Source organism: Theropithecus gelada, chromosome 14 (assembly GCF_003255815.1).
Source record: "Theropithecus gelada isolate Dixy chromosome 14, Tgel_1.0, whole genome shotgun sequence".
NCBI classification, from domain to species: domain Eukaryota; kingdom Metazoa; phylum Chordata; class Mammalia; order Primates; family Cercopithecidae; genus Theropithecus; species Theropithecus gelada.
The window spans coordinates 103,053,275-103,197,453 of NC_037682.1; the positions used below are offsets into that span (position 1 = coordinate 103,053,275).

Below are 144,179 nucleotides of genomic sequence, written 5' to 3' on the forward strand. Positions count from 1 at the left end.
GGAAGGAGTACACTCAGGGGCCTGGAACACCCAGCAGAGAAGTGGCTTTGTTGGAGGAAGTCAGCCTGTGCTGAATATTATGGTAACCACCAGCCACGTATGGCTACTGAGCACTTGAAACGGGGCTAGTACAAGTTGAGATATGCTGCATATCCAAATGCACTCTGGATTTAACTTACTACAAAAAAAGAATGTAAAATATCACATTATTATCTTTTATATTGATTACATGTTAAAGTGATATTTTAAACACATTGTGTTAAATAAAATATTTTATTAAAATTAATTTCACGTGTTTCTTTTGACTTGTTTAATATGGCTACTAGAACATTTAAAATGACATGTGTGGCTCACATCATATTTCAACTGGACAGCACTAAAGTAAGCTACGTTTTTTCAGAATATGGGTTCCCAGGGATCTTAATTTCTTCCCCCTAAATATGCCTCTATGAAGAGGCTTTCATTCTGCATCCCAGGAATTCTCCTTCCAGTCCAGTTCTACAAATAGCATCCAACAATCCTGCCGAGCTTGAGCACAATTCTTTCAGGTATCACCAGCTCCAGAAGAGAGCCTGGTACATAGCAAGTGTGCAATAAATATCTGCAGAATGAACGAATAAATGAGTGAGTGAATGAAGTGCCCTCAGTAGGAGGACACCTCGTACTTGGTGGGTGGGTTTCTTTTTAGAAGCGACCAAGTCATAAGTCCCTCAGAAGAAAAGTTGGTAAATTACAGGGGCCAATCAAATCAGACACACCATTTCTTATTTTCAAAATTGAGGCCTGATTACAAAGCAATACAGCAAGTTTTCTTAAGGTTCTCCCACACCAGCCCCATTTACATGTTGTAAGTTTGTCCTATAAGCTGGGTGGCCTTGAAAGTCCCAGAGCCTCAGGTCCCTTCCTCACAGCCACACCTCCCCCATCAGCACTTTCCTTTTGCCACCACTTAACGGCTTTCCAAGCAGTTTCTTGCCTGTTTGCTTGATTGATTTTCACAAGCGCTATAAAGAAAGCTAGATAGTATGATTTCTTACCACTTATTTACAAATGATAAGTCAGCTGATCATTCCTTTTGAAAAGTAATTAATGACAAGGCCAGGACTGGAGCCTTTCTCTCCACCATCTACTGAATGTCTTATCCGACACATCATGTGGTTATCCAAGGATTCACTGGCAGTTTTACAGTTTCTAGTTTTTCTGGGTATGCATATTCTTTAAGAGCACTTGATGGGTTGCCTGGATTTTCAGTCTTTCTGGACTGCCGTCTTCTCCTCTATAAACTGGGAGAAGAGAACTAAATAATCTCCAACATCCTTTCTAAAGCTAAAACCATATGGGTCTCTGAAACCCGGCTGTACACGCACCAAAGGCAGAAGCCTCGGGTTTTATTTCCTTTGCATCTCTCCTGCAGCATTTCACACACAGAGTACTTAAAGGAGTTTGGCTGGCTTTGCCTTGCAGAAGAAGAGAACTGAGATGTCCCTGGCCCTCACTAAGCCCAGTTATGCACACGCATGTGCACACACGCACACACACCCCACCAGCTTCTCTAGGAAGGAAAAGGAGATAGGAGATAGACAAGAACCATGGAGAGCAGAGGCGGCAGATGGAGGCATTCCTTTGGAGAGGAAAGTTCCCAGGAGACAGGGAGGTAGGAAAAAGAGAGTGGAGACACTGAAGCTGGCTGGGCCAAAGCTGCTCAGAGGATCCACATCTCAGATTTCATCTTCATGAAATATTCAGTGAGTGCATCCCAGAGCTCCCATGGGTGGCAGAGGCTGCTCTTCCTGGGCATTTCTCTCTGCATTGGGATCCTGGGTCCACATGTCCCTGTGCCTCTCCTGTTCCACCACCCTCATCTTGTTTTTCTCGTAGTGTTGCTGGCACTGGGCCTCTGTGCTTTGCGCCCTTCTAACTCTCCATCTCCCTCCCCAGCGGTCTTTCTCAGCATCTGTCCACCCTCTCACTTCTATGCCTACCTCTCTCTCTGCCACTGTCACCCCACCCAAGGGTGAGGATGCTCCCCTTTGAGGGCACCCCCGTGACGTGGGCTTCCATAGCTGTCTTCTGCTGTGCCCTCCACAGTGCCACATGCCTGAGCACGGAGAACCCTCAGGACTGCGGGAATGAGAAGCCCTGTGCAAAAGAAGAGCTAGACCCACCAGGATGCCAAGATGGTAGGGGCTGGGGTAGAGTTGAGGAGTGGGGAACAGAAAAACAGCTCTGGGGGAAGATGCTGGCTTTATGAGACACCTGGGCTGGGCTAGGGCTCAGAAGCTCCCTAATGGGAGAAGAGCACTGTCAGGGGTCCACTTGGGCCCCTGTGGGATCGTGGGTGACCCACAGCTCCTGGAAACTAAGTCTTAGTCCTAATTACTGCTTGGCTGTCCCCTGACAGGTAGTCTCTGTCCCAACTCACCACCTGCTCCCTGTCCCCCGGGAACTTTCCTCTCTGGAGCAGGACCCCACAACGCCTCCTTCTGCCACCTCTGCCCTCCCGGGTTCTTCAACCCCTGGCCCGGCCAGGATGCCTGTTTCCCCTGTGGCTCAGAGGCCACCCAGCCGGAGAAGGGCAAGGACACGTGTGTCTGCCGGGGGCCTGGGCGAGTGTTCCAGGTATGTCCTCTGGCAGGGGGGCCCAAGGACAAGCTGCATTTCCAGGACTGTTTTGGTATTAAGTCAAACTCAGCTCAGGTGTAACATGACCAGGGTTGGCTCAGGTTTCCAAGTGACTTGGCATAGGGTTGCCAGATAAAACACAGGGCACCCAGTTAAACTTGAATTTCAGATAAATAACAAACTTTTTTTTTTTAGTATTGCATGGGACACACTTATACCAAAAAAAAAAAAAATCATTGTGTATCTAAAATTCAAATTTAACTGGGTGCCCTGTGTTTTCATTTGCTAAATCTGGCTCCCCTTCTCCAAGAAAATGACACACTTTACGTTGTTCTTTGCCACGATCACTTCCAAAACACATCCTGGCCCAAGCCCCTCCAACTTGAACGTTCTCTGTAAGCCAACAAATGTGTGGGCGAATTCTTCCTTTGCTGAATGTCTCAAGTCTCTTTTTTTATTGAAATGGTAACGCCGGCCACACCCTTACCTGAACAGGCTGGTCTCCTTCCCCTGACTCCTCCCCTGCCCTGTTTATTGCTCATTTCCCCTCCCCTGCCCTTGTCTTCTGGCCCATTTCCAAAAGGGTCACAGCCAAAAACCTGTGCATGGTTCACCACAACCAAGTATTAACCAACCAACATGAACCAGCACTCCTCCCTCCCCCTGCCACCCCCAGCCCAGTGACAGTCAGTGCTCCTGCCTCCCTGGCCACCGAGATGTTGGAGAGCCAGTGGGCTGTGTCCAGTGGGAACACAGGAGCTGCAAGGACGGAGCCACCTGGAACCAGGAGGGACTATGTTTGACCAAGGCTCAGTGGAATGACCACTGTGCCCATGAGGTAGGAGAATGCCCATCTATTATGACCTTGGCCTCTTGCCCCTCCACCCTCCCATTCAAATGCCCACCCTTCCCGCCACTGGGATCATTCCATTGGCTCCTCTCTGGAAATATAGAGGTCAGTACTTTGCACTCTCAGGCAGTTCGTAAAAGCAGCTGGAGAGAATGAGGAAGACCTTCCCCAGGGAGGTGTCTCCAAGAAGTGTGAGTCTTTGTGCAGGTGTGTGCCACACCAGGAGATGCCCATGGACATGACCCAAGCCTGGGGCTCTGCCTGTGCTGGAGACAACAGTCAAGCAGAATGTGCAGCCCTCTATGCCCAGAGAGACAGAGACACATCTTGCAGCTCAGCTGCACTGATGGCATCCCACAGATTTCTGTCACTGAAGGCATGGGGAGCCAGGTACAGTACTCTGAGGTCCAACCTCATGCAAAGCCCAGGACTGTGACTTCTGTCTCCAAAGAGGGAACATGCAGGATGTGCCTGTGTGCAGGGCCCAGGGGCTGCTGCTTCCTGGCCCACATCACTGGCACAACCTCTCCAACATCAGAGGCTCAGAACCAGAGCAAGGCCCCTTTGTTGATTTCATTTCATCCTACAAAACTCCTTGAAGAAGAGGTCATTGTTTCTTGAAAGAGGAGGGACACTGTCCAAGAGGTCATGACTCCAGGCTGCCCCTGTTCTGTGGAGTTCTTGGAACTATTCCCACCCCCACCTCCTCTGTGTCCTTTCAGGACACTCAGACACCCCTCCCTTCCTACTGGGCAAGTGTGTGACTCTCTCTTGAGGGAAGATCTGACACTGGCTCTTTTTGTTTCCAGGATTTTTACCTTCTGGACCGGCCTTCCCCACCACGTGCTGTGGGCCATCCCTGCAACTTGGACCTAGGGCAGAAGTCTGTCCCCCTCTATGTGGTCAAGATGGATGGTAAGAGAGCTGGACAGATGGAGGCCACAGGGAGGCCTGCAGCTCGGGACCACACACATGCAACCCTTGTCCTTAACAGGGCGTGTGTCTGTCTTTACCAGGGCGTGTGACCAGAAGCTGGGGTTTGATGGGGCAACCACTACCCCAGGGAGGGCTTCCCAAGAAGTGCATGCAAATTCTGACCCCTCTCAATTTTTCAGAAAGTTGAAGCTAACATGTGCAAAACAGGCTGAACAGCTGCTGATTGTATACATGCTCTTGGGAAAACTCTTATCCCGGTCCCTGCAGGGTCAGAGGGATCCCTGCCTTGTTCTAGGGCTTGGCTTCCTGGGCCTGACCAGACCAGGTGGTGAGCTACTACACTCCCTAGGCCTTCCCCTCGGGGATCCCAGGCGTCCAGACCAGGATCCAGGTGGGCATCGCAGCTCACCTGTTGCCCCTCCTATCCCTCCCCTACCCTTCCCAGGTCCCAGCACTAACCCATCTAAAGAGTGGTGGCTCTCCCTCATTCTCTGAATCTTACCTAGGAAAGTCTAGGGAAGGACATCTGGCCTCTTCTCGGTCATTGAGCCTCAACTCCACACATCTTGAGGATCTGCTGCCTGCAGAGCCAGGCATCCGAAACCCCACAGTCTGCCTCCGAGCCAATGATACCCTGGCCTTCCTGGTGACTCATGAGCATTACCCAGAGTATGACCTGTGAGTGTCCAGAGACCACAGCCCCATCATCACGGAGGCCCTAGAGAGGAAATGCCCCGGCATCAGCCGCCACTCCCAAAGGCAACGTATTCCCTCCTTTCTCTCTCCCCAGTGGTCACTTCTATAACACACTGGAGCAATTTGACTGGGGGCGCTTCCGGGCCCTGGCTGAGGAGTCCCAGCTCTATGAACACAGCCTCAGCCTCTTCCTGCAGCAGTTCCAGCACCCGGGCATTTACGTCTTTCGTCTGAGCAGCAACCGACATCGGAAGATGGTTTGTCTATGATAATTTGCCTCATTTAAGACATTATCCCATTATTTCCCCTCTCTTTAAAAAATACTGCTGCAGGCCGGGCATGGTGGCTCACACCTGTAATCCCAGCACTTTGGGAGGCTGAGGCAGGCAGATCACCTGAGGTCGGGAGTTCAAGACCAGCCTGACTAACATGGAGAAACCCCATCTCTACTAAAAATACAAAATTAGCCAGGCACTGTGGCACATGCCTGTAATTCCAGCTACTTGGGAGGCTGAGGCAGGAGAATCACTTGAACCCGGGAGGTGGAGGTTGCAGTGAGCCAAGATCACGCCACTGCACTCCAGCCTGGGCAACAAGAGTGAAACTCTGTCTCAACAAAAAATAAATACTGCCTCATAACCAGCTAAGACAGATCTGCAGGGAAGGAGATGCCCTGAGGTCCCTGTCAGTTTCAGGGTCCTGCAGTGCTGACAGGTGGTCCCAGGGATGCCAAGGTTCATTCCACAGCAGCCCAGCATGTGCTGTGTAAGGAGGGGAAGGTTGGGAGGATGGGAACACAAGTGTGTATTCAGGCACATCAATGGCACTGAGCGGCTTAGGACCTCTAGCTATCTCTCCTAACCCTCCACTTTGTCTCCCCCACCGCCATCTCCCAAGCCCACCCACATATGGTTTTATCCGTGTGACCTGCACATTGCACCACCACTGATCCAGGTGTGCTGTTCGTGTCACACACAGCATTTAGTATCTCCCTATCAGCACAACGTCCAAGAGGTTGTACTGGCTTAGTCCCAGAACATGCACACAGCTCCCTCACACAAATAGTCATCTGATGTGAGTCATCTGATGTGAATAAGTTTCCCAGGAAAACTCTGATTCTGCCTCCCAGCCCCCAGGTTTACACAATCATCCAACTATTTGATGGGTGTTGGCCAGCGTGGGTCCCACTCTGTCTCCTGGCCAGTCTCTGGCGGACAGCGGGACAAAGACTGAACAGATTTCTTTCTACCCAGTATGTCCGCGCCCTCCCGCCAGGGGGCCAGTGCTTCGGGGAAGGGCCCTTTGCCTCCACGACTCCCAGGTATCTCATCCAGACTGGCATCGCCAGGATCCCCCGGCCCCTGAAGAGGTCTGGCTGGCTAGGACTCCTGGGGGAGATTGTGCTGCTGCTGGGGCTTTGCTTGTTTCTAATGGTGAGTAAAGCCAGGCAAGCGACATCTTAACCACTCCACAAGATCGCCTCTCCAATCCCCTGTAAGTGGGTCTTCCAGCCCCACTTATGACAAGCATTCTAATAGTTGCTAAGATGCAAAGGTGACGAAGGTGCAGTTGCAAGCCTCCAGGGCTTGAAACAAATACATGTCAGCAAATATAATGCAGCTAGCTAAAGCGTGTCCAGGGTGCCGCACTAAGGCAGGAGTTGACTATTCTCCCTGGAGCAGGTGGGGGTCGGGACAGACTTTCCGGAAGAGTTGATCCCTGAGTGAGGTTTGAAATAGGAGAATTATTTAATATAACGTGGTCCGTGTACTACAAGAGGGTTGGTGAGTTGAGGAGGAGGGGTTATGCACTGGGGAGGAGGGACAGAGATGAGAAGGGGAGTATTGTGGGCACAGCAAGGACATAGGCATGAAACAACACGCATGTTCTCTGACAACCAAATGGGGTTTCCCATGACTGGAGCTGAGGTGTGAGGACAAGGATAAGGCTGGAACTGGGAGGAAGACTAAAATGGGACGGTCTCCAGGCCCTGCTAAGAAGTCTGGACTCTAACTCCTAGGCAGGGGATAACAATTTTCAGCAAGTGAGAAAACCTGGTCTGCCTTTTATTTGTACTCCAGCCTAGTACTCTAGGGTGGAGGACAGAGATGGATCAGAGGACAAAAAACAACAGAGACCTAAACAATTAGTCTAAGCAAGAGAAGATGAGGTGCTCCCTAACCACGGTGAAGTGTGAGCTGCCTCCTTTCAGAGTCTTTAGGAAGGATGCCGCTCCCTCGGCTCGCCCTTCCCTTCCCACTCCCCATTATGTACTCCGTAGATTCAGTGTCACAGCCTGAGCTGGGCTCGGAAGGCTGCTCCCCACCCCACCTTCAGGAGATATCAGCAAGAATACAACCTTGATGCCTACACTTCCCCAAGAACTGGGATAATGTCAATGAGGAGAGGCCGATCTCACCAAGACTCTGATGCCCCCAAGGGTTGAGGGGGGTCCTGGTGAGTGACAGGTGGGCTAGAATCCCAAAGGTACCCCCGAATCCAACTGGCCAGCTCCTGCTTCTTTTTTCCATCTTCCACGATTGCTCAATGCTCAATTCCTCTTCATTCATCCACTGATTTGCTCAAAAAATCTTTACTGAGTGGCTACTGTATGTCAGACACTGCCGGGTACTAGGCATAAGCAATATAGAGGAGGAAAGAGACATCTAAACACACTTTCCAAAAGAAACATAGTATAACCGCGTACAAAGTGGCCAAGTTACACAGTGACCAGTACTACCTAGAGGAGCAAGTTGCAGAAGGTATTTATTGTATGTCACGCTGAGGGGTTCCCCTTCTGTCCTTGCTCCTCACAGCATGGTCCTCAGACAGCAGCACTGGGATGTGTTTGTGCTCCGAGAACTTTAATATACATATGAATTTCCCGGGGACCTTCTGCATCAGTAGGTCTGGGATGCGGCCTGAGACTCTGCATTTCTACCAAGTTCCTCAGTAGCACTGATGCTCCTTACCCAAAAACTACACTTTCAGTAGCAAGACTGTGCCTGGATTGTTGAGGTTCTATAGGAAGATGCTTGGAAGATCTGTAGGGAAGCTCATATTTGCATCTCAGGAAGATAATCCTGCTTCCCCGCCCCCCGACCCCCACAGGTGGGAGCTGGGAGGCTGAGGAGCAGGTAGACCTGGAGTGGTTTGACACAGAGGCCTTCTGTGGAATCCTCCTCAGGCAATCTCTGTCAGTGACAGCCAAACTCAGCCAGACCAACGAAGAGGTAACTGGCAGCTCCAGGCAACGCTTCTACCTGAGACTGGAGGAACACGTGGGGCTGGAAAGAGTCTCCTCTTCAAGAGAGTTGGTTATGGGACATAGAGTCCAAAGAAATCCTCAGTCTATCAACTCCTTAAGAAATCAGAATAAAGGGTATATGGGAAGGGGAGACAGAAGATCAGATTAAATTGAGGACTGATCCCATGAAACCTAGGGCTTCAGACCAATGATAGGGAATCTACCAAGGCCACCACTGGAGTTCCTCCTCAGATCTCCATCCCGAGTCCTCAGTAGCCCAACTGGGTAAGCACATTTATGCCAGTAGATGACAGGCATTAGAAGCAAAAAGAATACACTAGAAGTCCAAGTACCAAAACTGGGCCAGGGTTTCCCCAGCAGAATGTGGGTGCCGAGACTGGCTGGGAAAAGCCTGTGTCCGTCTTCATTCATTCCTTCCAAGTGTCTGGGTTGGGGGTTGGGGGGTGGGGCTCTGGAGTCTCTGCAGCTGTTGGCAGCAGGGGGCGCTGCAATCACAACAGTGAGAGGCTGGGTGGCTCCCGGAACAGAGTTCACACACGCTCAATCTACCCTCTCTCGCAGCTCAAACTCCTCTACCTTAAACTTCTGCGTGAAGCCCGTTCTCTGCAGCAGCTGTGGGGAGCAAGGCGCAGCCTCCCAGCCTCCACTAACTGGCTTCTGGGGAGCGTGCGGAGGGAGCAGCAGCAGGTGGGCTTGGTTCATGCCTTCCTCTCTGGTCTGTGTGCCCAAACACAACTCCCTCCCCTCACTGAGGTCCAGGCTCCCTCCCTTAGCACCTCCCCAACCTGTTCCATCTCCCTGGCCCGAAGGCTTTTAGCTCCAGTTCCCACCATCCCTGGGAATTTCTCACCCACTTTGCCACTGCTGCCATGCCTGCCCAGAAGAACTCTGGAGTTCCTAGGGTGAGCGGGGTGTCCCTGAGATTGCTGTCCCTGGTGGCTGTAGCACCTGCAGGTGGGCAGGCAGGGTTGTCTCTGACCCAGGCTGCTGAGGCAGCTATCAGGGCCGCAGAGGAGGAGGCCAGCCGGAGGAGGCACATGGCAGGCGAGTACGCAGCCAACCTTCGTCACCAACTCAAGCTCCTTCACCAAGACCTCCTCGAGAGGCAGGAACAGTGGGCCTCTTTCTGCTCAGCGCTGATGGAGGCTCAGCAGCTGCTGAAAGCACGGACGGGCTCCAGGTCAGATAAGCCCTCTCCGGCTGGACAGAACTCAAAAGGGTGTGGACCTGCCAACCTGGGTCAGACAGGGAGACATGAAATGGGGAGGAGTGAGTGTGGCCGCATGAGGTCCCAGAACTGGCCAAAATGTCCTTTTCCCACCGCTGATTGCTCCTGCGCCCCTGCAGGGCAGTTCCCCAGCTGGACACTGTGCTGGGCCACCTGTCCCAGGTGGTGCTGCAGGAGGGCCACCGCCTGAAGGCCTGGGGCATTCTGGGCACTGGCACTGGGGCGGAGCTACTTCAGCCAGGTGAGCTCTGCTTGGGCCTCAGCCAGGGCCTCCCAGGAAACCTGGCCCTGAATCAAGGTGACCAGCCCTGTAGAAACTCCAATTCCACCCCCAGACACCCAGCAGGGGAGGAGAGGTAGAAGAGGGCAAAACAGAGCAGACACCCCAAGGTTGGGAGGGGCTTCCCGTGCAGTGCCTGCCCAAAAGAAGGAGCCTCGAATGTGGGAAGAACCAAGGAGGAAACAAAGCCATGGCAAGTCATAGCTTGACAGATCTGGTGGCACTTCCTGAAAATAAAAGCCTGGCAGATGAAGGCAAACGGCCAAGTTTGGGAAATGATGAACTTGCCTTGGGGACTAGCAGGCCTGCTGAGTCCTGGGAGTCCTATAGCCCCCCATAGGCTGGCACCACCATTTCCCAAGGCTCTTCCAGTCTCTGCTGGCCTGCACAATGATACCACAATCCTGCTCTGGACTCAGCAAAGATGAGACCCCTGCCCCTCAGGGGCACAATGTCCGTGGGGACTGGGGGGGAGCTGGTTCTCACCAGCTCCTTCCAGTCACCAGCCAAGGGAGTCCCTGCATGTTCGCTTCCCCCCACCCCCCTGGCCCCCAGCCCAAGGCTGAGCAGGCAATGCTTGCTTTCCTGCAGCCCCAGCAGGCCCTCCTGGTGCTGATGACATCAGTGTGAATCCCGTCACCAAGTTGATGGTCCCTGGCCCCAACTGCTTGATGCTTCCAGCCAGCGGCCACGCAGGCTCCATACCCTCTGGCTACTTCATCCACCCCAACACTGGGCGGGTGCTGCCCGAGGCTGGACACCTGGGATATGATCTGCTGCGAGCTACCCTGGTGCCCCTACAGACTCCAATGCTGGTGAGCCCCTGGCCCACTGACTATCCCCAACTCAGCTCTGGGCTTCAGAGATGAGGCAGGGCTTGCTGGGACTCTCAGGAATGAGCTCCCAGGGAGGACAGCACAGGAAGCAGGGCTCTCTCCTCGGACAGTGGGGCTTGGTGACCAGCAGAGTAGTAAATACTTCCTTCCCCTCCTCACCTTGACATTCTTGCTGAATGCAGAGGATGCCATGAGCTGCACAGTAAAATGAGGCAGGTCCCAAGTCCCCTCTGTCCCTGCTCTGCAGGGCTAAGGAGGGAGGCTGGTACATTAAAGGGTACCAACAGCTCCTTGTATCCCTGTATCCCTGTATCCCTCTCCAGGTGGCGTCCGAACATCAGAAGCTGCCATCCTGCCCTATGTGCCCTACCCAATCAGTCCCACCACAGGTTCCCCTCCAGCCAGACACCTGCCCATCCTGCAGCCAAGAAGGACGTCCCCGCTGGGGGCTCTCATGACAGATCCCATCACAGGCATTGAGGTGCCTGTGCTGGCTGTGACTCTGCACCCCCAAACGAGGCAGTGGCTCACTCTTGGGGGGACATACTGCAATCCTCTCACCAAGACCTTGGCCCCTCTGGAGATGGGGGGCCCCATGGAGGATCCAGTCACAGGAGGCATCTCGCCCATCCTGGGAGTCGGGTTGGATGAAAATACAGGTCTCCTGGCAGCCCTTGGCGATGTCCTCCCTTGCCTTCCTCCATGCCTGGCCTGGCCTCCCAGTCCCCTTCCTCTCAGCCCCCTACGCTCTCCATGTTCTGGTCTGAGCCACAAACTCCACCCACCACCCTCTTTCCATCCTTCATCCTCACTCTGCCTCTTACCCCCAACCTTCCCTCTCCCCTTCCCCATCTCTACTCCAGTGCCCCTGGGGAGCGGAAGAGATGCAAGGTAGTTCCATAAAGTTAATGGACACTTTTCAACCAAAAAGGACCATTCCTCCACCTGTCACCACCATGCTTCACCCCCTGCCCTCTTCCTCACCCCCTCCTCCTTCCCTCCCACAGCTCACCTCCACCCTTGTGCCCTAATTCCCCTTATGCCACGCCTGCCTACATCCCTGCTGTGTCCCTCTCCTACCTTGCCCTCTTGGTGTCTTGCTTCCAGGTCAGCTGCTTGTACTGGGAGGGCTGCGAGATGCTTCGGGGAACCTCATGCTGCCTGGTGACAGCTTTGTGGAGCCACTGAGCGGGAAGACAGTCCAGCTCCAGGGGGCTTTCCGACGAGAGGGCCAGACATTGCCCCATATGGGAGGGTCACAGGCCATGCTGGACACCAATGTGCTGGTGGCCCAGAGGCAAGTGATTGCAGTGCTCCAGCAGTGCCAGGGGAGTCCAGAGTCAGATGTACAGAGGCCTCTGGAGGCTGCCATCAAGGACATGAGACAGGCACTGGCCTTGAGTCTGCACCACATCCTGCAGCAGGCTCGGAGGCTGGAGAGGCAGCTGGCAGCAGCGGATGACATTGAAGCCAGTGGTGGCAGGATAGGTATGGACAAATCTGGGCCAGAGGCTCTCAGGCCCCGATATCTCAGGCCCAGAATTACCTGGTGCTTCGATGATGCTCGGCTCATAAGCTCAGGGACAGGGCTGCAGCCCCACTGGTCATGCACATGCATGACCAAGGGAAGAGAGAAGGAACTCCATGACTTCATGCCCTGACTCCATGAGTGCTTGACTGCATCCCTGTCTTAATTTCTTGCCAATGCCATTGAGTTTATGTTACAGAGCATACATTCTCTTGTTACCTCACGGTTCACGAAACACCACCAACAGGTGCAATGACACCCATTTCAGAGTGGGGAACCTGATGCTCAGAGAGTTAAATGAATTGCCCAACCGGGGTCCTCTAGCTAATTAGCTGCAAAGCCCGGCCAAAAGCCTGAATCTCCTGAGTCCTCAATCCCTTCTCACCTTCATTCTGCAGCAATCTTTCACTTCCCACGAATAAACGCAAGAAAGGAGCCCATCCCACAACTCCACCTCCCCCACAGCCCTGGTACAAGGAAAGGCAAGGAGAAGTAGGAGTGGCATCTTCTTGGAGTTTATCTCACTCTTTCTAGAAATTCCCCTCTTCCCACAAATAGCAACAACAACAACAAAAGAACCAGGTCAGAATTGACTTGAGTTTGAAGATCTGCCCCACAGTTTATTAACTCTTTGACTTTGGGCAAGTTATTAGTACTAACCCCTCCCTGCCACTGTTTTACCATCATTTAAAAGGAAGAGTAAAATTGTGCATAGTGGCTGGGCGCAGTGGCTCACCCCTGTAATCCCAGCACTTTGGGAGGTTGAGGCAGGTGGATTGCTTGAGGTCAGGAGTTCAAGACCAGCCTGATCAATATGGTGAAACCCTGTCTCTACTAAAAATACAAAAAATAGCCAGGCATGGTGGTGGGAGCCTGTAATCCCAGCTACTTGGGAGGCTGAGGCAGGAGAATCACTTGAACCCAGGAGGTGGAGGTTGCAATGAGCTGAGATCACATCATTGTACTCCAGCCTGGGTGACAGGCTTTATAGCTTAGGTTGCAGGACTGAGTGAAATACAGCTTCTCTGGAGTTCTGAGTTCAGATTCTGATCAATGGCAGGTGCTCAAGAACACAAGCCCCCTTCTTTTAGAAGTTGTTCTCAGCTTCTCAAAAAGTCTGATGCCACTCAATTCCCACTTGCTTCTTCCAAAACAGGCCATTAAGGCATTGTCCTTTCTTCCCTTCTGAATTCAGAATGCTAAGTTGGGCCCAAAGGAAACAAATGCAGTCTTTGCAGGGAAGCCTCTCTGGTCAGGGACATAGCACTTCGAACTTGGAAAGACTTCAGAGTGGTGCTTAACCCTCAATCCTCCTCTTTACTCCCCCTCCCCCTGGTGTTAGGAATGATGCGCTATCCCGGGACAGAGCTGTGGGTCCCAGCCCTGTATGGAATGGAGATCCCAGATCCTGAGGGCTCAGGCTCATGGTGCCTATCCTGGGCATGGAGCATGATGAGAATTCTGGCGATGACATACCCCTGGCAGGCTCAATGGAAGATGTTGACGGCAAAGGTAGGAGAGAATTTGGGACCTCTGAGAGCTCAGGAATGTGACTTAGGTCTGGGAGACAAAACCCTGTAAAGCTCAGGGGGGGTACCCATGAGCCAAGGAAAAGCATCATTCTGAGCTTCTGCTAGGGCTTCTGAGACCCAAAATTAAAGGTGCCCAGAGATTCCAAAACCCCAGGACCATAAATCAGGTATGCCTCCCCTAGAAAATTGGGTCCTTTCAAAGACCAGCACTTCAGAAACTCACCACCCACCCCCACGCCAGGGCTGTGGCCACCAGGAGCCCTATAACCCATCTTAGAGCCCCTTGAAGGGTAAAAGGAGGTCAGGGGCTCTTCTTGCTTCCTTTTTGCCATGCATCTTTCTTCCTATGACTGCCCCTTCTTTCCTTCCCCATCTCTGGTTTCTAAAGCCAGTGGTGGGCTTGGCATCCCACAGGTCTAATCCCAATCTCGATTGGGGCTCAGGCCATAGACCCCTGGACTGGGAAGCCTGGTCCCGTCATTGGAGCTCAAATGGATCCCTCTGCCAGAGTGGTGGTGCCCATTGTCCAGGTGCTGGAGGCGTTACCTCGGGGAGTGAGAGACCCTGGTCTGGTATGTAGGGGGGTTTATTGTATTCATTTATTCATTCATTCATTCATTCACTCAGCAACTACATATTGAGAGCTGTGTTCCAGGCAACATGTTAGGCATTGAGATACAAGGACAACTAGATAGGGCTCCCAGGAAACTGGCTGGCCATGCGTCCCCAACACAGTGGGTGGTTTACAAGGGTGTTAAGAAAGCTCAAGGGAGGGCATCTCAACACACAGAGGAGAGCTCAAGGCTTCCCAAATGAGGTAATGCAGGCAGCAGAGAGACAGCAGAGAAAGTCACTCCAGCCTCAGGGAAAGCAAATGCAAAGGCAGCAAGTATGAGAAACGTGTCTTCTATCACGAAAGCCACGGGGAGCTGCTGAAGGGTTCTCAGACACGGGATATAATCAAATATAAATGCGAGACTTTAAATATTGGAAAATATGAAACAATACAAAATGTAAGTTACTCATACATTTTTAAAGTATGTCAATGAAGAAGCAAAAGCTTTCCTGCCCATTCCTCTCCCTCCATCCACAGTCAACACCCCCATGGCATCCCCATCTAGGCACTCCTTACCTCTCCCCCAATCTCTCCCACCAAACCCAGCCACTTCACAAGTTGACACACCTCCTCCCATTTATTTTTATGTTTATGTATGTGTATGTACAGTCAGCATTCTAGAAAGCTCTCCCTGGCAGCTGTGCGGAGGATGGATGGGACTGGGGCCAGACTGGCGCAGGAAGCCCCGTCAGGAGGTTATTGCAGTAATTCAGCCATTGGCAGATCTCCACCAAAATGAAAATTATTTAGGACCCCCCATACATTCTCAGTCTAGTTACATTTCAGAAACTGTGATAAAAGGTATGCGATAAATAAAAGGTTCTTGCTAGAAGCCAAGAAATTTCAATTCTAGCCCTGACACCACTGTTTCACAGGTCAGTATGTCTTCACGATATGAGGGGGGTGAGAACAATTTCCTGCCGCCATGTGCCGTCTCCTCTGGACTTCCCAAGAAAGAGAAGGGTGGCAGCAGGAGGCACGAGGAACTCTGGAGCAGGTGTCACCAGGAGGGAGGGAGGAACCAGGGAGCTTGAAGAAAATGTATGGTTATTTTTCTAGCTAAAACCACGTTGTTGGGAGGCAGAGGTAAGAGGATCACCTGAGGTCAGGAGGTCAAGACCAGCCTGGCCAACATGGTGAAACCCCATCTCTACAAAAATATTAGCCTGGTGTGGTGGCAGTCACACTTAATCCCAGCTACTCAGGAAGCTGAATCAGGAGAATTGCTTGAACCTGGGAGGCAGAGGTTGCAGTGAGCTGAGATTGCGCCATTGCCCTCCAGCCTTGGCGACAATGCGAGACTCCGTCTCAAAAAAAATAAAAATTAAAAAAAAAAAAAATTAAAAAAAAAATAAAACCAAGTTGATGGCCTCACCAAGTTTAGTCGTGGATACCCAAGGTCGGGGAGGGCCATTACCCTGTGAAGCTTTGGGGATCTACAGCCAGACCACGTAGGACCATGAACAGAAAAAGCCAGTAAGCCCTAAACAGGCTGGATATTGTAGCTGCACGTCCTGGAGCAGGAGTTGAGAGCCCGGGAGCAGTACTGGTGCCACCAGGAACAGGAGGAGGAGCGGTTACTGGAACACCTGGGGCACCTGAGCCAGGAGCTCCACTTTACGGCAGGAAATGGCACCGAGCAGCAGGTGAGGCCCAGAGGCACCACCTCATGGTCCCCACCCATCTGCCAAGATGGCACATTTTCTTTTTGAAAGTTTGGAGTCCTTTTCTCCCCCAACCATGGGAATGAAACCCATCTCAGAGAAGACGCAGTCCCAAGATTCCCCAGCCCCAGGCCCAAGATTCCAGTCACCCCTAAGTATCGAAGCAGGACGGAGGTAGGGGAGGAGGAGCCAACAAGAGCCCCACCCAGAGCTCCTGCCTTCCCCTCCGAGGCCCATTCCTTTGTCCCTTCTGTCCTACATAGCTGGGGGCTGCAGAGGAGGCCTGCCGGGCCCTTGAGTCCCGCTGCCTGCAGGAGACGGAGAGAAGAGCCAGGGCTCTGAGCACACACAGCAGCCCAGAGCGGGGCCTGCTCTCTCAAGGTGGGAAAGCATCTCCTAGGCTCAGATCCCCACAGCAGAAATCTCTGGGGAGTGCATCACCACAGATAGCTGCCCCGTGGGGAGCCCTTCCTGCCCTCTGAATGTGCTTGGCTCTCCTGAGCTCAGCCAGGCCCTGGCTCTTACCTGGCAGGTTCCCCTGACTCCGATAATCTATTGTCTTTTCTTCTCCTCCCTACGCCTGGTGGTGGTCGCTGCCATGTGGCACTTTTCTCTGCCATTTGCAGCAGACAGAGAGGAGTGGGAACAGGAGGCACAGGTGGTGCTGGGTGTGCGGAAGTTCCTGCAGAGTTTAGCGCAGGTAGCAGAAAAGCTTAGGCAAGCTGCTCGCCGGCTGCAGGGCCAGGAGGAGGAGACGCGGCTGCAGCAAAGCAGGAATCAGAGCCCACAGGTCTGGAACCGCCCCAGGAAGGTGAGGCTCTGAGGCTGACAAGGGAACCCGCATGTGATGAGCACATCCTCCCACGTGATCAGATGTGGCTCTTCGGGGTAATGTAATATTCAGGGGTAGGTGGGCTCAAGGAACCATGGATATGCCAGAAGGGGAGCGTGGAGAAAGAGAAAGAAGGCTCATCTTAACTTGACCATTATGTTCCCTGTGTTCTAGGTGGTTCAGCGTCTCTCTGATGAGTTTCAGGGGGTGGTGAGGGAGAGACGGAACTTCCTGGCTAGGGCCCTGGGTCGGCTGCAGTACCGACGGAAGTGGAGCCACCTCCAGCTCTTGCACACCCAGGTACTGATCCCTGGACTGGACTTAGCTGAGGAGATCTGTATTTCTGTCTTTGATAGGGGGCCTCAAAAAGAGACTCCCAAGGCAACCACATGGGACAGGTGAGGACCAAGCACGGAACTCAGTACTGACTATTTCATCCTAGATGATTGCCTCAGGAACCCCTGTGTGTTTGGAGAATTACCCTGGAGACATATTCTATGGAACAGTCACCACTTCTCTCAGGGACCAGGCCGCTGCCTGCCCCCTGTTGATCCCATTCCTGAAGCAGCTCACTGCAGCGCTAGTAGGAGCTCCAGGGCTGGAGGATCAGAGGCTAGAAACAGGTCAGGCTTGTCCCTGTTCCAGCGTTGCCTTCTGCTGCCAGTCCTGGCCATGTTTTGATAGGTCCTAATGCTACACTTAGAATTCCCAGCACCATAGGTGTGTATCCCCAGTAGGTTCTTTAGGAAGAACATTAGAGGAACCCAATGCATTAGTTATTGATTGCCCTGTAAGAAATGACCCCAAAATCTGATGGCTTAAAATGACATTTATTTTCTCACAGTGTCTTTGGGCCAAGAATCTGGGTGCAGCTTAGCTGGGTGCCTCTGGCCCAGGGTCTCCACAAGCTACAATCAAGGTGTGGGCCAGGATTGCAGTCATCTCAAGGCTTGACTGCTGGAAGATTCACTTCCAAGCTCACTCTTATGACTTTTGGCAGACCTCAAGTCCCTGCAGGCTGTTGGCTAGAGACAACAATTCCTGCTACAGGGACTTCGTGGGCAGCTCACAACATGGCAGCCTGCTTCTCTCAGAGCAAGCAGGCCAGGGAGTGAGAGAGGGCGAGCAAAGTGGAAGCCAACGTCTTTTTTTGAGACAGAGTCTGTCTCTGTCACCCAGGCTGGAGTGTAGTGGCGCAATCTCCACTCACTGCCACCTCCACCTCCTGGGTTCAAGTGATTCTCCTGCCTCAGCCTCCCAAGTAGCTGGGATTACAGGTGTGCACCACCATGCCCAGCTAATATTTTTGTATTTTTAATAGAGCAGGGTTTCGCCATGTTGGTCAGGCTGGTCTTGAACTCCTGACCTCAAGTGATCTACCCGCCTCAGCCTCCCAAAGTGCTGAGATTACAGGCATGAGCCACCGTGCCCAGCCCCACAGTCTTTTTGACTCTTAATCTCAGAAATAACAACCCGTCACTTTTGCCATGTTCTATTCATTTGGATGAACCACTAGATCCAACCCACGTGCAAGGGGAGGGAAGTACTCAAGGGCATGGATACACATTAGGGGGTCACTGGGGCCATCTTAGAGGCTTTGGCCACAACCCTAGGCCCTTGCCCAAATAACTATTTTATTCCCCTCTGTTCGGATATGATAAAGCTGATGTCATCTGGACTTCACCATTCTTCTCCATCCTGAAGAAAGCAGACATCTGGTTCCAAGCCCAGGGAAAAATCTGGTCCCAAGCCCACAAGGAAAAAGCTGAACTGCAAAAACAAGTATATCACAAACCAGGTAACTTCCTTTTCCCCTGTAGCTCCTGTTTGGGATTCTCACGGGAGGCACTGAAGGTATATGATGGGGTAACCCCCGGGATCTAGGAATGTTAGAATCCTGCCTTACCAAACATCTCTTGCTCTCTACCCCCACACTAAAGTTCCCCAAGTGATTTTCCCAAATAAGGAATAACAAACAGGAATCAAAGTACCCTTATGACTGTAACTGGGCAAATTTCCAAAAGGGGATTTCCAAAGGCCCCCTGCCTTCCCCACCAAGCACTGAATCTAAATCTTGGGACTTCACCTTCTATCAGCCAGCCACATGTTAGAAGGAGCTAATGTAAAGGTGTGAGGCAGGAAAGGGAAAAAACAAAAAGGGAGAAAAACAGAGGAAATGAATGAAGAGAAGACCTTGCTCCCCAAAGGGACCCCAAATCACTTTACCAATACCACTCCTTGAAATTGGAAGTCAAGAGAGAATGTGGCTTGCCTAACCTGAAGAGCCAGGTCTGCTTCAACTCACACACCTCCCAAGGGGAAGTAACAGAAAATGAATGTGTGCCTTTCAGTAGACCACAATGCAGGCTCCAGGTAAGCACAGCACCATGAACACCCCTGAATTTGAGCAGGGAAGCGCAAACTATGGCCCACAGGCCAACTCCAACCTGCTACCTGTTTTTGCATGGTCCACAAGCTAAGAAAGATTTTACATATTAAAGTGGTTAGAGAAAAAATGACAAAAGAAGAATAAAATCTTTATGGAGTACTTTATGCCACATACTATTCTAACTCTTTAGATGTATTAACTCATTTACTTTTTACAACAAGCCAGTAAAGTAGAAACTATCACTTATCTTTTTTTTTTTTTTTTTTTTTTTGAGACGGAGTCTCGCTCTATCCCCAGGCTGGAATGCAGTGGCCGGATCTCAGCTCACTGCAAGCTCCGCCTCCCGGGTTCACGCCATTCTCCTGCCTCAGCCTTCCGAGTAGCTGGGACTACAGGCGCCGCCACCTCGCCCGGCTAGTTTTTTGTATTTTTTAGTAGAGACAGGGTTTCACCATGTTAGCCAGGATGGTCTTGATCTCCTGACCTCGTGATCTGCCCGTCTCGGCCTCCCAAAGTGCTGGGATTACAGGCTTGAGCCACCGCGCCTGGCCAGAACTATTACTTATCTTATAGATGAGGGAACTGAAGCTCCTGGATAGGTCAAGAAAGTATTCAAAGATCATATTGCTAGTGAATAGTTCAGCTGGAATCCAATCCCAAAGACTCTTTCCCCAGACCCTGTGCTCTTCACTTGCTTCCTCAAATGAAAACTTGTTCAACACTATAAAGGCAGTGCCAAAAGAAGATGCAGGTAACACATTTTGGTGAGTTCTCGGGAGGGCAGAGCACTTGCTTTTCTGGACCAGAGAAGCAAGAGAAGGCTTTGTAGGAGAATGAGGCCACACTTCTACCATGAGAATAGGGAACACTAACTTTGAACCCTAATTTTGGGTCTTGGCTAACAACCCTAATTTTGGGCCCTGGCTAAAATACTTGCTATCTGGCCCTTTCCAGAAAAAAGTTTACTGACTCCAGAACTTGACCAATCTCATTATTAATTCCTCCTTTCTTTGGGTGAAACTAGGAAGGGAATGGCAGAGAGATGGACTGTCCTTTAAGGGTTCCCAGCCCCACTTCAACCTTCTTTGTCTTGCCATTATACAGGCCTTATAATTTTGAGAGTAATTGTATATACATTATGTTGTTTATATATTCCAGTTCTAGAAGATAGTAGAAGACTATTAATTACTTTTTAATAGATGAGAACTGATGCTCAAAGAAGTTTAGTGACTTTCTTGGGGTCTTATAGAACCTGGACTAGAACACAGGTCTTCTGACTGCTACTTCAGCAGTCTTCCCTAAACTTTGCTACCAATCTATTCTTTACTGCTCTCTGAAGAACAATAAAAAGACAATAGAAATTTTAAATACTCAAGGCCCATTACAGACAATACTGTAGGGAAGTAAGAATCTTAAATATAGTTAACATTTGCTGAATGTTTACTATGTACTAGACACTGTTCTGAGTACGTTACATTTAATGCTCCAAGCAACTCAAGGAAATAGAAGAAGAAAATCTGTCGCCATCTTCTGTGGACCCTCATTCTGTCCTTGCCCCTCAGTTCCTATTGACTGAAACTCAATCTTTTTTTCCATAAAGATGGACAGAAGAGCCTGTAGCATGACGCATATATAGCACAGGAGGATGGATGGACGGGTGGATGGATGATAGATGGTTGCAATAAACCTTTTCCTAAATTGAGTTGTGTTGTTAACATATCGTTATTGTACAGAAAAGTTAGTGAAATTATTACTGGTTTCTCCTGATCTCTGTAGACCCAAAGAGCTCTTTGCAGGATCTTCCAAAACCTCAGACAGTGCAGAAGGAAGAGTTGATAACTGTGCAACCCATTGACCTTTCTGCCAGGGAGTTTGTGGTTTACCAGTATGGCCTCTCCATTCTGCACCTCCTTATCCCCCAGCTTCATGTAAGTCTTGTTTCTGGCCTCTCTATGGAACAGTTACTCATGGAGCCTAGAAGGTCAGGGTAGCCAGGAAGAAGTCTTTGAGATGGCAGATATTCCCTAGGATTAAGCACCTGGAACAGCAAACTTTCTAGTATCTCCTTTAAGGATTGATGGGAGTTATTTTACCAAACTAAAGTCTAATCTCTCGAATGATATTAACCACAGGTAGAATGAATTAGTCACTTTCTACATGCCAGAAAGTATTCTAATAATTTCCATTAATTAACTCACGTAATCCTCAAAAAAACCCTATGACACAGACACTATTATTTTTCCTATTTTAAAATTGAGCAGAGGAGATGGGGTGGTTAAATAAACTTACCCAAGATCACACAGCCAAAAAGGCAGAGCCAAGGTTAAAATCCAGGCATTATGGCTCAAGAGCCCTCTAGTCTAGTCAACCTCTATTTAGAAAAGTAGTAAATTGAGTGTCATATTTAGCATAAATATTAAATATGCAGTTAAATACTCTTTCCATTTTCCTGTATACTAAGCCTACTTACCCTGTTGCAATTTAAATTAATGCCCCAATGCATTTACTTCTCATCAATTTGGCTGATGTTACATAGCTGAGATGCATGAGAATTTTTTAGCAAAAGGATAGCTTTGGTTTTGTTTTTATTCTTTTCAGGCTCCAGAAATCACCCTGAAGGTTGCTTCTCATCTTCCTGCCATGGAAGCCCAAGGCAGCGCCTTCCAAGGTGCCTTCTTCTACCAGGTGCCGCAAATTCATTCCCAAATGTGGGTTATAAAATTCTAGGGTCCAGTACAGATAAATGAAAGCAAAAAGAACAAATTTTATAATTTTTTTTCTAAAATCCTGATATATTTTATTCCCTCCTGGAAATAAGTAATTTAGCTAAGGCATAATAAATGTCACAGTGTAAGAGCTTTTTCTAATCAGTAAAATGAATATGTTCTGGCTTGTGCCCAGAGAAGCATCATAGCTTGGTACCCATTAATAGATCTCTGTCATTATCAAAGCCAGAGGTTCCAGGCTGGTATTTCCTGTAAGAGTCATGGTTCTAGCTTCAGGAATTCCTGCACAATCAGCATCTTTCTACAGAAAAGGATCTAAATTGTTCCTGTCCTGGCAGTTCTTCAGATATGTAGATTGGAAGTGCCTTGCTGGTATCTGCCTTAAACACTGATGACTGTCTATTGCCAAACAATTCTGAGAGGCAAAACTGCTCATCAATACTGGAGGATTAGAAAAAGGTTTATACTTGACTAGTAGGTTGTTGGGGGATTTAATAAAACTAGAAAATACTCACATATGGCACTCTCTACACATTATTTCACTTGATCCTCAAACAACTCGATGAAATAGATGAGAATTTAATCCCGTTTTACAGATGAGTAAACAAACTCAGGTTGGGGTGCAAGTGCCGTGTGCCAGCAACTCAGCCGGGTGCCTTGCAGGCATGGTCTCATTTATAACTCACAACACTATGGGGTACTTTTGTTATCTTTGTTTTAGAAATCAGGACATTGAGGCCCAGAGAGGCCAAGTAACTTCCTCAGGATCACAGAGTTAGCAAGAGTTAAGACTCAAGCCCAGGTGTGTTTGACACCAAAAACTCATTCTTATAACCGTGAGTCTATGCGGCTGCCACTCACAGCTGAGTCAAAGGACAAATCTCAGATTGTCTGATTCCAAACTACCTAAAAGTTTTTTCATGCCAACCAACTGTCCCTTAAGAGAATGAACAGGAAAGTTATTTCAAATCAATAGGCAAGAGAGGTGATTTGAAAACTTGATTACAATAAAGGCATGGAAGATGAAGAAAGCCTTGAGAGCCCTCTAAAGCAGTGATTCTCAAACTGTGGTCCTTAGACCTCCTGTACCAACCACGTGGGGAACCTGGGAAAAACGGAAGTACGTAGACCCCACAGAACCAGGAATTTGTGGATGGGTCTCCAGAACAAAATCACCCTCTTGTGATTCTTATTACACACAAGTTTGAGAATCACTGCTTAAGGAAACAGTGATTGGGGGATATTGATAAAAACAGATACACAAGCAACTCTGAATTTCTAAGTTTGTTTTCTATAAGATGGAGACCGTAGGGAAAATTGGGAGACAATGGAGCAAATGACTTATTCAGAGAATTGAACTCAAACAATTTTTCCCTGGTCATCTGAATCTTCCCCTTAGTAAATTTCCATTAGGGCCAGAGAGTCTTGTTTTAGACCATGTGCCATAAACCTTGAGAAAGAAAGAGGCAGTGGGAATGTTCCCAGGGGCGGACATCTCAGTGTTGAGGTGTTTTCTCCTCTCAGAGTGCTGAAAACACACTGTTCATTGGGAGAGAGTGTCTGGCCTCTGTGGGAAGCCTTGTTCTGCTGCTGATCTGCTGCCTGGCCCACATCATTGCTGGGGAACCCCACCAGGACTCCGACCCTGCCTTTCTGGGGTCATTTTACAAGGTATTTATGACATGTACAGGGCATTTTGCTTCTCTTTCTCTGTGACTCAGACCCCGTTCCCCAGGAGAATAAATGCTTTAGGCTTTGCAACATTTCAAATCTACTAGAGTCCCACTGTGGCCTTTGGTTCCTCCTGCCTGGCCAAGAAGAGGATTTTCCTAATCAGATTTCCCATGGCAGCATATGACAAAATGCACGTACCACTGATTCACGGAAGTGGTTTTCCTATGAGCACAGCATCTCAGCTTTCTGTGGCTGTTTAACAGTTCACACATAAACCGCACCAGAACTGCTAAAGACAATGATAACCCATGGTGAGGGCAAGTGAAGATGAGAACTCTCAAGCCCCATTTTTCTTTCAACTATTATTTTAAAGCTTTAATAGCAGTTGTCTAGAAGTCCTACTGATCTGTCTCCCTCGCCTTCTCTTCCCTTGACCAAGGGCCTGGAGGCCTATTTCAGGGAAGCATTCTCTATTACACTGAGAATGTCAGCGGTTTCCAGGGACAGAAAACTTGACCACAGCATAAGTGCTATCCTACTGGAAGAGCAGCCCATCTCGGACAGAGAAAGAGATCTTCTGTCTAAACTCATTGAAATGAAGCATGCATCTCCCTTGGAGCCTGAATCACTAGAAGAGGTAACTAACTTTATCACGTGTATCACATGGCCTTGACTAAAATGGACCTCTTCACAGAGTAAATGCCTCAGTGTATTCAGATATTTCTGACCTCAAGCCACGTATGACAATATTTTTTGTTTTGAGACAGGGTCTCGCTCTGCTGCCCAGGCTGGAGTGCAGTGATGCCACTACAGCTCACTGCAGCCTTGACCTGCTGAGCTTAAGCGATCCTCCCACTGCACCCTTCTGAACAGGTGCACGCCACCATCCCAGAAAATTTTCATATTTTTTTGTAGAGACAGGGTTTTGTCAGGTTGCCCAGGCTGGTCTTGAACTCTTGGGCTCAAGCAATCCACCTGCCTCAGTGTTCCCAAAGTGCTGGGATTACAGGCGTGAGCCATGGCATCTGACCTCATGACAATATTTTTAAAATCCTATTCTATAGGGCAGACAGTAGTTACATGACTGAGTCATAAGGAGTACAAATGTGAGCTAACTTCATGTCTCTCTAACATATTATCAATAATTAAGCAGAATCCCATCTGTAAAACTGTGACTCATACTAAGTTTAAATGCCCAAGTGACACCTTGTTTACCCAAACTTATGGTGTGCTGTTTTCTGTGCAAGCTTGATAATTATATTCTTAAGATCTTGTTAAAGCACTTTTGCCAGGCGCAGTGGCTCACACCTGTAATCCCTGCACTTTCAGAGGCTGAGGCAGAAAGATCGCTTGAGCCCAGGAGTTTGAGACCAGCCTGGGCAACACTGTGAGACCCCATCTCTACAAAAATAAAAATAAATTAGCTGGGCATGGTGGCACATACCTGTAGTCCCAGCTACTCAGGAGGGTGAGGCAGAAGGATCCCCTGAGCACAGAAGTTTGAAGCTGAGGCTGAAGTAAGCTATGATCGCACCACTGCACTCTAGAACAGAGTGAGATCCTATCTCAAAAAATACAATAAAACACTTTTTTGAAAATATCTCAGATTTTAACTATTAAAAATAAAAATCATAAAATTTAAGTATATGATAAGAAAAATATCATCCTGCACTAAAGGTCAATTCATTCTTATGAACAAGAGCATATCGTGCTTCAATATTTATATCAAACTACAATTTTCAAAGCCACTTTTATATATAGTGTCACTTGATCCACCCAGCAATCCTGCAGAGTAGGTAGTGTCTATACTTTTAGCCACATTATTGAAAAAGAAGATAAGGAATTTGCCCAAAGTTATAAAGTTATTTGTAGTGGTGGATCTGAGACTAGATTCTAGACTTCCTGATTCCTGCTAACTGTCCCATACACATATCTCCATCATTGAATCTCTATTAGTTACTAAGACAGATTTATTTTGTGTGTTTGATAATGATGTTGGTCATCCAGACCACAGAATTCTGTTGGACCCCAATTTCCACAAATCGCAGAGAACAGTCCATTTCCTGTGCTCATCCATCAGCAGCATTTGACATATCTGACCACATTCTCCTCCTTGACGTATTTTCTTCATTTGGCTCCCAAGACACTGGCCTCCTCTGGTTTTCCTCCTACTTCTCTGATTGTTCCTTCTCAGTCTTCTTTGCTGATCCCCCTTCTTTTCTCTGGCCTCTTAATGTTGGAGGGCCAGGACTTAGTCCTGTCCCCTTCTCCAGTTTATATTTTCTGTCCTTAGAGGTCTCTTTTAGTCTTCTGGCTTTAAATCTCAGCTATGTCAATGACCCTCAAATTTCTATCTTCAGCCCCAATTCTCTAACTCATACCTCCAACTGTTTATTGGCCATCTCCACTTGACTGTCTCAAACTCAACATGTCCAAAACCCAATTTTTAATTTCTTTCCAAACCTGCTCCACCAAAAACCTTCCCCCATCTTAACTGATGGAAACTCTATTCTTCAGGTTTTTCAGGCCAAAGCATCCTTGAAACTCACCTGTTACACACACCCACAACCAATCCATCAGAAAATCCTGTTGTTCTACCTTCAGAGCATATCCAGAATCCGACCACTGCTCATCAACTACAATACCACCCTTGTGCAAAGGCCACCATTGCCTCTTGCCCGGATTACTATAATCCTTACTAATGGCTTCCTCAAGTCCACCTTTGTTTCTCTTCAGCCTACTCTCAACACAGCAAAGTGATCCTCTTAAAATGGAAATTGGATCTGCTCAAAATCTGCTGTATCTCCCCAGTTCACTCAGAGCAAAAGTCAAATAATATTGACATGAGGCTTTATATCTCACTCTCTTACCTACTACCCTTCCCCTCATTCACTAAATTCCAACCACACACTTTCCTCCTCACTGTTCAAGCACACTGGGGACACTGCTCCCAAGGGTTCCCTGTGCCTGGAATAGTCTTTTCCCTAGGGCAGTGTTTCTCAACCAGGAGGAATTTTGGTCCCCCATGGGATATTTGGCAATACCTGGAGATGTTTTTGATTGTCGTGACTCAGGGGAGGGGGTTGCCACTGACAACTAGTGAGTAGAGGTCAGGGATGCTGCTAAACAGCCTACAATGCATGGGACAGCTCCCAGAGCAAAGAGTTACTCATCCCAAAATAGTGCCAATCCTGGTCTACCCCTGACTCCCTTACCTCCTTCTCATCTTTGTTCAAATATCACCTTCTCAATAAGGCCTATCCTGACTATCCAATCTTAATTTGCAACTCTTTCCCCCCTACTCAGCAGCTTTCCCTGAATTTTTCCTATATCCTTTCCTAACACACTACATAATTTACTTGCACTTGTTATTACTTTCCCTCCTCAGCTAGAATGTAAGCTCCATGAGGGCAGAGATGTTTGTTTCATTTCCTGATGTAGGCCATGTGCCAGGCTCATAGTAGGCTTGAGATGTATTTACTGTGTTAATGAACAAGTAGATGTATATGGGCCCTGATGCAATATACTGAAACCACAATCTACCTGAGCTAACTATAAGACAGATAATAGCAAACATCTATTACATGCTTGCCATGTGCCACATGCCATGTTATGATTGAGAGTTTTACATACATGATCTCATTTAATCTTCTCATGCTCTTACAAGGTGGAAGCCACTCTTATTTCTAACTTATAGATGAGGAAACCAAGGCCTAGAAGTGTAAAAACAAAAACAAAAACAAAACCACCAAACTTGCCTAAGACATAGCAATAGTTGTGGAGCTGGAATGTTTGTCCTCTGGCAACCACCATCTATGAAGAAATATTGCTTTAATTTAAAAGCAAAATTGTACATAGTACTCTCAGGTCCACATTCTGGCTAACAAGATCCAAGGGCACTTAAAATAAATGGAAACCAGAGTATTAACACTGTCTTCCACATTCTCTACAGTATATTCAGAAAAACAAAGATCTTCTGCTCTTCACCAATATGGAACATTTCCTAAAAAGCATCCTCGCCGCAGAACAACAAATCCTAAGAAAACCAAGAAATCAATTTGGGAGTGAAGATAAGGTGAGATACCCTTATGATCAATAGCATTAAGATAACAATTAGCTATATGCCAACTATTATTTATTATTGTGTTTGGGCCATATTTATAATTGAACAGAATAAAAGGTTGGAAATTAGTGATGGTATGAACAAGTGACATCACTTCCCTTAAGAGCTTCCCCAATACGAACAGAGGGTGGATCTTATATTTCAGAAAGGATCCAAGAGAGCATAGAGCATTGGTCATCAGGGAAATTTAAAACTGCATTGAGATACTGCACACCAGAAAAATGAAAATAGTAAAAAAGAAGATGTAGTTTAAAGCATAGTTTATCTCTTTCCCTTCAGGCAGGTAACATATTAATCCTAGAGAGAAGGAACTGAGGATCAGACTTGCCCCCATTCATCAAGCTGGAGGAGAACAAAAAGTAGCTAGAACATGGGTCCACTGGCTTCTCATTCAGGGTTTCTTCCACTATACCACAATGATACCAACTGCTGTTTTACAAAAGCTTATTTTTAATCCTAAGAACTTAAAATGTGGCATCTTTAAAAATCAAATGTTTTGGTTCCAAATCATCACTAATATTTTGTAAGGTCAATGGATAATATTAGCAAACAGAGAACCCCAAAGTCTTCATCTTCCTCATGCACAGTGGGGACCTATCATGTCAAGATCAAGATCAGAAACTAGCAACCTAGAGAAATAACCAGGCACTGACTCCTCCTGGACCCCAATCCACTTAATTTAAAGTTACTGCCAGTGTCTGGGATGAAAACTTTTAAACCTTTATTAAAATAACAGCTTTAAAAGGTGAACAGATAATAAATGTATAACTCAACAAATTGTCCAATGTGAATACTACCATATAACCAGCCCCAGATCAAGAAATAGAACATTACCGGTTCTCCAGAAGCAGCTTATGCCTCCTTCTAGTCACTTGTTCCAAGACAGAGAAACCACCATCCTGACTTCAAACACCATCAATAGTTTCTGCTTATTCATGAACTTCATATAAATGGAACCATAAGATATGAGTTACTTTATTGCTTATTTTGTTCCACTTTCTGAGATTCATCCACATTGTGGGAGGTAGTTGTAGTTTGTTCATTCTCTTTGCTGTAAACTATCCCATTGTGTGGATACATTACTACTTACTCATTCAACTGTTGATGCATATGTGGCTATTTTCCAGTTTGGGATTATTACAAACAGTCTTGCACACCTTCTGGTGATGATACATAACTATATTTATCCAGGTACATACTTAGGACTAGAAATCCTGGGTCTTAGGACACGGATATGTTCAGTGTTAGCAGATACTACCAACTAGAGTTCCAAACTATCTACTGCTGCCAACAGTGAAGGGTTCTGGTTGTTTTCCGTTTCTATCAGCACTTAGTATTTTACATCTTTTTTACTGTTTTCAGTTTTCTGGTGTGTGGTATCTCAATGTAGTTTTAAATTTCCCTGATGACCAATGAAACTGAGCATCTTTCATGTTGATATACCATTTAGATACTGTCTCTTGTAAAGTGCCTAATCCAGTCTTTTGCCCATTTTCCATTAGATTGTGCCTATTTTTTTTCTTTTTTGTTTCCTTCATATTTATTCATTTATAAAACATATATTGATATTGACTATGTGCCACATACTGGGTTTTTTTCCCACTGGAATCAAGTTTGTATTAACAATCAAAATCTGTACCCTTGTATTGCTTACTTCTCTTGGGAGAAGGGAGTGAGACAATGTACAAATAAACACATAGTGTGTCAGTTTAGAATAAGTCCCATAAAGATAAATGCAACAAGTTGAGGGAACAAAGAGTGATGGGGTGCAGGGCTGCCCTGTTGTATATAGTTATCAGCGAAGACCTCGTTGAGACTTGACAGCTTGCTGGAGAATGGGAGCCACTGGTATAGCTAGGGGAAGAACATTTCACATGAAGGCAATGGCTAAAATGAGGACTTGAGGTAGAAGATGAGGTCAGAGAAGGGCCTGGGACCAGGTAACTCAGGGTCTTGTGCTCGGAACTTGTTTTATCAGGACGAAAATGTAAATTAAACCTGTGTGTATGTTAGCAGAGAAATTGAACTTAGATTCTTAAAAGGATAACTCTGACTGCCTCTTTTTTTTTTTTTTTTTTTTTTTTTTAACAGAGTTTTGCTCTTGTTGCCCAGGCTGCAGTGCAGTGGCACGATCTCGGCTCACTGCAACCTCCACCTCCCGGGTTCAAGCAATTCTCCTGCCTGAGCCTCCTGAGTAGATGCGATTACAGGTGCCCACCACCATGACCAGCTAATTCTTTTGTATTTGTAGTAGAGATGGGGTTTCACCATGTTGGCCAGGCTGGTCATGAACCCCTGACCTCGGGTGATCCACCTGCCTCAGCCTCCAAGTGCAGGGATTACAGGCATGAGCCACCATGCCCAGCCAGCTGCCTCTTAAGCAATGAGTCCAGTATTACAAGTTTGGACCTAAAAAGATTAGAAAATATAAGTCCAGGCTAGGCATGGTGGCTCACACATGTAATCCCAGCACCTCAGCAGGCTGAGGTGCGCGTATCACTTGAAGCCAGGAGTTCGAGACCAGCCTGGCGAACATGGTGAAACCCCGTCTCCACTAAAAAAAAAAAATCAAAAAATTAGCCAGGTGTGGTGGCACATGCCTGCAATCCAGGCTCCTGGGGAGGCTGAGGCAGGAGAATCTCCTAAACTCGGGAGGAGGAGGCTGCCGTGAGCCAAAATCAGACCACTGCACCTCAGCCCGGGTGACAGAGCCAGACTCTGTCTCAAAAAAGAAAAGAAAATATAAGTCCTACAAGATGCATGCAAGCAGGCTCATTGCAGCAAATCATGGATTCCTGATCAGCATCTTATTTTTTTTTTATTTAGATAAGGATTTATTATTGTGTTAAATAATAACATAAGAAAATTTATTTAAAGTACTACACATATATGGTTAAAATAGAACTACATGACAATAGGAAATGAACGGATGAAACGAACAAACCTTATTTTAAAACACTGAAAAAAATGAATAAAAATATCATATATCTTCTGGTCCAAAGGTAACTGTAAAACATAAAGAACAAAATTCCAAAAAAGGTAACAGGTAAAGTAGCCATAAGAGATCTGGGACAATAGACAGGATTAAATTATGTAGATATGCAAGGGAATCAACAGAAAAGAAATGTAAGCCTCTTTTGAAATTCAAACATAAAGAGTCCTTCTCTGAAAGTGCACAGAATATCTAATTTTGTCTTTCTGACAACTTCCTTAGAAACCCTATTAATGTTACTTTCAGAAATTCTATGCCGGACCGACCTTATATACAAACACAATTTTAAAATTCTTTTTAAAGTAAGAGGGAAAAGAGACAGAAACTATGGCATCACTTAATAAAGCACCAATATGAAAGTGAAAAATAAGTTGGGATATACCCAAAGGATTATAATAAAAAATATATATTGATGAATAAAGCAAATGTGGGCTTAAAATGCCAACTTATTTTTCACTATTTTTTTTCTTGTTGATTTGTAGGAATTATTTATTCTGCAACTATTTCCCCCATTTTGTGGTCTGTCTTTTAATAAAAATAACCATATAATGTTTATCTTTTTCCATTTTATTTTTAGATCTAGAAAGAAAATGGTAATCCCATTTCAGTCTGCACGATTAAAAGGTCTTAAATACATCAGTACAACATCTGATGAAGCTGATAAGAATTACTGGAAAATCTATAATATTCATGGTAAATCACATAAATAATGTGTATTACAGTTTTAGGTGTATATATAATAGGGGCTAACATTTGCCACAGAAGTTGAGGACCCCTGCTCACTGTGACTAAAATTTTCACTGTGACTAAAAGATCATCAGATCACATATCTTATTAAAATAATTATTAAATATATTGACTAAAACTCTTTCTAAGAATGTAAAACTTGTATATGTCATTATTCAGTCAGGCTAAGGTTGTCTATTACTGAATCACAAAGTAGATGGATATATGTATACAATATTTGGTGATCTAGAATGTGTACTTAAAATATAAGCCATGTCACACAAAATTCATTTTGGAGGACCTGGTTGAAACACCACAAAGAGATAAGCAGTCATATGAAAGTGAAGTTTTGGAGCGCTGATCAGGAGAAACAGCACCATTACTGGGTGCGGTGGCTCAAGCCTGTAATCCCAGCACTTTGGGAGGCCGAGACGGGTGGATCACGAGGTCAGGAGATAGAGACCATCCTGGCTAACACGGTGAAACCCCGTCTCTACTAAAAAATACAAAAAAAAAAAAAAACTAGCCGGGTGAGGTGGCAGGCACCTGTGGTCCCAGCTACTCGGGAGGCTGAGGCAGGAGAATGGCGTAAAACCCGGAAGGCGGAGCTTGCAGTGAGCTGATATCCCACCACTGCACTCCAGCCTGGGCGACAGAGCGAGACTCCGTCTCAAAAAAAAAAAAAAAAATCCAAATACACACTTCAACTCAAAAGCCTGCTCAGATTACAAAGCCAATGATTGAAATTCAAACTGCTTCTCACATGGATAATTATCTTTATTGTGCCCTATATTTATCTGTTCTCATGTTGCTAATAAAGACATGCTTGAGACTGGGTAATTTACAAAGGAAAGAGGTTTAATTGACTCACAGACCCACATGGCTGGGGACACCTCACAACCATGGCTAAAGGCAAATGAGGAGCAAAGTCACATCTTACATGGCAGCAGGCAAGAGAGCCTGTGCAGGGGAACTCCCATTTATAAAACCATCAGATCCTGTGAGATTTATTCACCACCACAAGAACAGTATGGGGGAAACCACCACCCATGATTCAATCACCTCCACTCAACCCCAAGGAAGGGTCTCTTAACACATAGAGATTATTACAATACAAGGTGAGATTTGGGTGGGGACACAGCCAAACCATATCATGCACCAAGAGAAGTACCAGAATAGATACACACACACACCCCCACACAAAATAAAACATTTGTTAACAAGTATCCTAAGCAATGCAAGGAAGATAGACTACTAAAGAATTAAAACTTTCTTTTTAAAAATATTATTTGGGTAGATAATGAATGATAACTAATTTATGAATTCAGTGTCCATCTGGTATCCAACATTTTTAGCTCTGTAGGTCTTTTGTCATAATTAAGAGGCGTCCATACATGGCTGAGGATTTAGCTGTCAGTCCAACTGATGAAAATACTAATAGTAGATTTCAAGAAAATAAAATAAAAACACTGAAATAACATGAAAAGAAGATTTACAATTAAGTTAAACAAGGATTTTTAAATCAAGCCATCAGGAACATCTGCTCAGAATCAACTCACTATATCTAACTCCTCTATTTTGAGTTTTTTCGTTGTAGAATTGGCTACTTAGTCATCTTTTTTTTTTTTTTTTTTTTTTTTTTTTTTTGAGACGGAGTCTCGCTCTGCCGCCCAGGCTGGAGTGCAGTGGCCGGATCTCAGCTCACTGCAAGCTCCGCCTCCCAGGTTCACGCCATTCTCCTGCCTCAGCCTCCCGAGTAGCTGGGACTACAGGCGCCCACCACCTCGCCCGGCTAGTTTTTTGTATTTTTTTTTTAGTAGAGACGGGGTTTCACCGTGTCAGCTAGGATGGTCTCGATCTCCTGACCTCGTGATCCGCCCGTCTCGGCCTCCCAAAGTGCTGGGATTACAGGCTTGAGCCACCGCGCCCGGCCCTACTTAGTCATCTTAATTCAGTTTACATAGTTAGATTAGTCATCAGGTAAGTACCAAATTTGACGGCCTTAAAAATACCTCACTAATTACCATTTTGATTGAAATCGTGCTTTCATGGCACAGATACTAATAAAAATGGTAAAATAGTCATTGCCCATAAGAGTGGCTATAAGGGAGCTGTCCTCCCATTTATTCCATTAACAGGAAATTCTTAAACAGAGCACACCCTCAAACCAATGCATAACTTTATAAGATTAAAGACTCTAGTATTTTGAGAAGAAGGCAAGTCTTAGTTTGATTTGATTAATATTGGGTATGTGTCTTCAAGAACTTTATTTAGCTACCCACATAAATTACGAAATGTATTTCCCAGAAAGCAGAGTGAAGATTAATTAGGCCTGACACACAAGATTGTTTAGGATAGTTAAGCCAAGAGTCCAGGGCCTCTGGGAGAGATGGCAAAGAAAAAGTAGTACAGAACTTAAAGACCTTTTTTCTATATTCCTCATTCTTGGCTGATCAAGGAATCTACCAGGACATGATCCTATTAATTTCCTGGCTGACTTCTTGGGCCCTCCATCTTATTTTCATTAATACACTAACAGCTGCAGGCTTTTAGTAAGCACATGCTTTTTAATGGAAATGCCACAGATTACAAAACAGGGATCATGTTCTCCTTACTGCTGCATTATGCATTTTTATTGCTGAATCAAATCAATAGCAAGTTCTTTTTTAAAACTGACATTCTAGTTATCTTTAAGGAACAAGCTTGTGTACACACACATACAGCCCACTGACTAGAAAAGAGATAAGAAAACCTCAATAAATGTAGAAGCCATATTGACCAACTATTATCAAAAAAGACCCTTATCCAAAAATATATTCAATTGTCTTAAGATTTATTATTTCAAAAGTGATACATAGAATTCTATCTTTGAGGAAGATGGAACAGGCATTTTTTCTCTACTCCTCCCACTAAGAACAACTAAAATCCCTGGACAATACACATAAAAGAAAGAAGAGAAGATTCTAAAAGGTGTAGAGAAGAAGGCAGACTGGCTAGGGAACCTCAGATTCCAAGGGAGGATATGGAGGTGAGTTCTACAGATTTTCTTTCCCCATAGTATATTCCAGACTTGGAAATAAAGAAGCCAGCAACCCATAAACACCAATGGTAACAGACCAAAAGAGACCACAAAAGCCTGCTCTTTAGCTAAAGGACCAGGAAAGGGACAGCGCAGCAAAGAAGAAAACTTTAACAAAAAATCCTATACACTAGCAAAACAGCAAGAAAAAACTGGCTCCGCCCACACCAGCATAAGTTGAATGGGGAGTCTAGAGCTCCATCTTTGCCAGGATGGATCAAGTCATCCCAACCTACTGCTGGGTTGGTATGAGAGAAGACCGAGCAGAGAGCTGGGAATTTTCATCACCACAGGGGAGATCCAAACCCTCTTCCACTTCATGGTATCAGTAGAAACCACATAGAAAGTCTGGACATCCCCACACCTGGCAGTAATAACCTCTCCCCTCCCCGCTGCTGCCACCACTACCACCTCCCTGCTGTAGTGGAATCAGAGGAGGACAAGTAGAGAGTTAGGACTTGTGCTATTGTCCATTGATAATGAGGCCACCCTGGCCACAGTGTTAGTGGAAGCCACATGAGGAGCTAGAACTCCCATACCAGTCCAGCAGTAATGAGAGACCCTTTCTTGGGTATTAATGGAGGCCAAGAGGGAAACCCGGACTTTTGCTCCCACTAGGAGGTAGCAAAGCATCACTCCCTTCTCTCCCCCACTGGAATAGGGTCAAAGGAAACCAGTTGAAACAAAGTTTAAATAAAATCCCAAGTCTCATAATATCAAAAGTGTCCAGATTTGGATCAAAAATCACTCATCATACTAAAAACCAGAAAGATAAGCAAAGAGTGGGGAGAAAACCTAATCAACAGATTACAACACCAATATAACAAAGATGTTAGAATTATGACAAAGATTTTAAAGAAGCATCAGAAAAGTGCTTCAATAAGCGATTATGAACATGCTTGAAACAAATGAAATAAGTCTCAGCAGCAAATGGTAAAGTCACAGCAAAAAAATAGAAGACAGAATTAAATGAAAGTTTTAGAAATGAAAAATGTAAAAACTAAAATATAAAGCTTGGTGGATAGGTTCAACAGTAAAATGGAAGGGATAGAGGAAAAACCATCAATGTTTTTAGACAGAACAAAATTATTTTATCTGAATGAAAGAGAAAAAAGACAGGAAATGAATGAACAGAGCACCAGGGGCATATGGTACTATAGCAAAAGATGGAGCATTCAAGTAATCAAAGACTCAGAAAGAGAAAAGAAAGGGGCAGACTGAAAAAATAACACTCAGAGAATGGCTGAAAACTTTCCAAATTTGGAAAGAGACATAACCCTACAGATTTAAAAAGCTGAACGAATCCCAAACAGGAAAACCTAAAGAAATCCACACCCCCATATCATAATTAAATTTCTGAAAACAAAAAGCAAGAAAAAATCTTGAAAGCAGCCAGAGAAAAATGACACTCTACCACCAGAGGAAAAACAACTGGAATGACAGCAAGCTTCTCATCAGAAACCAGGAAGCCAGGAAGAAGTGGCACATATTTTTCTAATGCTGAATGAAAAGAGCTGTAAACCCAAAATTCTTTTTTTTTAAATTATCATATCTGGCTAAAAAGCTTTGCACAGCAAAGGAAATAATCAACAAAGTGAAGAGACAACTCACAGAACAGGAGAACCTATTTACAAACTACCCATCTGACAGGTATTAACTAACAGAATATATAAGAAGCTCAAACAACTCAATAGGAAAAAAAAATCCAATTTTGGACAAAAAATCCAAATAGGCATTTCTTTTGTTTTCTTTGTTTTTATTTGGCTCAGAAGGTACTGAATAGAGATTTCTTAAAAGAAGACAAACAAGGCCAGGTGCGGTGGCTCAAGCCTGTAATCCCAGCACTTTGGGAGGCTGAAGTGGGTGGATCACCTGAGGTTGGGAGTTTGAGACCAGCTTGACCAACATGGAGAAACCCCATCTCTACTAAAAATACAAAATTAGCCGGGCGTGGTGGTGCATGCCTGTAATTCCAGCTACTTGGGAGACTAAGGCAGGAGAATCACTTGAACCCAGAAGGCAGAGGTTGTGGTGAGCTGAGATCACACCATTGCACTCCAGCCTGGGCAACAAGAGTGAAACGCCATCTCAAAAAACAAACAAACAAACAAACAAAAACAAATGGCCAACAGGTATATGAAAAATAAATTCAGCATCACTAATCAGAGAAACACAAATCAAAACTACAATGAGATATCATCTCACCCCATTAAAATGGCTTACATCAAAAAGACAAGTAATAACAGTTGCTGGTGAGGATGTGTAGAAAGGGGAACCCTCATACACTGTTGGTGGGAATGCAAACTCACACAGCCACTATGGAGAACAGTATGGAAGTGCCTCAAAAAACCACGAATAGAACTACCATATGATCCAGCAATCCCACGACTAGATACATATCCAAAAGAAAGGAAAACAGTATATCAAAGACATATCTGCACTCCCATGTTTATTGCAACCCTATTGACAACAGCTAACATATGGAATCAACCTAAGTATCCATCAACAGATGAATAGATAAAGAAAATGTGGTACATATACACAATGGAATATTATTCAACCATAAAAAAGAATAAAATCCTTTATAAAAAAAGAATAAAATCCTGTCATTTGCAACAACATGGGTGGAACTAGAGGATATTAAGTGAAATAAGCCAGGCACAGAAAGACAAATATTATATGTTCTCATTCATACATGGGAGTGAAAAAAAAATTGAATCCATGGAAATAGAGTAGAATGGTTGGTTACCAGAAGCTGGGAAGGATAGCAGGGAGGGGCTGGGTGAGCAGGGATTGTTAATGGGTACAAAAATACAGTTAGAACAATTAAGATCTAGTACTTAGTAATACAATAGGATGGCCGGGCGCGGTGGCTCAAGCCTGTAATCCCAGCACTTTGGGAGGCCGAGACGGGCGGATCACAAGGTCAGGAGATCGAGACCATCCTGGCTAACACGGTGAAACCCCATCTCTACTAAAAATTACAAAAAACTAGCCGGGCGAGGTGGCGGGTGCCTGTAGTCCCAGCTACTCGGGAGGCTGAGGCAGGAGAATGGCATGAACCCGGGAGGCGGAGCTTGCAGTGAGCTGAGATCCGGCCACTGCACTCCAGCCTGGGTGACAGAGCAAGACTCCGTCTCAAAAAAAAAGAAAAAAAATACAATAGGATGACCATGGTCGATAAGTTACTGTACATTTTAAAATAACTGAAATCGTCCAGGCGCAGTGGCTCATGCCTGTAATCCCAGCACCATGGGAGGTCGAGGTGGGTGGATCACGTGAGACCAGGAGTTTGAGACCAGCCTGGCCAACATGGTGAAATCCCATCTCTACTAAAAATACCAAAAAACAAAATTAGCTGGGCATGGTGGCGGGCGCATGCTACTGTGGAGGCTGAGGCAGGAGAATTGCTTGATACTGGCAGTTGGAGGTTGCAGTGAGCCTGGGCAATGAGAGCAAAACTCTGTCTCAAAAATAAAAAAAATAAATAACTGAAAGTGAAATTGGGATGTTCCTAACACAAAGAAATGATCAACGCTTGAGATAATGAATATCCCAATTACCATGATTTATAACACATCATATGCCTGTACCAAAACATCACTATCAAAACATCACATGTATTCCATATATATAACTATTATGTACCCATAGTAATTAAAAATGAAGAAAATTTTTAAATGCAACGTACAAACTGGAAGAAAATAGTTTCAAGCCACACATTTGACAAAAGACCAGTGTCTAGAATATATCAAATACTCTCAAAACTCAGTGGAAAAATAAACAATGCACTCAATTAGAAAATGGCCAGGAGACACACAGATATTTCATCAAAGAGGATATTCAGATGCCAAACGAGCACAAGATGTTCAACTTCGCTAGCCATGAGGGTCATGCAAATTAAAACCATACTAAGATATCCTACACACCCATCAGAATGGCTGAAATAAAAAATTATAACAATACCAAAGACTGATAAGTATGTGGAAAAGCTGAATCAGTCATACACTGCTGACGGGAACATAAAATGGCAGTTTCTTTAAAAACTAAGCATGCAACTACTATATGACCCATTAATTCCACTCATGTGTTTTTATTTCTCTGGAATACGTGCCTATGTTCACACATTGTCTACACAAATGTTTGTAGCAGCTTTATTCCTAATATCCAGAAACAATTCAGTTGTTCTTTGACAGGTAAATGGCTAAACCGTGGTTTGTCCATACCATGGAATACTACTCAGCAACAATAAGGAATAAACTACCAATACATGCAGCAACCTGGATGAATCTCCAAAGAACTATGCTTAGTGAAAAGAGCCAATCCGAAAAGGTTACCTACAGTATGATTAATTTATAACATTCTTGAGATGATAAAATTAAAAGAACAGGGGAAAGATTAGTGGTTGCCAAGGGGTTAAGAAAGGGATGGGAAGGGAAGTGTGTGCAACTATAAAAGGGCAACAAGAGGAATTCTTGTGGTGATGGAAGTGTTCTGTATCTTGACTGTAGCAATGTCAATATCTGCTTGTGATACTGTACTAAAGTTTTGCAAAATATTACCAAGGGGGAAAACTAGGTGAAAGAATGCATGGGATCTACGTTACTTCTTACAACTGCATGTGAATTTATAATTACCTCAAGATAAATTTTTTTTAAAAAAGAGAAGGCCAGGAACAGTGGCTCATGCCTGTAATCCCAGCACTTTGGGAAGGTGAAGCGGGAGGATCCCTTGAGCTCAGGAGTTCAAGGCCAGCTTCGACAACATAGCGAGACCTCGTTCTCTACTAAAAATTGAAAATTAGCCAGGCACCTGTAGTCCCAGCTACTCAGGAGGCTGAGGCAAGAGGATCACTCAAGCCAGGGAGTCAAGGCTGCAGTGAGCTAAGATTGCACCACTGCTCTCCAACCTAGGTGACAGGGTGAGACCTGATCTCAAAAAAGAAAGAAAAGAAAAGAAAAATGGTACATGTTCATCATAGAAAATTTTCAAAATGTAGATTAGGAAGATCTAATTTGGTTATTATACAAATATACTAATAGATATGATAGTAATGTATTTAGGGGCTTTTCAAGTATATTGACTACTTTTAATCACAGTAAAAATATATAGTTGATTCTATTTTTTCCCCTACACATTTGCTCAGAGCCTCCTGAGAGGCTATAAACGATTACACAGGGCTCAAATGTTCATAGATGGCTCCCTCTGAGCCAAACCCTAGCACATGGTGGAATTGGTTTCTTCTTGAGTACCAATTTGGAACACTTAATTATAATGGTCATCTCAAGTACTATGCTACAAGAATTATGAGGCAATCTCTGAACCCAAATCAGAACATTGTGATTGACTAGCAGTGTCCATCAGCAGCATAGGGTTCAAGGGTACAGTGTCACCTCTGCTGGCTGGAAAATTTTTTAAACCAACCTTGCAGACTACAAGGGAAACTTTATTAATAAAACCCTCTGTGTAAAGGTTCTTGAAAGATCACTCATTCTTGTCATATCCAAATATTATGTTGCACTTTATATCTAGCAAGTATTATATACGGTTGATTTGTCTTTTTTTAGTCCAATAAATTGTACATGTAAAGACCAAACAACTTCAGATTTTTACAGCAATTAGTTCTCCATGCCCAGCCTAGAACATAGTACTTCTTACTCCGCTGAGAGAATGATCAACCAACAAGCATTATTTAATGCTGTGTATCAGATTATATATTAGGCAAGCGTTTAATCACCAATAAAGTTATCCAGTCTATAAATCTGAACACTGCTATATGCCAACGTTAAATGGGAATATGAGGTATCCGTACTCTGAAAACTCATTCTATTGGGAGGATACTGATACCTATGAAACAATTACAATAGTTAAGTGCTCTTCTAGGGGCAGACAGAATGCTGTAAGGAGCCCCTAACATATGACGACAAACTGGACTTGGGGATCAGGAAGTCTTCCTGGAAGAGATGGTATCTCAAGTGATCAAGAGTGAAGGGAGAACAATGAGGCAAGGTGAGAAGTATCCCAATCAAGAACACTTAAATACCAGAGTCCCTGGTAATCCCAGCACTTTGGGAGGCCAAGGTGGGTGGATCGCTTGAGGCCAGGAGTTCGAGACCAACCTGGCCAACATGGTGAAACACTGTCTCTACTAAAAATACAAAAATTACCCGGGCATAGTGGCGCACGCCTGTAGTCCCAGCTACTCTGGAGGCTGAGGCAAGAGAATCACTTGAACCTGGGAGGCACAGGTTGCAGTGAGCCGAGATCTCACCACTGAACTCCAGCCTGGGCAACAAAGTGAGACTCTGTCTCAAAGGAAACAAAAAAATAACATGAAAATAAAAAACAGAGTCCAAAAGGAGAGTCGAGGTTAGGCTGAAAAGACATGCAAGAACTCAAGTCATTAAGACCAGAAACCGTATTCTAGAATTTGAATATTTTCCTGATTGAAACATTTTAAACTGAAGAGTAAAAATTACCTTAGGATGGGGAACAAGACCAGACAGGTAACTAATAACAATTGCCTGCACAAGGGTAGAAGGTAGGGAGGCAGAGAAAATGAAATGTTACCAGAAATTCTAACTTGATGGTTAAGGATTAAACTAAAGTACATTCACATACATGCTAGCATCCTAAAGCCTAATAATTACACCCATTGCTAGTAGTCTTATTTCTGCCCCATTTTCTGGAGACCAGAATTCACCCACACACGTATGGAGGCTGGCAAACATCACGACCACCTCCAGTGGATGGTTTGCTGAGGGGCCAGTAAACTAGTGTTGTGGTTACCTTGAGAAAAATCTGGGGAGGTTCACAACAACTCCCATACTATAGCAGAAAGCTCTTCAAGAGAGGACAAACTCATTTTTCAGCAGAGAAACTTGACCTCATATGCCATTAAGGGTAAGTGAGTTTGTCCCACAAAATAATGCTGCTATGTGCCCTAATGAACCATCCATTTATAGAGAAAAAAAAAGAAAAATGATTACTAAGAGCTGCACCCAAAGTAATGAGGCTAGAATCAAGTCCCCTCTTCGTCAGCACTAGCTTGACTGCTGGCATGTCCTGCCCTAGTTGGGACTCAAGGTCACAACTTTTTGTATCCACTCAGAGCCACTGGCCCAAAGCACAAGTCTACTCACAAGAGAACCAAGCTGTGACTGATCCAGTGCTACCAGCTTCCTGGATCCAGAACCACCTAACAGCAGAAATTCAGCAAGAAAACCAAGATGTAGGGAGAAGATACAAGCGACTGGAGAAGAGCAAAGTCTTAAAATGGAGATGAGAGAGGAGAAGGGGGAGATAAAATTTTGAAGTAGGAGAAAACAAAAAGAACAAGTCCCCTGCTGAGAGCACAGGAGGATGGAGTAAAAAGAGATAGAGAAGACACAGCTACAAAACGTCTTAAGTGGAGATTAACAGGAACTGCCAGACAACGGCAAGGACCCAGCTGGGAACAAACAGCATGAGCAGGAATGGGTCCAGTCAACAAGGTTTTGGGAATTTTCTAACAACTAGAGACACAGAATTTAGAAGAGTCAAACTATTTTTGGCTAATAGAGTGAAGCTGGATTGTAGAATCTCCCTCCCTAATTTTAAAATCTATAAAATCTAGCAAAGATAAAATTCACCAGCAGTAGCCTAACGGGCATTTCCTTATACCATAAACATCGAAAAGTAGCAGCCAAAACAATTCTCACTGCTATCAAATTTGTAGAGACACGGACTGCAGAGTCATCAACTTTCCCTCTAGCAAGTGGTAGAGGGTGAGGGGAGTAAGAATGAATGGTGGCCAGGCACGGTGGCTCACGCCTGTAATCCCAACACTTTGGGAGGCTGAGACAGGAGGATTGCTTGAGCTCAGGAGTTTGCGACCAGCCTGGGCAACATAGGGAGACCCCTTCTTTACAAAAAAACTTTTAAAAGTTTGTTTCTTGCAACGAACTGAACTAAGAAGCATTAAAAACACTGTACGTTTATTTAAACCATTACTTTTCATAATTCATTGAGTCTTATTACAGGTCAATATCTTCATTCTGTTACCTTACTGGGTACATTCACTAATGTTACATAAAACTTCATGTAAAATTAAATAAGAATTAAAAGTACAGCTAAGAACAGTCATGATCTGTATGAGAGGATTTACCATTGTGTACCCTCGTCCCTAATATGGTCATTTTTTGTTTCAGGGCCTCTCAACCTTAAATTCATTTTTATTTTAGAATAAAGGCGCTCCTCTGAGCTCTCGCCCACCATGTGCCCAGTCGCTGCGTCATTGGTGTATGTTGACCCAGTGGTACCTGTCCACCCGGTGCATAGAAGGCCTGTAACACTTAGGGTGCTTCTGCGAGCCATGGTAAGTGTTTCCCAGGAGGCCAACACGGCCATCCACCACATTCTTTTTGCCGGGGATTTGGAACCAAGATTGAAAGGGCTGTTTCAAGTTTTCAACCTGGAAAAAAAAAGCATAAAGATCTCTAATAAGCTAGCTGTAAGGACTAAATATGAACTCATAATTCAAAAGTTAAGCACTTCAAAAGCATAGGGAGCACAAATAAATAGAATCAAAAGTGCATAACCATCTTTGAAAAATTTTCTAGCACTTGGCAGGAACATAAGTCACTTTATACTGTACCTTTTTAAAAAGTTAACTAACTCAACTAAAAACTTTTTAATACGCTTATTCAAGTTTATGTTTATTCTTGAGTTGTCCCTCTCCCATCCCTACCTCACGCCTGCCAGCCTAATCCAAAACTGCATGTTCATAATCTCTGGGGCCACAGCCTAGAAATCTTCATTTTAAACACCTTAGATGACTGATACAGATGTTTTACAGATCACACTTTGAAAAGACATTGCTGTAAAAGGATAGAGCTGATTACAGGTCTGATCCCCAAATGAAAGAAGACCTTTCTAAAAATAAAAATAGAATTAAGGCAAATACCATAAATCCTCACTCAACAACCTCGATAGGTTCTTGGAAACTAATTTTAAGCTAAATGACATACAGCAGGACTTTGAATACATAGTCTGGTTATAACACTGAGGAAAAAAATAGCTTTGTCATACATCATTTTAAAGTCACTGTTTCCAAGAAACTATCAATGACACACATAGTTTAAAAAACTAGGGACAAAACATTTGCCAGAAATACGACAAGGGGTTAAAATCATTCCGGCATATAAAGAACCTATAATAATATATTAGAACTTCAAATAATGAATGGGTGAATAAGAGAAAATTTGTAAGAGAGTAGGTGCTAAAACATTTGGGCACATGGAATTTTTTAATGTTTAATTTCACAAATACTGTATTACATACGCATATCATGTTAATCAAATTATCTGTTTTTTTAAATGAGAATAGCCAATACCAGAAAAAAAAGGCAGAGCAGGCACTTTTACATACAGCTAGTGACACTACAAATAAATACAACTTTCTATATGGTGTTTCGGCTGCATATTAAAAACCAGTAAAATGTTCATACTCGGTGACCCAGTAGTTCTGTGCTTGAGAATCAAACCTCAAGAAACAACCTAAAATTCAGGCATCACCATACGAGTTATCAGCTTTTCAAAAAATACTACAACCATGTGGAAACAGTCTAGAATTCTGCCAATAATCAGTTACAAGGGAGGCAAATGAATATTAAAATTCCAATTGCTTTAACATTTAATACATAGGTGATTAAGAGAACATACAAACAAATATATACATAAAGTGTTAACAAATTCTCTCTAGTTCAGTGTTTTTCAAATTGTGGGTCATGAAATCAATTTAGATGCTTGAAATCAAATGAATTTAATTGGAAGTACTGGGAGCATTGCTCCTAGTAAAGATAAACACTGTTTCAGGAAACTTTTTAAAAGTAAATATGCATATCTTTCAATGCGTTATGGTTTAAAAAGAAGAAAAAATTAGTTGAGAAAAACTGCTCTAGTGACACAATGTATAGGCCTTTGACCTTTCCTAAATCCAAATTTTGTATAAATGCCATGGTATTTTCAATTGACCAAAAAAAAAAACAAAGCTCACTAATCTTAATCTTTGATTCTGTAGGAATTTAAGTGGAAGGAAACCTGTGTGTCTTCAAATACTGTATGAAGAAATAGGACAATAAAAGATTATGTAGATATGTAGATCCTAAAAGCTCAGCCAAGAGTAGGGAATACATTGTGCAGTGAAGAAGACAGAAAAAGTTTTGCCAAAATATTAAGATTCTGGCTTTTAAAAATCTACAGTTTTGTTCTTTCCATGTTTTTTTGCTTCTTTGTTTTCATAATGAGTGCATTGTGTTTAGAATCAGATAGAAAAACATATAGAAAAGAACTGGAACACACTTGACCTGATAAACACTCTTTGGATTGCTGACTTTAGGAATGACACGAGGTTCCTTGCTACAACTTTCTTCATCGCAGGAAGGGCCAGAGGAATCGTCTGATGAGGCTCTACTAACTGCATGACTGATTTGCTGATATAGTTCCCATTCCTCCCATCTGCCTTTAAAAGAAGCAACTGTAAATGGATGGTTTTTCTCACCATACCTAAGTAGGAAAAGAAATTTAAGTACTAATTAGGGATTCAACTTCCTACAAGTTTTGTCTCTAATCTTTCCGGGAGACAATATGCTAACTTATTTTAAAAGAGATTGCCTTAAAAAATTGAAGGACATTATGACCTTCACCTACTACACTGTTATAAATGAGGACATTCTATAAGAGTTATTTTGTTTAATTGTTCAGAAAAAAACAAAGACTAGTTTCTTTTGATTCAGTTAATGAACTGAATTGTCCCATGATAGATAACTCTACTTCCTTTCTGATATTGCCTATAATACTTATCTGTTATCAACCTACAGTTTGTAATAGATACTGTTACCAATCTATAGTTTGTAATAAGGTGCAGTGATTAAAGCCACATTTCAAATATTTTGCAAAATCATTGTGCTTTCCACCTCACCCACTTTGAATAGAAGTCTTCATTGTCTAACAGAAGTTTGCATCTAAAATCTTAACCAAGAAGTGTCCCTGCTGCTAACTCAAGGCTTTGGTGCATCATCTTTCATGAACTTATGTAAAGTTGTCTAACCTAAGGTTTCCAGGTATCACACAGCACACAAACTATGAGATTACTCACCTACAGCACACTTCAAAGGGATCTACCCATATGGTCATCTCCTTCGGAAGTCCCAGGTGAGAAAAATCCACATTACTCTCCACACATGCCCTTTCTAGAATGGGATCTTTATTCTGATTGTTGTTTATCCTGATGCACCTTTTAAAAAAATGAAGGGAGATGAAGACATGATGACAGGCACTTTAGCAGAAGAATCACATTATGCACATACCGTTCCAATACACATAGCTCCCATCTCACCCCCACCTTCCCCTCAGCCTCCTCCACTCTCCACTCTTACAAGTAAGACATCAACTTTTGATACAGTGGCTCAGAATGTATGTTGCATCAGTAAGTCACAAAATTAGTTTACGGGCTATTCACAGCTTATCTTTCATGGCAAACACAAATTAAAAATTGTTTAATCTACCTCACGTAAGGGGCTTTGCTCTGTTGTTTCCAGCCAAAGTGTCATCTACTATGTCTCCTCCTTTCAATTCCACGTTCAAACAAATGAACCCATAAAACTTTCGTTACTTAAATGCTGAAAACAAGATCACTCCATTTTCCTAGGAGCTGGCTGTTGTTTGGTGATTGCTTCCCTTTGCCATCCCACATACTAGCTCTCACCTGAAGGCTTGGCCTTTAGAAGGGCAATCAGAGTGCCAGTGACTTCTGTATGTTTCAAACAAGATCGTCATCAGCTTTTCTGCAAAGTCTTCTATTTGCTGTTTACTTAGTTTATCATGTTTTTTCACCAATCTTGTGACAAAGAAAACTGTTGTTGCAATTTCATCTCTCATGATTCAAGAAAAATAGATAAGGAGGTCTGAATCATTAAAAGGAAGAAGAAATAGAAAGAAATGTTTAACTTAATATCAATACTTAATTGCCATTTGGAAATTTTACATACCTTAAATTTAAAACTGAGATAATTTGCTAGAAAGAAGTCCTTAGTAAACTAGGTAAGTACATGAACACTATCAATTAACATAACAGCCAAGAACAGCAGTTCCTCAAATAGCCCAGTTTTAAAGGTTTTCAAAGGAAAAAAAGTCTTTAAAATTTTAAAGTATTTAAGTAATAACTGAAACATCACTGTGCAACTTAAAAAAGATCCTGGTATGGGATAGTAATTACCTCAAGCATCACGTTTTAAAGATATATTAACAAAGAGCAAAATATTTCAGGAGAGAGTAATTCCAAAATGTGCCTCACAAGTTGCATGCTTTAAGAATAAGCAAACACATTATACTTGCCAACAAAAGCCCTTTAGCCCCCAAGAAAAGTGGATAAGAGTTAAAAGACCAACTGCACCATCCCTTATGTTTCCAACTCTCACCCACACCTGTTCGTGAGTTTGAGGCTGAAGTTTATATAAGCCTGGGCCCTAAAGGCTGATGGGTGCTTCACCTTACACAGGTGCTGCCTATTGAGATAATCATATAGCTTTTTCATATGCCAATCTGGTCTCCATCCAATTGCTCCTTGGCATAAGTGGAGTGGGTTCTCCATTTGAAGTGTTTTCAAACTGGATCTATATTTTCTATTTTGCTATTATAATCTTATCTTTTATAACACAGAGAATCAAGCGTTCTTCTGTATCCTAATATCGCACATTCCAATGATGTCATCTCTAACTTAGCTGTCAACATATTAAGGAATTTTGCCTTAGATTTCTTACAAAACTTGTTAAGACAACTTTGAGCAGCTGTTATGTTGACGACACTTTTTTTTACTAAAGGGTTTATTTGTAGGATAAGTAGAAGAGATCTGAGTTTATCTAACCTCACCAGTTCTCAGAGGGTGGGGGTCAGTGACCATGTGATCTGGACTCACTGTGTTTCTTGTTAAAAATTCAGATTCTTGGCCGGGTACTGTGGCTCATACCTATAATCCCAGCACTTTGGAAGGCCGAGGAAGGTGGATCACCTGAAGTCAGGAGTTAGAGATCAGCCTGGCCAACATGGTGAAACCCCGTCTCTACTAAAAATACAAAAATTATCCAGGCGTGGTGGCATGTACCTGTAGTCCCATCTACTCAGGAGGCTGAGGCAGGATAATTGCTTGAACCCGGGAGGCGGAGGATGCAGTAAGCCAAGATCACACCACTGCACTAGACTGGGTGACAGAGCAAGACTCCGTCTCAAAAAAAAAATTAAAATTAAATTTAAAAATTCACATTCTCCCACCTTATTTCAGATCTGCGGAAGCAACGCTTCTCAAGGTAAGGCCTGGCAATCAGTATTTAGCAGGTTCCCCCAGGTGATTCTAATACCCACTAAGCGTTGAGAAGCATCACACCTGACATACATTAAGTCTTTAACGCTCAGGATTAGTGATCATTCAGTTTCTTCATTAGCGAAAAGGAATTCACTGTCTCACAAGGAAGTCCATTTCATTTCTAAAAAGCTCCAAATAACAGCCAGACCTTCCTTTCTGTGTGGAGGCGAATCTACCTCCAATTTTCCTGTATGTGCAGCCTAGTTTTTCCTTCTGGAACTACACCAATCGTGTCTAATGTTCCACCACATGATGACATTTCAAATACTAGCTACTCAGCCTCCCTCAGCCTTCTCTTTGTGGAGCCTAAATAGTCTCAGCTTTTTGACAGTTTTTCCTATAGACTCACTCACCATGCTGGGTACTCACATCACAGTGAGTGTGAGGTGTGTGAGTAATCCCCTTTTTTCCAGCGTGGGGCTCAGACTTGCACACAATGCTCCAGGTGTGCTCCACCCCTAAAGACTAGCACGGGGCTGTTGCTTCCCTCCCTCTGAATACTGTATTCCAGAACACAACCTCAGGTGGCTTTTACCTTGTTGGCAGTGACATCACACCACGGACTCATACTGAACTTGCAAGTACTCTTTTTCACTAATGCTATCATTTTGTCATATCTTTCCATTCCTGCACAATACAAAGTTTTAAAATATGGGCATTAAGATCGGATAGATTTGGGTGTGAATTGCAACTTTAGGACTCACCATCTGTGTAACCTTGGGCAACTTAATTTTCTGCCTGTGAAATGGGAGATACAATAGCGATCTCATAAGATTGTAGTTAAGATTGTAATAGATAACATTAGAGCGCTTGTTCTTGAGCTGGGCAGAGAGCCTCATGCCTGTAATGCAAACACTTTGGGCCCAGGCGAAAGGATCACTTGAGGTCAGGGGTTTGAGGTCGGCCTGGGCAACTCAGTAAGACCCCTGTCTCTACAAAAATTTTAAAAGTCAGCTTGGTGTGGCATGTGTCTGTAGCCATAGCTACTCGAAGGCTGAGGTGGGAAGATCACTTGAGCCCAGGAGTTTGAGGCTGCCGTAAGCTATGAGCTATGATTGTGTCACTGCACTCCAGCCTGGGCAACAGAGCAAAGACCCTGTCTCAAAAAAATTAAAAAACCTTTCACTAGTGATGAACTGAGATGAAATACATATATTAGGTAGTATGCTGGTTATTGTAATGTCTTTGATGCTTGAGAGGTATAAGAAATGTAAGTATGAGGATTATCAAAGTTGGTTAAGGATACAAAAATAGAAGAAATTAGTTCTAGTATTCTAGTATAGTAGACAAATTATAGGTAACAATTGTATATTTCAAAATAGCTAGAAGATTTGTAATGTTCTCAACACAAAGAAAAGATAAATGTTTGAGGTAATGGATATCCCAATTACCTTATTTGATCATTATACATTATATACAAGTATTAAAATATTACATGTACCCCCAAAATACATACAACTATTATATATCAATTTTTAAAACTTGTTTAAAAGGACTGTGAAATGGATGGCTGATCATCTTGATATCTAAGAATATGATTTAAGATTTAATTAAGATTAATTTAATTCAATTCAGTACATATTTAAATATCTGTGTACCCAGAACATATTAAAATAAACACACATGAAAGTAGGACCTTAATAATCTTCCAACTCCATAGTCTCTTGTTTGTTTCAACTGTCCATGACATAGTTCTCATTCCTCTTCCTCGGTGGCTGGGGTACCCAAACTGTTGCACCTTGGAATCACCTGAAGATCTTTTAAAAATACTGACGTCTGCCTCCTATCCCTTACCCAGACATTTTTTTTTTCGATAGAGATGGGGTCTCCTTATGTTGCCCAGGCTGGTCTTGAACTCCTGGGCTCAAGGAACCCTCCTGCCTTGGCCTCTCAAAGTGCTAGGATTCACAGGTGTGAACCGCTACGCCGGGTCAAGACATTCTGACTTAATTGGTATAGAGTGCAACCTACACATCAGGACTTTTTAAAGTTCCCCAAGCGATTCTAATGTGCAGCAAAAGTGGAAATCATTAAGATAGATACTGCCTTAGCTGTGAAGAAGATTTTAAACTTATTTTACACTTTTGATTGCTTAATAATGCCTTAAGTTTAACAGATTATTAGGACAAATTTGCATCATTTATTCTCATATTTTCTAGCCATTTGCTGGGGTAAATTTTGCAAAGATTATTTTTTTAAATTTATGTTAGAAGGGACAAAGCTGAAAATTAGGGTAACTCCTTGTGTGCTGCTGAAATTTTGCTTCTGAACTAAAGGCAACAGATGCATTAACACAAAATTTTTTTCTTTTCAAAGGGCTAGTTTGCATTTACAATAATAGAATGGTGCCAGGTGTTTTTATAATTCTTTCATGACTTCATCTTCCCATTGACAAACCGTTCCCTTGCACTTTGAGTTGGTGAAGTACATGAATGTGGTTTTGAACCCTCTCCTAGCATTATTTTCTGCAACAGGCCCAGGCAGGCCTTGCAAGTTACGAATAGAACGGTAGAATAACAATGTACTTAGATTTCAGGAAAGAACAATCAAATAAAAAGTAAACATCACGGAAGATTTCCTCCGGTTACTTGTTTATGACTTGAAACACATTATTTAAATCACCTCCTTTACATTGATGACAACTACACCTTCTGTTTTAATTAACACTCAGTGACTATTTACTGACCACCTACTTCAGAGACACTATTAGTGGGGCTGGGGGTAAAATCAAAATTCAACTTTCCTTTCAAGAGGCTTATTATCTAGAGAGGGAAGTCAAATATATACACAAGTGATGACTTGGATGTAAAGTTTGGGAAATGAAATACTCAAAATTTACTCCAAGTTTCAAACACTAGTAACCAAGAGATTAATGTTATCATTGAAAGAATGAAGTTCAGTGGAAGAGTCAGTATAAAACAAATGGTGATTCATTCAGATTGAGGTATACTGAGCTTTCAATGGCAATTAAATACCCAAGTAGTAATGTCCACTGACAAGATGTTAGAATTTAGCAGAAAAACCAACCTGGTCTGGCCTAAGCCAATCCCAGAGCTAAGTAGAAGAGAAAATTACTGCTGAAATTTGACAACTCTCCCACTATCCTTCTGTCATGTCTAAAATTCTCATTATAAGACATGTATTCCCTTGCTTAAAACCTTGTCTTTCAAGGATTTCTTTTTTTTTTTTTTTTTGAGACGGAGTCTTGCTCTGTCGCCCGGGCTGGAGTGCAATGGCCGGATCTCAGCTCACTGCAACCTCTGCCTCCCGGGTTTACGCCATTCTCCTGCCTCAGCCTCCTAAGTGACTGGGACTACAGGTGCCCGCCACCACGCCCGGCTAATTTTTTGTATTTTTTTAGTAGAGACAGGGTTTCACCGTGTTAGCCAGGTTGGTCTCGATCTCCTGACCTTGTGATCCGCCCGTCTCGGCCTCCCAAAGTGCTGGGATTACAGGCTTGAGCCACCGCGCCCGGCCTCAAGGATTTCTTTTTGAAAATGTCCAATGAGCTATCCATAGTAGAGCAACAGGATGGTGTTCTGTTTGGGTGAGGGGATTATGTCTGGGTGAAGAACCACAGAAAACAAGAAATAAGAGGTTCTGGCCATTTGGAGAACAGAAAGGCGATGAAGCAGCATAGACATATTTTACTTCCTATTATGCCTGTAACAGAGAATCAAATGGTATAAAATATGAATATGACTGACATGACCTTGTACAAGTAATAGTTTCTAGAATTGCATTCTTCATTTTAAAATGAGGAAATTCAACTTGATGGCTAAGGAATAGTGAAGCCCCAAAGTTCATTGATGAAGGCAAAACTCGAAAATCTGGTTCTACATTTGTCTTCTTGGTTTTAGCTAAACTTCACTTATAAAATGAAAATATTTATGCTTATAAAAGTTTAAAAATAGACAAAGAAGTTTTAAAATATCATCTGAATTGAATATTAAATTTGCTGAACTTGTGATGTAATAACCAGTCTTATCATAACCCCATTTCATTTCTTTAACTTCCCTCCTTAAACTACAAGTTATATCCCTAGGCTCACCCATCCATTCACAAATACATGTTATTGCCAAAGAGGGGAAAGGTATAGATGTTTTAGCAAAAGTCTACTTCTGACAGAAAGTATTTTTTTAACAACAGCAAGCAAGTAGCACTATTTTATAAAACAATGAACTGATTCTGTAACCCACACATAAACTCAGTTCCACTATGGTCAAGCCACATAAAAGGAAGTTACATTAATTGCTGAAACAAAATTGCATTTCCCAAAACATTATCTAATAAAATTCTACAGCCATACAATGTTGATTTGAACTCAAAAGAAATTAATTTTAGTGTAGCCTGATCAAAGTAAAATTCCTTTACCTATAATACTATGCAAGTGTTTTATCTGCCACAAGCTTCTCCCTAATTTTTATTTTCTATTTAGATTATTGAGCATTCACAATGTAAGTGGCATTGTTTGAAAGACCACAAAAAATACATGCATATATATAACGTTTCAAGTTAGACACAAGATAACTCGTATTCAACATAGTACTGGAAGTCCTGGCCAGAGCTATCAGGCAAGAGAAAAAAATAAAAGGCATCTGAATTGGAAAAGTAGAAGTCAAATTATCTCTGTTCACTGACAATATGATTGTATACCTAGAAAACCCTAAAGACTCCTCTAGAAGACTCCTTGACCTGATTAACAACTTCAGTAAAGTCTCAGGATACAAAATCAATGTACAAAAACCAGCAGCATTTCTACAAACAGTAACATTGAAGCTGAGAACCAAATTAAGAATCCAGTCCCACTTAGGATAGCCACAAAAAAGAGCAAAATACCTCGGAATACATTTAACCAAGGAGGTGAAAGATCTCTACAAGGAGAACTACAAAACACTGATGAAAGAAATTGCAGATGATACAAATAAATGGAAAAACATTCCATGCTCATGAACTGGAAGAATTAATATGGTTAAAATAACAATATTACCCAAGCAATCTACAGATTCAATGCAATCCCTATCAAATTACCAATCTTATTTTTCAAAGAATTAGGAAAAACAATCCTAAGGTTCATATGGAACAACCAAAAAAAGCCCAAATAGCCAAGGAACTCCCAAGCGACAAGAACAAAGTCAAAGGCATTATATTGCCTGACTTCAAATTATACTACAAGGCTATAGTAACTAAAATAGCATGGTGCTGGTACAAAAATAGACCCAGAGATTAATGGTACAGTATGGGGTTCTCTAACTTAGAAACAAAGCTACATATATACAACCAATTGATCTTCAATTAAAGTCAACAAAAATAAACAATGGGAAATAGACATCCTATTCAATAAATGATGCTGGAAAAACTGGCTAGCCATATGCAGAAGACTGAAACTAAATCCCCATCTCTTAACGTATACAAAATTAACTGTAGATGGATTAAAGACCTAAATGTAAAACTATAAAAACCAAAACTATAAAAATCCTAAAAGAAAACCTAGGAAAAACCCTTATGGACATTGGCTTAGACAAATAATTCATGATGAAGATTCCAAACACAAATGCAGTAAAAATGAAGATAGGGCAATAGGACATAAACCAAAAGTTTCTGCACAGCAAAACAAATAATCAATAGGATAAAAACACAACCCACAGAATGGAAGAAAATATTTACAAATTATACCTCCAACAAAGAATTAGTATTCAGAATCTACAGGAAATTCAAACAACTCAACAAACAAAAAACAAACCAATTGAAAACGGGGCAAAGAACATGAACAGGTATTTCTCAAAAGAAGAAATACAAACAGCTAACAAACATATGAAAAAATGCTCAACATCACTAATCATCAGAGAAATGCAAATTAAAACCACATTGAGATACCATCTCACTCCAGTCAGAATGGCTTTTATTAAAAAGTCAAAAAGCAACAGATGTTGATGTGTATGCAGAGAAAAGGGAATACTCACACACTGTTGGTGGGAATGTAAATTAATTCAACCTCTATGGAAAACAGTATAGAGATACCTCAAAGAACTGAAAATAGAACTATCATTGGACCCAGCGATCCCACTACTGGGTATCTACCCAAAGGAAAAGAAATCATTATATTAAAAAGATACCTGTACTTGTGTATTTATTGCAGCACCATTTACAATTAGAGCAAAGTCATGGAACCCACCTAAATGTCTACCAACTGTTGATTGGATAAAGAAAATATAGTGTATATATACAGCATGGAATACTACATAATCATAAAAAAAGAATGAAATCATGTCCTTTGCAGCCACATGGATGGAGCTGGAGGCCATTACCCCAAGTGAACTAACCCAGAAGCAGAAAATAAAATATTACATATTCTCACTTGTAAGTGGGAGCTAAACAAATGGTACATGTAGAAATGAAGATAGAGAAAATAGACTCTGGGGAGTACAAAGGGGACGGTTGAAAAATTACCTACTGGATATAATGCCTAATATTGGGGTGATGAGTACAGCAGAAGCCCAATACCCAATATTATGCATGTAATACCCATGTACCAAACATGTACCCCTTAAAAAAAAGAAACCAAGATAACTTACTAAAAATAATTCAGAGTGTAAGAAAATGTTCCTATGTACAACACTCTATACTAATATAATAAACGTGTATATGTATCAGCACTCTATACCATTATAGTAAAATGCTGAATTCAAAATGCAATTAGAATATAGGAGAATAATACTCTCTTACTAATGGAACATACTAATTTTAGAGTGACTATATTAAGAGCCAAAGGTATTACAGAAGAGAAAGGATCAGGAAGAACTAAAGGTACTAGGGAAGATTTTACCTAGGAAGTAGAATTTGAGCTTGATATTTCAACAAACTGTAAAGGAGCTAAGAGCAGGAAGGACAATGTGAACTTTACTACATGTAAGCATGATAAAATCCTTGAGATATATTCTATGAATATAGAGGAAATAAAGATAACAAATGAGGATTATGTAAATTTTTCAACTAAATATAAGTTTCCCACTTAAAAAAAAAAAAAAAAAAAAAAAGGCTTAAGTGCCAAATAAGGACAGTAGAAATAAAAACAAGAATAAGTAGACACAGAGTGATGTCTAAGAGGATGGCATAAAGTATTTTCATTCTTGTAAATCAATTAATTAGCAGGATAATCAGTCCATTTTCTCCTTGTGGCTTAATAGAGTTACAAAATACACCCTAGAGCTCTTAAGAAGGAGAAAGTATATTAACTTTCTTCAACTGTGCATTCAGACCACTAACTAGCTTACTGAAACCTTAAAATTACTTTTATAAACCTGAAAATCTGTGTGAGGGTTTTTGTTTGTTGGTTGGTTGGTTTTTTTGTTTGTTTGTTTGTTTTTGGGTTTTTTTGGTTTTTGTTTTTAAGAGAGATGACAGAGGCCAATCAGTACTGGGACAAGGCCAGGAAAGTTCATCTCTTTTGTTCTAACCTAGAGAAGATCATTGATCCTTCATTAACTCAATGAATAAAGCCCTGGACAAAAAAAATCTGGTAGAGCCAATCCAATCATCTGCTGCCTATGGCTAATTCTTTACTGACCAAACCTTGGCGATGTGGTGGTGCCAATGCAGCAGATTCTCTTGAATTCCTAAGTGTATGAATTTTAAAACAGCTTGGTTTTTGTGAGAGTCCTCTCTTCCGCTTCCTGTGGGCTAACCCTTCCCAAGATTTACTTCTTCCTGTCAGCCCCTGAAGAGGAGAGGGGTCCTCTCAGATTTGATCCTGAGCCTTCTGTTTTCCTCATTCTATTCTCTATTCGAGATTAATATATTGCTGTCATCACTTACTCTGGCGTCCTTGATAGCAGGGACTGGTAGGTCAACGAAGAATCAGCCAGCAGACCTTTCTTGGAGAACTCCTCGTGACTTCAACTATCAAGAGGATAAAAGAGCTTCAGTCTCTTTTCAGTTTTGGTCTCCTGCCAGGGTTCTAACTCCACATATCTAACTCCACCACAATATTCTTCCATGACCTAAAACTAAACATGCCTACACCTAAAATCACAATTATCCTCTGACTAGATTTCCCCCTCAACACCTCTACTTGTCATCGAAGTCTGGAAGTTAATCTTATTCTGTTTGTTCACTTGAACCAGTTACCAACCAAGTTATGCAAAGTTTCCTTCACAAAGTTTCTCTCTTCATCCCGTATTTTCTACATCACCTCATACTGAAATTTACTAACCTCGTAAATGGTCGTTCAGTCTCCTCTGTCTGTCCCTCTTCTAATCTATGCTACTTTATGAATCCTTGTAAAACAACACATTTTATGCATCTGGGGCTCCTTGAGCCGAATAATGAAACTGAAACTCCCTGGGCTTTTTTTTTTTTTTTTTTTTTTTTTGTGAACTTCATAGAAATGTATGAGTAGGCAGGTAAGTAGGATCATGGAGGACTTTAAATGTTAAAGTCCTCTTTAATCTTGTTTCCCCAATGGGAACACACTCATTGCTTTTCCAATTGGCCTCATACATTACAATCTCCATAAATTTGCTTGTGTTTTTCCTTCACAAATCGCTCCTGCTACCAAAACATTCCCTCTTCATCTCTAGTATTTTTGCTTCTAGGCTCAATTCAATCTCATCTTTTCCATAGAGACTTCTCTGTGTCCTAACCTTTGATAATTTTCCTTTTACTTTTTCCTAAATGTTGGCAATAATGAAGTTTGTATTAGTCATCAGGATTCCTGAAGCACTTTTTCATATAACCATCTTCATACTAAATAATTATATATAATATAAATAGAATATGTAACACAAACATGTGTTCTTAATCTATTACTCTAAGTTATATTAATATTAAGATATATTCATATTACATACTAATATAATTAACATATTAATTATCTATATATACACACATTGTCCATCTTACCAAGTAGACCACATAAATCCCTAGAGATTGTTCTCTAAAGATGGAAAATATGCAAACTGCTCCTACTGAAGCCATAACTAAGAGCTTCGGCAACTTTAACTATAAAGACTATTTTGTTAGACTGCTTATGATTTACCTGAAAGATAAATTAACATTTTATACTGAAAGCAACAGTATTGATTAATCAATAAATATAAGCAAGAAGCTAATTAAGAATCTGGTGCACTCTTACTAATGAGAGTACAATAAAATGGAACTAGAAATATGGAATTATAAAAACTGCTGGCAGTTCATTTTAGCTCAAAAGAAAATCTCCTCCCATAAATAGAATCAATGAGTTTAGTTCTTCAAAGGCACTGAATTGACTTCAATTTAGTCTTGCTTCAACATATAAACTAGTTTCTAGGTATACTATCATGAAGGTTAATAATCTGACATTTATTGGTCTATAAACCAAGATATGGTTTTATATTTCCTACAAGTAATATAAAAACAGGTTTAGGCCGGGTGCAGTGGCTCACTCCCGTAATCCTAGCACTGTGAGAGGCCAAGTTCTGGCGGGGGGGGGTGGATCACCTGAGGTCAGGAGTTCGAGACCAGCCTGGCCAACACAGTGAAACCCCATCTCTACAAAAATTACAAAAAATTAGCCAGGCATGGTAGTGGCTGCCTATAATACCAGCTACTCAGGAGTATGAGGCAGAAGAATCGCTTGAACCCAGGAGGCGGAGGTTGCAGTGAGCCAAGACCATGCCACTGCACTCCAGCCTGGGCAATAAGAGCAAAACTCCGTTCCAAAAAAAAAAAGCAGGTTTAAAAAGAAACTGCTAAAATCCAGTAATTTCTAATTAGTCTAATTCTTCATTTCTTCCTCTTCCAATAACATCCTTCAAAAGCTGTGGGAGATGGTGAGTTTGTATATATTGAAGGGAGGGATATGTTGTCTCCATTGTCTCTATTTTTCTTTTTTTTTTTTTTTTTGAGACGGAGTCTTGCTCTGTCACCCAAGCTGGAGTGTAGTGGCACAATCTCGGCTCACTGCAACCTCTGCTTCCCAGGTTCAAGCGATTCTCCCACCTCAGCCTCCCAAGTAGCTGGAACCACAGGTGCACACCACCACGCCCAGCTAATTTTTGTATCTTTAGTAGAGACAGGGTTTCACTATGTTGGCCAGGATGGTCTCTACCTCTTGACTTCATGATCCGCTCGCCTTGGCCTCCCAAAGTGTTGGGATTACAGGTGTGAGCCACCACGCCTGGCCCATCTCCACCTTTTCTGATTGCCAATTCCCATCAATCTAGTCTTATATCTAGAAGTGGTAAATTAAGTCAATATAAATGTGCCAAAGCTAAAGCAGAAGGTATTTGTTTTCTATACTCTTCTTGGTTTCCTCTTAATCATCAACCTTGTCTCTCCTGACGGCTCCTTTTCCATCTCCCTAATCACCAAAAGCCCAGAAATTAAAACAGTAAACAATTCCCCTGAAAGGTGCCTTCCTGGTACAGTCTAAAACAAATGCAATCTTCTGTGTGGGCATTTAAAACACCACAAGCATTCTTACTTAGATTAAATCATGGGTCTCCCTGGTCTCCAGGCATGCCTAGACATGAACCATAGAGGGAATGAGATCCTTGGAGTTTCTCTAGTAACTGCAGGCCAAATCAACAGCAACCCTAAGAACAAGCATTCTTTTTTTTTTTTCAACAGAACTAGGCCACACACATTTTTTGTCGTTATTTAAATTTTTAGTTGTACTACATAGAAAATAAACTCATTTTAAAAAGTTATTTCAGTAGGCAATGCATCTTGATGACTTTTACATAGAATTTTATTTTTTATTACTTTTGGAGAAAAGTCTGTAGAAACCTACTTTTCAAGGCATCTAACACAACCATTTCCTTGGATGGCAGCAATCCAGCTCAGGTAAGATATTTAAGATGCAACTAATAATCGTAAAACATCAGTTGGGAAGAAGTGTTCAATATAGTATTGGGTAAAAGTGACTAACAATTTGGTAGAAGATAATCGTTTTTATAACTATCTCCTAACCAAGATTTCTGTAAGTCTGCATATTGTTAATGGAATGAAGACTATTTTGCTCCTAGTTTCACGTATGTATATTTAAGTGAATGTAAGTCATTTATGTAATGTGTGCTAAAACACTGTGCCCCTCCCAAAGATAAGATGAATACAAAATACAGTTATTGTAGATGGCTTGTCTTTCACAATTTAATTCTACAAGTTAATTTTTACAATTAACATTTTATGTGATATATATTTTATATTTTGGTTTCTTTCCCTTCACTTCGGGGTGTACAGAACAAAGTATGCATTTGGGGAAAAAAAAAGTGCTGTCTTTCATATGCAAAGAAAATGCTATAACTTACTCAAACATCCTTGGGCAGTTCTTTAGTTGTTTTAATAGTGTAATTTTGGTGTTTGTATTGAATGATCCAGATGACCTGCCCCTGTTCATGTTACTAGTGGCATCTATGAGACCATTTGCTGGTTTTAGGGAATCAATCTATAGATGGGAAGTTTTCTTTTACAGAAACTAATTTAGAACTAAGTCTTTTGTGTCAGCAATGAGTGCTCTATACTGGATGCATGAAGACCATATTTCTAGGGGAAGCTGCTTCCAGCTGAATTTCACAAGGTGAGGATAAAGAGAACATTCCTTATCCTCTCCTGATTCATTCATTAAAGGCAAAGAGGGGAAGGAGTAACTAAAGGAAAGTTATTAGTAGAGATCTCCCAGAAGTCCTCTGTAACTGTCCCTTTTGCCCAACTGTAACAAGATATTTTCTGGCATCCACAGCCCTAAACCTGAATATCCAAATGTACTCTTGCATCAAGGATCTACTCAAGTCTCATCTCCTCTGGGAACCTTCTTTGACCTATTACAGCTCTCATTAACGAACGGCCTCCCTTCTATTTCTATCAGTCCCTAGTTTAGTAACTTATTACATATATATACTGTCTTGAATGGTATGGCCTTGATCTCAAGAGGACCACGATTTGATGTAACTAACAAGCTGCCTGGCTCACTATTTGACTAGAAGGCTCAGCCTTCGCATCACCGCATGGCCCTCTAAGACTATAAGGCCAAGTCTCCAACAGAGCACAAAGGTGCAGATGAGACTCTCAAAGGCATCCTCCCACATGTCAGAGGCTACCCAAGCCCACCTCCATTTGGAAAATTCAAACCTATAATTTGAGGTACCTGGGAAGCCGCTTTCCCAGGGCAGAATGGGCACGGAAACTGGGTAGGCTTGGGGGCTTCTTGGGGAATGAGGGAGTGGAGCTCTTTGTCCCTCCTGCTAGATCAGAAAGAGAAATGTCTCAAGAATCTGGGCCTCCATCTTCTAGGCGTCTCTCTGGAGGCCCTTCAGGGACCGCCCACAGCCCCTTCGCTCAGCCTCCTCTCTTCCCCCACCCCTCCCCCCCCTGTCCCCCCCCCCCCCCCCCCCCCCGCCAGGTCTCGCGCCCGCCCCGCCCCTCGGCCCGCGGGGTTCCAAGGACGGTTGGTCGCCCCCGCCACAGTCGCTCGGCCGCTCAGAGCTGCGGGGCGCACGGGGTCGAGAGAGCCAGCTCTAGGGTTTGGGGCTGGGAACTGAAGCCTGGCGTGAGGGAAGTGGGAGCCCGGGCCGAGGAGGCGAAGGGGAAAGGAAAAGCGAGGCGAACCTGAGCGGGAGGGTCCTGAGAGGAGCGAGAGGCTGCGGGAAGGGGAGGCCCGGCACTCCCGAGGGTCACCGGGGTCGGGGCGCGGCCCGGGAGGGCGCGGGTCCTCCCCTGCAGCGCCGCCCGCTGGCCCAACTACTCTTGCTGTGCGCGGCGAGGCCGGCGGGGATCCCGCTGGGCCCGGGGTGTCCTCGGAGGCCGCTCGCGCCCACCCATGGTCGGGCGTCCCCTGGTGAAATGGGGTCCTAGGCGGGCCCCGACCCCGCGACCCCGCGTCGGCGCTGCGGACCGTCCGGGAGCTGCAGCCGCGGACGCCCAGTGCTCGGTTTGTAGGCAGTGTCATTAGCTGATTGTACTGTGGTGGTTACAATCACTAACTCCACTGCCATCAAAACAAGGCACAGCATCATCCGCCGCCTGGCCGGGAAGAGGACGCCGGCTCTGGCTGCCCACAGCCTTCGAGAGGAGAAGGTGCCTGAGAAGCGCGGCGTCGGCGTGGGTCCCGCGCTGGCATGCTTCGCGAGCGCCCGCTACAAGTGCGAGAAAACCCGCGGTTTCTCCAGATACAGTTAAACTGTTAGCTCTCTCTCTAGGAGTCACAGAAGATGAAACAGTCTCATACCAGGAAAGCAAAATCCCTGGAGGTGAAGCCCCTCCACCCATGTAACGGTTAATACTGTATATGATTCACTGTGTCTGTTTGCCATTGTCTAGTAAAATATTCACCAAGCCAGCAATTCAGTTGATCTTCAACTCAACCAATGAATTGCCTGTCACAACGTGTGGGGGTACCAACTTGAGACTGCAATTTTTTTCTATGAGTCTAGTTACCAGGCAGTGTAGTTAGCTGATTGCTGATAGTACCAATCACTAACCACACGGCCAGGTAAAAAGATTTGGGAATTCACCCAAATGAGCTGCCTGTGCATCATCAATGTGTGTGGGGAAGAGGGGTGTTGGAAAATGCTGATTTCATCCATTGCCTATTAATTGCTCAGCCAAAATTTAAAAATCAACATTTTAGCTACTAAGAATACAGTGTATGTAATGTGTATGTATGTGGGTTTTTTTTTTTTTTTCAATATTCCTTCAGGCTCTTAACGAAAATTTTAGATATAATGGGGAATATGATTTTTTTCTTAGCTGATTGATGTATGTTATTATATGAACATGTGATTATTAACTTCTTGAGACTATATTGTTACTAATATTTTGGAACAATAAAGTGCCATAAAGACATAAATTGTGGTTATTGTCATGTGTCCATTTCCTTTGCTAAATTGGCTTTATGATGTCCATCTCAGTTCCTGCCACAGTAATCTTAACTTTTCTATCAATGAAGTGGTTAAGTTGTTCCTGCCATGACAAAAATCTCCCGGGAAAGCTATTCACACACACACACTTGTTAATACTTTTATAAGAATACATTAACAAAATTTTTCATACTTTTTTTTCTGTGAAGGGGCTCTGTCCATTCATTAAGATATATCCCTTCTTTTAAGTCATCATTTACAACTGTTGCAGTCTATGCAACTTTTAGTGGGAGTGATTAGTAAATGCAGTTACACTTAAAATCCAGATTGTTTCCTAAGATTTAAAGGATTCAGAATTTTAAAATCACAGAAACTATACACATGGGCATATATCTGCCCAGTTCAGGTCTCTAGCTCCCAAGGGCTAGGCTTTCAGCCATGAATTCTCCAACGCAACGTTCTCAGAACTTCCACGTAGCAGGTGCTGTCCCTGGCAATCTGATTTGGAAGGGGGGATTGGGGCGATGGGGCTGAGGAATTTACAGTTTATTTAGCTATTTTTGGCGGGGGAGGGGAGAGGATGTGGCAGGCCCACTGAGGATATAAGAAGCTAAAGTACTCCCCCACTGACTCCAACAGGACACAACCCAAAGTGTATGTTTTGACTCTTCCCTATCTACTCCAAGGTTTGGACTGGTCCCAAAACCTGATCACCACAGGAGTGGGCTTCCGACGGCCCCCACGCGCGTGGTGGATCCCAACACCTACCTAGGAAACCGAAGGCTGCCGGCAGGGGCTGGTACCAACTTGGCGGTTCTCGGAGGGGCGGGATGGGGGCGGGGCTGGGGGAGGGGCGAGGACGCTTGGAGGAGCGTCCTCAGTTGCCATGGAAACGGGACCCAGCGAAGAACCTAGCGGCCGAAAGGAGTCCCAGGAAATTTGCCCCCCGGGATTACTGGTATTTGCCGGCTCCTCGGAACAAGATGCCAACTTGGCTAAGCAGTTCTGGATCTCGGCGTCGATGTATCCCCCTAGCGAATCTCAGCTGGTGCTGCGCAGAGACAGCAGTCAGCGTCTGCCGGTGGCGCGGCGCCGGAGGAGCAGAGGGTCTGGTGAGTAGAGTAGCGGCCTCCTGTCAGTCACATCTGCCTCCACCGTAACCGGCCTGCAGATACCAGAGCCCCTTCCAGGAGAAATTGCAAGGGTATATACAAATAGTTATAGGTACATACAAATACATGTATAGTTCCTGAACCCTTCCAACAACCCTTCCACCCAAAAAGGATCAGTAGTATATTTGTTACATCTAAACACACATAAGTTTCCCTTAAATTATAGCATCTATTTGGTAAACAATATAGAATAATCTGAGGAAATGCTATTTGTTGGCTGAAAGGATAGTTTACACAGTTGAATTCAAATACACAGTTGAATTCAAACACGAAAAGCCCTGGAGAAAGATGAAGGTGGAGTCAACATTACCAATGAACTTCCTGGACCTGGAAGCCCCTAGTGAGGCCTAGAATGTGGAAACTGTTATGCAATTGTTATGGTATAAAAAAATTCAAACGCCTTTAATGTTGTGGTCTTTTCCAATGATTTCTTTACTTCCCTTTTGTATTTTTTAGAGAACAGTCACTCCTCGCAGTCTTCTCACCTTGTGAGTAACAGTAAGTACCAAGTTTTATGCCTTTCAGCATTCTGACTCCTAGGTTCATCAGAAAATAGGCAATAAGTACAAGGGTACTACTTTACACTGTGGTATAACTTTCTGAATTGCACACCTAAGTCCCTGCTCAGGGACCACCCTGTTTATCCAGAGGACAATGCCTAAATTTATTTAACAGTTTGAACAGGAATGTAGAAATTGGAATCTCTGATCCTGCAGATATTTTCTCTTTTGAGACCTTTTCTTGTCTCTGGACTAGAGCTTACTCATCATCTAAAGAGATTAGAGGTTCCCTGCAGCCATAGCTAATTCATTCAGTCTCTAATTATTTGGAAATCTGGTTTATAAAGTTTCAATACACCACATGTACTTTTGTTTACCTTCCTACTCTATGTATTCCCTTTCAACCTGTATCCAATTTTATATCAATTTTAGTATAAAATCATTATCAAATTATTTCAGATTGAATTTGACTTTATTCCGTCTAGAAAATAAAAACATCTTCGCCGAAGCCCTAAAGATACAGGAATCTGAGGAGAAAGTAAAGTATCTCCAAAAGGTAGGCCAATATTTCAGAAGATCATCTGATTGTCATTAAATGTCTAAATAATCTTGACTTTTTAAACACATGCATATTTAAAAATCTGCTACTTCTAGTGCATCAGCTTCAGCAAATTAAGGAAAACCTTTATTAGAATTTCAATTGAAAATTAAATTCTATTCAACATTGGCTATTATCAATCTCAGCAAAAGCCCAAGAATGTATAGGAACAACAGAACCAGAGAGAAACAGAAAGAGGTGGAGTCACACACTTTCCATCCAGTAAGGTCCCCAACCATATACAGTGTTCTGAGAACAGAAATAGCATGAGAGGCCAGGTGCAGTAGCACACACCTACAATCCCAGTGCTTTGGGAGACCTAGGCAGGAGGATCCCTTGAGGCCAGGAATTCAAGACCAGCCTGGGCTACATAGTAAGACCTCTATCTCTACAAAAAGAAATTTTTTTTAATTTGTTATGCCTGCCGGTGCATACCTGTAGTCCAAGCTACTTGGGAGGCTGAGGCAGAAGGATCCTTTGAGTCCAGAAATTCAAGGCTGCCGTGAGCTATGAGCTCACCACTGCACTTCAGCCTGGGCGGCAGAGTGAGACCCTGTCTTTTAAAAAAATCATAAGAACAGGAAAAATCAAATAGAATTGATTGTCTTAATAGGTCAAAATTAAATGATCAGAGGAATGAGTCTGTCATCTAGACCTGTTTTGACTAAAGGCTGGAATTAAACACATTGGTGTAGTCAAATCAGCTGAGCACACTAGTCTTTTTGGCAATATCCTTTGTTTGCTTTTCATGATACAGGCATGGCCTTTAACTCAGCAATTAATACAGTGATTTATAGAAACATTTTGTTTGATTAATGGATAAAGTACACTCCTGTAACTTTTCCTATACTGTAAAAGCAAAGATAGAGAATTCATTTTGGCTGAATATCTTTAATCATTGGACATATTGGCAAACTCTGAAAGACTTATCGGGAATTCTACATAAATTACAAAACAATGCATTTGAGTTTGTTGATCACATTAATTCACTTTGTGGACTACTGGTGATTCCCTCAAACAAATTAGGTAATTAGAAATAGTCAGCATTTTATTCTCTCTTTAGAATATTATGTACTGTATATTTATATCCAGACTATAGGGAGGGGAAAAGCCTAATTTTCAGTGAATTAAAAATCATTAAAAGTCAACTTCAGTGCTTTTGGAATTTAATTTTCATTTTATTTCATTTTAAGAAAGGATTCTAAATAAAAGGTTAAAGACAAACTATTATAATACATTTCTATCAGCTTTTGTCAAACAATAAGACAATATGATGTGAATTACCAGTGGAGGTTATGCTGATAGACTCTTAGGCTAATAATCTTAGAACTGGTTTCCTTGTCTTGGCTCCTTCTATAAATTCATATTAATTACTAAATTCCACAGATATTTATCGAGAACCTGCAAGTACTACACTAGCTGCTGGGGATCCAAAGATAAGATGTGGTCCCTGATCTCAAGGAGTATACAATCCAGTGGAGCAGACAGCCAATTAAGTCAATAATTATTATGTATTATAATATGATAGATGCATGCACATAATACTATGAGAACACATTGAGGGACATCAAAATCAGGTGTAACAAATCAAGAAAGCTTCCCAAAGGTGCTGAGTTTTAAAGGATTTATAGTTTATTAGACAAAGAATATGCAAAGCAATCCCTCACAATGTATTAGTTGTCTTCCTAAAATCCAAATACGATTGTACTAGCCCTCCTGCTTTTTTTTTCCCCATGGCTGCCCATTTCCTTTACAAGCTCAAGGCCAAACTCCTTAGCATGTTTGAATTCCTTTCCAATCCAACCCTAACCTGTCTTCTCCTACCACTCTCCCCACTTTCTCCTATGCTCTCACCCCAACTCTGTATAGTTGGATCTCAACCACATAGGCCAAGGAACACTGTTTACCCCCTTCACATATATGCTCGCAAAGTGATGAACAGGAAAAGTATATTTTTGTTATACTTAAACATGCATAGTATCTGCCAAATTCATATTAAGCCTAGTGGTTCTGCATTGCAATATAGAAGATGATTCCATTTGTTGAGAGTAGAAGACAAGAGGCCTAACAAAACAGTAAGGCAGTGGGAAAGAAAGAGAAGTTACTGAAACTGCCTTCTTAGTATATGGGGAAACTTAGTCAGTACTATCTAGTACAGTTCAATTTGAACAATGCCAAAATACAAAAAGGCAACCAAGAGAATCCTGAAATAACTGAATGCTCTAATAGATATCCTGAGATAATATAATGTAGTATTCATAACCAATTATTGAATGTATATTAGGTACTATACACTAAACTAAGTAATTGACATACATTAACTCATATACTCCTTAAAATAGCCCATTATGATTATCACCATTTGGCCAAACAAGGCCTAAAATGATTTTCCAAAGTCCCCACAACTGGTAAGTGGCAGAGCAGATTCAAAGCCTGCAATCCTAACTCCAAAGTCCATGAAATTAATCCCATAATAGATTTGTTGTATCATAATGATTGCTGACTATGGCATTGTTCAGGTATGCTGCCAAATATTCTAAAATTCAAAACTATGGTATGAATACAAATGTGAGAAACACTATTCCCAGTTCTGGAACTATAAGCTGGTTCTTCATTCTGCAGTGCACTTTCATGTATCCGCCTGAAATGTTCTTCCCCATCTACCTGCAAGGCCTAACTCAAATGCCAGCTTCCATGAAGCCTTCTCAGGGGTTACCCAGAGACTAGCAGAATAAATAGATTTCTTCTCTGTGCTCTCACAGCAAGCCACATATCCTTTCTCATAGTATTTGTACAGTCTCTGAGGTGTATTGCAGGTCATTGTGTATGTTTATCTCTTTCCTCCTAGATTACAGGCACCACAGTGTAGTAGATTTTGGAGACAACAAGATGGGTTTGGAAGCCTAACTCTGCCACTTACTATTTGTGTGACCTTGAGCAACCAGTTTAACTCCTGGGATGCTCAGCTTCCTCATATATAAAAGAGAAAATGATTTTTTTTAAACATCCACCTCATAGAGTTGATATAAGGTATGTGAAGCGCCTGGCCACAGTTTACCCTCAACGAATGCATTCTATAAAGGCAGGGGTCATGTCTTATTGGTTAACCTAGTGGCTTTTTGGTTATTGAAACTCAGTAAATCTTTGTTTATTGAATAAATAAATACATAATTAAATGAATAAAAGAGTAAATGAAGGCCCTATATACTGATATTTCAATTTTGTTTAGCTTTTTCTGCATAGACTCATCTGGCAAATTTTTCAAGGCTGATAATCTTTACAAGAATATGCCCAAAATCTAATCTGTTAGCACATCACCTCTCTCCCTAGTTCTGCTTTATCTCATGGGTTATGGATATAATGGGAGGAATCGCGACTTCTTGTAATTATTGAAACAGAATCTGGTTTTGGATACCACTTTTTTTCTAAGTTGATAATGTTGTCTCTGCATTGCTGCCACCACCATTCTAGAATTTTTAGCTTGATGTTAGAAAATAGATGAGGATAGGGTATCTTTTTAACTAACAAAACATTTACAATGATCTATTTAAGAGAATCTTCTACATGTTTTGAACACATGCACTAATAAGTAAATTCCAGGTATAATTTTCATCTCAAATTGGGAAAAAACATTACCCATAAATTCTCTTTAAGGTTTATTCTTCCACTTTCTCCTTAAAATTAATGAAAATCTAGAATTTAATTTCTCTCCTGAAAGTACCTTTATAACCCTCTCTCCTCAATGGATATTGATTTTTCAGTTGTTACAGTTTTTTACACTTGAATATTATTCTCCATTTTGGAATATTTTCCAGGTATACATTATAACAAATGCTTTTGGTTAGTAATCAAAATGCTATTAATCACAACTGCTATTTCTGTGATGGATCTCCATGGCAGGAAATCAAAAACAATTGAGCCTGTCAAGATTAAATGGCTTACTATGTCCATAAAGGAAACCTCGCAGCACTGCACTGGACCATTATTCTTCCTTTGAGAGTTCTAAAGTAGTCCGAAAACATTATAATAAGTGGATAGTCAGCTAATTCTTTGAAATCATAAAACTAATTTGCTTTTTAGTTTTGCCACCTTTAAGAAAGCTCTTTAGCTGATTATCTCTTTATGAAAAGAATTATAAATAATTCATTGCTGGGAGAAGGAAGAAGAGGTCAGAGCAGTATTTGAAGGCATATGTGTAAATGACATATTTGGAAATGATCTGTAATCATAGTTTTAACATGAATGAATATAAACCAAAGGTTTTTACAGGGAAAATATGCAATCTGCAGAACAACATCCCAGGCATGCTCCTTATTTGGGAATGGGGTTTTAATCTGTTCTATTACACTTTCTACACAACCAATAATGTCCATAGTATAAGTCTTCCTCAAAAGTTTGTTATATGGCACTTCCTTGAACCAGAAGCAAGTTATGCTAATGATGAGAACATTACAGTAGTCCTCCTTCCCATGATTTCACTTTGCTTGGTTTCAGTCAACCATGATTCAAAAATATTAAATGAAAAATTCTTGAAATAAGTAATCCATAAGTTTTACATTGTTCGCCATTCTGAGAGTGTGATGAAATCCTGTGCCATCCCACTTGGGATATGAATCATCCTTTGGTCCAGTGGATCCATGCTGTAAACATTACATGCCTGTTAGTGACTTAGTAACCGAGAGAGAGATCACATTCACATAACTTTTATTACAGTATATTGTTATGTGCTCTGTTTTATTATTAGTTATTATTGTTAATCTCTTACTGCATCTAATTTACAAATTAAACTTTATCATAGGTAGTATATATAAGGGAAAACATAGTATATCTAGGATTCGGTACCATCTGCAGTTGCAGGCAACCACTGAGGGTCTTGGAATCCCATCTACCAGCATTGCCCTTTAAATGAAATTCATGCTGCAGCCATTTTGAACTACAAGTGTGTAGTTCCAAGAACCCAACAAAGTGTTTCATTTTTCTGTGACATTGAACCTACAGTTTCTTCTGCCTGGAAATGCCTTTCTCCCATTTCTTCCCACTTAGCTAATACCTACTTGTATTGAACTGTAATCTGTATTCTCAGAAGAAAAAAAAAAAATCTTAGAACTTCAAAAGGTTGTATTTTTAGACACTGAGTCATGAAAGTGGAAAACTTTTTAACATTATCAACTGTTGGATTATCACTTTCAAAGAAGTGAAAGGGATACTTTGAATCATTATAAGTCAACTTCAGAGAACCAAAGCAAAAATGTAGGGAATTTCCTCAGTGTCATTGCCAAGATGCTCAGATAAAAGAAAATCCTCTTTTGTGTCAAAATGATAGGGATCGACTTCCGAGACAAACCTAAAATTTCTCAGTAAGTGTTACCTGGCTTTTAGTTTTGCTTTCCCACCCTAATATAATATTTATAAAATTCCTTTTCCTCCATAAAAGAAATACCAATAGGAAGTGGTGGATTTTCCCTTCACCAATAAAGGATGTTTAGTCATTTAAATTATTGTTCTTCTCTTCCTAATTTGTCAAAGCATTCAAGTGGAAAAGTCATAAAAACAGACTGTGCATTTATAGTAACAAGCAAATATTTTGATAGTAAATGATAATTAAAAGATTATATTAATGTACATATGTTTTATGCTTTTATGTCATCCATAAGTACCATTTTGTTTTCAAGTTATTCAATGTTGGGGAACATTTTCAGTCGACAGATGAGGTTCCCCTCTAAATCTTCTTTAGTAACATCTACAGTCTGTAAAATCATAATTAGGAAAGGAATGAGATGTGGGATCAAATAGCTGAATTTGGCTACTCTGGGCACACTGCCTATGTGGTAGCCCTGCTCTGCAAAGAGTAGTTAAAAAAAAAATTTTTTTTTTGCTGAATTCATTTGTCCCATATAGACCCAGCCTCAGAGTTCTATAGGGACATGCCCCAAATGCATCTCTTCCTCTTTTTTCCAGAGATCTGTGTATTATATCTTCTATACATTTCACCTTAAGAACAAAATGAAAAACACTTTAAACGCTGAGCTAATATTGGGCAAGGATCCACATTTATTATCTGTTCATAAAAACATAATTAAATGAAACTATTAAATGCAAAATGAAGCAAAAAAGGATCATGTACATTTTTCCTTTTTTAAATTAATGCAGAACTATCTATTTGGTTCCACTTACATGAATCCTTATTGTTCAAATTAGTAAACACTTTATAAGCAGCAGGGCAAATCAAATCGAGTTTATTGAAGAACTGGAGTGATTCTGTGGATCAGGTAACTCAGAGAATAACCATGACACATCTGAAATTAAAGCCATTATCCACCCTTGTACTTTGCCTCTATCTAAGGCAAGATGAAAACGTTCTTAGGCAATTATATCAGAGCTAGATAATAAATGATTGATGTATCTATATTTACTTCACTTTATCATTTTCTGTGATAATGTATTCTAGTCACATAAAGTGTGGTCAAGAAAGCCTCAGAGTCTGATGATATAGTCATTTGTCTAGTTCACTCTTGAAATTGAACAGTTCCCAAGCCACTGTATTGGCAATATAGTAAGACCCTCATTATTCATGGATTCCTTATGTGCAAATTTGCCTACTAGCTATAGTTTATTCACAACCCCAAAATCAATACCCATGGCACTTGCATGGTCATTTGCAGACATGCAGAAAGTGGTAAAAAAAAAAAAAAAAAAAATTGAAGCCAGGCACGGTGGCTCATGCCTGTAATCCCAGTACTTTGGGAGGCCAAGGCAGGCGGATCACCTGAGGTCAGGAGTTCGAGACCAGCCTGACCAACATGGTGAAACCCTATCTCTACTAAAAATACAAAATTAGCCAGGCGTGGTGGCACATGCCTGTAATCCCAGCTACTCAGGAGGCTGAGGCAGGAGAATCGCTTGAGCCCGGGAGGCGGAGGTTGCAGTGAGCAGACATCACGCCATTTAGCCTAGGCAACAAGAGCGAGACTCCATCTCAAAAAAAATTTTTTTGAGTTGCTCAACACACAACGTTCACAGCTGAGGTTGAACAAGGTGATGCTTTGCCTTTGTGTTTCACTCTCATAACTCCAAACAAGAGTCTTTTTGTTATTTCATGCTAAGCGTTTTTTGTTTGTTTGTTTGGTTCGTTTTTTTTTTTTTTTTGCTCTTTTTTGGTGATTTGCTGTTTAAAATGGCCTTGAAGTACTGAGGTTCCTAAGTGCAAGAAGGTTGTGACGTGCCTTCTGCATAAAATATGTGCATTAGATAAGCTTTGTTCAGGCATGAGTTACAGTGCTATTATCATGAGTTTAATACTGATAAATCAACAGTGTATTTTAAGGTGTCTTTAAACAGAAACACACATACAACAAGGTTATATATTGTTCCATTGATGAAACATTATGACCAGCGGCTGGCAGGAACCTAGGAGGAATGGTTTAGTATTCACTGATTCAGTGTTTGTGGTGACATTCTAGAACATAACTATGACAAACAATGAGAATCAACTGTACTCCTAAAACTGGTTGAATCACAGTTTAATATACCAAGACTTTCACTATCTGCCTCCTGCCATACCTCCCCAGCCTCATCTACCCACCATCCCCCTTAAGTGCAATTCATATTATAGCCATTTTGAACCACTTATAGTTCCAAGAACCCACCAAGGAGTTCTGTGACATTAAACCTACAGTTTCTTCTGCCTGAAATGCCTTTCTCCCATTTCTTCCCATTTAGCTAATACCTACAATTAGCTGTTTACAGTTCAATAGTCATAGTCAAGCCTTTTCTCACCCTCACATATCTCCAAGTCTGATATAAATGCCTCTTTCTTTAATTCTGTAGGACCCCAGGCATCCCCCTGTCATCATCCTTGAAATATAGTTCTGTGGTGTCATTGATCTGTTTCTCCTGTAGCTTCCAAATTTCCTTAAGGTGAAGGACCATGGGTTTTTTGACATTATAGTCACAGGGCCTAACAAATAGGTGATCTCCTGACCCACCAAATAAATGTTATGAATGAATAAATGGATTATCTAACTTGTCTGCACCAAATTCTGCATGATAGCCCAGTTCCTCGAGCTACGTGTCATATGAAGTATTCATTTAATAGGAAAACTTGCAAGAATATATTAACCAAGACCCAGAGGCCTCACAGACTCATAGGTGCTGAACAGACATGCAGTCAGTTGAGCAAAAGGATGTGGGAGCAACAGACAAGAATGGAAGTACATTGTGCTCTGTAGGTCACAGAAGAAAGTCACAGTAGATGAGCAGAGCATTGCATGTTCTCCAAAGGAAGTGATTCCAGAAAAATTTGATAGAAGTTTTAAAACATCATGCCAAGGTTTAACAGCATGTAAGAGAAACCCTGCCATGGGCATTGGAATGTAGGGTCAGGAGTGGAAAATAGAGCAGAACCCCTGTCCCAGAGAATCTGGAATGCTAGACAAGAAATTGAGACGAGGAATTGGACACAGGGGACAAGATAATATTCCATATACTAGAACTTTGGTACCAAAGAGATGCTTGGCCAAAAAAGGAAGGAAAGAAAGCAGCATACTGGAAGCATATACCCTTCTCCCAACTCCAATCACATTGCTTTATGTTTGTGTCATTCCTTACTGCCATATGCAGAAAACCCAGAAAGTTTAGAACCATCAATACAGGAGACAAATTGACCTAACTATGATTATTTTGACTTTCTTGGCCAAGTCAAAAAAATATTCAAAAATCTATTTACAAACAGTTGATTTTATTGTTGATATAAGCTTTGACGAATAGCTTTTTAAAGAAAATGTGCATATTTTCTTTTTCTTTGTTCTTTTTTTTATTTTTTAGACAAGGTCTCACTCTGTCACCCAGAATGAAGTGCAGTGGCATGATCATGGCTCACTGCAGCCTCAACTTTCTTGGGTTCAAGTGATTCTCCCACCTCAGCCTCAGCCTCCAAAGTTTTTGGGACTACAGGTGCACCCCACCACATCCAGCTACATTTTTTGTATTTTTTGTAGAGGGAGGGTTTTGCCATGTTGCCCAGGCTGGTCTTGAACTCTTGAGCTCAAGCAATTTGCCCACCTCGGCCTCCCAAAATGCTGACATTACAGGCGTGAGCCACCACACATAACAGGAAAATGTGCATATTTTCATTGTAACAGTAATTTAGCAATTTGTTTAAAAAAAACCCTAAAAGTTATTTAGGATAAACTTTGAAACTTTTATTATAAAGGACACATTTTTGGAGCACTGAATAACTAAAAATAGAAAAAAGATAGTTCTTAATTATGGTTATGTTTTATATATTATCTTTGCATTCTCTGGAGTTTCTGGTCATAAATGCTGCCAATAGATAAAATAGCTGGTAGTATAAGTGTAGACGTTAGTCTGTATGTGTGAAGTTGGATTGGACATTGTTTAGGTTTTACTCCAGACATGTAGGCACCCTGCACTGAAATCATGGAGCCGAGTTGAACTTTACAGAATGTTGGCCAGAAGCAACTGAAAACTCTGTAGGCTTCAAAAGAAATCTAGGCAAGTTAGAGGTCAACACTGAAAAGGCAATGTCAAGTTCAAGCAAGAAGGGCCAAGCAAAGCCACAAACAGTAAAATGAATCATGGGCCCAAAGGATGGGAGAATTTTACTTGGAAGAATTGTGCAAGATTCATTCAACAAATATTTATTGAGCACTTCTATGTGCCTGGCACTGTGCTAGGCACTGGAGTACAATGATGAACAACAACAAAACATGTTTTAACCCATTTCCCATTTAGAAAATAAAAGTGCAGCTCGCTGCCAGCACAGTGTTCTCGGGGCAAATGGGAAATGGGTCAAAGATATGAACTCTGCCCTTATATGAAATTTGGAGTCTAATCAGGGAGAGAAATATTTCTGAAAGAATTACAGTGATGTTAGGATAATTTAATAGGGTGGTATTGATCCAATCAAGGGAATCAGGGAGGATTTCTACAAAGATTAACCAGACTAAGATTTAAAGGAAGAACAGGCATTAACTAGGTCAGAAAGACAGGGTGGAGGGAACATTGGAAGAGCATTCCAGACAGCGAAAACAGCACGTGCAAAGCCCCTGTGCTGGGAACAGGCACCGCGCATGTCAAAAGCTGAATGGCTAATGCGGTAATGTGGGAGGAAGGTTGGGCTCCAGTAAGAACAGTAAGAAGACACTGAAGGGTTTAAATTGGGGAATGAGAATATCACATTTGCTTGAGAAAGATCAGCAGATTGTAATATGGAGAATGTATTGAAAGTGGCCAGAGCAGAAGTGGAAAAACGACTGGTGGCCATCACAAAACTTCAGTCGGGAGGTGATGCGATGTGATTTAGGATCATGCAGGTAGATGAGAAAGACCAGATAGATTGAAGGGATAGTTAGGAAGTAAAATAACTAGTAATTAGGGTTATATACTAGATATGGAAGGTGAGGTACAGCAAAGTATCAAAGATAACTCAGTTTTCTAGCGGCTTGTATAACAGGATGGGTAATGTCATTCTCTGAAACAAGAAACATTAGATGAAGATCAGGTTTGGGGATTTGTAGGGGAGGGACTACAAGTTTAGTTTAGACTTATCTAGTTTGAGATGCCTTTGAGAAAAGCAGGTGAACTGTCAGGCCTGTGAATACATGGGTTAGAAACTCAAAGAAGAAGTACGAGCCAGAGAAGAAGTTTGAGGTGATCTGTGTGGGGAATCCCTAACCTCTCCTTCTTAAGTCCTTATGGGCAGAATAGGAAAGACATATCTGAAAGATGAGGTCAGTATCATTCACCCACTCATCATGTCTGTATAACCAGCAACAATGAAAATCTTCAAGACTCAGTAGTCTTTGCCAAGGAAGAGCTTTGATAATTATTGCAAACTGAATCATCAATAACATATAATTCAATCATATAGAGTTATCCTCAATATATGTATACTTTGTTGAATTTTAAAATGCAGTGTTCGTTTTATGCTCATATTTTCTCAATATTAAAATACAAATCTCACTTATTACTTTTTTAAGATAAGTACCTTTTAAAGCAATATTAAAGCAGTTTTTAAAATCACTTATACTTCTGCTCTGCATGCATTTTGTCTGTGCATAAATGTTTTAAAATCTACATTCTTCAGGCAATTATTATTGGTAAAATATATGTAACAGAACTAAGAAAATATATGTAACAGAACCAAGAAAATACACATTTTTTTCTCACAACAGATAAATTCATACTTGATTGAAATCTGCATTTAAGAAAAATTGTATCGACTCCCTCTTATGTAATGACTAATTTTTTTCTCATTTTAGTAAGTTGTTATTTTTCAAATGAAAAGTATATATGTCAGACCTAGGAACTGAGCCAAGATCAAGCAATTTCCAGGAGGTATAGAAAGGTGCTTAGATCTGCATCTTTTTCCTGCAAGTCAGCATTCTTCCTTTCTCTGATTAATAACCCTCTAACATCTTCCATCCACTCCCATAGATTACTATAGTTAGGTCTATCTTTTAAAATCAGATTATACTGGAGAAAGCCTTCTCACTGATTATTCAGCCTGTCTTTTAAAGCACATAGTAGATAATTTGAGGTCCAACAGTTCTGTATCTTATTATTAGAGTAGATATAAATTTCCTATATGGTAGTTGTAGAATCAACATAGCAGATCTCAGTTAATAAGCACAGGGAATGGTAGTAAATTCATAGAGTCAATTCGTAGTTGAAGCATTCTGTTATCAAAATCAGCAAGCCAAGGTGCATACTGCTTTTTGAAACCATGCCCAAATGTGAGACTTTTTAAAACAATAAATGGATAAAAACCTTACGTCAATCATAATTCTCACCTTCCTCATGATTACATTTGTAACATAAAAATGAAATGGAACCCACTGAGGAGTCAGATTCTTTCTGAATATGAACTGAAATTCCCTAGTACACCTATAGACAGTTAACTCTCAACCGCTGGGATAGAATTAAAAATTAAGGCTAGGTATGGTGGCTTATGCCTGTAATCCCAGCACTTCAGGAGGCTGACCAAAGTGGGAGAATGGCTTGAGCCCAGGAGTTCAAGACCAGCCTAGGCAACATAGGGAGACCTCATCTCTACCCCCCAACCAAAAAAATTCATTTTTTAATTAACTAGGTGTGGTGGCATGTGCCTGTGGTCCCAGCTACTCGGGAGGCTGAGGTGGGAGGATTGCTTGAGCCCAGGAGGCAGAAGGTGGAGGTAGCAGTGAGCCCTGATCATGCCACTGCACTTCCACCTGAGTGGCAGAGCAAGACCTTGTCTCAAAAAAAAAAAAAATTTAAATTCTGGAGCCTCAAGGAAATAAAAATCAGATAATGTTCTCAATTTCTGTCAAACCATAGAACCTCGGCTCTGCCTAGGTAATATTCTGAATTTGGAATGTAATTCCCATTTTACAATTAATTTATAATTTAAAATCCTTGCATAAATATTTCATTTACACTATGATCTTAGAAAGCTCCTCGGTTTATAAATACCACTATAATTCAACTATCTTTACCCTTTAGCCACATTTTGCAAAGAGCCACATGATACCTTTAAATAAGTAAATTAACTGTGATCAAGGCTGAGCTCAAGCTGGATTAGCTCCACCTGCTGTATTCTGATAAGCAAGCATTTTCTATGAGAATAAGAATGTTTCTGTGAGAGGAGAGAATATATTTTTCTTCTTCACCATGGTTAATAACTCATTTTTAGAGTAAAGACTGAATGAAGAAACCATTCTGTCACTGTGTGTGTGTGTGTGTGTGTGTGTGTGTGTGTGTGTGTGTTTGAAGTCTGTGTGTTTGAAGTGTGGCAAAAGAAGCACAGGAAATGACGTCCAACAGAACTGGAAATGAGTTTGAATCCTTGGCTCTGCCAGTTACTAGTTAGTTAAGTGACCCTGATAAAAGTTGTTCATTTTTACATGGTTGAGTTTCTTCTACCTGTAAAGAGGTAATAATAGTAATGCCCACCTCACTGTGCTATAAAGATTAAATTAGGTAACCTATAAGGAACTCACACAACGCCCAACATCTAGTAGTTAATCAGTGAAAATTTGTTTTTATCTTCTCTGCTTCCCCCTCTTCCTTTTTTTTCAATCCTTTTTTTCAATTCAAATCATGATTGAAAAATAAAATTTTAGCAGGCTCAAAATAAGCATTAGTATTAAATGGAAATGCTTTGACTAAAAGGGTAACTCTCAAAGGATGATGACTAGATTACTAAATGCATGATCACTCAAGTATCCACATCCTGATTAAAAGACACAAGATTGGCTTGCTCATAGTGTTAAAATGAGACTCATATTATTTTCCCTTAATCATATATATATATATATATTTTTAGATGGAGTCTCGCTCTGTTGCCCAGGCTGGAGTGCAGTGGCACGATCTTGGCTCACTGTAACCTCTGCCTCCCAGGTTCAAGCGATTCTCCTGCCTCAGCCTCCTGAGTAGCTAGGACTGCAGGTGTGCACCACCATGCCCAGTTAATTTTGTATTTTTAGTAGAGACAGGGTTTCACCATGTTGGCCAGGATGGTCTCGATCACCTGACCTTGTGATCCACCCACCTCAGCCTCCCAAAGTGCTGGGATTACAGGCATGAGCCACCGCGCCTGGCCCCCTTAATCATATATTTAGTTATTGCCTGCAAAAAGAAAAATTACCACTGAAGTTATATTTTGAAATTTCAAACACAGAGCAGAAATGTGTGGGCAAAGTTAATTAACCCTTTGTAGGTAAATAAAAAGTAATTAAATTTATTATGATGCCTTCCTCAACAAGTGTAGATTAAAAGGTGAACGTCATAATGATTCTGAAAGTCTAGAAGTGGTCTCAAATATAACCCCATCGGAAATCAACTGGGAAAGGAATTTTCAACCATTTACTTGCTTTACAACACTTGCCAGAAACCTATGAAAAGGCTAAATTACTGAAGCTGAGGCACTATTGGAAGTGATGAGTAATACAGTGACTATACTCAAATTAACCCTAGATGAACCCAATTGATTAGTCAATGGTAATTGAAATTAGTTGAGGTGATAGAGATGGTCCTACTCTGCATAGGCCTATAGGTTTTTTGCCTGTTTCCTTTTTGTGTTTGGTAGATAAAATGGCCTATTTGTTATTTCTTAATTCTTTTGGTAAGTTTATTTTCTCTAGGAAATTTTTCATTTCATCTGTATGTTCAAATTTACTGGTGCAAAAGACTCATAGTGTTTTTAACACCTTTTTCATCTCTGCTGTAGCTCTAGTTATTACCTCTTTTCATTTCTAATCATTTGTATCTTTTTCATAAGTAATTATGCCAAAGTATTATCTATTTTAATAGTCTTTTCAAAAAAACCAACATTTAGCTTGATTGTCCTCTATCTTTTTTTTTTTTTTTCTAGTTATCCATAGTTGATTTTTATTACTTCTTCCTTCAACTTTGGGTTAGTTCTTTTCCTTCTAACTTCCTTCTCTTTTCACTTTGTTTCTTAACTTTCCACTTTCTTTCCTAATATACAAATTTAAAACTATAAATATACCTCAATGTTCTATTTAGCTACATCTCATAAGCTATATAGTATTTTCATTATTATTCCATTTTAAGTATTTTACATTTCTATTCAGATTTCTAATTTGTCCTATTAATTATTTAGAAGTATGCTTTTTAATTTTCAGTGTATGAGGTCTTTTAACGGTTTTTATTTCTAACTTAATTATATTGAGGTAAAAAACAAAGTGCCTATCTTCCACTAAATCAAGTTCAAATAGAGATATCTTTATGTCAAGGTTCTCAATATCCCATTAACCTGTCCTACCCTTCATCTCTCTAGTCCTCAAAGCACACACCTTGATTCAGTCAAGCAAGGCTTATCACCATGATCTTCATTTATTTTTAAGTGGACTGCTATCTTCTTTTCATCCCTGTGTATAATTTTTTAAACAATTTCAATTTTTTTTTTTTTTTTTTAGATTCAGGGCATACATATGCAGACTTGTTACATGGCAATACTGTGCGATGTGGGTATGAATGATCCTGTCACCCAGGTAGTGTGCATAGTACCCAATAGGTAGCTTTTCAGCCCTTGTGCCCCTCCCTTCCTAACCCCTCTAGTAGTCCTCAGCATTTATTGCTCCCATCTTTATGTCCATGTGCATCCAATGCTTAGCTCCCACTTATAAGTTAGAACATGTGGCATTTGGTTTTCTCTTCCTGCTTTATTTCATTTAGGATCATGGCCTCCAGTTGCATCCATGTTGTTGCAATGGACATGCTTTTGATTCTTTTTATGGTTGTATAGTATTCCATAGTGTATATGTACCACATTTCCATTATCCAGTCCACTGTTGATGAGGACCTAGCTTGATTCCATGCCTTTGTGCATAATGTTTGTTATAATCATTTTAACCTAGCCCACAGCTTCTTTAGCTGCCTTTCTCCTTTTGATGAATTATTTTTAAGTCCATAGATTATTTATTTTGGAGCTTCTTTAAGGTCTTCTGAAATTTTTACATGTTTAAAATATCAAAACTTACATTAATATTTTAGATTTAGCAGTTGGATTTATGTAAACATCATTTCCTTTGTGTATTTTTTCACATTTTCTGATGTCTATACCATGTACATATATTGCACTTATAGTCAATGGAAAGAATTTTAAATGTTTTTAAATTCTCATTTGAGTTAAAACATTTCCCTCAGTATTTCTTAGTCTATCTTCCTAATGTTTTTTTCTCTCCAACTATCTGCTCCTCTCCCTACATAATATTTTTGAGAACTAACTGCATGCACTAAATGTATTTTGTGTGCATTGCGTCTTACGCACATTCTTATTTAATCCTGAGAATAATTCTGTTGAAAGCACTATGATTGCCTCCATTTTACAGATGAGGAAGCTGAAGCTGGAACGTGACTTTTTCAAGGTCACACATCTAAACTATAGTATAAGGGTTTGAACTCAGGTCCATCTGACAGTGGAGCCAAGGGGTTTAACTACTATCTCATACTGATTTCAAGAGTTCTTTGATTCTTTATGTGTTGAGATGATTGCCAAGTATCTAAGCAAAGAACTGATCCTGGAATCAATTCAATACCCTTGTAAGACATTTTTTATATTATATTCAGTAATTCAGCTTTCATACTATGGTAATCAAGAGAAAATTTCTTCTGGCTATGTAGACAGATAATCAGAGAAAAACACTGCCTCTTTTTTTTTTTGAGACGGAGTCTCACTCTGTCACCCATGCTGGAGTGCAGTGGCACAATCTTGGCTCACTGCACCCTCTGCCTCCCAGGTTCAAGCAATTCTTCTGCCTCCGCCTCCCGAGTAGCTGGGACTACAGGCAAGCACCACGAAGCCCAGCTAATTTTTGTATTTTTAGTAGAGACAGGGTTTCACCATATTGGCCAGGAATGGTCTCGAACTCCTGATCTCATGATCCTCTTGCCTCAGCCTCCCAAAGTGCTGAGATTACAGGTGTGAGCCACCACAGCTGGCCCCTCGTGTTATTTTTGATGAATGTTTCCGTCTAAAAATTTCAATCATAGTCCAAGAAAGAAATGCAGTTTGCATGTGGGAACCATGTCTTGAGAAGAAAGGGCCTTTCTTCTAAAGTCTAGTGTTTATTAAGAGCTTTTTTTATCATTGAATATTAACTGAAAAGAAAGTTAGTAACACACCAGAAAATTCGTGGTCAGAAGAATTTGCACTGCATATTTAATAACAAATCATACCTTAAACATCTCTCCTTGTTTCTCCTTTCCTCCCTCAAACTGTATTCACTAACTGAACCATAGGTCACAGGTTGGATCATAAGAATTCCTTCATGCCTGTACACAAAAAGCAGACAATCTACCCTCTTTCTTCTTACTCTTTTCAAGATTTTAAAAGCACTGAAAGAAAAATTTTCTAATAATAATAGTGTTATAATAGCTACCATTTATTAAATGTTCACCATATGTCATGCATTTCATTAAGCAATTTTTATCTCCAATTTTCACAACAACCTTCCTCACAGATTAGAAATCCACAACTGGGATTGTGGATTCTTTGGTTTACCCAAGATCACAAAGCTCTAACTTAAAGATCAGTGATTACTGCACAGTTGTGGTGGGGAAAGGAGGACCAGGCGGGAGAGTTAAGCTAGAACTTGACATTCAACACACAGCGGAACTAGGATTCAAACCAAATGTATTTGACTCCGCTAATACATATTGCCACTCGAGTCATTTGGCTCTGAAAAGTCAAAAGGAGAGAACCAGACAATTTAACTCTTGAGGTGACACTAAAATTCATTAACCATCTATGAGACATTAAATGTATATGTTATATCACATCCTAATTTTCTGGAATCAATTTTATTTCACAATTTATTTTTTCAGGAATACTGTATATATAAATCATAAATAAAATATATAAATATAAGTTAATATTCAATGGTCAAAGATGTTCTATGGTCAAAGATGTTATAAATATAAATTCTGAAACCCTTGTATTAACAATTAATTAAACAATTATAAAGTCTTATAAATATAAAATTCCATTAACAAACCCAAGCAAAACACTATAATTAGAAATGAAAATTTTTTGTCAATATGAAATTAAGAAGTAAGTTATGCTTCCTTACTAATAATATAAGTTATAAGGATCTTCTCTTACCACTGAATTGTATTTAGCTTTCCTGGCAGAGATTTCCTGGAATATTCCACAATGTTTTTGCTTAGATAACATAATTGTTTACACTAGTTTTGTTATTTATTTCCAGGAAACATGTCCAGGAGGCAGAAATCAGATCATTTTTGAAATATTTGTTTCTGGTGTATTATGTGATATGTGATATTTAAGTATCAAAGTCATTTATAATAAAAAAGAACTTGAAGTCAAGGAAAAAAATGAATGAATATATTTGTTATTCTACTATTATTTTTGAATCTTGTAACTAAATGTTTGTCTTTTTATATTAGAAGCACAGGACAATATAACTTGTCCATGATTTCCCAATAGTGACACAGAAAATAATCATATAATTTTATTCATAGGGGATTTTTTAAAACTAAATCTACCCACTGTTTAATTTCACTTTCCAAAACTTTTTGTGTTTTGCTTAGGCCAGTAATTGTGGATTACACAGTACAATGATTGCATTCATACATCATGACTCAATCAATTCAACAAAAATTCATTGAGTATCACATACAAAGCACTGCTAAGCTCTAAGGAAGGATAAAGAGATGAGTAAGATTCTGAAAGAGACATGATAGCAACTAAGAGATAAAGCAGAAGTAAGATCAATACCATAATAAAGGTATAAAGTGCTACGTAATCACAGTATGAGAGCAATTAATACTGATTGAATACATGTGTAATGGAAAAGTTGGAAAAGAAACTAACATTGAATACCTCCATTGAAAATATCCCAGGTCTTTACGGACATTATTTTATTCAATCTATGCAAGTTGACAGATATTGTGAAACAGTTTTCAAATGTACTCTGAATATTTTTCTTTCAGTAACTGTGATATATGTTGCTTAAAACTCAAGTAAAATGTAGAAATCCTATCTCAAAATACATAAAATTAAAACTTTGTAGGCTTATAAAAGGCAAGCTTCATACCACTTAAACAGAATGATGCAAAGCCAAAGCACCCAGTTCACCAGCCCAGATACTGATTACAGCTGCCCGGCGAGGGCCCCTGCTCTGTGTGTCTTGATGGATCATGCCTGAGGTTTCTAGCTTCTTTGGCAGATGAGCCATCAGGACTGGGGAACTGCCCTGAAGAAGTACTTAGCCACCCAGCAGCTTCTGGGGCTTTGCACACGCTGTTTCCTCTGCCTTAAAAGCTTTCTTCCCCATCTTGTCTCCATCATTATCTGACGACTACCACTTTCGGGTCTAAAGCATAGACATCACCGCCTCTGGGACATCTTCTGAGTCCCCACCCCTACTCTTAATTAAGTGTCCTTGATCTTCAGTTCATTCATTGTACCCTATATTAACCCCAGATAGCACACTTGAAACTATTTACTTGTCTTCTGCTACGTAAGCCTGCAGTCACCTTGCAGGCAGAAACTGTGTTATGTTCAGCCACTAACACATAATGTTACCTCATAGGCGCTTACTACGGGTTGAAATATGCCCCCCACATGCAAAAATTACACTGATGTTCTAACCAGCAGTACCTCAGAATGTGACCTTTGGGTCTTTGCAGATGAAATTAGTAAGATGAGGCCATAGTGGAGTAGGTTGTGCGCCTAATCCAGTCTGACTGGAGTCCTCATAAGACGATTGCCACGTGAAGACGGAGACACAGAGAGAATGCCATGTGACAACAAAGGCTAAGATTGGAGTTATGCAAGCCAAGGAATGCCACAGCTTGCCAGCAAACCACCAGAAACTAGAAAGAAGCAAAGAAACCCTATAGGTTTCAGAGGGAGCACAACCCTACCAATACCTTGATTTCGGACTTCTAGTTTCCCGAACTGTGAGACAATAAATATTGTTTTAAGCCATGCAGTGTGTGGTACTTTGTTACAGCGGCCCTGGGAAAGTACTCAATAAATTTAGGCAGATGACAGAATCTGCACCAGGCTATGACAAATCTGTGTCTATTCTCACTTCTTACTTCTTTCTTGCAACTTGATCTAAACAGAGTTTCTTTGATTTTATCTGGCCATTTGAAGTTACAAGTTTTATTTGTTTGATGTTAGATTACCAGGCTTTTCTTTTGTTCTCATATACACCAGAGGTGATTTTCTGCCTGGCTATCTCCAAAACTTAATATAGATGAATTCTACGAAAAAAATAGAACCTATATTTGCCTATTTTTATAGTTCATATATTGATAAATCTTCATGCCTGCACTAAGTTAGTTTTTTGCACTTAGGTAAACTCACCTGAGAATGGGCAGGTCTCAATATCTAAGCTAGAAACAGGAGAAATGAAAGAATAAAGCTTTGTTGCCCTATGCAAGCAGCATGCTGTTTGAGCTTGCTAATGCTGCTTCTTGCCACCATTAGTGGCAATTTAGTGTGATGGTCAATCGCTTGAACTTTGTTTCTAAATGGAGCTAGGATCAAATCTGGTTCTGCCACTTAATAGCTTGGGTAAGTTATTTAACCTTACTAAGCTTCAGTTTCCTCACCTATACAATGGAGTAATAGTACTGTCAAACTTCTGAGTTGTTATAAGAAAATAATGACATAATGTCTATAAAGCTGTTATCATAGCTCATGTGGAAAGGTCTTAATAAATATTCGTTATTTTTAAAAAGTTAGTTATTATTAGGTGGGAAGAAACCCTCCATTTAGGGTCAATTATGTAAAGCAGCATTTTATTATTTTACAATAAAATTTTACAGCATTTTAATATTTTACAAAAGCATTTTGTAAAGCAGCATTGTCTTGAATAAAAACAGGATTTTGGCACAAACAAAAACATATAAATATATCTTGGGAAAAATATTTTAAAATTCTGCCAATACAAGATGAAAATGGAAGAATTCTACCTTCCATAGGCATAAGTCTTCATTATTGAGTCAAGATACCCACTTTTTTCTTTCTTTAAACAGGCTAAAACAAGAGAAGAGATTCTCCAACTCTTAAGAAAACAAAGAGAAGAAAGGATCTCGGTGAGACCAATAGTGAGGCATTTGGATAATCTATCTCAAGGGATGAATTGTGGCAAATTTGCAGAGGTTTTATAGATTGAACCCTTAAATCTAGCTAGCTATAGTCCAGAGCCATCGATATACCAGAGTGGGGCAAGGTACAGACATCAGATAATTTGGCAATCGTTGATAAATCAAAACTGTCTCCAGAGTTTGCAGCCCTCCTGGCATAAGAAATGAGGTATTATTGTCAGTGGAGTTTATTGTTCACATATTATAAAGCTGTAAGATATTAACATGGGCTATTTTGGTGCTAATATTTGTTTACAATGATTGAGCTTGCCTAGATCATACAAAAATAAATGTTAAATGAAGAGACACAAACCTAGTAAAAATAGTAATAGCATCTTGTAAACTTGTGGATGTACAAAACACACACTCCTAAATAAACCCCAAACTCCCTAATGTGCAACATTTCTGACCCCACCGTTTCCGGATTTAAGAAGCTAGTCTATAAACTCTGATGATTTTACCTCCGCTTTTTTTCAAGTGAGTGAATTGCAGTCAGTGCAAGAAGTAAAATTTTACCTTTTTTGATTTTTGTTTTGTTTTGTTTCAGAAAGAACTGATTTCCCTTCCTTATAAACCAAAAGCCAAAGAACACGAAGCAAAGTAAGTTGACTTCTGTCAAAAATATTCTCTCACCTTTTAACTTACTGTGTAGGGAAGCGCTTCTTTTTTCTTACTTTGCCACTTACCCTTAAATCTTCTAGAAACCCACCCCCGTATATTACAGATTTCTTGCCTTGAAAAAACTTTCTTCTCTGCATAGCTATTAAAGCCTGTGTACGAACTTGTCAGTCTGTGGAATATACAAGCATAAGTTAGTGCAAAACGGAAAGCAGCTCAGCCTTGAAGCTCTGTGCACATTCTCTGTCCCTCCCTTACCATCCTGGGCTATATAGCCACCAACCGTCATGCCCTCCTGACTCCACTATCCCCTATCCACACCTGGCCCACTTCTTTAGTGAATCAGCAGGTGTTTGTAGTTCACCAGCTCTGCGTGGGCTAAGGTTGCTAAAACTAAGTTCATGTAGCAAACTCTCAATGATGAGGGAGTAGCCTTATCTCTGGAATAATGTTAGAGCAGGACTAGGACAGTTTAAGTCTAGAAGAGTTTAAAGGAAATAAGCAAGCAATAGTTAATCACTAACGCACCCCTAATAAGAAATCTCTCCATTTTTGTATTATGACTAAAAACCAATGTGGCTAACTCAACATTAATTTGACAAATATTCATTTTCATACTACATTCAGGGAGAAACAGTTAGAAAGTTATAGAATTTTGATATTTCTCTCATTGGTATTGAGGCTGTCTTTAATGTTATCAAAGTAATACCCTTAAAGAAGAAAGTATATGTCCACACTAATTTTTTAAACTTCCGGAAAAAAAATAAAAAGATCATTTCATCACCTAGCTATATTATCTACACAATGCTCAGCAACCTAATTTCTCACTTTTTAGCCAGACGATTTGACTCAGCTTCTACAGATGAAGCAAAACTAGCCCAATCAAGAGTGACTTAACGATACCAATAGTGGATGAAGACTGCTACTTAAATAGCATCAATAGATATGTCTGGGTGCCTTAGATTTCTGCATGTATTTTTACAGAACCTTCCTGTTACTACCCATGTTGACCCATCTAATAATAAAACATTTCACAGCTTGGGCAGATAATTCTGTTAATAATTTAAATAATTACTTAATTCCTTTTGTAAATTAACTTTGTCCTGCATCCTGAAACTTTGAATTTCATTCTATTCTGCTGTGATATCTTCTTACTATAAACTTCTTCTAGTTACTCTTTTTTTTTTTTTTTTTTTTTGAGATGGATTCTCACTCTGTCACCCAGGCTGGAGTGCAGTGGCGCGATCTCAGCTCACTGCAACCTCTGCCACCCAGGTTCAAGCAATTCTCCTGCCCCAGCCTCCCGAGAAGCTGGGATTACAGGCGCCTGTCACTGTACCCAGATAATTTTTGTAGTTTTAGTAGAGACAGGGTTTCACCATTCTTGGCCAAGCTAATCTTGAACTCCTGCTCATGATCCACCCGCCTCAGCCTCCCAAAGTGCTGGGATTACAGGCGTGAGCCATCAGGCCCGGCCTCTAGTTACTCTTTGTGCATTCTTTGGGTAACTAATCATGCACTACTCTGTGCCCATATTTTATAATTATTTAACTCTTATTATTGCTTGCATTATTTAACTTTTCCCATATTTTTTGTATTGTCTGTAACTATCTTGTAAGGTCCACGAGGAATTGGGTCACCCAAAGTGCCAGCAAACTGCTTACGTGCTAGACTTCAGAAAGTATTTATAACAAAGAGTTTAGTTTAAAAATATCATGTAATTCAGTGTTAGCCAATTTGGAAAGTGATGTTTGCATACTATACATTGATTTATAAACTTTAAAAACTATTCTAATTATTTTAGACACAATTGTAAAATAATTCCCTTACATACACAGATGGCCCCTTACCGTTCCTCCTTCAACAGATCTTCTTAGTATAATCCAGGTCCTCTTCTGTTAGAAAGAAGGAACCGGAAAATGAGTTCATAGAAAGGTTTTAGTGGCAATATGTTTATTATCCATCCCAGAATATTTGCATTTTAAAAGAAGTCTGAATAAATAAAACAATAGGTAATCCAAAAAACTCAATTGCCAATGATTAAATCTCAGGAGTCTGACTCTCGAATAAACAAAACACATTTAGGGTAGGAGGGCTCCTGTACCTCCAAACCACACTTCACAGTATCACAACCACTTCTCCCACATACAAGTTTATACTTGGTTGCAAAACCCAACACACAGAATCCACAACAGTGAATTTTTACTGGGAGAATTTTCGAAAGTTGTTTTCATGCTACATCATGTTCACAATGGCAGAGTTCTGTGTATTGGAACTGACTGAAATTACTACCAACAGGAAAGTGGTATCAGAGTCAGATAAAGAAGGCCAAGAAGAAGTCAAAGCCTTGGACTAATTTGCTTGACACATGACAGAGGATGGCTCACTTATATCTTCACTTTGGAAACAACCTTCTCTTAGATCAGGATCATTGAGATCACTGGCAACACTATAGTAGACAAAGAAATACAAGTTAAATATGCAGATTTCCAGGAATTTTACCAGTTAGTGAATACTTGTGTTAAAATAAAGAAATAAAGGTTACATATGCAGACTTCTATGAATTCTACCAGCTATTGAATATTTGTGTCTATTTTACTTACTGGGTACTACTGTTTGACACCACACCATACATCTCTTTCATCTTACCACATTCTCAAACTCCTATTTATCTTGTTTTCATTTGAAGAGTATTTCCAGAATTTCTATTCTAGATCTATATTATGACTATCAGGTAAGCAAGAAGCAGGGGCTTTATGTGTCTTAACTTGTAGACCACCAGTAAAAACAATCAGGAAATAGGAATGAAAGGGCAGTTTTGAAAACTTCAAGTCTACTTGCTTTAATAAGAAAACCACTTAGCAAAATTTGGTTTGTTACATTTCTGGAACATGTCTGAAGTCAGAAATGAGTTGCTTCTACCTCTGTGAATAACTAGCTCCACGTGCCTACGTTTTACACACATACATAAACGTAGTGCCAATCTCCCTCACTTTCATTCCCTTTGCTATGTAATGGAAAAGAAAAGATTAAGGATTTGTCCCTTCTGCATTGTCCAAATGGCAGTCCTACTCAGGGTTAGATGCTCTTCCCCATCCCTCCTTCAAGAGATCTTAGCATAATCCAGGCCCCCTTCTGTCAGAAAGAAAGAACTGGAAAGTGTTTATAGTAAAGCTTTAGTAGCAATATGTTTATTATCCACCCAGGAATATTTGCATTTTAAAAGAAGGCTGAATAAAAGGAACAATGGGTAATCCAAGGAAATAAGTTACCAATGATGAAATCTCAGGAGTCTGACTCTTGGGTAAGCAACATATATTTAGGGTAAGAGGGCTACCCAGAGTTTGCAGCTCTATTTAAGGCCACCATTCCCATCACTACTGGCCTCCACTTGGAACTCTTGGACACAGCTTTCATGAGACGCAGCCCCCATCCACTGTGCCAACCAAAGACTGGGTGACCCATTGGTCAGAGCTTAATCACAAAGACACATCAGGCTGTGAGGGAGGCTGGAAATAGTCTTTAGAAAATGGGGAGGGGGCTTCTGTCTAATTAAAATTCAGGGATTCTATCGCCAAAAGAAGTGGAGAATGGATATTAGGGGACAGTGACAAGGTTCTGGCACAACACTATTTGAAGAAAAATGTTTGGAACAAAAGGAAGTCAGGCCTGGGAAATGAAAATTTTTAAAGTTTTAAATTGGCAGCCTCTTCCCAGTACCAGCAAGAATAAAGGATACCCTGTCTGGTTGATGTATTTGTCTGCCTGACAGATAGGTCTTTGTTGTGAAGATGGACACAGCAGGCTATCAAAGCCTAAACTAGTAAATCATATAACTAATTCTTTTCATTCTGATTCCATGCTGATAAATCTTTTTTGGCCAGAGGGAGAGTACGTGTTCAACAGGCCAATGCAAACATTAGTTTACCTGACAATTCTATTTCTCAATGTGTAAATATATTAGTGTCTTAGATTGGGTTTGAGCACGTTAAACTAGGAATTGGACCCTGGACCAAGGTAATTTTACCAAGAAAAATTCTACTTTGTGAACTTTCTTGGCAACCAGCCTTCCCCTGGTGATAACTCCCTACATTGCCAAGTGTAATGGTTAGCTATTGCTGCAACAATGCTGCATAACAAAGGGGTCTAAAACAACATTTATTATTGCTCACACATCTGCAGTTTGTGTGATCTAGTTTGGCTGATCTAGGCTTAGCCAGACAGCTCTGCTTCAAGCTACAGCACCTAGAGCAGCTCTGCCTCTTACTGCAAGTTTGTCAGTTGCCTGAGGTAGCTCTGCTCCATTTGTCATCCTCTTAGAGATACACATAGACCAGTGGGATATCGAAGGTATGTTCCTCTCAGAGAGTGGCAGAGAAGAAAAAGAAATATGAGGCCTTTTCTGGTCTAAGCTCAGAACTGATTGATTCTGTTAGCCAAACAATCACACGATTGAACACAAAGTCAAGGTGTGGGGAAATATAACTCTGCCTCTTTAGTAAGAGAAACTACAAAGTCATACGGTAAAGGATATGGGTACAGGGAGGTGTGGAGAATTGGGGCATTATTGTAATCTACCAGGTTTGGTTGACTGTATACCCTAACAAAGTCCATCTGAAACCAAGGTCCAGAGTATCAAAGCAAGAAGTCGGGACATGATTTAATTATGTGGACCCAAGTAACAGCTTTTAAAGTTGAAGCAGATGTTATAATATTAGAAATAAATCCTTTACAATTGACATTAAGTGCCTAGATATCTGAACATTTACATATATATTTGCCTTATCAAACACTCACAAAACTCTTAAGACAACTGTTAATGTTACCAACAGTTAAGTGACACTTAGGCAAAGGGACTCGCCAAAGGCCACAGAGACATTAAATGAAGAAGAGCAGGATCTGAAACAGAACCTCAAATGCCAACTCAAGTGCTTCTTTTCACTATAACAGTTCTCTCTGGTTGTTTTGATAACCAAGAATTTCTAAGAAGAATGTGTGTTGGATGTGACATTGACATATTCTAACTGGGACATAAGGAAGGACTATAAATGATCTTGCCATTAAAGGTCAGGCCTCATCCTGCCACAGTAGCTGTTAACGTGCCACAGCAGAGCTCCCCCATATTCTCAGCTGATACTGAAATTTATCCCACTCCCCTCTCACCGCCAGCCTGTATTCAGGTGGTTTGTCTAGAATTGCAGTGGCTAGAGGCCTTAGAAGCATCACTGCTTTCTTGGCTGTTTGAAAAGCAGAAAGAGTACCTAAGAAACAGCAAGCTGGAACCAAAATCCAGAGGTCGCGGCCCAGATGGGGCTTCTGCTATGCTTCACAGCAGCATAGTGTGGCAGACAAGGCAGAAAGTCAGATTCACCGTGTGCTACTGAGTGCCTTCATCTTTGGACAGACGGCTCACTCTATTACTTGACTATATATATATATATATAGAGTCAAGTAAAAAATATATATATATATATATATATATATATTTTTTTTTTTTTTTTTTTTTTTTTTTTTTTTTTTGAGACGGAGTCTCGCTCTGTCGCCCAGGCTGGATTGCAGTGGCCGGATCTCAGCTCACTGCAAGCTCCGCCTCCCGGGTTTACGCCATTCTCCTGCCTCAGCCTCCGGAGTAGCTGGGACTACAGGCGCCCGCCACCTCGCCCGGCTAGTTTTTTGTATTTTTTAGTAGAGACGGGGTTTTACCGTGTTCGCCAGGATGGTCTCTATCTCCTGACCTCGTGATCCTCCCGTCTCGGCCTCCCAAAGTGCTGGGATTACAGGCTTGAGCCACCGCGCCCGGCCTTGACTATATTTAAAAGCATTACGTTTACGAAACCGAAGTGAAACACACCTACTTTGGGAGTTTACAAGAGGAAGCACACATTGAGGGCTAGGTTAGGAAAGCTTTTCCTGAGATTGTAGTTTTATTCTTTCCTGGGGGGCGAGGGGCCAAAGCTGAACTCTCTAACTATGACCCCCACCTCCCAACCCGTTCCCTACAAAAAAAAAAAAACAGAATCATTTCCTTTCTGGGATCTGGGACATCTTTTGGCTTCTGGTAGAAGCCGCTCTCCTTTCAGCGGGGAAGTCTCCAACTCAGCCACGTTCTTTGGACGCCATCGGCGCGGTGTCCCGTAACTTTCCTGGCCGGTGGGCACACTGCCTGCGTGAGTGTTTGTTCTCTGCATCGACCTTTCCTTGCTCAGATGTCGCCCTTCGTGCCGGGACTGCGGCCTGCTGAGCCCCAGGTAGGAATCCACGCCTCGCCTCTCCCTCCGGCTGCACCCGCACAGCTGGCGAACTTGGCTAAGGTCCGGCGGAGAGGGGTGAGATGTGCTAGTTTTAGGCACACTGTGCTCGTCAGCAGATTGCAGAGGGGCCCGACTGCAGTATTCCTCCGCCCAGTGTCTCGGGCAAACGCGGGATCTCCCAGGGAAGCTCGGAGTGGGGCGGGGAGCTGGCCCCCCTCTGCGACGCGCTCTCCTCTGGCTGGCCGAGTGTCTGGAGCCATCCTCGCTGGAGGAGGTTGTCGGGGGCGGGCCGGCCAGCGGGGCTGCCCTCCCCGCAGTGACGTCCCAGTGGGCGGAGGGGCGACCAACTGTCTCCGCGCCCTCCCCCCTCCTCCCGTGAGGTCCGTCGGTCCCCAGGAGATGCTGCTGCCGCGGTTGCAGTGTTCGCGCACGCCGCCGCCCGCCAGCCCGCTCCACCGCCGTAGCTCCCGGGTGTCGGAAGGCGCACCTGAGTCGGGCCATGAGGCCGGGAACCGCGCTGCAGGCCGTGGTGCTGGCCTTGCTGCTGGTGGGGCTGCGGGCCGCGACGGGTCGCCTGCTAAGCGGTGAGTGCGCGCGCTGGGGCGGAGGCTGGTGCTGGGGTGAGCTCGGCAGAGGTACTCACTGCACCCCAGCTGCTGACCCTCTTCTGGGCCGCCACGCATGGGACTAGGGGGCCGTTCCATGCCCCACTCCCAGACGCAGCCCTTCGGAGTCTCCTGCTTCCAGGGAGCAGTCGCACGGCGTCTGAGACCCGCGCCAGTTCCCGCAGCCGTGCAGTTCCCTGCGCGTCCTGGAACGCTCGAAGCCCGTTGCCAGTCCAGAGTTATGGGGGTGGGTTGGAGGATTTAGGAGAGGTGGGGCAGTGGACAAACCTGCCCCAGTGGGTGCCCCTTCGGCCAACTCCTTTACACACATCGAGTCAGTCCTTGGGACCACCCCCGCGGGTCAGGCTTGCCAGCTGGCCCCCGCCTACCGCCCGCTCGGGGAGGCGACTGCAGAGACAGCGGGGTAGGGATGCTGGATCCGCGGTGCCGTGGGAATCCTGCCTGTTACTCCTCGTCTTTTCTGGAGGGTTGCATGGCTGGGTCCAGCGCCTGGAATGAGAGCGCTTAGAGATCGGGAAAGAACTCCAGTTAGTGTGGGACGAGCCCTGCCTGACTCCGGGGAATGACTCTCTGCTTCCTTCCTCCTGTTGTGTCACTGCAGCCTCGGATTTGGACCTCAGAGGAGGTACGGTGCTCTGGCTTCTGGCCTCTTTCAGTTGTTCTGCATGTCGGGGGGAGAACATCCGTGCCCTTTTCTCAGATCCCCTTTGCGGGTGCCAACAGCTTGACCAAATGGGACAGAGGAGACTGGAAACCTTCTCCACTCCGGCATCCCGGCTTGCGAAACTAATTTAAAGAATGTAAAGTTGGTTTCAGGATGGGGGCGGGGCGCGGGGCGGCAAAAGAGGTGGGAAGCTGAATTGAGCTGCTTGAGTTAGGGCTGCGTGGGCTCGGTTCTTGGTCGCGGGGAACAGAAGGCCCTCCCACCCTTCCCCTTCCTGCAAATGAGAAGAGGAGGACACTTCCTGAAGGCAGGAGAACCAGACAGGCCAGCGGGCCTCCTTCCAGGTCTGACTGTCTCTGGCAGTCACCCGCAGACTTGGGATGTGTGGCCAGGCTGGACCATACAGAAACTCGCTTAAGGTGTTCTGTTTCCCTTGACAAGCCAACGTGGAAAGTGGGGGTTGTCAGGAAATTCAACTCCAGCTTATGTTATGCCGGTGGCCAGGTTGGATAAGTTCTTGGGGGTTCATTTGCCCCCCCTCTGCTGCCCAATTTGCAGCCAGCTTTGAGGAATCGCAAAAGCGTGACTGGCCCAGCCTCCTTCCCCCGGGGCATCCCTGCCTCAGCCTCTCTGAATGCCTTCTTGTAAGCAGGTCTGACTTTTGAGCCCTCCTAATGTGCTGCTGGACCAGTCTAGTTAGAGTTTCTCTATTATCAGCAATAGCCAAATAATGACAGGAAAAGGGAGCAGATGTGGAACTCTTATAACTTGTTGCTCATTGAGAATTCCTTTATGAAAGCGATGAGAGAAGAAATAGCAAATGAAGACTCACTGGAGCTTCCTGGATAATCTGTATGTGCTCTTTCTCATTTAGCACTAATAATAGAGTTATGTGTCTGTGACCCCTTGCCCTATATGCTGGCCAGTGTTGGGAATAATGAATGCTCTCTGGCTCCCTACACAGCTGCAAAACAAGTTGGGAAAATGAGAACATGCCAGAAGTTCTGGGAGGAGATTCCCAAACCAAAATCTTTTACCCCAGGCACTGTGGCAGGAGTTCGCACCCACAGCCCAGTTTGGCTTTCTCTTTGCAGGGTGACTACTCCCCGCGTCGATACGTGGTTTTCTCTTTGAACATGTGAATCCGGAAACATATGCTGTGTGCTCCTGTGAGCTAGGAAGTAGCTTTTGTTCCTGTATTCCCAGCACCTCGCACAGTGCCAGGCACAGAGTGTACACTCAATAAATGGTGATTGAATAAAAGGAGTGATGAGGCTAGTGTCTCCGTTACAGCAAGGCTTCAGTCACACAGACACAAGCTAGAGCAGTGTGTACTGTGAGCGATTTACTGACTCCTCGTAAAATCCCATCTGTTTGTCTGAGATGATCTTCAGCCCTTCAGGGGACAGTCTGATAAGACACATTACATGGGCTCCCAGTAAAACACGAGCTTGGAGTGCAGCGGGGAGCTAGCGTTTTAGTTCACTGGTACCAGCATGATTTTGTAATTAGATCTGGGCTCTAACTCCGGTGATGCTGCTGATCAGTGTGTGATCTTGGCCGAATTACTTAACTTCTCTGAGCCCCAGTTTTCTCATTTGTAAAATGAGCCATAAACAGTATCTGCATCACGGGACTATTATGAGGGTTACATGAGATAAAGTATGTAAGTAAATGTTAAGCCCTTACCATAGTTTATGGCACATAGTAAGAGTTCAGTAAACCTTAACTGTTGCCTTTAGGATAGGGGGCTGACTGTCAGTAGCAGAAAACCCCATGGATCTGATGCTCTTAGCTTCTGCTTACACCAGAGACTGGGCAAATTCTCAGTCCTGCTGCACAGGCAGAGGGTTCCAGAATAGAGGAGCCCAGCCTGACTTCAGGAGGCCTCTCTTACCTTAAAGAACCACCAGACACCCTCTTTAAGCCACATTATCCCCTGAGACTCCCTAATGAAAGTGTTATTTATGTGCCTTTCAGTGAAACCATAAATCTTCATCTACTTCTCTTCTAAAGGATAGTCAAAATAAAACATTTGCTTTTTAATATTCTGTAATGGAACAAACAAACACGAGTCCCTACACAATATAGGCATCAGAGTTTAAATCACTACATCTCCATGCTGGAAGGAGTATTAATTTGCTCTGAGAACCCCAGCTGACATGATAACAGTCTACTGATGGGTAACCAAAATTCCTACCCAGGGATACCTTCCTTCAGATGCCTCCACACATCCCTGCCCCAGTATACTTTTTGAGACACTGAAATAGGTTGGCTTTTTTTTTTCTCTAGGGCAGCCAGTCTGCCGGGGAGGGACACAGAGGCCTTGTTATAAAGTCATTTACTTCCATGATACTTCTCGAAGACTGAACTTTGAGGAAGCCAAAGAAGCCTGCAGGAGGGATGGAGGCCAGCTAGTCAGCATCGAGTCTGAAGATGAACAGAACCTAATAGAAAAGTTCATTGAAAACCTCTTGCCCTCTGATGGTGACTTCTGGATTGGGCTCAGGAGGCGTGAGGAGAAACAAAGCAATAGCACAGCCTGCGAGGACCTTTATGCTTGGACTGATGGCAGCATATCACAATTTAGGTAAGTGTGTGGAACCCACAGCAGCTGACTCACTTGTCATAACTCAAAAAAGAGGCAGGCTGGATCCACAGTGTCGGATCAGTGGGGAAGAGAAGACCAACCAGGCAGATCTCTGAAGGGAAAGTAGCACCAGAATAGCTGCTGACCTAAGCAGTGCAGTTGGTGAACTCAGCCTTGATTTAGGTCCAGCCGATGTCCAAGGAGCTCTGTTCAGGTGACTGCAGCTCAGCAGCCTTGTTTCAACAGCATACAATGCTTGAAGCCAGTTGTTCTGGCTCTCTAGCCTTTTGGACCAGAACCTCATTGAGAGACTGAAGATCCATAGGGCTATGACTCAGGATAGGACTCCGGTCCAGAGGGAATTGTAATAATTGGCAAGAAATCAGAGCCAAGATCTAACTCTGTGGATTGGCCAAGACCTCAGGAAGCCTGCAGTGTATAGGGCCCTGTTAAACCCACGGCATCAAGACTCACTCATCCCCCCACCCTGGCAGCGTGACATTGCCATCATCCCTCCCTGAGAAATGCGAGAAATGCAGTGACATAGACAAACATTTAAAAAATATCAAAATTAAGAGACAGACATGAGACTAGGAGAATGCGTGTCACAAATCCAACAAAGAATTAATATCTTTTTATGATAAAGAGTTTATGTCAATAAAATACTAAGACCCCAAAATATAAAGAGACAAAATACCGAGCAGGCAGTTTATAAAATAAAAAATCTAATGGTGAACAATCATAGGGGAAAGGTCTAAACTCATCAAAAGAAGGAAGATTTTAAAATATATTCTTTAATATATACCTACTATGTACCCCCCCAAAAATTTAACAACTAAATATGTGTGTGTGTGTGTGTGTGTGTGTGTATTTACCATTACATTTAAGGCAGCACATCAGCATCTATCTTAGTCCACCCATTAGACTGATCAGGTGCACATCTTCTTATAAGTTCTGGGAGTAGCTCCTCCAGGATTCTCACAAGCCTGTCTTCCTGGGAGAAACTTTAGAAAGGAGGGTTAGTAGGATGAACTACACTTTCCATCACTGCAGCTGGTCCCAGGGCCACAGATGGTACTTATTGACCTCCTTCCTCTAGTAGCCAGTCCAGATTCCCTCTCCCTTTGCTGGTCTCAACAGTTGACCTTGTGGCATGATCCACATCCTCATGTCTGAAGAATCTGAGGCACTAGTCACCTTGCCCTTATCATGCTGGAGTTTGTGCACTTTTCCACTGACCATCAAAATTGGGCAAGCGAATTCCAAGAGGTACCCAAATAGATAACTTCTTGCCCATAATACATAACAGCAGGCCTATCTCCTCCTGATGGTTAGGGTCACTTACCTCCTGCCAAAATAATGTCTTCTCTTTTTCCCTGCTGGTCCCTGGACACAAGGATCCCAGAGTGTCCAAATGACAGTGATAACTCATAGTTTAATAAGATTCTTGTATCTTCTGACAGTCCCCTGTGGGAACCAGGACCTCTAAGCTTCCGGATCCCAGTGTTGCAGAGACAAGAAGCACAGATTCCTAAGTGGGTCACTGCCAGTGATGCTAAAGCGAGGCTACTCCTGCTTCCACCCCTCGGCTCCCAAACCCATGTATTCTTATTCTTGGGAACATAGGACTGTATAAAAGGCACGTGAATTATTGCCCCTTTTGGAAGTCCCATGTAGTCAACTTGCCGCAAGTGCCACGTTGGTGTCCTCAAGTGTTGGTGCTGTGTCAGACACTTAGCATTGGTTTCTGTTGCTGGAAGTTGAACATTCGGCAGTAGCAATAGCTAGATTAGCCCTAGTGAATGAGAGCCAATCTGTTGAGCCCATCTATAGACTTCATCTCTCCCACTACCTATTAGTATCTATTGTACTAGCACTGGGGTGGCTAATAACAGGCTAGCTGGCATTACCTAGCTGAGTTATTTTGTCTCCCTTGTTGTTCAGTGCCTCTTCTATAGTAGATGTACCCTGGTGGTCTTTAATATCTGATGGAAAGAGTTGCATATTTTATGTTCACTCCTCTGTGTATAGTCACATCCCTCTATCCAAAACTTCCTAGTCCCCAATCTTCCAGTCTATTTCCATTTAGACTCTTGATCAGCTGGGCATGCTATTTACCTTACCCCTAGTTCTTATATATTCTAATCTCCAATACTTTCCCTTTCCTTACAAAGTGGTTAACTAGATGTACCAACTAAAGCTCTGGCCATTGGGAAGATGTTCCCTTACTGGTGTCTTTCAAGGCCACCTCAGTGGGACTGCAGTGCAGCTACTGTCCATTTCACTCTGTACTCCCATACTTAGCTGACCTACCCTTGAACCAGGCTCAGGCTGCCAGTATCAGCTAGTCACAAGGGATTCCTCCATGCAGTCGCAGGTGTGAGCTAAGGAAGAGGGTCTGGTCCAACAGTGGAAGATGTCATGGAAGTCTGCTTTACCTGCTCATGCAGTGCTCTTTGGTCCTGGATATACCTCTTCCGTCTTACAATGGATTGATTCCAGGCCTGCCTAATCTCCGATTAGGTGTGTCTGACAGTTCCTCGCTCATGATGGGCAGGTTGTACTACATGGTCTCTGGTGCTCCTTGCCTAGTAGCCAGCCAGGAACTGTTTCTCAAAAGGTGAGTAATTTTCAGCTACAGATGGTATGGCCTTGCTTCAAAATCCTAAGGGTCTGCATTGTGATTCTCTCATTGAGGCTTGTCACAAGCTTTATATGGTGTTATTTTTCCCGCCACTGACATCTCTAATAATAGGAGCTGCTGCATCATACGGCCCAAGTGGCAAATCTGCTTGCACACAGCCTAGATCTACTTCAGAGTTCTTTTCTGCTATGAATCCTACTCAGAATGGCTGTATTTCATGTCACCTGGTTTATGGGCCAGAGCAGTATTTCCAGGTGTGAAATATGCTGCCTCTAGAGCCCAAGAGACCTACCATGTGCTATGCTTCTCTCTTCAAATTACTGCAAGATGCAATAGTTTGTTCTTTAATTTGAAGGGGATGTTCTGGTATTCCCTAGATCACTAGACACTCACACATTTTATTGAAGTGGTAGGCTCCTGAATCTTCATAAGATTTATCTCCAACCCTCTGGAGTACATAAGTCTTACCAAGGCATCCAGTGTACTAACCACTTCTTGCTCATCTGTTCCAATTAGCATGATGTCAGCAATATAGTAGGTCAGTGTGATTTTCTGCAAAATGTCTAGGAAATCCAGATCTCTTTACACCATATTATGACAGAGGACGAGAAAAATTAATGTAGCCTTGAGTCAAGACCATAAGTATATACTATTGTCCATCCCAACGAACTGTTTCAGATTATCTTTCTGATACAGAAGGAAAAGAATATATTCACCAGATCTGCATACTAGGTACCCAAGGCCATGTTAACCTGCTTTAGCAAAGACACCACCTATGGCACAGGCAGCCACAATCAGGCTTCCACTTGGTTGAGTTTGTGCTACTCTATTATCACCTTCAGGATCTGCCTGGTGTTTTCAGGAGTCAGACTAGTGAATTAACTAGAGATACGATGGGGAACACCACTCTTAGATTCTCTGGGTCTTTAAGGGTGACACTACTTCCTACCATCTTTCCCTGGATAAGATGTTGTTGTTGATTTATTATCATGGCAGGGGTGGGGAGGAGTGCAGTTTCAAAGGCTTCCCCACTTGACATTCTCCACCGTGATAGCTCTTGCCCCACAGGTAAGTAGACCAAGAGACGACGCAGCTCATCCTGCCCATCATAGGCCAAGGAACCAATGTGGAACTGTACCAACTAACAAATACGTCTATTCAGTTCATATATTTGGGGACTGGGGAATGATGACTGTTTGGGTGCCACTCTGAGCTGATCCTGGGCCAGACCTCTATTTAATACCTGTCCCCAGTATGCTCCCACTCTAATGGGTAGCTTTGATGACACTTTAAGTCTGAGTATTAATGTGAACTTGCAGCCTGTGTCTGACAGCCCTTGTAATATTTGGATATTCCTTCTTTTCCCCAGTGTATGGTTACTGGAGGAAATAGCCATGGGTCCCTTTAGGGGAAAAACGGGAAGTTATTACCATGTGCACCTGCCATGGTGTTGCAAGGTCCTTCTTACTGGAAACCTAGCCTCTCTATCAGTGAGTTCTGGGTCTGAAAATTGGCTCAAGTACAGAAATCATATGCCAGACATAATATTCAACCTATAAGACAAAATAACGTAAAACCATAAGGCCAGTGGAGAGGGGAACAAGGCAAGTCAGGGTAGGGGGCCCAACAGGCTGGAATCTGGACTGGAGATAACTAATGAGGTGCCCCCAGCTGTCCAGGCATAGTATCCAAGGAGTGTTTATTGTAAGCTAAGCTATTTTCCAGGAAATTCAATCCAGTGAGTGCAGCAAAGGATTTTCCTTTTAGTAGACAGCAACACAGGACTCAAGCCGAGCCTTACTGTGGTGCTACAGGGAGAGCTGTCTCTTAGCTGTCTCTTTCCTGGAGAGGGCTCTGACAAGAGCTAAGCAGAGCGGCATTGCCTGCTCTGAGCATCAGGGCAAGATCTGAGCCCTAGAAGGAAACAGCTCAGGCGACTAACCAGGCAGGTTACAAAGCCCAGCCCTGAGTCAGCATATGGGGTGGGTACTCACAGATGTAAACGCTCCATAAGATCCAAGCACATTCCCTGGCACCCACATATCCAACTGGGTGGCAGCACCATTTAATTTCAGGTGCCACTGGATAGTGGTGTAAGGTTGCTAATGCACCCCTCTGGGGGGCTAGGGAGACAAAGACAAGACATCTGGAGGTGGAGGCTGAGGGGCATCAGCCTTATCAAGTGGAAACAACTTAAAAACTGAAAAAGACCAAATGGTCCTCCTGCTTTTGTCCCCACCCCTTTACCTGTTTTGACAGCCTCTGTGTTTTGGAATGTCTTACTCATGTGCTTGAATTTCTTATCTACTTCCCAGGGCTGAAAAGGCAGTTGGTGGCTGTTGAAAAGCATGGAGAGATGCGAGCAGGGCAAGCTCTGGAGGAGATAAGCCATGTCTCTTCTCAGTGCATCTGAGATCTAAAAAAAAGACAAATAAACCCAATTAGTAAAAAGCAAGAAAGAAATAAGATCATCCAGACTAGCCCTTGCTAGCTGCTTTTTCTCATAATTACTTTGCAGACATCATATGGTGGCATGTTCCTCCCTGCAAAGAGATTGTGGCAAATGTCAGATGATTGATTGTGATGTCCATAGGAGAATGCGTGTGGTTCTGCTTACTGGCAGTACTTCAATTCCTCCCTCTCTCTCTGTATCGTGTTCTGAGGCAGAATCTTATGTTTATGGCTCAGTGGGACTTGATGGGAAAACAAAGGCTTTGAAGTCTCAGGGAATCCTTCTCCAGTTGCTCCACTGCTGATCCCTTTTCCTACAGGAACTGGTATGTGGATGAGCCGTCCTGCGGCAGCGAGGTCTGCGTGGTCATGTACCATCAGCCATCGGCACCCGCCGGCATCGGAGGCCCCTACATGTTCCAGTGGAATGATGACCGGTGCAACATGAAGAACAATTTCATTTGCAAATATTCTGATGGTAATGAATCCTCTCCCAAGCGATGCGGCTGAATTCTCAACCTCCCTTATTTCATGAGCAGCTGCTAGTACCAAGAATGTGTCATGTGGTCTCTGAGAAAGCTTGTTGCAAATGCCAGCAACATAAAACCTTAGGAATTCTTGTAAAGGGCAATGTAATGACAATTCTCACTGAGGAGTAATCCTAGCAAAGGAAAGGTTATCTGATGTTAAAAGAAGAGATGATGGAAAGATTTAATTTATGTGTGATAAAGCAAGTCTTACAAGAACATCGGGAAATAAAAAAAGCCCTTTAAGTGGACAGCCACAAATTATTACTCTTTCCATATGTGAGGTTGGCTGTAGGGGCTTAGAATAAGCTGGCCATTGCTCTTACAAGTCTTCTAACAGCTCAGTAAGATGATTTTCTGGGGCTTTAAGGAAGCATGATACATACGTAAATGAGAAAGTACACCAACTGCACTTTCACTGGGCAGAGAGAGCAGGTAGTTTGATGAGCAGATTTAAACTCTCAACTCTCAGTTGCAAATTCAACTTACATTTGCTTCCAGATCTGTTAGGGTTTTAAACTGGCTACAAGCCTGTAGTTTCACTGTACTTGGGTCTCCCAGACTTCTCCATTACAATTGACATATTTGAACTTGAACTGATTCTTAATCTGCCTTTGAAGTTTCTCACCTCCCTAAAGCCAACTGCTTAGCCCTAATTCTGCATTCTTTCTTGATAGGAGTAGAGTGACTTGTTAATTCTATCTAGTTTGGGACTAAGTAATCCTGTCATTTTAAAATTGTTTGAACTGGACTATGGCTTGGTGGCAATTTTTGCTGCTAAAAGATGTTTTTCTCTCTCTTTATCCTCTCTGATGAATTCTTCTCTCCAGTGACCTGGCCCTCCCCACCGTACAGTGTTGTCTCAGGTGGGGAGATTGCAAAGACCTAGACTGACTTAGCAAGTCACCTTTATAAAGCAGTGAAAGCAAGGCACTTGTTACAAACTGGCTTTTCATCACTTTTGTGAATTACATTGTATTATTAATAGCTCCATGGTTTAAATTTTTGCACTTCCTTTAACAGTTTTTGAAATGTGAGATTTTGAAATTTGCTTTAATATCCTTTTATTTTTGGACTTGGTACTTTTAAAAAAAAATCATATTCTTCATTACTTTTGTTATTGCCTATATTAGTTACACTAAGTCCTGGCAGGAAAAAGATGGCACACACAAAGGATTTAATGAGGAAAGTGTAATAAAAAGGACATTTGCTGAGGTGTAGGCAAAGAGCAAGAGATGGTAAAATATCCAGGGACTAGCTACAGTGGGAAACTGTTACTCCCAGGACTGAAGGAGTAAAAGAAGGGAGTGATTTTAGCAGAACCAAGGAAAAGCTTGGGGTCATGAAAGAGGACCCGCCCAACAGGAGCTATGACCACGAAATGCAGCTACTATCAAACCATGCTGATGTGGGATGGGGGCATGGGGAATAAATACCGAGACCTCTCTTTCCTCCTATCCTCTGACCTTCTGCCTTTGCCTCTCATTGGCTAAGTCCAATCAGAGACCAAAGAACAAGGGAACAAGGAAGCCCCATTGAAACAGTTTATAGGCCTCAACCTCCCAAGGCACAGAGAAGGACAGAGAATGGATCCAACAGAGGGAGGTGGGCACATGAAGAAAAACTAAGACACTGTCTGTTTTTGGCCACGCATGCCCAGAATAGTTTACACACCTTAGCATGCCAGAAGAGATCAGCACGACCAGACCCTTGCTGACCTGTCCAGCTCAATTCTCACCACTCTGACTCCTCTCCCCGTCCTATTCCAACACCTTTGTACCAAATGGAACTCCCCACGAGCTCTTAATTGCTGTTTCCTGTGCTTGAAACACCCCTTTCCCAGCCAACTCATTCTCACCCTTTGGCTTCAGATTAGACAACACCTTCTCTACTAACAGCTAAGTGCAACTGGTGATCCTGGGTTGGATCCTGGACCATGATGTGATGATTTCCTATAAATGGCATTAGTAGGAAAATTGGTAGAATCTGAATGAGATCATAGATTCAAAAATAGTATTACATCAATGTTAATTTCTTGGTTTTGATCATTGTACTGTGGTTATATATGAAAAGGCCCCTTTCCCTTTGTAAATATGGACAAAAGTCTTTAGGAGTAAAGGGGCACCATGTTGGCAACTTGTTTGCAGGAACAAAGTTATGTATGTGTATGTATGTGTGTGTATATATATATATGCATGTATGCACACACACATAAACATGTGTATGTGATACAAAAACAGAAAGAGGAGAGATAAGAGAGAGGGAGAATAATTAAGTAAATGAAATGTGATAAAATGATAAGGTGAAGAATATGGGATAATTCTTTGTACCATTCTTGCAAATTTTTGTAAATCTGAAAATATTTTGAAATAAGAAGTTAAAAAAAATAACTTCCTTTGGAAAGCCTTCCAGAGCCCCTCAAAGCTAGGTTTGGTGTCCCTCCTATAAGGATCGTAGCACCTCACACATACAGTACTTTAACTGCCTATTTATAAGGCTGTCCTCTCCACTAATGATTGGCATGAAGTCTGGAAACTTACCTGTTTCACTACTTGATGGGCTGGGGAAGCTCACTCCTGTGGTTCCGGCAGGGGAGGACATCATCCCATTATGCCAGAGTGGCAAGGAACTGGGTGAATGATAATATATAAAACTAGATTTGAGGATGTAATCATGTAGAGTAGGCGGCATGCTAGCCATAGCTGAACACTTGCTTACTTCTGGGGTGTGCTAAAGGCACAGGCATATTCAGTGAATATCAGAAACAAATCATGAGGCAACGCAGATGCAGGTGCAGGGATTGATGGGAATGCTGCATTGATGTGCCGTGTTTAACTTTGCACCGTGGATTGAAGTATGAAGGGACAACAATATGAATAGATCATGCATTGAATAGATCATGTTATTACACATTCCAGTGTAATATCCCAAAATCAATGTTCATTAATATTTTCCTGTATTTCCAGATTTTATGGCCATCCTGTAGAATATAAGCTCCTTAGAGGGCTGAGATTCTTTCTTATTTGCTGTTTTATCTCTGCTACCTAGCACAATTATGTCTCCTGACTATTTTAATTTTCATTAGAATGTATTTGGTTGAAATCCCTTTAAAGCTACTTATCAGCTGTGAGATTTGGGCAAGTTACTTAATCTCCCTGAATCTCAGTTTCCTCATGTACAAAACCAGAATAATAATAAGGCCACTTCCCATCCTGGCTAACACGGTGAAACACCGTCTCTACTAAAAAATACAAAAAATTAGGCGGGCATGGTAGCGGACGCCTGTAGTCCCAGCTACTCAGGAGGCTGAGGCAGGAGAATGGCGTAAACCCAGGAGGCAGAACTTGCAGTGAGCAGAGATCGCGCCACTGCACTCCAGCCTGGGTGACAGAACTAGACTCCATCTCAATAAATAAATAATAAGGCCACCTCACAAGGCTATTATCAGGATTAATTGAGTTTGATTTTATAAAACGCTTAGAACAGGCCAGGCACGGTGGCTCATGCCTGTAATCCAACATTTTGAGAAGCTGAGGCAGGATCACTTGAGGTCAGGAGTTTGAGACCAGCCTGACCAACATGGTGAAACCCCATCTCTACTAAGAAAAAAAAAAAAGTACAAAATTAGCCAGGCATGGTGGCACACGCCTGTAATCCCAGCTACTTCAGAGGCTGAGGCAGGAGAATCACTTGAACCTGGGAGGCGGAGGTTGCAGTGAGCCAAGATTGTGCCAGTGCACTCCAGCCTGGGTGACAGAGCAAGACTCTGTCACCCAAAAAAAAAAAAACTTAGAACAGTTTCTCTCATATAGTAGGCATTGTGTAAGCGGGTTTTTAAAAATAAATGGATTTACATCACCTATACACACACACACACACACACTTACAGGAAGATGACTAGAAGTTTATGTCCTTTCTGAGTGAAACTTCAGAATGGGCTTGACATCCTGGCCTTAGGACAGTGATTTTTAAGGTCTTTCCCTTAAAGACCCTGTCCCTACGAACACCAGAGCACCTGATTGGCATAAGAGGCTCACTGCCAATACAACAGGTGGACACACTCCCAGTCAAAAGCAAACACATTTGATGTCAATTGTCTGTACAACCTGATATTCTCGAGACACTTTGAAATATGTGCAATAGCTCAGAGCTCTAGATCACCAGCTTCTGCCTTGGTGCTGGCCAGTGGTCTACTCAGCCCCTAAACCACTTTCACAACCTGGAGATCAGTGTTTGTTGCCCTCTAGAACATCCCCATTATGAACTGATAAAATGTCTTAGACTGCTTTAAAATAATCCAGGCCAGAAGTGCAGGGCAGAGGAGTAGGGATTATGGTTGAAACTAGATGAGCTATACAATGATAGGAGTTGAAGCTGCATGACAGTACACAGGGTACATTATACCAGTCTTTCTACTTTTTTGTATATTTGGAAATGATCATATTTAAAGGTTTTTAAATTTTTTTTTTTTTTTGAGACGGAGTCTCGCACTGTCGCCCAGGCTGGAGTGCAGTGGCCGGATCTCAGCTCACTGCAAGCTCCACCTCCCGGGTTCACGCCATTCTCCTGCCTCAGCCTCCCGAGTAGCTGGGACTGCAGGCGCCCGCCACCGCGCCCGGCTAGTTTTTTGTATTTTTTAGTAGAGACGGGGTTTCACCGTGTTAGCCAGGATGGTCTCGATCTCCTGACCTCGTGATCCGCCCGTCTTGGCCTCCCAAAGTGCTGGGATTACAGGCTTGAGCCACCGCGCCCGGCCTAATATTTTTTTAAAAAATAAAAAAAGCACTGAAATAAAGCTGGGGTAGGTTAGTCTTTGTGCAAAAGCAATTCTTTGGATTTACTAGCCCAGTTCCTGATATCTGATAACAACAAATAAAGTTTATCGGAGGGCTGAATCAGCAAATAAATGGATGCCATGAGGCTGTGGCTGATTTCATTCAGATGCCATGAAAATTTACTTATTATTTTTGTTTTTGTTTCTTTCTACTACAGAGAAACCAGCAGTTCCTTCTAGAGAACCTGAAGGTAAGCCTGTCACTTGAGATTTGGGTTAACTGGGACTGTTTCATAGCCCCTGTTCACAGGTTTAAAGCCCTATGTCCTTTGGACCAGATTATTCAACAGAAAAACTACTGGTATTAGCTCAGGCATTTGGGACAGGTATACGCCACACCCAGCCATGACAGCTAGTTTAGTCATGTCATTTTTTAGTGTTGTCTGTTTCTCTCACGGCTGAAAAGCAACAGTTAAAAATTCTGTTTGGTGTGTTACTTGGCATCATTGACAATATGAAAGGAATAATTTAAAGAGACAAAAAAAATGAGCCAAACTGATAGTTTATGGCCCTAGAAGTGAGTCCTTGGCCCTTCCCCTTGACACCTTGGTATTTTATGTACCTTGATGTCAGCTGCTTGTTGATTGTTTTGGTACTGGATTCTTGACAGCAAGGGTCTCGCCAAAAAGACAAAGACAATGTAAACCCTCTAGGGAAGCAAATTCAACCCTTTACTTTTCTATGTTCATAGATGGTGCTGGCCAAACTGCTACAGCTTTTTTGCATCCCAATTTGAACATGGTAGGACCTCAAAGAATTATCATGCCTTTCTCCATGTGTCTCTCTCCAGGTGAGGAAACAGAGCCAACAACACCTGTACTTCTAGAAGAAACACAGGAGGAAGATGCAAAAAAAACATTTAAAGAAAGTAGAGGTATGTACAAAACTCTCCTAGGAAAGATGAATAATGAGGCTCCCTTGATCACAAATTACCCAAGGTTGAATTCCCTACTTTGTTCTTTCCCATAGCTACCTAAAAATAGAACTAGACAGGGCATGTGTGGCTTTGCAAAAGCTGAACTAAATGCTAGGTTTCATCAATGAAATATGCAAATGGAACTATCCTAAGATGACTGGGGAAATCAGACAGCAGGTGGAAAATTTGCATGAAGATGGAGCTTTGGGAACCACTGAGAGGTCATGCGGGGTAAGGTGGAGTGAGGACTGAGAGAGAAAATGTAGAGAAATAAGAGCAGAAAGACCCAAGCTGTGATGCATAACATGTATGATTAATATTCATCTGCAAAACAAAGAGACGAAATAGACAAAAACATTTAAAAGGTTAAATCATAAAAGGTAAAAGAAAATGGGACAATACATTGGAGTGCTAATGGATTTCAAACTCACTCTCACCCTGAAATTCAATAAGGACATCTGAGTTTTTGTCACTGGGCAACTTTTAAAAACCACTTTACTTCTCTGTGCTTCAGTTTAATTATTTGCATCATGGAAGTAATAATATTTTTCTTACCTACCTGAGAGCACAACTGTGTCCATAAAATGAAATAGGATGTTGCAATAGCGCAGTTCAGTTCTGAAACTAAATTCCAGAGTTAGCGCAGACACTCCAGCTCATGAGCACAGCTCATAACAAGACTGCCCTCACTGCAGACATCGACTGTGAGTTTGGGGGTCCCCAGGCCACCTGCATTTCTGACCAACTGGCTACAAACCCAGGAGTGTCCATGACCCCCACCTCTTAGGTTTGATAATTCACTAGAACAACCTACAGAACTCAGGAAAATACTATACTTATGACTAGATTGATTGTATGTGATACAAATCAGGGTCAGCCTAATGAAGAGACACATAGCAGGACGTCTGGGAGGAGTTTCCATGTCACCCCCGACCCCATGGAATCAGGATACGTTAGCATCCTGGCACATCAGTGCATTCACCAACCAGGAAGCTCCACAGAGCTTTCATGTCCAGAGGTTTTATTGGGGTTTCACTACATAGGCATGATTGATTTTATCATTGGTCATGTGGTGGAGCTCAGTCTCCAAAAGAGGTCAGGCTGATATCACTAGGCTCAAAGCCCCAATCCTATCGTCACATGGTTGATCTTTCTGGCATGGCCAGCCCCCATCCTGAGTCATCTCCTTATACACTCTCTTATGGTTCTAGGGGCTCATGAATAACAAATTCACTCCTGTTACTTGGGAGAGTCCAAGGATTTAGAGCCTCTCTCCCAGGAACCAGGGACAAAGGCCCATCAAATTCTTTATTATATGACAGATATGTGAGAAAGGTACAAAGTGCTCTGCAAAGGTGGGTGGCATCTCTATTGCTCATTGTTATTATGGTGGTATTTATAGTGGGTTTTGAGGGTTTGGGGTTTTTAGTGGTTGTCAGGTTTGCAGTCTCACAGAGAAAAAGAGCCAACAGCCTCTGGATAGTCAGGAAGCTTGGGTCAGTGGGAGTAGGAAGAGGGTTAGCCTCCAATCCTTGCTTCCTCCCAAAGCCACTTGAGGGGAACATCTTTGGTTCTAAATCTTAAAAGACTAGAAAGTTCAGAAAAGCAAGCCTCTAAGTGCTCTTCACAGTCATGGCTCATGGACCCAACTGAATCCAATTGGTCTTAGAAATATTGGAAAGGTTTTACACTGTAATTTACTTGCTTTCTGTGACCTCTTTCCTGGTAATGACACTGAGACTTCTGGCCCGCCTCTTTTTCCCTCTTTCCCCCATCCCATCTTGGGAACTCGGTGACTGTCCTTAGAGGCAAAGGCATCAACACTGCCCCAACAGCCCCTGCTTTACTAAGGGAAGACAAGAAAAGAGGGACTCTCTTTTCTCTGGAAAAAAAAAAAAGCTTAATTAACAAAAGTGCCCTTCTGATATTTGGAAGACCCACAAATTTAAACCGATTTTCATTATCACTTAGGGTACTAGGACAGGTAGAAAATGCTCATTCATCAAAACCAGAAGCCTCTTTGCTAACTGGCTAGATTTGTCTCAATCACCTAGGAATGAGCTCTTTGGAATACTCTGTGTTTATTAGGCTTTTTTGTTTGTTTTGGTTTTTAATTTCTTAATTTCAATAGATTTGGGGGTACAACTGGTTTTTGATGATTATGCATTTTTTAAGCCTGGTTTGAAGCACAGAAAAACAAAACAAAAAACAGCCAGTGCTGATCATGTGCTTTCTTTCTTTTCAGAAGCTGCCTTGAATCTTGCCTACATCCTAATCCCTGGCATTCCCCTTCTCCTCCTCTTTGTGGTCTCCACAGTTGTATGTTGGGTTTGGAGCTGTAGAAGAAGGCAAGTAAAACCTTCATTGTACAAACCTTTGCATCTTCTGCTCTCTTTGAGATTTGGATATTGCCCCGTTTAGTTCACTAAAACCCATGGCAGCACCAAGAGTATCACCATTGCAGATTGGAGAGCAGCTTCTCTGACAGACCAGGGCATTCAGAAATACTAGGCATTTGTGCTTAGTTGTGAGTAACAGAATGATCTTACATGCTTTACTGTGTGTATGTGGAAGATTTTAAAACAACTTGAAGAGTGAAATTGCATTATTCACCTCCCGTGCACTCACACGTCACCCAGCAAAAAGGCTCTCATGCATGTGTGCCCTCACTCTGAAAATGTTTGTGGACTGAGTGAAGGAATGGATAGTGAGCCATATGAAAAATGACTATTGCAAAGCATTCTGGTACACATCTGAAACTAAACCACTTAATTCAAAATGAAAGAGCCAAATTCCTTTTAATTGACTTTTCTTTTAATTCAATACACAAGTATAGAGTGCTATAAAATAGCTACACTAGGTAGCATCAACAATTTCTGCATATGGTCAGGATCATGTGCCACCATTTTTTTTTTTTTTAGTACTGAAAGCTCTTCTCAGTTACCTTTTTATTCTCCATCATCATGGTGTACGGAGAAGATGTCTAGTATTCCCATTTTACAATGGGGAAACTAAGGCCCAATTTAAGATTTGACTCCCTTTAAAGACCAATTTGAGATGAATTAGTAAGATTCCAATGTAAAAATCTATTTCAGTTAATTGTAACTTCCTTATAGGATTACTATAAGGATTCAGGCAGTTAATACTTGCAGAATAGGTATATACTAAGCACTTAAAAATGTTACCTCTTATTAGGATTATTTTATTAGTTTTTTCCTTTGAATCTGAAAGTAGAATTTAGCTCAAAAAATTACAAGCATATTTTCCAGCTGCCTACTCTGCAGTTGGTTCTTGATTTCCTTTCCTGACTACCAGGATTTGGGAATTGTGACTCTAAAGCTGGGGTGTCTGTCTATCCCAAGGGTTTTTAATCTTTTTTGTGCCCTGCAGCAGTCTGGTGAAGCCTATGGACTCCTTCCAGAGCAATATTTTATTTTATTTTGTTTTATTTATTATTTTATTTATTTATGTTATTTATTTATTTTATATATATATATTTGAGACAGAGTCTTGCTCTGTCACCCAGGCTGGAGTGCAATGGCACAGTCTCGGCTCACTGCAACCTCTGCCTCCCTGGTTCAAGTGATTCTTGTGACTCAGCCTCCCGAGTAGCTGCGATTACAGGCGCATGCCACCACGCCTGGCTAATTTTGTATTTGCAGTAGAGATGGGTTTCACCATGTTGGCCAGGCTGGTCTCGCACTTCTGACCTCAGGTAATCTGCCCGCCTCAGCTGCCCTAAACCCTAGGATTACAGGCATGAGCCACCACACCTGGCCCAGAGCAATATTTTAAATGCAGAAAATAAAATACATTGGGTTGCAAAGGAAGCAATCATACTGTTATATAGTTTAGCAAAATGTTTCCAAAAATGAATATGTGATTAGTAATACATGTACTCCTTTATTAACGCTTCTTTATTTGGTGCTGAGTATAATTATTATAATTTTGAAGTAGAGATGAGGGTAAAATATTTCAAGGCATCTATAACTGTGATATGAAAACATCTATAACTTCTAGTAATGATCAAATCAAAGATATTATTAATCCTGCTCTGTTTTATTGCTTACACTCATAATGGAAGGACATGCTAAATTTCACTTATGGATGAGTTGTATTTTTTGTTGTTTTGGTTTTGTTTTTTGTTTTGTTTTTTGAGACAGGGTCTCACTCTGTCGCCCAAGCTGGAGTACAGTGGTACCATCACACCTCACTGCAGCCTTGACCTCCCAGGTTATCCTCCCACCTCAGCCTCCCAAGTAGCTGGGACTACAGGTGTGCGCCACCATGGCTGGTTAATTTTTATATCTTTTATAGGGACAGGGTTTTACCATGTTGCCCAGGCTGGTCTCAAACTCCTGGGCTCAAGTGATCCGCCTGCCTCAGTCTCCCAAAGTGTTAGGATTACAGGCGTGGGCCACTGTGCCCAGCTGAGTTGTTGTTTTTGTTTTGTTTTGTTGTTTGTAATGTGGTATTTTTTTTTTTCCTATTCAGTTCTATCCCTGGACCCTCCAGGGACTCTGGGGACCCCAGGATAATAACCCTGCCCACACTTGGGCAGCCGTGAATGACAGATACACAGTCACTTTGAACATAACATCTCCCTGTTTGGTTCCCTCCCACCCCGAAGCCCTGGCCTGTAAGTTACATAGATGAGACATGCAGCTGGGTGACCGCCCAGGGCTGCTTCCTCTGGTCTCAACAGGAAGTACAAAGATATTCTCAATCACCTGGTCTGAAACACCCAGCCCTGGTTTTCTTTCTCTCTAGAAAACGGGAGCAACCAGACCCTAGCACAAAGAAGCAGCACACCATCTGGCCCTCTCCTCACCAAGGAAACAGCCCAGACCTAGAGGTCTACAATGTCATAAGAAAACAAAGCGAAGCTGACTTAGCTGAGACCCGGCCAGACCTGAAGAATATTTCATTCCGAGTGTGTTCGGGAGAAGCCACTCCCGATGATGTGTCTTGTGACTATGACAACATGGCTGTGAACCCATCAGAAAGTGGGTTTGTGACTCTGGTGAGCGTGGAGAGTGGATTTGTGACCAATGACATTTATGAGTTCTCCCCAGACCAAATAGGGAGGAGCAAGGAGTCTGGATGGGTGGAAAATGAAATATATGGTTATTAGGACATGTAAAAAACTGAAACTGACAATAATGGAAAAGAAATGATGAGCAAAATTCTCTTATTTTCTATAAGGAAAATACGCAGAAGGTCTATGAACAAGCTTAGATCAGGTTCTGTGGATGAGCATGTGGTCCCCACGACCTCCTGTTGGACCCCCACGTTTTGGCTGTATCCTTTATCCCAGCCAGTCATCCAGCTCGACCTCATGAGAAGGTAACTTGCCCAGGTCTGGCACATAGTAGAGTCTCAATAAATGTCACTTGGTTGCTTGTATCTAACTTTTAAGGGACAGTGCTTTACCTGGCCATGATAAAGATGGGCTGTGGAGCTTGGAAAACCACCTCTAAGTTCTGTTTTCCTTGCTCTATACAGCAGCACATATCATCACACAGACAGACAATCCAGAATCTTTTCAAAGCCCACGTATGGTAGCACAGGCTGGCCTGCGCATCGGCAATTCTCATATCTGTTGTTTTCAAAGAATAAAATCAAATAAAGAGCAGGAAATGGAGTGTTAGTTTGTGTCTACAGCCCTTCCTCTGCATGTGGACACAGGGGACCTTTTTTTCTTTCTCCTGACATCCAAACTTGGAAATATCTAACTACTTTGAAAACTAAAAATGAGGCCAGGCACGGTGGCTGACACCTGTAATCCCAAAACCCTGGGAGACCAAGGTTGGAGGATAGCTTGAGTTCAGGAGTTCAAGACCTTCTTGGGCAACATAGTGAGACTCTGACTCTACAAAAAATTTAAAAATTAGCAGAGCATGGTGGGATGCACCTGCAGTCCCAGCTACTCAGGAAGCCGAGGTGGGGGGATTGCTTGAGCCCAGGAGGTTGAGGCTGCAGTGAGCTAGGATCACGCCACTGCTCTCCTGTGTGGGCAACAGAATGAGATCCTGTCTCTAAACAAAAAGATTTTTTAAAGAAACTAAAAATGAAATTTGAGTCTCAGCTTCTAGGTTTATTTGTACTCCCATCCCTGATACTACAAGTTGTTCTGTTTGTGTGTTTCTTACTGCAGCGTCAACATAACATGACTAATAATGATGACAGTTCTACCTTTTGTTGACGGACCTCGTTTCAATTGTGTTTGGCCTCAAATTCAGAGAAAAGTTTCTCGGCCCAGCATCAATCATATACACATTGGAGGTCTGAAAGCCATTATTTAAATCACCAGCAATTTCCCTCAATCAGCTTCATAATCTCATATTTTAACCTTTCCTCATATGTCTTATTTTTTAATAGCTCAGCAACTTTGCTTCACCTATGGAGCCCCAGCCTCTGGAGTTAACAGTCTGGGTCAAAGCAGTATCGAATGTAGTGGATTGGAATCCCTGCCAAATTATCTGCCCTACTGGGGAAGTGAATATACCAGGAAACAAAACTCCCTGCTTTGGGAAGCGTGTTTTGTGGTTGCACTTAAAGCAAAAACTGAGCACATGGTCTTGAAGGACTAATTCGCTGCTCTAAAATGCCCAAGGTTCCATTCTTGCTTTAGATAGCCTCGCTCTATCATCTGCCCTGTGTCCTGCACTGTGCCCCACAACTCTGGCCCTCATGACGCTGCAAGCTGCGCGTGTAAGAATCCTATCTGCCGGTCAGCATCGCACCTCCTGCAACCATGGCAGCACCTTGCAGGGTAGGCAATCAGAATGGATGAACAATGCATCTTTTCAGACTGATGTCAAACAGTTTGAGTATTTCAGCTTAAAAGTTTGTTTTTCACAGTCCCCCTGAGTGGAGGAGGTAACTGAGTCATTGTAATTGGAATGCCTCCCAAGAAGGAAGCATAGTAACAAGTAAACAGATGCTGGTGAATTGTGCTAACAACTTACTTTAATTATGTCACTCATGCTTGAACTGAGGACCCACTGTTAATCTGTAAAGGGAGTAAGGTTGTAATCAGAGCAGACCCTCAGCCTCTTCCTTTCCCTTTTTTCATTAATGTGTTGTCTCTTCTGGGACCTCCAGATCTCTTCTGTGTTTGTACACAGCCAGTCTTACCCCTCATTTTCGTTATCCACTGTCTTTTTTCCTCCTCAGGTTTACTAGCCTGAGTTTACCCAACTCCACTTCTATCTCTAATAATTGCACTTCACTTATGTAACAAACATTTGCTAAATGTTAAGGGTTTGCTATGTTCCCGTTGAGCTTGATTCATTAAGCTAGTATCATATGGAAATTTAGTAAGTTTGTTTCATCGTTGCTATGATTTGAATGTTTTCCCCCTTCAAAACTCAGGTTGGCCAGGCATAGTGGCTCATGCCTGTAATCCCAGCACTTTGGGAGACTGAGGCAGGAGGATTGCTTGAGCCCGAGAGTTTGAGACCAGGCTGGGCAACATAGTGAGACCCTGTCTCTACAAAAAATAAGAAAATTAGCTGGGCGTGGTAGTGCATGCCTATAGTCCCAGCTATGCAGGAGCTGAGGTGAAAGGATGATTTGCGCCCAGAGGTCAAGGTTACAGTGAGCTCTGATCATGCCACTGCGCTCCAGCTGGAGTGACTAGTGAGATCCTGTTTCAAAAACAAACCGATCAAGAAAAAAAGACAAAAAAACCTCATGTAGAAACAGTCCCCAGTGTGGCAGTATTGAGAGGTGGGGTCTTTAAGAGATGATTGGGTCATGAGGGCTTTGCCCTCATGAATGCATGGAGCCATTCCTGGATTAATGAGTTTTCACAGGAGTAGGCCTTGCGGCTTGATAAGAAGAGGAACAGAGACCTGAGCTAGCACCCCCAGGCCCCTCACCATGTTATGCCCTGCACTGCCTCAGGACTCTAGAGAGTCCCCACCAGCAAGAAGACACTCCCACATGCAGCCCCTCAACCTTGGACTTCTCAGCCTCCAGAACTATGAGAAATACATTTTGTTTCCTTATAAATTACCCAGTTTTAGGTATTCTGTTATAAGAAACAGGAAATGGACCAAGACAACCATTTAAAACCGTATTTCCCAACCTTTTTTTCTACTGTGACACACATGACAGATAAAATGTATGTATCAGACAACCACTTGAGTCTCTTCACTCGACAGACATTTCTGTCTGTTTGTTTGTTTGTTTGTTTTTTGAGACAGAGTCTCGCTCTGTTCCCCAAGCTGGAGTGCAGGGTCATGCGATCTCGGCTCACTGCAGCCTCCACCTCCTGTATATGCTGCCTGAGCTCCGCCTCCTGTGAGATCAGCGGCGACATTAGATTCTCATAGGAGTGGGAACCCTATTGTGAACTGCGCATGCGAGGGATCTAGGTTGTGTGCTCCTTATGAGAATCTGACTAATGCCTAATGATCTGAGGTGGAACAGTTCCACCCTGAAATCCTCCATCCCCATGGAAAAACTGTCTTCCACGAAACCTGTCCCTGGTGCCAAAAAGATTAGGGACTGTATTTTTGTTAGTTTGAAATTCTTTAAGGAACAGCATCTGCAAACACAGGTACTGGAATGGTTGGTAACGTATTACTTGCCTGCCACCTTCCATCTAAGCTCAGCACACAGTTTGCCATGATGTTGGAGTTGAAAGCATCTAAAAGCCTCTCATCCAAGATAAAAATAAATCATTGGTAAATCTGTCAACCAATACCCAAGCCCTAGACTCAGGCTCAGATGCCAAACCCCATCTTTGTCATTTCCTTGCAGGCTACACCCCACAGAAGTGAATCCGGAGATTCCTTTCCTCCACAGTGTCCCATCCCTCCCCTGTGAGAACGCAAATAGGTTGTGTGATCTAAGGTGACTTCCAGCTCTAAAATTATTCAATATGATTCTTTTTCTAATTTGTTGAGCATGTTATACCCACATTACTTCTGAGCTGGTGGTAAGACACACCTAATAGTGGATAGCAAACTGAAGACAGAGGTGTCAAATGAGGTCTAGAAAACTGCAAGCCCAGAGATGGAGAAGCAACAAAGCAATTTATTCTGTACAGCCCCTTCCTTCTTTCTTCCAAAGAACAGTAAATGGTTACTAATGGCTAAAGAATTTTAAGTTATTCTTGAATCTTGAATTTGAACAGCAGAAAGAAATAGTGACTAGAATGAGTCTTCAGAGCCAGGACACCAGGAGGAACTGGTTTTTAAAACAGAATAATACTATGTACAGGCTGGGCGCGGTGGCTTACGCCTGTAATCCCAGCACTTTGGGAGGCTGAGGCGGACAGATCACGAGGTCAGGAGATCGAGACCATCCTGGTCAATGTGGTGAAACCCTGTCTCTACTAAAGATACAAAAATTATCTGGGCATGGTGGCATGCACCTGTAGTCCCAGCTACTCAGGAGGCTGAGGCAGGAGAATCACTTGAACCTGGGAGGGGGAGGTTGCAGTGAGCCGATCACGCCACTGCACTCCAGCCTGGGCGACAGAGTGAGACTCCGTCTCAAAATAAATAAATACATACATACATACATACACACACACACACACACAAAAAATAATACCATGTATAACAAGGATCACCAGCCACCAGGCCAATGACTGGGACCCGTCCCTGGCCTGTTAGGAACCGGGCTGCATATCAGGCAGTGAGTAAGCAATGCTGCCTGAGGTCCGCCTCCTGTGAGATCAGCGGCGACATTAGATTCTCATAGGAGTGGGAACCCTATTGTGAACTGTGCATGCGAGGGATCTAGGTTGTGTGCTCCTTATGAGAATCTGACTAATGCCTAATGATCTGAGGTGGAACAGTTCCACCCTGAAATCCTCCATCCCCATGGAAAAACTGTCTTCCACGAAACCTGTCCCTGGTGCCAAAAAGCTTAGGGACTGCTGATGTGTAAGGTTTTAGCAACATTTATATTCCTTCAGGGGATCAAAGTTTGTGCTGCTCTCTTCTCTTTTCATCTGCCCTGTGTTTGGCTTAAAGTAGGATCAAGGCCAGACATGGTGGCTCATGCCTGTAATTCCAGCACTTTGGGAGGCCAAGGCAGGCAGATCACCTGAGGTCAGGAGTTCGAGACCAGCCTGGTCAACATGGTGAAACCCCGTCTCTACCAAAAATACAAAAATCATCTGGGCACAGTGGCTCATGCCTGTAATCCCAGCTACTTGGGAGGCTGAGGCAGGAGAATTGCTTGAACCAGGGAGGCGGAGGTTGCAGTGAGCCAAGATCGCGCCACTACACTCCAGCCTGGGGGACAGAGCGAGACTCCATCTCAAAAAAATAAAAATAAAAATAAAGTAGGATCAAGCAGAATTCACCATTGCTTGACAGCATTGGTGTATTAGGGAAAAGGTCTGTCAGCATTTTTGCGTGATGCAATTTTACCAGGAAGTTTGAGGCTGCTTTATTTTTACCACCAGGTGGCAGTATTAGGCTGTCATAGAAACTTTACCTAATGACCAATTTCTGGCAAGCAACTGCAAAGAGAAGGGGAGGTAAGGATATATAGAGAAATAAGAAAATACAATGCAGGTTAAAAATGCTGGGTTCTGGAATCAGATTGTTGAGTTTCTAAGACCTATTACTGCTACTTACTGGCCGTGCAATCTTGAACAAACTACTTCATTATTTAACCTCGGTTTCCTCATCTCTAACATGAGGATAACATTACCTACCTGGAAATGTTGCTATAATAAAAGTCACAAAATATGCATAAGGCACCTGATGCATTTTGTGGGTTGAGTTTTGTCCATCACCACCATCCCCCTCAGAAAAAGTATTGAACTCCTAACCCCAAATCCCTCAAAATGTGACCTTTTTTGGAAATAGGGTCATTTTGGATATACTTACTTAAGATGAAGTCATTAGCACGGAACCCTGTTCCAATGACTGGTGTCCTCAAAAAAAGAGGAAATTTGGACACAGAAACATATACGGGGCAGCGCCACATGAAGACGAAGGCAGAGATCATGGTGATGCTTCTACAAGCCAAAGAATGCCAAAGATTGTTGGCAAACCACCAGAAACTAGGCAAGAGGTGCACAACGCATTTTCTCTTATCACCCTCAGAAGGAACCGACCCTGCTGACATCTTGATCTTGGACTTGTAGCCTCTAGAATGATGAGAAAACATTTCTGTTGTTTAAGCCACCCAGTTTCTGGTACTTTGTTATGGCAGACCAAGCTAACTAATAAAGCAGGTAAGCCCTCATTAAATATTAGCTAGTATTAGTCCTGTACTCTTTTAATCTAATTGTACTGAGACAACAATACTGTTTTTACTGTAAATTCAAGCTCACTTTCCAGCTATCATGGGTTTATATATTATTTGCCCTCCCCCATATAAATCATGCCTTTCTGTGGAGTGACAGAGAGCAAAACTAGGGCAGACATGAAAGTCACAGGGAGGGGGACTTCCATGACACGCAGGAGGATGCCTGCTTACAACAAACACTGTAAGGCCTTCACCCCTCCAGAGGCTCATGGACAGACCACATGAGCCCTTGGGAGAGGGGAGGAGTCCAAGCCCCCAGGTGTGAGTTTTCGCTGATCAGTGTGCTATACGGAGTGATATAGGTGTCGGCTCTTATTGCCAGAGGGCTCTTATTCCACCTACTGGTGGAAAACAGGTTGGATGTCATAATCTTTAAGACCCCTTCCTCTCATTTCGACGCACACATTTCAGCCACTTCCTTTGAACATAGAGAAGCTGGGAAAAGTAAGTGGGCAGAGCAGGTTGGTGGTAGTTTGTTTCTTTGGTGGGATCTGGAATCCTTTACAGCTAGTTTTACTAAAGACTGAGATCAGCTAGGTAGGATTAAGGCTGAGGAACTGCCCCTAACCCCCCACCCCATGCCACACACCTCCTCACTATTTCATCACCCCCCCTCCAGCCCCCAAGGCAATGAATAAGAGTGTTGAATAAATTGAGCTGGAATAGGCAGCTCTGAAAGTTACCACATTTGGCAGACAATTCATCCCAAATCTTCCCTTCCTCAGGCTCAAAAGGAGACTCAACCTTGCTGGGTAGGTTGGGTGCTGTCCACAGTTAGGGGGATTTGGAGCTGATTCTATTGTGTGTATGATAGAGAAGACAGGAGGGAACACAGTTGGCCCTTCGCATTCCCAGGTTCTGCATCCAAGGATTCAACCAACCATGGATGGAAAATATTCGGAAAATACAAAGCAAAATGAACTCTAAGAAAAAGAAAAAATTTAAAAAAGAAAGATAGAAAATATTTGAAAAAAATACCAGAAAAGGTTATGTTGTTGCTGGAGTTCAGCCTAGATGGTTACATTTGTACTGAACATATACAGGCTGTTTTTTTTCTTGTCATTATTCCCTAAGCAATACAGTATAACAATTGTTTATGCGGCATTTACATCGTATAGGGTATTTTAAGTAATCTGAAGATGATTTAAAGTATACTGCATGTAGTGGCTCAGCCTGTAATCTTAGCACTTTGGGAGGCCAAAGCAGGAGGATCACTTGGGCCCAGGAGTTCCAGACCAGCCTGGGCAACATAGGGAGACACCGTCTCTACAAAAAAAAAAAAAAAAGCCAGGAGTTGTGGTGCACACCTGTGGTCCCAGTTACTAGAGAGGCTGAGGTGGGAGGATAAGTTGAGCCCGGGAGGTCGAGACTGCAGTAAGCTACGATTGCACCACTGCACTCCAGACTGGGTGACAGAGCAAGACCTTAGCTTGAAAAATAAATAAAATAAAATATACGGCAAGATGTGCTTAGGTTGTAGGCAAATATTACACCATTTTATAACAGGGATGTGAGCATCTGTGGATTTGGTATCCACCGGGGCCCTGGAACCAATATCCTGCAGATACTCACGGACAATTGTATTGCCTGCCAACGTGTCCCTGAAAGTCCCACACCCAGGTTGATGCCACAAATTGCCTCTAGGGCAGACCCCCACTCTCAAGATGGATTGGAATTTTAACTAAAAGGAATTCTAGATATGGTGCTCTTATTTGGATCCTGATTTGAACACGCTAATCAGAAAGAAACATCTTGAGATAATTGGAAAAATTTGAACATAAACTGAGTATTAGAGAAAATTAAAGATTTATTTTTGTTTTCATTAGGAGTGATGATGTCATAGTGGTTTTATAAGAGATAAAAGGCCTTATTGGTTAAATATGACAGTAAAATGATCCCATTTCAGCCGGGCATGGTGGCTCACACTTGTAATCCTAGCACTTTGGGAGGCCGAGGAAGGCGGATCACGAGGTCACTAGTTCAAGACGAGCCTGGCCAACATGGTAAAACCTCGTCTGTACTAAAAATACAAAAATTAGCTGGGCATGGTGGTGTGCACCTGTGATCCAGCTACTCTGGAGGCTGAGGCAGGAGAATTGCTTGAACCTGGGAGGCAGAGGTTGCAGTTAGCAGAGATTGCACCACTTCACTCTAGCCTGAGCAACAGAGCAAGACTCCATCTTGGGAAAAAAAATGACCCACTTTCTTGGGCCTGTTTTAAAATATGCTATTAGGTTGGTGCAAAAGTAACTGTGGTCTCTGCCATTACTTTCTCTTTTTTTGAAATGGAGTCTCATCCTGTTGCCCAGGCTGAAGTGCAGTGGTTCAATCTGGGCTCACTGCAGCCTCCACCTCCCGGGTTCAAGTGATTCTCCTGCCTCAGCCCCACAAGTAGCTGGGATTACAGGTGCATGGCACCATGCCTGGCTAATTTTTTTTTTTTTTTTTTGTATGTTTACTAGAGACAGAGTTTCACCATGTTGGCCAGGCTGGTCTTGAACTCAACCTCACGTGATCTGCCCACCTTGGCTTCCCAAAGTGCTGGGTTTTCAGGGGTGGGCCACCAGGCCTAGCCTGTCATTACTTTCAGTGGCAAAAAGTGTGATTACTTATAGCAAGAAAAAAGGTAGAGAGAAATCAATGAAACAAGATCAGCAAACTCATCCTGTTTTTTAGATAAGTGAGAGGCGCATGGTGGTTCATTATATTATTTTCTCTCAACATACGTTTTTATGTATGTGTGAAAGTTTCCATTAGAAATGTTTTAAAATAAAAAGAATGGGAAGGGGGAAAGAATCACAGATCTTTCTCCTGCTGAGGGAAGTTCTTCTATTGGGGTGTGAAGGAGAAATTCCACTGAGTTTCGGGCTGGGCACGGTGGCTCACGCCTGTAATCCCAGCACTTTGGGAGGCTGAGGCGGGCAGATCATGAGGTCAGGAGATCGAGACCATCCTCGCTAACGTGGTAAAGCCCCATCTCTACTAAAAATACAAGAATTAGCCAGGTGTGGTGGCACGCACCTGTAGTCCCAGCTACTTGGGAGGCTGAGGCAGGAGAATCACTTGAACCCAGGAAGCAGAGGTTGCAATGAGCTGAGATTATGCCATTGCACTCCAGCCTGGGCGACAGAGCAAGACTCTGTCTTAAAAAAAAAAAAAAAAAAAAAAAATTCCACTGAGTTTCTCCTCACAGAAAACAATAAAGTGGCATGGAGAGAACACTACTAGAACTAGTTTATCATACATGTATCCAACTTCTACTGTCTCCCAGGGCCTGGGATATGATAAACAAGAAGAAATATTAATTCACTGAACACCCATTCTGTGCCAAGTACTTTCACAAACATCATCTTTGTTAATCCTCGTAACAATATTGCTCAGGTAGATGTGATTTGTATGAATGAGACAGAAAGACCACCCAACCAGTAAGGGGCAGGGTAAAGAGGCCTTTGGGTTTTGTTGCACATTCCACAAATCATTCCACAAATAGCCAAGCTCTGTATCCCACGGTGGAGGCAAACAGGGATGTAATTGTTTTTTTAATTTGTATTATTTTTTCTATTTATAAAAGCACATGTGGAAATTACTTGTGTTTTTTCACATAAGCCCTCCATTTTTCCACTGACATACGTGTCTTAAGTACCTTCTGTGTTTCCAACACTGTGGACACAAAGATAAATAAGGCCCTCCCCTCAAGCTATTTACAATTCAACTGGGGAAGCAGAGCTGGACATAAATGTCACTGTGCGTTACTTGACATCACAGAGGCAACTAGCACGCACAAGGAGGAACCTGATGTCCAGCCTCCTCCACTTTGCCCGGCCAAGAGCTTTTTGAAAGTCCAGCAGCCCATGGAAGGTTCCCCAAGCCCCTGGACAAAACTTGCCCACTCTCGTTTTCTCCCACAGCCTGCAGCATACACTTTACCATGGGATCCTTCACAGTCGAACGTACCTTAGAATTCACTTCTTTTCTCTGGGCCACCCAATTGCAGGAACCACCTCCTATTCATTGTTGTGACCCCCAGCTCCTAGGGCAGTGGCTTGCACTTAACTGGCAATCAATAATTGCATTAAATTGAGACAAAAACCTTTCCTGGCAAGTGCCACCAGCGTTAATTTTCCACCCTCCTAACTGCGTTACAATGTGTCTTTTCCTTATTTTACTACTAGAAATATTCAGTCTAGAATCTCTTCACAGAAATCAGTGCTTTTTAAAAGTGTCTACAAAATAATCAGACATAAAGGAAAATGCAAAGATTGAGTCACTTTCTATCAAATATTGTTTATTTCATGAAGTCTAATACAGAGAGATCCAATATAAATATTTACATTCTACGAAGTTGCTCTGCTCTAGAAAACAACTAGCAGCCCATGTTTTTGAAAGACTGTTCTGTTCTGTTTTGTTTTCAGGAAAGAAACTGGTCTCCCTTTTGGAAGAGATCACGTTTTCCTACCCCTTCATTTCGAGAAAGGAGCTGGCTCCAAATGGCTTTTTCAGGGTCAGTGAGCCGTTGAACAACCAATAAGTTCTCAGCATCTTGGGATCAGCTCTTTTTTTCTACTAATCTGTCTTTTCTCTGTGTCCCCCCGAAGCTAACTTCAAACTTTCCTGCTTTTCTACTAAACATAATGGTGAATGTTTCCTATGTTGATAGATGCCCACAAAAACAACAAGTCCTTATCACTTCATGAGTTTTAAGAATCTGCTCTTGGATACAAAGATGTGTTATCTGTTATGTGCTGCCAAGGGAATGAGCAGGGAAATCAGGCGAAGGAGACAGCGTGAGACATGAAGCCAGCCCCACCTGCCCTGTGGATTCATAGCAATCACTTTAGTAATAGGCACAAGGTGGCCATTTGTAAGATTATAATGCATCTCCTAAATGGACAGATGTCCCAGCATCTTCCTGCTAACCTAAAACCATCAATGACTCCTTGCTGTCTACAGAATCCAGTTCAAACTCCTTAATTCAGCATCCAGTGGCCTCGATGATCTGGTCCAACTACCTAACCTTACGACCACTCCTGTAATGCCAGTCAAGACTCGTTGCTCTCCCACAAACTCAGCATGCATTTTCCCATTGCTGTCTCTGCTTGTCCTCTTTCCTCAACCTGGAGAGTCCTTTCCTCACTTCTTTATGTGACACATCCTACCCATCTGTGAAGATTCAATGAAGTGCCACATCCTCCTTAAAGTCTCTTTCCTCTTCCAAAGTCCTTTAGCTCGTGGCCTGTTTTGGCTTTCTCGTGGTTCTCAGTATGTTTTGTGTATAGGAAGGGCATGAAACAACAGCAGAAAATACTCTAGGGCCTAGAAATAAAGGAGCTATATGAGAATTTAACCATGGCAATCAATTTGTACATGGACAATGACTTGCAACTGAAAGAGTGTCTCCAAGACATCTGAGCATGACCCTCAGGTGAAGCCTGGCTTAGGTCTGTAGTTGCTGCAGAGTAAATGGTATTCATGTGTCTATTCAGTGAATCAACAAATATGTACTGAGTACCTGCTAAATGACAATTACTGTGCTTGACTGTGGGGATGTGCAATGGTGAATAAGATACAACTTCTACCCTCTTGGCAGTTATATCGTAAAAAGCCAGATTAACATCAATGACTTACATGATGATAGGGCTGTCATAGGGATATAGGCAAGCCCAGGATGCAGACACTTCCTAGAGGAGGGGATGCCCAAGGTGAGAACATGGCACATATGCAGAATTTCAAACAGTTCAGCATGATTAAGCTGGGAGTGTTCAGTGGGTGAGTGGCAAAGGGTGAGGGGGGACAAGACTGAAGGGGCTACAAGGAGCTTCACAGTAAATGGATTCATAAGCCTTGCTGAGGAATTTGGACTTCAGCCCCAGGCTGATTATTCATCATTTGCTATCTCTCACCAAATCCCTGCCCGCATCCATTTTCTACCCTACTCTGACCTGCTCTGTGCCCTAGCAGGATGACCCCTGCAGACTGCATCACCCAGGTCCCTTGCCAGATGGTTTCCTGTACGATTTGGGCAAGAGAGGCCCCGGCAGGTCCGCTGTGGGCAGGAGTAGTGAAAGAATGGTTATGGTATTGCTTCCGCTTTCCCTTCATATCAATAGCAGTAGTTCCATCCTCTGTAGTTCAGTCTCCACCAGTTGGCCCTTTCTCCAGCTCTCACTATAATCCAGTAACTCCACTTTTTCTCCTTGTCCCCTTCTAGGGTGGTAACAGCTTCCTACTGCTGCTAACAAACTCATCCATAGTTTGCTTCCTTAACCCTATCCATATATCTGCAAGTGGTACTTTCATTAAAGTCTCTTCTAGGAACACTTTTACACTGTTGGTGGGACTGTAAACTAGTTCAACCATTGTGGAAAACAGTGTGGCGATTCCTCAAGGATCTAGAACTAGAAATATCATTTGACCCAGCCATCCCATTACTGGGTGTATACCCAAAGGATTATAAATCATGCTGCTGTAAAGACACATGCACACGTATGTTTATTGCAGCACTATTCACAATAGCAAAGACTTGGAATCAACCCAAATGTCCATCAGTGACAGACTGGATTAAGAAAATGTGGCACATACACACCATGGAATACTATGCAGCCATAAAAAAGGATGAGTTCGTGTCCTTTGTAGGGACACGGATGCAGCTGGAAACCATCATTCTCCGCAAAGTATCACAAGAACAGAAAACCAAACACCGCATGTTCTCACTCATAGGTGGGAACTGAACGATGAGATCATTTGGACACAAGAAGGGGAACATCACACACCGGGGCCTATTGTGGGGAGGGGGGAGGGGGGAGGGATAGCATTAGGAGATATACATAATGTAAATGATGAGTTAATGGGTGCAGCACACCAACATGGCACATGTATACATATGTAACAAACCTGCACGTTGTGCACATGTACCCTAGAACTTAAAGTATTATAATAATAATAAAAGGAAAAGAAAAAAAAGTCTCTTCTCTTCCTCTGAACCATCCAAGATGAATTCCATTTTCTGACAAGAACCTCACTGATACAATCCTGAAAGTTATAAGGAGACATTCCAGTGTAGGGGGTCCAAAAAAACAAAACATATGGCAATCAATGTGTACCTCCAACACTACGTAAGGGACAAGGCCCTCAAATTTTAGCCAATCTATTCCCAACGGTAGCACCCTGTGTATTGCAGAGATGCATGCATCAGCAATCACAGACCAGGAACCTCTGAATCACACATCTAGCCCCCAATTCTGATGCAAGATTGCAAAGGCAATCTTATAAATAAGCTTCTTGCATAGGTCTAACAACACAAAAGGAAATAGGACATAGGTGCTTTGGTCTGCATGATATTTATTTCATTATAGACACCACTATGAGACCAGGCGCGGTGACTCACATCTGTAATCCCAGCACTTTCAGAGGCCAAGGCAGGTGGATCACCTGAGGTCAGGAGTTAGAGACCAGCCTGGCCAACATGGTGAAACCTGTCTCTACTAAAATACAAAAATTAGCTTGGTTTGGTAGTGGGCGCCTGTAATCCCAGCTACTTAGGAGGCTGAGGCAGAAGAATCACTTGAACCCGGAGGTAGTGAGCCGAGATCGCACTGCCGCACTCCAGCCTGGGCAACAAGAGCGAAACTCCATCTCAAAAAAACAAAAAACAAAAAAAAAAAAACCCCACCATTATGAGTTTGGTTCCTATAACTTTATCTCCAAAGTCCAGTCCATTCTAAGACTCTGCAAAGAAACTGGATCTTCAAATAAACTGGATACAGGTTATTTTCCATCCCAGGATCCCTATGTGTGTCTGCTGCTCCCTTTCTTACAGTATACCTTCTGCCCCGTTCTGCTTTGTCTGAACTCGAATTCGTCCTTTACAACTCGACTTCAAGGTTATTTTCTCCATTAGGCCTTCTCTAACCCCTGTATTTATCTGTCTTAATTTCAAGGAGCCACATGAAGTCCGGAACTTTGTTCACCTCTGCATCCCCAGCACCTCATTCAATGCCTGGCCCACAATTTGTCTTCCTTATTGGGTTGAAAGTAAGTTGAAATCGCCATATTTGCCTGATTCATTTTTGTATCTTTCCAGAATGCCTAGAATAGTGCCTTGCACACAATAGGAGATCAATAAATATTTGTTAAATATGTGAATGACAAAATGTAACAAGTGTGTTCTTTCTTCCGTATACTTCAAGGGAACATACAGTAAATAATCATGATACCAGAGCTAAACAAATCCACGGGAACCTCCCAGGAAACCAAAACGTGCAAATGTGCCAGGAGGTTTTACAGAGTAAGTCCATATGGGATTTAAAAAAAAACACCACAAGTGCTGTAGGACTTTATTGTGAATTGGATCTGCCAATATCCATGCTGAAGAAGCCAACCCTGAAGCCAAATACCAGCATTTGTTTCCCAAACACTGATTAAAACAAATATTTTTCAGTTGCCATAGCTTTTGGATCTATTTTTGACATGCACGCTGAATGCAGCAAATAACATGGAAACTCTGGCTCCCTTCATTGCTGCTTGACATTGAGGACTCTAACCTCGCTAGTGAGGTCAGAAAACATCAGCTACACAACCACAAAAGATACCTTTCCTTGCTCCTAGGCTGCCAACTGCAGTACTATCTTTGGGATGGTTCGTCATATCTACTAGTTGCACGTGCTTTAAAACTGAATACAGCCTCAATGCAGGCTTTAAGTTTGGAAACTAGTTAAAATTAGACTAAGTCTTGTGTCTGTATAGGAAAGCACTGACAATATCTCTTTGATACATAGTGTAGCCCCAATATACAACTTTAATTTTTTATTGTGGAAATTTAAGAACATATACAAAATTATAGAGATTAAAAGGATCTGAAGTACTTTTCACCCAGCTTTGATAACTATCACTTGTGAAAGGATAACTCAGACACAAAACTATTAAGAAAATAATTTTACTTTCACTATTCTGTAAGGCAGATCTTACTTCAGAACAACTGAGCTATCTAAACAAAGAACACAGCAGGTTTTTAGAGAAAAACACAAGACGTTACTAAGTGTACAGTTAGTCTGTTCCTCACATGACTATCCTACCTGCAAGGGTTATCACCTATGTTGATATTAATATTGCAAAATCAGGAATTAAATTGGTTGTTTTTAGTTTTTTGTTTGTTTGTTTTTGAGATGGAGTCTTGCACTGTCGCCCAGGCTGGAGTGCAGTGGCGTGATCTCGGCTCACTGCAACCTCTGCCTCCTGGGTTCATGCCATTCAATCAGGAATCAAATTGTTTGCATTAGGGTAGCAGCTTACAAAAAGCGCATGGTCTTCATTTAGAGAAAAATGTTAGGGTGTTTCTGCCCGTTTTAGTATTTTTAAGAATGTCAAGTGTTTGGGGTTTTGTGGGGGCGGGGATGGGTTTTTTGTTTTGTGTGACTGTGCTATATAATGTGCTAAGTCAAGATGGCAACAAGGCACGATGTCATTTCTGCTTCCCTAGCCCCTCCTTCTGGGGCTGCCAGAAGTATAGTTCTGACTACACGGGTTTGTTCAGAAATTTTCGGATCCATATTATTAATTTGATGGGTTTTTCTCTTTATTTTATACAGTTGCCACAAAAGGTGTTGATTAATACTAGGAGAATTTTTTGCTGTATGGTTTTAAAAAGTAAAGCCTTAAAATACCAAGGCTTGGAGAATTAACTTCTGTCTAGAGGCTTCATAAAGCCCCTAGTCAGATTTTGATCACATCAGTTTTGCAGATGATTTTGAATTGCTGTTCTCAATCAGTTTGCCATTTCTAGGTCTAGGAGAAAAAAGGCATCCCATTTGCCTGTTTGCCTGGACCATGCTTTTCCTCAGGAACTACATAACTAGGACGTCCTTCCTTCTCTGAGGTCCCCAAGTCTGTCAATGTTCCTGCTGTGTCAGCAAGTGGTGTTCTTTACTAACTGTAAGGCTGAGATTTCACTAGCCAGAGAGCAAGTACAAGGTAAGTTTCCTGGGAGGATGTTGTGGGCAACATTTCCACATATCAAGTACAGTCCCTGTTTCTTTTTTGGGGGGAGGGGGTTGGGGGAGGGATGGAGTTTTGCTCTTGTCGCCCAGGCTGAAGTGCAATGGCACAATTTTGGCTCACTGCAACCTCTGCCTCCTGGGTTCAAGCCATTCTCCTGCCTCAGCATCCCAAGTAGCTGAAATTACAGGCATGTGCCACTATACCCGGTTAATTTTTGTATTTTTAGTAGAGATGGGGTTGGTCTCAAACTCCTGACCTCAAGTGATCCACCCGCTTCAGTCTCCCAAAGTGCTGAGATTACAGGCATGAGCCACCGCACCCGGCCCAGACCTTATTTCTTAAAGTGAGCTTATCATGCCTAATTAAGTCAGACTTGTTTTAAAATATGACATTTCTTGCATGGTAACTGTGACAAATTTTCTTTATCTAACCATATCCCAAGACAGAGGTGTACTGACCCTATGTAAATAATGACATGGTCATAAAAAATAAAGTGAAGCAATGAATGGCACTTTAACAATAACCACTGTTACATGCAGTTTTACAGAAGCCAATCAATGTGTGTCACTCTTTTTCTCAAAATCATTTTTCTTAGATGCCTCTCTTGATTTATTCACTTATAGTCTATACCCTAAGATATTTTCTAGATTTTTTTCTGAATTCTGAGACATCAGTTGTAATGAGATACCATTTAAAGAATGTTTTGTTCCACTTCGTACAGGGTTTGCTTATTAAATTGAGAATTAGTGATAGATCAGGAAGAAAGAAAAGGAGTGTTGTTCTCATTTGCTAAACAGAATATAGGTTAGCCCCAAGTGAATTTTCATCTTAATTTCTTTCCATCCTGCATCATTAATTCTTGTTTCCTGATCTTGGTTTAAGTAACCCTACTCTCACAAAGTCATCTGCTTTTAGACTAAATAAAAGGTCCTAGACATGCTTAGTCACACAGTCCAACCAGGGGCTTCTGGTGACAGTGTCAGCTTATACTGGAAAGCTTGTGTCCATGAATCTGCTCCAGTTAGTGTCAATAGTTAAAAGAACCTATTTGAGGCCACTGCTGGGATGTTATGATCCCTTTGATGTTTCTTCCAGAGACTCCATTATTGATTTATTGATTAATAGCAAGGGTGTTTAGATAAGTGCAAAGGAAAAGAAGAAACTACCTATTGACGACAAGACTTGGTCAATGGCTTGGGTTAATTTACTATAATAATTAACAGTATCTATAATAAGAAAAATGAGACATAATGTACAAGTATTTTTAAAGGATTTAATCAACAATTGCTCTGAAAGTAGTAGCATCCTATAGACAACAACGGTCTTGACAGATCTCCAGGACTTTTTAATTTATCCCAATGTGTATTTTTTGGTAACCAATTGATACAGGTATTTTAAAACAGAAAACGTTGAATAAATCTTGCTGACAGTTATTATGCCAGTCTTCACACATTACCTTGAGTATGCTCTATCCATCCTGAAAGATTGCAATTGCTGAAACTTGTTCATTTTAATATTAATAACATGAATTGTATATAATTGACCTAATATTAATAACATGCTTTGTATATTTTTGTATATAATTGACCTAGGGAGGTTGGTTTGCCAGCTGTTTCCATACTATGGGCTTGGCAAATGCTCTCACAAATACAGAGAATTCCAAGTATTTTCAATGACTTCCAGCACCCCTCCTTTTACAAAATGAGAAAATAAATCTTTGGTGTTGTCTAAGAAAGAAACCTCAAAGACAGTTTGGTTGTAAAAGATATCTTAACAGTTCTATTATTCAGAATATGAGAAAAGCCAATTTAAAAAGTTGTCGGCCAGGCGCAGTGGCTCATGCCTGTAATCCCAACACTTTGGGAGGCTGAGGCGGGCAGATCACGAGGTCAGGAGTTCGAGACCAGCCTGGCCAACATGGCAAAACCCCGTCTCTACTAAAAATACAAAAATTAGCTGGGCGTGGTGGCGGGCGCCTGTAATCCCAGCTACTCAGGAGGCTGAAGCAGGAGAATCTCTTGAACATGGGAGGCAGAGGTGCAGTGAGCTGAAATCATGCCATTGCACTTTAGCCTGGGCAACAGGGCGAGACTCAATCTCGGGGACAAAAAAAATAAGTTGTCAAGGGAGACGAGATGGGAGTATAAATCATAAGTGCCTAAACATGGGAAATGGTTACAATCTTTGTTATGGTGAAAATACACACTAGTGCATAACAATATTAGGAATTGTAGTCTTTTCAGAAGTAGATTTTGTTTAAAAATTATTTCAGTGAATGATTTAAAAATCAGACAAAATGTTATCAGGCTCCAAATAAGTATATTTTAGTGACACCTGGAATCTCTGCTAGTTGCACACAGAATAACTTTTTGCTATTTCTAGTGGTATGGTTTGGCTCTATGTCTCCACCCAAATCTCATCTCAAATTGTAATCCTCATGTGTTGAGGGAGGGACCTGCTGGGAGGTGATTGGATCACAGGGGCGGTTCCCCCATGCTGTTCTTGTGTTAGTGAGAGAGTTCTCACGAGAGCTGATAGTTTTATAAGTGTTTGGAAGTTCCCCCTTTGCAGCACTTCTCTCTCTCCTACCACGTTGTGAAGAAGGTGCCTGCTTCCCCTTCACCTTCCGCCATGATTGTGAATTTCCTGAAGCCTCTACGGCCATGTGCGACTGTTAGTCAATTAAACCTCTTTCCTTTATAAATTACCCAGTCTCAGGCATTTCCATTTCCTTTTCTTTCTTTTGTTTTTGTTTTGTTTTGTTTTGCTTTGTTTTGTTTTGCAAGACAGCTCTGTCACTCAGGCTGGAGTACAGTGGCACAATCTCGGCTCACTGCAACCTCCACCTCCCGGGTTCAAGTGATTCTCCTGCTCAGCCTCCTGAGTAGCTGGGACTTCAGACGCATGCTACCATGCCTGGCTAATTTATGTATTTTTTGTAGAGATGGGGTTTCCCCGTGTTGCCCAGGCTGGTCTTGAACTCCTGAGCTCAGGTGGTCCACCTGCCTTGGCCTCCCAAAGTGCCGGGATTACAGGTGTGAGCCACCATGCCCGGCCTCATAGGCATTTCTTTATAGCAGTGTGAAAATGGACGAATAGGCTTGTTAGTATTAACAAGTTGAGATCGTATCCTCAAAGCTCAATGTTCTTCTGAAATACTTGGCTTTCTCCTCCTTATCACTTAAAGTTCCCTTTGCTCAATAAATTTAATATTCCACTATTTAGGCATACAAAATGCATTTAAACATACAAAAATAAACATATATCCTTAAATGGCAAACATGAGGCTTTAAATTTTAACTTCAAAATATATTGATCTTACCAGAATATTACAAGGTAATATTTATCTACATTAAGTTTACCATCTTAGTAAAACTATAATGCTTCTCTTGAAAAATAAATGGAGCCAGGTGCAGTGGCTCACACCGATAATCCCAGCACTTTGGGTAGGCCAAGATAAGCGGATGGCCTGAGTCCATGAGTTCGAGACTGGCCTGGGCAACATTGGCCCCACTTCTATAAAAAAAAAAAAAAAAAAAAAAATAAGAAAAATCAATAGACACAGCATATCCATTATCTTGTGTATGCATCTATATCTCTTCGCAACAACTGTATAGCCTCAACCACTATGCATACTAGTTCCAGCTTTCAACTGAAATAATCAACATCTGCTCCCTCAAAGGCCCAGAGAAAATGAAGAGGTGAACAAATAAGAACAGTCTATTATACACAAGTACCTTAGCAGAAAAGCAAGGCTCAGTGAAGGCCTCCTGAGTCCCACAGGCTCTATCACATATACATGTTACATTTTTCAAAATGGAAAGCATGAACATGTGAACTAACATACAACCCAATTTTTTTTGTTTTCTTACAGCACATGGCCAGTCTCATTCCATCCAAAACCCCACCTACTATCAACTCATCCCCAGGTTATTTTGAAGCAAATCCCACACATTATGTCATTTCATCTGTAAATATTTCAATATGAATCTCTAAAAGATAAAGATTCTTTTTGTGATCTTTAAACATGATCATAACAATTATCTAATGCAAAAATTAATGCCTTAACATCATAAAATATTCAACCAGAGTTCACATTACCCTAATTCTGAGTACTTTCAACTTCATTATTTAAATCAGGATCCAAATATGGTACAATACATTGCAACTGAGCAATATGTATTTTAATTCTACTTTAATTTATAGGTTTCTCTTCCATCCCCTTTTTCCTCTTGCAACTTTTTGTTAAAGATATCAGGTCAATTGGCCTGAATTTGCTATGGTATCACTTAAAAGGTTCTTTATCCCTGTGTTTCCTGTAAATTGTTAGTTGAATCTAAAGGCTTAATCAGATTCAGGCTCAATCTTTTTTGTTTGTTTGTTTTGCAAGATGTGTAGAAAAGACTATAATCTTGTCCAAAAAGGGGTCTGGCCTTTGCCCTCTATTTGGGGGTGTAATTTCTAAACCCTTGGAGTTTCATGATAGGACTGGTTTTGTTTGTGTGCAGGCCTTGGTTAAACTGGATAATGTAATGATGTGATACAGAGTGGGAGGTTTGGGTCACACATACTCAGCAATCAGCTCTGGAGGGGCTGGAGATGGAGAAGTCATGTGGGCAGCCAACCAAATAAATATCTGGACAGGAAGGCTCCGGTGCTTGGCAATAATCTGTGCATATGGTCATACACTGATAATGGGAAAGTAATGGTGCATACAACTCCACAGGGAGAAGATAACTGGAACATCCATATATGGAACTTTTCTAGACTTTGCCTTACATGATTTTTCTCCTGGACTACCTTTAATCTGTATCCTTTAGTTGTGATAAACCATAACCATTAGGATAACAACTTTTAGTGACTTCAAGTCCTTCTAGCAAATTATCAAAATTGTGTGGTTTTGAGAATCCCCAAACTTGCAGTTGATGCCAGAAATAAGAGCAGTCTTGTGAACTGCTCCCAACACTCCCCACAAGACCACTGCACTGTGGTAGTATCTAGCAGGAGGTCCATGATATCCAATTGTTTCTTTTTCTGCTGTTGTTAGTCACTGATGATCATTGCTTCTTTGAAAGAGGTCATTACCTCTTTGAAGACTGCAAAATGGTGATATTCTACTTCTATCCTTTCTTTTTTATTAACTTGAGTCTTCCCCTTCATCAGTTGTTTGGTTATCTGATATAGGCAATATAGGAAAGACAGGAAAAAATGCTTATTTTATTTACCAGTTTTTAAAATTAAGAGGTAGTTCCTTGCATTCTTCAAAGTGACCAATGACTTCTTAAAAATCTTTATGTCATGAATTTAAGCATCAATCATTATAGATGTTCGTCTTTGAACACCTGTGGCCAAGGAGAGAGTATGTAAATTAACTCCTGTCCTTTTGACATGATCCTAGTAATCTTTCATAGCTTGCTTCCTTGCTTTCTGGTATCACAAGATGTTCTAAGTTTATCTGGCATATCTTCTGTTTAAAACCTGGAATCAGCCATTTCTCTAAGAAGACCTGTCTCAAGTTGGGTTCTTCCAGGAAATTGACTCTGAGTTGAATATTTACAAGCAATTAAGGGACTGCACTTAGAATTAACACCTATGGGGGAGGGGCAAAAGTAGGACTGGGCAGAGAAAGCAGTGGAACCACAGTAGAGTCACAGCCAAATCCACAGAGAACACTGGAGATGGTCTAGCCCTGTAAGATGTCCTCCCTTCAGGCAAGAAAGCCTGACCTTTATAATCCACATTAACCAGTCATTAGATATGGGCTGCCTCTGGGCAGGATGTTATAACCTTGGGTGAGGTGACTCTCTTCATGTTAGGGCAGTGGTTCTCAGTCAAGGCAATTTGTCCCCCAGAGACATTTGGCAATGCCTGGAGACATTTTTGGTTGTCACAGCCATGGGTAGGGTGCTACTGGTATCTAGCGGGTAGAAGCCAGAGATTCTACTAAACATCTTCTAATGCACAGAACAGTCGCCAACAGCAAAGAATTATCCAGTCCAAAATGTCAATAGTGCTGAGACTAAGAAACCTTGGTTTAAGACAATGCCCAGAGAGTGATTCAGGGACAACCAACAGTCACCACTGTTCCAGCATCCCAGGCCTCAGTTCTGAATGGAGAATCTGGGTGGCAAACCACAGTATCCACTATATGTCTTGATTACTTTTAGAGAAAACTAGTAAATAGAGATCTCTGTCTGGGAGCTAGGAGTGCTTGTTGCCTCCAGTTTGATCTCTATTTCTAGGCCTATTCAGGGGAGAGAACTAGGAAATTATCTTTTCAATACATATCATTCATTATATCAATATTTCTAATTCAAAATCAGGACTCTGATATAATCCTGTTTAGAAGGTGTAATCCTTCTATTTTGAGAAGCTTGGAACTTGTTGACCCTAAGAAGTTTCCTGAGAGCCATCTCAGTAAACCATTTTTGAATGTCATTAAGTTTGCATATTAGGGGGTTACAAAAGTAAAGGAAAACTTTGCAGGAAAATGTTCAAAATAATCCAGAATATTGGATTTAGGAGGAACCTAAGAGATCATCTAAACCAAAACTCTGATTTTACAAATGAGGAAAAGGAGGCCTAGAAAAGTTCAGCAGACTTAATCTAAGGTCCATAGCTACTTAGTGCCCTAACCAGGACCAGCATCAGCACACTTACCCTCATATTTGTTTCTTTTTTCCTGCCTCAGCACTCTGACTCTTCTCTCTAGTATTACCTCTCCCATGTTGCAGAAGAAAATAGAACAAAGAGGGACAGAAAAGGAGATGAAACTCATTCCTTTTTCACAGTATACCTTAGTGGAACTGAGAACTCAGATCTGTATGCAGAGAACTGAGCACAGATCTGTAGGAAGGAAGTGCTTCTTATCCACTGTTAGTGGAAACATCTGTTTAGTTGTTTTTCCAAAGCACTGTTAGATTGTGCCGTGCCTTCCACATTCTCTCCTGCACTCTTGCTAATAACGAAGCAGTTACACACCAGCAAGGCTGGCCAACATTGGGACATCTTAGCAAAGAAAAAGAGCTCAATTAACCAGTCCACGCAGGGACAGAATGATTGATTTGGTCTCATTAGTAGCATACACAAAAATAATCAATTAAGCTGACAACATGGTGTAATGCCTTTTCAAATGAAGGTAATCCTCTTTTTTTTGAGTCAGGGTCTTGCTCTGTTGCTCAGGCTGGAGTGCAGTGAGTGGTGTGATCACACCTCACGGCAGCCTCAACCTCAACCTCCTGGGTTCAAGAGATCCTCCTCTCTCAGTCTCTCAAGTAGCTGGGACTACAGGCATGCATCACCACACCCTGCTAATTTTTGTATTTTTTTGTAGAGATGAGGTTTTGCTATGTTGCACAGGCTGGTTTCAAACTCTTGGAATCAAGCCCACCTCAACCTCCCAAAGTGCTGGTATTCAGGTGTGAGCCACTGCACCCGGCCATTAGGAACTGTCTTCTTTCAATCCTTTCCTAGGCATACTAATCTGAACTCTTCTTGTCCTAGTAAGTTGTTTATTATTTCTTCCAGTGCTTCCTAAACTTTTCCACTGAAGTACTGACAGAGAAGAATGAAAGCTACACAACACACACACACACACACACACACACACACCCCGGTGTGCACTCAAAGCCCTGGGAAAGTGACCCAAAGCAAAATTATTGGGAAATGCAAAATTTTTCCAAAGTCCTGTGTTTATCTTAAATATTCGTTCAAGTCCACAACCTACTCTGTTTTTCTTAAAGAAACAGAAGTTTAAAAGGGCAATTGATATTCCAGAACATGCAGTATGCTTAACAAGGGCTTTGAGAAATCCCTTCCCCTCCCAAATCATGACATACCTCTTGTAACCCCATTTAAGAAACCCAGATTGAGAAATCATTTATATAATAGATTTCTATTGCTCTGAGGTAGAATTCATACTCTTAAAAGTGGTTTGCCTTTTAAAAAAAAAATCTGCATTCTATCTACTTATGAAGTATCTATTTTTGTTTGTTTTTATTTTAGCAAAATCACTAGTTGTTTGGGTTTTGTTTTTTTTTTTTTTTAAGAGGTAGGGACTTACTTTGTCACCCATGCTGGAGTACAGTGGTATAATCACAGCTCACTACAGCCTTGAACTCCTGGGCTCAAGTAATCCTCTCACCTCAGCCTCCCGAGTAGCTAAGACCACAGGTTCGTGCCACCACACCCAGCTAATTTGTAAATTTTTTTGTAGAAACAGGGTCTTGCTATGTTGCCCAGGCTGGTCTTGAACTCCTGGCCTCAAGCAATCCTCCCACCTCGGCCTCCCAAAGAGCTGGGATTACAGGTGCGAGCCACCATGCCTGGCCCAGTTAAGCTGTAATAATCAAGATTTTCAAATAATTTGTGTTTTATCAACAGTAGTTACAAAAGAGATTAAAATTAAAATATAAGTATATTCAAGCTGTATAAAATTTTATATTTTTATCAAAAGTATAATCTAAATATAAAAATTTTAATGTAAAATTGTTTTTCATATATTCTCAAAAGTTATCTTTTCTAAAATATTCAAAAGCATCTATTAAAATTAAAAGGCAAAATATAAATTAAAATTCGTAATTTTAAAATGGGGATACCACAGACTGCAAGTCTTTATTTTCATTTATTTATTTATTTATTTATTTAGAGACAGAATGTCGCTCTGCCATCCAGGCTGGAGTACAGTGGCACAATCTCGGCTCACTGCAGCCTCCGCCTCTTGGGTTCAAACAATTCTCCTGCCTCAGCCTCCCGAGTAGCTAGGATTACAGGCACATGCTGCCATGCCTGGCTAATTTTTGTGTTTTTGGTAGAGATGGGGTTTCACCATGTTGGCCAGGCAGGTCTTGAACTCCTGACCTCAGGTGATCTGACTGCCTCAGCCTTCCAAAGTGCTGGGATTACAGGCATGAGCCACCACACCAGGTCCAACCTGCAAGCCTTTATGGCATTCAGATGCAGCCACCTGCTGTTTTGAGGACATAAGGCAAGAGATGTGGAGAATGTTTCCTGGGGCCTAATCAATGTTAGTGGTAAGAGTAGACATTTAGGCTTATGGCCATGCTGTGTCAGTGCTGAATGCCAAACTGAGAGAGGGGTCATGTGCTCTTCAATAATGTGTATGTGGATTGGGGGCTTGTGGGTGGTTTGTGATATGCAGGGCCTTCTAAGCCCAGGCAGTTTTCACCTGTCCCAGTCTGAGCACAGTCTGAAGTCTTCAGAATATGAATGTATAATGGAAAAGGGAAAGTGGGTTGACATCCCAGCCCCACACCTCACCGCTCCAGAGAGCATTCAGAGTTACAACACCTACCTACTTACCCAGTGAAGTTAGTATATAAAGCAGATATGATTATTACTACTTTACAAATAAGGAAACTGTATTAGTCCATTTCATACTGCTATTAAGAACTGCCCGAAACTAAGTTATACCAAGCGAAGGGGGAAGAGCCCCTTATAAAACCATCAGATCTCAGTCAGGTGCAGTGGCTCATGCCTCTAATCCCCGCACTTTGGGAGGCCGAGGTGGGCGGATCATCTGAGGTCAGGAGTTCCAGACCAGCATGATCAACATAGTGAAATGTAGTCCCAGCTATTTGGGAGGCTGACACAGGAGAATCACTTTAACCTGGGAGGTGGAGGTTGCAGTGAGCCAAGATCGTACCACTGCACTCCAGCCCGGGGTGACAGAGCGAGACTCCATCTCATAAAACAAAACAAAACAAACAAACAAACAAACAAAAACCATCAGATCTCATGAGAACTCACTTACTATCACAAGAACAGCAAGGGGGAAACTGCCCCCATCATTCAATTATCTCCACTTGTTCTCTCCCTTGACACATGGGGATGATGGAGATTATAATTCAAGATAAGTTTTGGGTGGGGACACAAAGCCTGACCATATCAGAAACTGAGACACAAACTAAAATGAAGTGACTCTCCCCTGGTTAGCTAGCTACAACATGGTGGATCCAAGAGCAGAACTCAAGGCTCCTGGCTCCTTGCCCATATAAGCTGGCTGCCTCATGTCTCACTTCCTGATGCTCAAAGTTGCTTCTATATTACTGTCAGGGTTTTGTGGTCAAGTATTATGTGAGTTAAAAAGAATAAAAGAACCATACTGTTTAGCCCTCTTCAGTGTTTAGGGATTTGGAGGTTCAGAGGTGGAGGAAAAGGGAAGTCATTTTAATAGATGTTTTCTGAACCTGATCATTGAACTCCAACATCTTAGAATCAACATATCCTGAAATGTTTCTGGTCAAATAGTGATTATGGGCACAACAATAAAATTACTGTATTTAGTCTTCTGGTGCATGGTCAGCATCTTCTTTTATCCTTTTGATTTGGATTTCCTTGGGCTACTGAATGGGGATGTTTTCTTTTCTTACGTGGCAATTTGAGAGGGGTAGCTAAGTAGCATAATTGTTATTTACCATGTGGTATGCACTATTTGGGAGTTGGGGGCTGAACCTGACAGAAAATTAAATGTGATTTCTGCCCTCAAAAGTCCTCATTTTACTCTGATGAATAGATCTGACATGTAAACACAGGAAGGAGAGGAGAGCACCACTTTTAGGGGAAGTGGATAGAGATATACACAATAAGACAGACCTCTGTGAGAGTACCTAATAAATTTAATTGGATGATGAATTGAAGAAAATTAACAGATTATTTTTAATTTTTACTTTTGGGTATAAAGCAAAGGCTACAGATGCTGCCTCTAAAACTGATCTCCACACCTCCAATCTTATTCCTCCAAAGTTATGGTATAAGTTCGGTTATATGGCATCTGCCCACAAGCCAGATTCCTGGTGACATTTTATCTTCTTCACACACACAAAAATATATATACTCTTCTCTCTTTCCCACTGCCAACTCTCCTCTCCAGAAAGACTCAGGGCACTAGAAATAAGCATCTTTGTTCACGGGGATGGATGGATGCTTATTTAGAAAAACATTTATGACAAAATGAGGCTGACCAGTAGAGGGGGCATGGGACTTACATTTGATGTTCTTTAAAGAACTAAGAAACAAAGGTGCTTTAGTGAGGTCACAAAGCAGAATTCATTAGGTGTGTAGCAAATTCACAACCGCTAGAAAAGTTTGTGAACGTTCTCTTTATATCTTTACATTCCTGCGTGGGCATATGGAAGAGGAACATTGTGCAGACTCCAGGAGTGAATCACTCTTGATCCAACAGTGCATGACATTTCTTACTTGAGCTCTCTTGCATTCAGATTCTTATTACTCAATGGTATATGTGTGACTTCATTTTAACACAGCTTTTCCATTATGACACACATGTAAATTCCTCAAGTTGCTAAGGCACACTTTGTGTGGCAAAACATTTAAATGTTAGGTCAACTTTTACCTCACATATTTAGAGATTGTTATCCTCAGCAACAATTGCTCTTAGTGGGTACCTTCATGAACAAAATGGTCTTAAGTGACTAGGGGTCTACACCTAATTGTTGAGACCTAGGCCCTAGAGTCAAACAGATGTGACTTCAAATTCTTGATTCTATCATATGCTAGCTTCATGGACTTGAGCAAGTTACATTAATTCACTGAGCTTTGATTCATCTGTAAAAAGGGGATTATAGTAGTAATCAAAAATAGGATTATTGTATAGATTAATGATAACTAATAGTAAAAACAAAATATGGTTGGGATAGTTGATGTTTTTCTTCTCAAGTGCACAGATTATCTTTGATTCGTGACACACTGTTTTTCACTGGTACAAGCTTAGCACCCTTTTATTTTTATTTATATATACTTCTGTACTTATTTATATATTTGCTTATTATGAATAAAAATATGAATACTTGTAAGCCAACCACCCAATATAAGAATTAGAATATTAACAATCATACAACCACCTGTGAGCTTCTCCTCAGTTCATTTATCTACCTTCCCTTCCTTGAGTCTCACATTTATGGATCTCATATTTGATTTTCAGAAGTTATTAATTTTAATATAATCAGATTCATTAATATTTTCTCTTATGGTTGGAGGGTTTTTTGTGTCCTTAATATATTCTTCCCTAGCCCAAAATCAGAAAGACATATATTTTCTAATAAAATTTATAAAATTTTACTTTTAACATTTAAGTACTTAATTTATGTGTTTATTTTTATATATGGTATGAGGTAGGGATCAATGTCATTTTTTCCATACAGATTTTTTTTTTTTGAGACTGGATCTTGCTTTGTTGCTCAGGCTGGAGAGCAGTGGTGCAATTGCAGCTCACTGCAGCCTTGACTTCTCAAGCTCAAGCAATCCTCCCACCTCAGCCTTCCGAGTAGCTGGGACCACAGGCCATATGCCACCATGTCCAGCTAATTTTTTTGTAGAGGTGGGGTTTCACTATGTTGCCCAGGCTGGTCTGGAACTCCTAGGCTCAAGTGATCCACCCATCTTAGCCTCCCAAACCGCTGGGGTTGCAGGTGTGAGCCACTGCACCTGGCCTAGCCATTTTTTACAAGTCCATTTATTGAATAGTCCCTCCTTTCCCCATTGATCTGCCACACCACTTCTAGGTGGCTCATGTCTGTAATCCCAGCACTTTGGGAAGCCAAGGCTGGTAGATCACCTGAGATCAGGAGTTTGAGACCAGCCTGGCCAACATGGTGAAACCCCATCTCTACTAAAAATACAAAAATTAGCTGGGCATGGTGGCACACACCTGTAGTCCTAGCTACTTGGGAAGCTGAGGCAGGAGGATCACTTGAACCTGGGAGGAGGAGGTTGCAGTAAGCCAAGATCATGCCACTGCACTCCAGCCTGGATAACAGAGTGAGACTCTATCTCAAAAAAGAAAAGAAAAGAAAAGAAGAAAGGAAAGAAACAGAAGGAAAGAAAGAAAGAACAAACATATATACATGGGTCTGGTTTCTGAATGTTCTACTTATCCAAAGTTTTGTATATTTATTTTAGAACAAATCCCACACTATTTTTATACACTATAGCACTATTTTCATATACGATTTTCAAAGTAAATCCTGTCATTAGTAAAACAAAATTAGATTAATAAACATTGTTTATTATGCTTGTTTTATATTTGTTAATTTTGTTAACCATCTGATCTAAAATATTTGCTTCTGGTGGCATCTATAATCCAAGTTGTTGCTTTATTTGAAGTAACTGTACTCCTGAGATGTCTCATTACTTTGGCTTGTGAGTATATATTTCTCTGATGGTATCAGCTATTCTGTCTGAGCATTCGTAATGGAAAAAAACAGTCTGTGTCAACATCCAGTGAGCTCAAGGAGAGGGGAAGGGACAAGCACTAGGGTGGAGAGATCCAAGCACCAAGCACCAGACTATTATAATAAATTGCTTAGGGTGGATATCATGCCACCGAGCAACTCTTCAGGTCAGGACCCTACCTTTAGACTCACACTATCCTCCATCCCTCAAGGAGAAGCAGTCAGAAGAGATGGCATTTCTGGATTGTAATTCACCAGCCCTAGGGGATGGAGGGTGTGGTGCAGTGGGAGAATAAATGCTCAAGGTCATCCAATCCCCACCAGTTTTCTATTTCTAAACTCTGGCTTCTGTTCTGTCCTGATCGTTATCCTTGTGGACACTTACATCAGCAGTCTGAGCCTCTGCTTTTAATTTCCACAGAAGTCTCCTGCCCCAGGCAACAGATATACATCCAGATATACATACACATCCACACGTATACACAGTACACACATGGAAATCCACATACCAATTCAAAACAGGTCCTCCAAGATTGATCTTGAGGCATGCAGCTAATTCTTTATCTTGGCAAAAATAATTGGGGGTTTAGAGTTTACATACAGGACAAAATTGTGAAACAAGTATCCCCTGGGACCTGAGCTTTACTAAGACAACCCAAGATTTAAAATCTCCTTCACAATACTTACCTATCTGAGCCTCCCATCCCTATCATCCCCCAAAAGTTACTGCTCTGTTCTTTGCTTTCTTCGTATTCCATTCATTGAAGCTTATCTCTCCCCTATGCAAATACCTAATTAACCCAGTTGCTATGGTCTGAATGTATGTGTCCTCTCAAAATTCATGTGTTGAAACCTAACTCCCAAGGTGATGATATTAAGAGATGGGACTTTTGGGAGGTGATGAGGTGGTGAGGGTGGAGCTCTCATGAATGAGATTAGTGCCCTTATTAAAGAAGCTGTAGAGAGACCCCTCCCTGTCTTCCATCCCATGAGGATGCAGCAAGAGGCATATCTATGAGGCAGACAGCGAGCCCTCACCAGACACTGAATCTGCTGACTCCTGGACCTTGAACCTAGCCTCCACAGCTGTGAGAAATAAATTTCTATTACTTATAAATTACTCAGTCTAAGGTACTGTGTTATAGCAGCCAGAACAAAGTAAGACACCAATCATGAAGCTAATGGAAAAAAATCAGAATAGCAGAGAGGAAGGAGAGGCTTTTTCTCCAGGTGAACTAAGTACATTTTAGTAGTGGCTTCTGGAAGACTGCCACACTTGCTTTGTTTAATCCAAAGGAATAAGGCTATGTAGAAGGGAAGTAGCAGTGTACTGGAGGAGATATTTTACATAAATATAATCTTTCAGCTTTCAAATCTCACTGTGTAGAATTACATCTCCATAATATTAATTCCTAGTAATGCTTATAAGCGAACAACAATTATAAGTCAATTTTTCCCATTGCAAGTCTCATGGGTCACAACATGCATCATGAATGAGCCCATACTGGACCTCACATAATATGGTCCCCCTCCCCTTCAGCCCCATCTCTCTCCTCCCCCATCACTACCCAGCTGGAACACTTGCAGCTTTTTCTCATCTCAAGATACTCAGACATTTTGTCCCTGGTAAGGCTCCCTCCACATCTCATCTCCTCACTCTCTCCTGCTGATTCTTCCCATGTTCCCTTAAATTTTGTTTCCTGAGGAAAACTTATTGACCCCCAACCCCAGACTAGATCAGGACTCCTAGGAAGTTATTTTCTTTTAGAGCATTTACTACAGTTATGAATATGTAAAAGAGTGAAATTGGAGTAATACACTGGAAAGCAGAAAATAATGAATTTTTATTTAGTTTTTGAACACATACATATTAAGGACTTGCTATGTACCAGGTATTGTATTAGATACTAGGAATACTGTGGAGAAAGAGGCAGACCGCTTTATCTCACTTTAATCACCCTTTCTTGAGGATATTTCTTGGGTCTTATTACTATCTAGAACAATATCTAATTCAAATATGCCAGCATAGTAGATCCCTTCTCAAGATCTTTCATGTCCCCTCACTCTCATCTAATTTAAGCTCCAGACTCTTTTTTTTTCTTTTAGAGACAGGGTCTCACTCTATTATCCAGGCTGTAGTATAGTGGCATAATCCTAGCTTACTATAGCCTCGAACTCCTGGACTCAAGTGATCCTCCTGCCTCAGCTTCTTGAGCAGCTAGGACTACAGGCACGAACCACCATGCTTAGGTCGCTCCAGACCCACCTTCCCTCTACCTTCATCTAAAGCCTCCTATTCCTCCATCCTCACACTGCCTGCAGATATCTGCTTCCTACCTCACAGAGGAAATAGATGCCAAGGTTAAACTTCCGGCACTGTGCACTACCCACTTACCAGCAGGCAAAGCTACCCTTGCTTCTTTCTCCCATCCATATCAGAGTAAAAGAGGGGTCTCCCTCCTGACTAAAAAGTCTCTTCTGTTGTATTCTCTTACCCTCTATAGGTTATCTCTAATCACCTTTATTTCAACCTTTCTCTTTTCTGGCTCTTTCCAGAAATGCTTAACTCTACCAGTTAAAACGCACACACACACACACATTTTCATACACTCACACTCACACACACACACTCACACATACACTCACCACCAAACTTCTCTTGACTCTACATCCTCTTCTATCTTCATTCCTTCACAGACAAATTTTTTGAAAGAACGATCTACACTCATTTTTCTTCATCACTTCCCACTCTAGCTTGGCTTCCGCCCCCAGGACTCTGAAAGCCTCTGCAAAAGATCATCAATTATCTCTTTGTCACT

General features: G+C 42.1%; 4 protein-coding genes and 1 long non-coding RNA gene across 11 annotated transcripts; 4 read left to right on the forward strand and 1 right to left on the reverse strand.

Annotated features, from left to right (window-relative positions):
- Positions 1-5,290: 5,290 nt before the first annotated feature.
- LOC112605616 lies at positions 5,291-10,562 on the forward strand. Its single transcript, XM_025355250.1, has 6 exons — positions 5,291-5,361; positions 7,386-7,561; positions 8,216-8,337; positions 8,934-9,059; positions 9,720-9,841; positions 10,472-10,562. The coding sequence occupies exons 2-6, from the start codon at positions 7,534-7,536 to the stop codon at positions 10,494-10,496; spliced, it is 423 nt and encodes a 140-aa protein (XP_025211035.1). The 5' UTR covers positions 5,291-5,361; positions 7,386-7,533; the 3' UTR covers positions 10,497-10,562.
- Positions 10,563-21,060: 10,498 nt separating this feature from the next.
- LOC112606738 lies at positions 21,061-27,714 on the forward strand. Its single transcript, XR_003115685.1, has 5 exons — positions 21,061-21,205; positions 21,876-21,962; positions 23,530-23,674; positions 24,117-24,314; positions 27,630-27,714. It is a non-coding gene; the product is annotated as an uncharacterized LOC112606738 (long non-coding RNA).
- On the reverse strand, positions 21,846-60,289 carry BTG4 (BTG anti-proliferation factor 4). Of its 2 annotated transcripts, XM_025357571.1 has the most exons (7): positions 60,120-60,275; positions 55,811-55,894; positions 46,343-46,541; positions 45,734-45,871; positions 44,943-45,141; positions 42,898-43,049; positions 21,846-22,000 (listed from the first exon to the last, which is right to left on the reverse strand). In XM_025357571.1, the coding sequence occupies exons 3-7, from the start codon at positions 46,513-46,515 to the stop codon at positions 21,991-21,993; spliced, it is 672 nt and encodes a 223-aa protein (XP_025213356.1). In that variant the 5' UTR covers positions 46,516-46,541; positions 55,811-55,894; positions 60,120-60,275; the 3' UTR covers positions 21,846-21,990. The 2 variants fall into 2 exon arrangements, with proteins under 2 accessions (XP_025213356.1, XP_025213355.1); XM_025357570.1 differs by lacking the exon at positions 55,811-55,894 and having other exon boundaries at positions 60,120-60,289.
- Positions 60,290-62,716: 2,427 nt separating this feature from the next.
- On the forward strand, positions 62,717-87,929 carry C14H11orf88 (chromosome 14 C11orf88 homolog). 2 transcript variants are annotated; one of them, XM_025357617.1, is made up of 7 exons: positions 62,717-62,942; positions 63,459-63,500; positions 63,988-64,058; positions 72,924-73,004; positions 84,639-84,698; positions 85,297-85,349; positions 87,666-87,925. In XM_025357617.1, exons 1-7 carry the CDS (start codon positions 62,717-62,719, stop codon positions 87,721-87,723), a joined length of 591 nt encoding a protein of 196 aa, XP_025213402.1. In that variant the 3' UTR covers positions 87,724-87,925. The 2 variants fall into 2 exon arrangements, with proteins under 2 accessions (XP_025213402.1, XP_025213403.1); XM_025357618.1 differs by lacking the exon at positions 72,924-73,004 and having other exon boundaries at positions 87,666-87,929.
- Positions 87,930-91,561: 3,632 nt separating this feature from the next.
- Positions 91,562-112,510, forward strand: LAYN (layilin). Of its 5 annotated transcripts, none has more exons than XM_025356366.1 (8): positions 91,783-92,202; positions 92,846-92,869; positions 95,201-95,498; positions 100,914-101,071; positions 106,113-106,145; positions 106,745-106,828; positions 109,116-109,218; positions 111,641-112,510. In XM_025356366.1, the coding sequence occupies exons 1-8, from the start codon at positions 92,118-92,120 to the stop codon at positions 112,002-112,004; spliced, it is 1,149 nt and encodes a 382-aa protein (XP_025212151.1). In that variant the 5' UTR covers positions 91,783-92,117; the 3' UTR covers positions 112,005-112,510. The 5 variants fall into 5 exon arrangements, with proteins under 5 accessions (XP_025212154.1, XP_025212151.1, XP_025212152.1 ...); XM_025356368.1 differs by lacking the exon at positions 92,846-92,869 and having other exon boundaries at positions 91,789-92,202; positions 95,201-95,336; positions 95,421-95,498; XM_025356369.1 differs by lacking the exons at positions 91,783-92,202; positions 92,846-92,869 and adding an exon at positions 91,562-91,615.
- The last annotated feature ends 31,669 nt before the right edge of the window (positions 112,511-144,179 follow it).

Bases quoted from the DNA above. Each gene is read 5' to 3' on its own strand.
- LOC112605616 (XM_025355250.1), top strand. From the start codon at position 7,534: ATGCCCCCAAGGGTTGAGGGGGGTCCTG. The intron at 7,562-8,215 runs GTGAGTGACAGG...CGACCCCCACAG, and splicing joins AAGGGTTGAGGGGGGTCCTG to GTGGGAGCTGGGAGGCTGAG. The intron at 8,338-8,933 runs GTAACTGGCAGC...CCTCTCTCGCAG, and splicing joins TCAGCCAGACCAACGAAGAG to CTCAAACTCCTCTACCTTAA.
- BTG4 (XM_025357570.1), bottom strand. From the start codon at position 46,515: ATGAGAGATGAAATTGCAACAACAGTTTTCTTTGTCACAAGATTGGTG. The intron at 45,142-45,733 runs GTGAGTAATCTC...TTTCCTACTTAG, and splicing joins CCCTTTGAAGTGTGCTGTAG to GTATGGTGAGAAAAACCATC. The intron at 43,050-44,942 runs GTCAAGTGTGTT...TTTTTTTTCCAG, and splicing joins ATCCAAAGAGTGTTTATCAG to GTTGAAAACTTGAAACAGCC.
- C14H11orf88 (XM_025357617.1), top strand. From the start codon at position 62,717: ATGGAAACGGGACCCAGCGAAGAACCTAGCGGCCGAAAGGAGTCCCAG. The intron at 63,501-63,987 runs GTAAGTACCAAG...TATTCCGTCTAG, and splicing joins TTCTCACCTTGTGAGTAACA to AAAATAAAAACATCTTCGCC. The intron at 84,699-85,296 runs GTGAGACCAATA...GTTTTGTTTCAG, and splicing joins AAAGAGAAGAAAGGATCTCG to AAAGAACTGATTTCCCTTCC.
- LAYN (XM_025356366.1), top strand. From the start codon at position 92,118: ATGAGGCCGGGAACCGCGCTGCAGGCCGTGGTGCTGGCCTTGCTGCTG. The intron at 92,870-95,200 runs GTACGGTGCTCT...TTTTTTCTCTAG, and splicing joins GGATTTGGACCTCAGAGGAG to GGCAGCCAGTCTGCCGGGGA. The intron at 106,146-106,744 runs GTAAGCCTGTCA...GTCTCTCTCCAG, and splicing joins TCCTTCTAGAGAACCTGAAG to GTGAGGAAACAGAGCCAACA.